General features: G+C 37.1%; 3 long non-coding RNA genes and 1 pseudogene across 3 annotated transcripts; 3 read left to right on the plus strand and 1 right to left on the minus strand.

Annotated features, from left to right (window-relative positions):
• The first annotated feature begins 13,367 nt into the window (after positions 1–13,367).
• On the plus strand, positions 13,368–33,367 carry LOC131419826 (uncharacterized). Its single transcript, XR_009223346.1, has 4 exons — positions 13,368–13,452; positions 16,672–16,780; positions 20,012–20,169; positions 32,769–33,367. It is a non-coding gene; the product is annotated as an uncharacterized LOC131419826 (long non-coding RNA).
• A 10,695-nt stretch (positions 33,368–44,062) lies between these two features.
• LOC131420133 (uncharacterized) lies at positions 44,063–55,128 on the plus strand. Its single transcript, XR_009223480.1, has 3 exons — positions 44,063–46,363; positions 50,441–51,979; positions 54,987–55,128. It is a non-coding gene; the product is annotated as an uncharacterized LOC131420133 (long non-coding RNA).
• A 24,627-nt stretch (positions 55,129–79,755) lies between these two features.
• Positions 79,756–80,938, minus strand: LOC131420260 (elongation factor 2-like; annotated as a pseudogene).
• Positions 80,939–88,911: 7,973 nt separating this feature from the next.
• Positions 88,912–97,039, plus strand: LOC131420134 (uncharacterized). Its single transcript, XR_009223481.1, has 4 exons — positions 88,912–89,418; positions 91,712–91,832; positions 92,806–92,887; positions 94,215–97,039. It is a non-coding gene; the product is annotated as an uncharacterized LOC131420134 (long non-coding RNA).
• The last annotated feature ends 47,140 nt before the right edge of the window (positions 97,040–144,179 follow it).

Here is a 144,179-nt window from a genome sequence, read left to right on the forward strand (position 1 = left end):
GAGCTCTCTCTGCTAGGTTTCCTTTGTCAGGGAGTGGGGCCAGCAGTCAGCTATTGGCCTAGCCAGCCATGAAGAAGGAGAGTTATCCTTCCACATGCTCCATGTCATTATCAACTCCTGTCCAGCCAAACTCTTACTTCTCTTGAACCAGTCATTATTTTTCCCACCCCCTTTGCCCTACTTTGTTACTACTGTACAGAAGGTGCTTAGTGAATAAATCAGTCCAGTCATATTTCCATTGGCAGACGCTTCAAGCTAATTGGTAATCTGTAGGTTTTGGATTTTTTTCCCCCCACGCCCTAATATTGTTTCCAGGACCTAATTTATGTGCCTTTCTATTTTGGTGTTATTCATTCCATGATTTTTGGATTTATTGGGAAAATAAATTGACCTTATAACTGAATTCTGCAGTTTTTCACAGGGTCTTTAAGAAAGTCAGTCATGTGGGGCTGGCCCAGTGGCTTAGTGGTTAAGTGCAAGTACTCTGCTACTGGAGGCCCGGGTTCGGATCGCGGGCGCACACCGACACACCGCTTCTCCGGCCATGCTGAGGCCGCGTCCCACATACAGCAAGTAGAAGGATGTGCAACTATGACATACAACTATCTACTGGGGCTTTGGGGAAAAAGAGGAGGAGGATTGGCAATAGATGTTAGCTCAGAGCCGGTCTTCCTCAGCAAAAAGTGGAGGATTGGCATGGATGTTAGCTCAGGGCTGATCCTCCTCACAAAAAAATAAATTAAAAAAAAAAAAGTCGTGATCAATACCATCACCTCTAAATCTGCATTATTTTTTGTAACATAGTTCTGTTTTCATTTTCAGCAAATATAGACTTTCAGGTTTATCTTTTATTTTTTTAAAATTAATACTCCTAATTATGTAATAGAGGACTACGGAAAATAATGATTTTCCAGTCTAATATAGCGGTAAACCATATCCTATGCTAAGATTTAGCCCAAATTAATCTCTTTTATATTAATAAATACTATCTAGTCTTTAAATGGACAGTTTTTCTAAATCAACTGTCACACTCCCAGAGGGTAGAAAAGAGCTCATTTATGTAGCCTACTTATATACTTACTAGTTACGTAGAATAGAATGGAATGATTGTGTACCATGGCTGTGTCTAGCATCAGGTCAAGATTTCTATGAAGAGCAAGAAACATTGACTGTCTTTCATTGAACTAAGTGGAGAATGGAGACTGAAAATCTCTTGTCTTTTGGTTTCCAATCTACAGATAAGATCTTTTCATTCAAGGCTAAGGAAAATGATCAATGTTAGTGGAAACACATCCAGGACAGGTTAAGTTTAGGATAAGCTCTAAAGCAAAACCTTTATCAGCTTGCGTGACTAGTAGTCTTAAAGTGATGACATGAGTTGGACAGAACATAAAGTCTAAAATTGTCCTTAACAATATGTTTCTCTGTCTGCTTGTTCTACATCCATTTATGTCTAGGTTAAAAACTGATGATTCTCGTGGACTGACAAGTGGAGTGTACAAATCTATTTCTCTAATTTTACATTTTAAAAAGCAAAATTTATTAAAATGTCACTCAATGTTTATCACTAAATAACAACTGTCGTGAAAAGTAAAGACAATTTAGAGGACTTTCTAGAAATTTGAAATTCTTAGTGCCCATTATTTAGACTTTCCCTCTACATTTCTTCTTGCAGTGTTTTTTTTTAATTATAATTTAAAACCTTTTTGGGCTATATTCATAATGTTTTTTGCCTTAAATACTCCCTTTCCCATCTCTAATATCTTGACCAATTCTTCATTCTTTCTGTCCTATTCAATTAGTTGGAGACTTTATTTTTAATCTGTCAGTACATTTACAATCTTTAATTTCCTTTTCTACTTTCGAGAGTTAATTTCAGTTATTTCTCTAGGCAGACATCTGTCTTTCCAATCATTAACAGAGTTTTAGCACTTACATAAAATTTATGTATATATATGTTTATAAATATATGATATATTTGTGTGTAGATACATTATATATATTTATGTTATTATAGAATAATATTATATATTATATACTATTAATAAATGTTTATTATATGTATATTTATAGAGATAGCAGATATACAAAAGGGGAATATAGTGTGCAGAATTTTCCAAATTTGTTTTATCACAAGCCTGTCCTACCCTATTTTTTAGCAGAGCATCTCACAGGAATGTGTTCTGTGGAATATGTTTTGGAAAATGTCATTTATTCACTCATTCTATCATCAAATATTTATGTATCAGCCACTAGGAATACAACAGAAATTAAAAGTAGAAAAAAAAAATCCCTACGCTCATGGAAATTACATTTTGGTGGGGCAGACAGTCAACAAACATAATAACAAAGAAAATTATAAAGTATATTAGAAGGTGATAGGAACTGTGATGTGAAATAAATCAGGGAGGAGGCATGGAGGATCAGGAATAGGGTTATAGTTTGAAATAGGTGGTCTTGGAAAGATTCACAGAAAGAGTGATGTTTGAACAGAGATTTGGAGAAGGTGATAGAGAAAACCACGCAGATATTTAGGTACTAGGAAGTGTTTCCAACAGAGGAAAGAGCAAGTGCAAATTGTTGATAGATATTGCCAAATTGCCCCTGATGTTGCGCCAACTCACAATTCCACCAACAGTGTTCGCAACTTACCTTTTTCTACAACCTCATCAACAAGAACAAAATTTTTAATCTGATCTTTCTATACTAATAGTCAGATTAAACTAATATTTTACTTTTTTATTACAATTTGTCACTATTTTATTAGTATTTTTATAGTAAAACAACTTTAAGGACTCTTTCAAATAAATAGCAATGTAACAGGGGAATTTGAAGTGCCAAAATTGCTCTCTTGAAATGAAAGTTGATTATTTGCAGTTAGAAAAGGTCACTGCAACCATTGCTGGTAATCAACACAGAAATAAACTTATACAGTTGTTGCTCTCAGACAGAAGTTTTTTCTCCCATTATCTGCTGGGCATATTTGCAAATCCCAAATTAGTCTTTACCATTTCACTAAGAACATGTTCAGACATCTTATTTCATATATATATATATAGATATGGAGAGAGGAAAGATACAGTCTGGAAAAACAATAATAATGAACATAAGTTGATGATTCATGTTGGTTTAAATAAATATTTGATAGATTTAAGTTGACATGTGTTTCCTTCTAAATCAAGTATCTAAAAACATTTTGAACTTTTTCTTTCTTTCTTTTTTTTTTGTTGAAGAAGATTTGCCTTGAGCTAATATCTGTTGCCAATATTCCTCTTTTTGCTTGTGGAAGATTCTCCCAGAGCTAACATCTGTGCCAAGTTTCCTCTACTTTGTAAGTGGGTTGCTGCCACAGCGTGGCCACCGATGAGTGGTGTAGGTCTGCACCCAGGAACCTAACCCAGGCCACTGAAGCAGAGTGCGCTGAACTTAACCACTAGGCCACGGGGACTGGCCCCCATTTTGAACTTTTTTAAAAATTGAAGATTATATCAAAGAAGATAGGGGTCAGATTTAATAAGCAAAGTTTAGCACGAATGCTGCGTGAAAGTTACTTCCTTGCTTAGTGACATTCATGGCTTCTCAATGTCAGGTCAGAAGGATTTGTTTCTGTTAGGTAGAGATTCCCAGAATCCCTCAAAATTTAGTTCTGTGATATGGCTTTACTGGTGAGCAGTTTGATTTGGGAGCAAAATTTCAGAAAGAGAAACAGTGCCATTTCCTTGAAAATTAAAAAATATCCCTATGCTTTAATTACTATTAATTAGGAGTAGGAGCAGGTGGTCTGCAGAGAAATAAATTCTCCAGTTCAGGCAGATTGTTCTTTAAAAACTGTTAGAATATCCACGGTACTGCAAGTCCTTCTACATAGTAGGTGGTCCGTAAATATTTCTTGAATAAATGACAGAATTGAAAAAAGGAGAAAACAAAGACCTATGAAATGCTTTGGGCAAGCTCCTTCACTGCTCTGGTCTTCGGTTTCTTCATGTATAAAATGGATATAGTAACAGTACCTACCTTATAAGAATTGTGAGGATTACATTATATAATGCAGCAAAATATGTTGTGCCCGCCAAGTACATGGTAAAATCTCAGTAAATAGGGCCGCCCCGTTGCTTAGCGGTTAAGTGTGCGCGCTCCGCTACTGGCAGACCAGGTTCGGATCCTGGGCGCGCACTGACGCACTGCTTTTCAGGCCATGCTGTGGTGGCGTTCCACATACAGCAACTAGCAGGATGTACAACTATGACATACAACTATCTACTGGGGCTTTGGGGAGAAAAAGGAGGAGGATTGGCAATAGATGTTAGCTCAGATCCGGTCCTCCTCAGCAAAAAGAGGAGGATTGGCATGGGTGTTAGCTCAGGGCTGATCTTCCTTACAAAAAAAACAAAAAACAAAAAAACCCAAAAAAAACTCAATAAATATTAACTGTTATGGAGATGATTTTCCTTATAGTGAAGGAGAGAATTTCATAACTTTCATTCACAGGATAAGGGGGAAATAATATTATTGAATAAGTCAGGGCTTTGTAGCAAAGATTTTCTTCAAAGAGCACCAGAAAATTTTCATTTGCTTTGCCAGATTTCTTCAGTTTCTTAGTTAATATTGGTTGCCAAACTGGCACCTTGAATATTAAATCATTTAGTCACTAGTTACCACTTTATCTAGACCCATATCATTAGTGTCTGAAGAAGCTGCTTTATTGGTGGATTTCACTCAAAACTGACTTGAAGTTTATGTATATATTACCCATGGGAGTGCATGCTCACATTTCCCAAATGCTTTCTTTCATGGACTTTGACCATTTTAACCTAGTTCACCCTTCAGGAAAACTGGGAATATATAAAATAAAATTTGAGCATACTAACCAGATAACTGTCTGATTATAAACTTATTAATAATTAAAAACGTTGCATGGCAAACATGAAATGTCTTTTTATAGGGCAGTCCGTATTCTCTATACCTCCAAAATTCCAATCTGTTGATGCTCTTCAATTCTGTATTTGAAAGGGCAGGACTGTTTAACAGGTCAGCTCTTGAATCTCAGCTGGCATGAGTATCTCTTATATTTCAAGATCTTGTATCTCATATGGTCTATGATGATGGTGCCAAAACCACAATGATAACTCAGAGATGAAAGTCTGACAAACTTCTCTAGTCAGACAAGAAATTAGAAAAATAAACACAACGTGGTGTGTTCTACATAAAGTTAAGTTTTGTCAACTTTTATAAAAAAATTTGATACATCTCATTTTTGATGTTTATATATTCATTATAAAAGGAAATAGTGGTGATAATAGATAATAGTAATCATTGAATATCAGCCAAAAAAAGTTGATTAATCCATGTGTGTCCCCTAACATATTTTTCCTTAGTTGGCTAGAGTAAGTTCTGATCTTTCTTAGGGTCACACTTCCCTTTCAGCTAGCCAATGACCATCCCTCTCTGTGGTATGATATTTTATTAGAATCATGCTACATTTATATTCCTTTATTATTTGAATTCTATTGAATCCAATGAATATATATATTCTCTCTCTGTGTATTCTCTCTCCCTCTCTCTCTCTCTCTACACACACACACACACACACACACACACACACACACAGGCATGGACACACACACTCTCTCTCTCTGTATATGAATAGCGTATCACTATGTAATATGTAATGACTGGGTATTTGATTACTACTTCCCAGCACTACATCTAATTTGACATATTTTCTTAATTTGAACCCTTTCCACCATCACTTTTTTAATTCTCTTCTATTTCCTGCTACCTTGTTCAAATAAAACACAGAAATTGTTTTACAAATATATAGTTGAAAGTTCTTAGAAAGCTAAGAAATAAATGTCACCGTCAGAACCCCAACAGTATGTTTTATATTCACCTAGAAATGAAACAAAACAAAAGCAAAGAATAAAAAGTACCCAAATTAGAAATATATCTTAACTGAACCCTGCAAAAGTACTATAGAGTTTGAGTTATTTTTCTTAAGAAGAATGAAGCCTACACATCATTGAGCTCCAGATTTTGGGGAAAAGTTCTAGCCCACTGCTTTTCAGCACTTGAATCGGCTTAAAGGGAATTGTTTGCCATGCTTGATGGTTTGGCAGATTCTGGAAGCTGCTGGATGTTCTGGGCTCAGTGGAGTAGAACACCATAGGCTAAAACTGATTCATGATCCACTTAGTGGAGAAGGAAAAAGTTTTTACCTGGGGGAGTTATCTTTTCCTCTAACATTGTGGCCTGGGTTGTAGCTTAGAATAATTTCACAAGACGTTCCCAACAGAAACACTTCTCCCGTGCTTCCAGTATAGTGGTTGATGCCTTTGGGTGAAAAGGTAGTGCCACAGGTAAACTGTTAATTTTTGGCTTATTTTCACAGAGTAATATTTTTTTTGTGGTTTAGTACTCTTATTTAAAATATTCTGAAATAAGACTTACGAGTCTAGAAAAATCTCTGTCTCTTTTCCAAGTTATTAAACTAACCGTGAATTCAGGAACTGCAAAAATACCTCTGACTTTTATAGAATAGAACAGTTTGCAAAATATTTTCATGTACACAATCTTATTTGATAGACAGTGGTCACATGAAAGAGATCCAAGAAGTGACTTGTCTATATCGGCTCAGCTCTTAAGTGTCCCAAGATATGCTCTCTGACTCCAAATTTTGGATATTTCTATGAGAATTTACTGCCTCTGATATTCTATATTATTTGTTTCATGTAAAATATTTTTCTGCCCTATGTATTTTACCTACCCTTTCTCACTTGATGATTGAGTTGAAAAAATTATAAGGAAGTCAAGCTTCCTTAATTATTTGCTGCACATGTTGAAGCTTTCTCCTATATTCATTTATATGTTCATTTCCTCAGATATTCATTATCTTTCACCCTTTTAATTCCTGATTTGTGTTTAGAGAAAAATCATGGTTTATGAAAGTCACTGAGAGATAATTATCTGCCTGTAATTGATGGTAACTGCTTGCTATTTTCCAGGGAATATGTGGATTATGGCTGGTCATCACATTAGAATCTGTCTCATGGGGTTCCATCACGCTGTTTGAAAAACAGTATAAGAAATAGTAGGAACCACTAGGAATTTCAACCTAAAATGACCCAAGTGGCTTACTCTGCATCCTGTCTGATATTTTTCATTTCTAATATGGATACTTGGATTTGTGATTTAAATTTTATTTGGCAAAAATCTTCCTGCTGAAAACTTGAGCTTTATTTTGTCTATTCTTTGTTTCTATACTTTCTAACTTTTTATTATTAGAATAATTAGAATGCAAAGAATCACCTTCTCCAGAGAACCTTTTTGATGAGTGCCAGCAATTTCATTTTGCTGTTTTGTTCACTAGTTTGCATGGTCATGAATTATCTTTTGTTTTCTATTTAATGTGTTTATACTTTGTGCATCTTCTCCCCTTCCCCACTCTAAGTCCAGCTCTCCATCTAGGTCAGCAGGAATGTGGCCTCTCCTTAGTTTTCCTAATGGTTATTGTGACAAATTTTCTGAATTCTTGGTCTGGCAAGATTCAGAGTATATGAATGGGGATAGTAAAATTAAAAAATGTATTAGATATACCACAGTACAGTGCAACATGACAGAACACAATATTAGAGAGGTAAATGCGATCCTCAGATACTCCCCAAATTTCTTTAGCTTAGAGATTTCATTTCTGCTCAAGCAGAATTTAAAAAATTCTATTTTATTGTGAACATAATGGACATATGGAAAAGTGCATAAAATAAATAATATTGGTGCAAAAAGTACATCTATGTAACTGCCACCTAGGTTAAGAAATAGAACATTGCCAGAATCCCAGAAAATCTCTGCTTTAGCCATCCCAACTCTGCTGATTTTTATGCTACCCACTTCCTACCTTTCCTCTAAATTTTACCACAAGTATGCTGTCTGCAGTGGATGCCGTTAGTCCTCTATCCTGCCTCCCACACCTCCTTTAGCGGATGCTACGAGTTTTGCATGGCAAAAACTCACAGCTGCCCACTTATCTGGAGAATTGCTCTTGGCCAAATGGGAACCGCTACCAGGGAGGCCATGCCTCCTCTCTCTGCAGCCTCAGTACTGACCGACTGGCTCTGTGGATATGGCCAATCCCCTAACTCAAGGTAGAATTAACTGTGTGATGCTCCAGGGCTTCACCTTGGGATCAGACCCACTCTCTAGCTGGAACCTGGTTCTTACAGGCTTCTTTCCCCTGCCTTATCTGCTTCCTTTACTCTCCTTCTCTTGGCAGCACTCCTCCAATAAATGAATCTCTTGAACAAGAATCCCTGACTCAGGCTTTGATTCTACGGAGTCGGAGCTAAGACACATCCTGTATTAGTGTTCTATTGTACAACAAATTACAGAAGACTTCATGTCTTAAAACAACACACACTCCTTATCTCACAGTTTCTGCCGGTCAACAGAATCCGGGCATGATTTGGCTAGGTCCTCCACAAGGCTGCCATCAAGATATCAGCTGGGGCGGGAGTCTCATCTGAATGTTTGACTCTGGAAGGATCTACTTCCAAGCTCACTTTGGTTGTGGGTAGAATTCATTTCCTTGCAATAGGATCGAAGGCTTCATTTTCTTGATGGCTGTCAGTCAGCTAGAAACCTTCAAGGGAACTCATCTGGAAAGTCTTGCCACATGAGTCCCCCAGCATGATCAACTGCTTCATCAAAACCACCAAAGGAAAAGAGAGAGAGACTCCAGCAACACACATGCTACAGTTTTATGTAATGTAATTATGCACGCATAATCATGTACATCCCAACACTTTTGTTGTATCCTATTGGTTAAAAGAGGGTCACAAGTCTCAGCCACATTCAAGAGGGGATTACACAAGAGCATGAACATCAGGAGGTGAGGATTAGACGGGCTACCTTAAGAGTCTGCCTGCCACACATCCCTAGCCAATTTAGACTAGTTTTGCCTGTTTTTGAATTTCATGTACTTGGGATCACACACCATATATTCATTCTATTTATTTTATTTTTTCCCCTCTCATTTTTGTTCATATGCATAGCCAATTTTCTCAAATAATTTATTGTATTTTGAAGATTCATCTGTGTTTTGCATGTGGTTGTAGTTTACTCATTTTTATTTCTGTGTAATGTTCTGTTTAATGAAAACCAATAAATTATTTTTCATTCTACTATTGTTGGACATATTGTTGGTTTTGATTTTTTTCCATTGTTTTTTGTGATTGCAAACTATTGTAATTCTGAAAATAATTGTGCATGTGTCCTGATGCACAGAATCTCCCTTATCTGTGGGCCCATGCTTCTCAAACTGTAGAAAGCTTAAGTATCATCTAATAGATTTGTTAAAACCCAGATTCTGGGACACAACCCTAGAGTTTCTGTTTCAGAAGATCTTGATGGGAATTTGCATCCTCGCATCTTCTCAAGTGATGCTGCTGCTGCTAGTCTGCGGTCCACACTTGAGGAACCACTGCTGTAGAATGTGTTCTCAGGTGTGGAATTGCTACGTCAAGAGTACTGCTATTTGTTAATACATATTTCTGGTGAATTTAACATTTTTTCCTCATGTAGACCATTTCTCTAATAATTTTCTTTGCTTTAAAATTTGTTTTGTTTAATATTACTGTAGTTAAATTAGCTTTTGGGGGGTATTTGTTTGATTTATCTTTTTTTAAATCATTTTACTTTCAATCTTTCTGTAAACACCAATTTCAAATATGTATATCATAAAGAGCTTACAGCTAGTTATTATTTTTTTAAGTCAGTGTAACTTCATTGCTTTTAACCTTAAGTATGTAGTTAATTTACATTTAGTGCAATTACTAAAATATTTGAGTTTAAGTTGATTATATTCTTATGTGATTAATAATTGTTTTCCCTATTCTATATTCCTTTTTTTCTTTGTTGCTATACAGACATACACATAGACACACACATATATGCATAAATATGTATATATCTACAATATATAGACACACACATATATATTTAAGAGTTTGGAAGTTATAAAACTTTTAGCTTCCAAATTTTTTAACACATCTATTCATGGGTGTACCCTAGAGATAATAATATGCACCTATGATTTATCAAAGATTAATAATTATTTTTATCTAAATTGTTCTTTTCTGAATTGCAAGGATCTTAGAACACTTTTTTTTTTTTGGTGAGGATGATCAGCCCTGAGCTAATATCTGTTGCCAATCTTTACCATTTTGCTGAGGAAGATTAGCCCTGAGCTAACTATCTGTTCCCATCTTCCTGTATTTTGTATATGGGATGCTGCCACAGCATCGTTTGATGGGCAGTGCGTAGGTCTGCACCTGGGATCCGAAACTGTGAACCCTGGGCTGCCAAAGTGGAGCTGCGTGAAAACTTAACCACTAAGCCACTGGGCCGGCCCCAGAACACTTTTGATTCAATTACCCTCTCCCAATTTATATGCTGTTATTTTATGTATTTTAATTCTTTTTTTATATGTTATACCCCACAAAACACTTTTTTTTTTTTTTTTTTTGCTGAGAAAGATCAGCCCTGAGCTAACATCTGTTGCCAATCTTCCTCTTTTTGCTTGAGGAAGACTGTCCCTGAACTAACATCTGTGCCAATCTTCCTCTATTTTGTGTATGGGACGCCGCCACAGCATGGCTTGATGAGTGGTGCATAGGTCCGCACCCAGGATCCAAACCCGCAAACTCTGGGCCGCTGAAGCGGAGTGCATGAGCTTAACCACTATGTCACTGGGCCAGCCCCACAAAACACTTTTAATTTTATTTTCTATAACCAATATTTATTTAAATTTGCTACATATGTACCATTTTTTTTGCTCATCAGGCCTTCTTGCATTTCTGAGCTTAAGTCTCCAAGAATATAGTAAGAATGGTTGTTATTATTGTTATACCTGATAATTCCAATATCTGGCTTCCCAGTGTGTTTCTTTCTGTTTTCTGTTATTGCTCCTGGTTTGGCCCATTTTGTGTTATGTGTCTCATTGTTTTTCTGTGTTGGACATTGTATTCAAAAACTACTTTAAAAATAATTTGTGGCCTAGAATGGTGTTTGTTTGTTTGCTTTCCAGGGAGGATATGATAGTCAGGGCCATGGCAGCAAGAGAATCCACTTGAAAGGATTTAAGGGACTATTTACAGAAAGTTGTAGGGTAGGAAACCAAAAAGCAATGTGGAGTCACTCAGTATGAGGTTGAAGGGACAAGGGGAGGTAGCAGTGGAGGACCACCTGGGGAGCTTTACTTGTAGATGGATGCAATCACTTCCAGAACTGCAGCACCAAAGCAGGCATGGGATGGGGGAAGCAATTCCCTGATTTCTCTGTCCTTCCATCCTCTGATCTGCTGACCATGCTTCTCTTTGTCCAAAACCAACCAGAAGCCAGAGGAAAAGGGAGCTGAGTTATGCAGACAATTAGGGATCAATGACACTGAAGCACAGAGTAAGGACGAGAAGGGCGGAAAATAGATCTGGAGAACAAATATGCAATAACAAGTATAATATATGTATTTTTGATTCTTTTAGGTTCCTTGCTAGGGCCAAGGCTTTAGTTTTTCTGGAACACATAGGTAACCTATTGGAATATAGTCCAATCTCTCACTGTCAGAGTGTAGAGCCTCCAGGTCTGAACCCAGAGCAGCGGTGACTCACCCAAGTCTCCTGTCTTGGTGGGTACTATGCCACCCTCTGCCCAGTGAGTCCACTAAAAGCAAAGCTCCACTTTCCAGTTGCTTTCAGTCAATCGGTAAATCTCCAGGGCAGAAGCAGGGCTCAGCTCTAGTGTTCTCTGAGCTCCACCTGGTAATGACCCACTCCCTTTGATTAGGATATTTTGATTGATTTGACTATGAATTTTGGAGGGAGGTGGGGAGGATCTAACTATTTTGTCTTCAGTAGGAGGGTTGGACAGGGGTTGGCAAACTATGGGCCATGGGACAAATCCAACCCAATGCTTGCTTTTGTAAGTAAAGTTTTATTAGAAAAAACCCACACCTACTTATGAACATATTGTCTATGGTGGTATTCATGCTGCAGTGGCAGAGTTGAGTAGTTATGACAGAGACAGCAGGGCCCACAAAGCCTTGATATTTACTATCTAACCCTTTACAGAAAAAGTTTGCTGAATCCTGTTGTACATACTCATCGTTTTCGGAAACCAACCATCCTTCCCACGAGGATATTTAAAACATATGTAATTCACGAGTGTGAAGCATCTTTATATATGTCATCTAATTAAATTTTAGTGGCAAACTTGACTGGATTGAGTTTCTTTTCCTTATTATTACAGATCTATCTAATGATGGTGCATTAATGAGATATTCAGTGCTCAAACTGAGGTCAATTGGAAGGGAAATAAGTAGAAAGAAGTGGTCTAGTTTTCTGGAAAAAGCTAATCAAACTGCCACTGATAGAGATAAATGGAAAACTCTAATTTTAAAGTGATTAAAAATCTGATTAAGAGATTTAATTAAATGTGCACACAAATAAATATGGGCTTCTAATCATTTCAATCATATTTTGATAATATCTAGCACCTCCTATGTGGCTGATAATTTTCTAGAACTTTTATGTACATTGTCCCAATGAAATTCTAATCTCTGTTGAGTTAATTATGATTCTTCTCACTTTACAGATGGGTAGACTGAGTTCCAGAAAGTTTAAGAAATTTGATTGCGATCATAAGCTTGCAGGTAATAGTCTTGAGATTTGGATCCACTTTGGAGCAAAAGAGCAGCCTTTAGACAACAGGGCTGTGCAGACCCAATAGGTTTTGTTCATGGTAAACACAATAACAATTCCGTCTCTGACTTTTTGTTTCAGTTGTACACTAGAAAAATATTAAATGGCAAAGGCAGCAATGTTTCCTTCTAAGAAACAGTAGGAGAAATCTGATTGATTTGGGCTGAGGGATACCGACAATTCAACAGTAGCCAGCTGAAATTGCCTTTCCAACTGAAGTGTTTAAGCTTGGCCTAGAGCGCTGCAGTCAGCTTGCACCTGCTGCATGAATCCTTTGCAGGGCTTCAGAAGCCGTGGGAGTCTTTGAGGTGTCTTATGACTCTGTTATGTATTTATTATGTTCATGAATATCAAAGAAGTAGAGAACGAGTTTGGAGACTTCAAATAAACTACAGAAGGCTCTGGGAACTTCTAATTGCATTTTTTTAAAGTTATATTTTATGTGTACTCTTTCTATAACAACTTTTTTCCCTGTAAATTCCTAAGAGACTATTTCTTAGCCTGAACTGAACAATTGGAAGTTTTTTGTCTCTTAAAATCCAATAGATTTTTAGGTTTTGTGTCTTTTTAATGTCCTCAATTGCTTTCCAAGCAAGATACTTGTATTTAGGACTTTGTTTTGCCTTGACTCCAGCAAAGATTCGCCTTGAGACGGAGGCCAAGAAGGGACAAATTAACCTGCAGAAGGACAATTTCACCTTGACTGGTGAGTAGTAGAGAACGGGGTGTTGCAGAAGCCTCACAGCCTTAACTCTAGCAGCTGTGAATACTGCAATAGATTTAAAAGCTTTTTGTTTTGAAAATAATTAAGTAAAAGGAACAAATGCATAATTAAATTCTAAATAATGTTATACTAGTAAGCATGTTTATATATTGCAGTTACTCTGAGGTGAAAAATGAGCCAAGTCGGTTACTGAAGCACTAGAATACTTCCAATACTAGACCATTTCTTCCTTTCCTTCCCTATTTTCTGCTCTACCCTCCCAGTTTTTTACTGCACAATATATTAGTCATGAAAAGAGAGAAACATAGTGGGAGGAGAGTGTAGAAAGGCAGAAAGGTTAGAACGTTTTAACAAGGGAAACTGAAACCATGGGACGTCACTGGAGAATCAGTTCACTTGGAGATTCAAAAACGTGATCTCAACATAGTGTAGCATGAGAGATTACTGAAAGTTAATCTCCATATTTTTCATAATGTGTCTTGTAACAAACAAACAATAAAGGTACTGTCTCTGGAAGGACTGACTACTGCATAAAGTCTTGTCTAGTAAGCTTGAAAACATTGAAATATATTTCTGTGAGTTACCTTTACATGTCTTCTGTAAGACAAAAATAAAATAAGGAGACGGTCCAGAATATTTTTGACGTGACAAATAAGTGGCCTTAATTGTTCTTAAGGGTAGAGAAAAGGATTGGAACAAAGAGTATCAGTACATTCAGCTTTAAGTTTTCCTGCAATAATTTGTTCAGTTTCAAACCCTCTTGTAGTTAATAACTACCCTCCACACACACGCCCCTACCCAAGGGTTACTACCATTCTGATAATTCCACCATCATAGACTAGTTTTACCTACTTTGGAAACTTATACACATGGAATCATATAGCACGTACTCTTCGATGTCTTCCTTCTTTCACTCATGAGATTCATCCATGTCATTGCATTTAGTTTTAGTACATTCATTCTCATTGATGTACAGTATTCATTGTGTGACTATACTACATATTATTTCTTAATTTTACTATTGAAGGGTGTTTGGTGTCCAGGGCCACCCCTAGGGTATGCAGAGTCCTGGGCAAACATTTTTTGCAAGGTCCTTGTCTATATAAATGATTAAAAATGAATTATAAAAATTTATGGGCCCATATGAATATAGTGGTTTATCAATAAACACTTAGAATAATAAATAGAGAAGAGGTACTTGCATATTTGTTTATTGTCCAATCAGTAGACATAAAGATTCTTCATAAAGTCCAGGTATCTTTTTGTTCAGGTCCAGGAACCATCTCTTCATGTTCTTTATTGTCAAGTGTCCTATTACTAGCAAATTTCCGTGTTCTCACCATGAGGAAAAGATAGCAACACTGTTATTATCCACAATGCCATGGCTCTTCAGAACCTGTTGGTATTGAAAAAATATAGAGCTTCTTGCCTTTGTATTTTTCTAATACCTTTTATTAAATGCTGGTTACCTCCTTACCCATGATATCACAGCATCCATTCTGCTACCTGTGAACATTAGCTTTCAGTGACTCTCTCAAATATTGTTACTTTACTTCACTGATTATGACCACAGATGCAAGTCTTATCCATAGTATACAGGAAAATGTCAACAATAATTCATTTTCTAGTCATGTTAAATTTACCATTTGGAATTTTATAGAATAAGCATAGATGAATACATCTTCTAACTATGTCTTCTCTTGAACTCTTTTGACCATAATCACTATAATCCTAGAATGTTATATCTTTCAATGTTGGTTATTACCCCTGCCTTCTACATCCTCTTACCATTGGGGATGATAGTCTAGGGGTCCATCAGCAGAGCAAACCGTGTGGTCTTGCTCACACAAGGAGTGTCCTTGACTTGTTCAACACAGCTTAAGACCAATCCAGGGAAGCATTATGTTGCCCCATCTGTTGAAGGCCAGAAAAGACAGATCAAGAGGACTCATTGACATTACAGAGCATCAGTCTGGGTAGCCTGTGGAGGAGATAGGCATGGCCAGCCCTGGAGGACTGGCTGATACATGATGTGCAGTCTCCGGAAAGGGTAGAGGATTGCACTGGGTGCCCATGTCAGGATGTGTGCTGCCAGCCCCCATTCTCAGGTGCAATCGACCAGAGGTGGCACTGAGGTAAGAGCTGATGCATGGGCCTACACAGATGGCTCAATTTCAAGGGTTGACAGTAGACTGTTGGTAGCCCAGAGCCCTGTGTCTATCCTGTGTCACCCACAATCAGTGTATTAGCACCATTCTGGTCAATCTCATATGATACTTTAAAAAAAAAAAAAAATTTGCTAGCCAAGGAGTTCTGGACCTCCTTGGGGCATCTGGTTGACACTATGAGTGGGGTAGAGGGTTGGAAAGCATCAAGACAAGGGGAAACAGAAACCAGGACCCATGTGAGTCCTAGTCTGGGCTCAGACACCCCACATGGATGGCAATTCCAGCTCTGGCTGATCCTACCCACTGGAAAGAGATAGAAAATTTCAAGGAAGGCATGGGGCTTCTTGAGGCATTGCTTGCGAGAGTCTGAGGACAGTACTGATGAGTTGTTTCTAGTTTTAGCTGTTACAAATAAAGCTACTGTAAACATTTTTGGTGCACATGTCAACTGATTCCTGCTGGCCCTATACTTGGGGTGGAATTACTTAATTATAATTGAACGTAACATGCATGTTTTCTTTAGTAGATGCTGACAGTTTTCCAAAGACTTTGTATTGAGTCACACTCTCAGTAGGATGATAATACCAGTTCTCCACAGCCTTGTCAACATTTGATGAGGCCATTATCATTATTAAAAATAAAAAATTAGCTATTCCGGTGGATTTAGTGGTACTTCATAATGGCTTTACTTTAGATTTTCCTGATGAGTAATGATGTAGTGCCTTTTATTGTGATATTGGCCATGCTGACATCCTGTTGAAACACCTGTTCATCTTTTTTCTTACTTATTTGTAGAAGTTCTCAATATATACCTTTAATACTAGTCTTTATTGGTATTTGTATTTCGTGTATCTTTATCTGATGTAAGGCTTACATTTTCATTCTCTTGATGGTGTCTTTCAGTGACAGAAAGTTTTAATTTTAATTAAATCCAGTTTATCAACATTTTCCTTTGTTGTTAGTACTTTTTCCTTCTTGAGAAATCTTTGTTTAACCCAAGGATCTGAATATACTCTCTTTTGTTTTCTTCTAGATACTTTATTATTCTCATTATTCCAGTTGTTCTAGCATCAGTTATTGAAAGGAACATGCTTTCCCCCACAGCATTGCACTGGCATATTTGTGGAAAAGCAAGTGACAATGTAAGTGTGAGTATGATTCTGGAATCTCTTTTCTGTTACAATGGATCATTTTTCTTAACCTTGTGCCAGTATCACAATGTTTAAATTACTAAAGTTACACAAGAAATCTTAATATCTGGGTGTATATTCCTTCTAAAGTTATTCTTTTTCTTAAATATTTTTTCACTACCCTTTGCCTTTCTGACATCATTCATACCTTCATGCATTATCAGGTTTTCCTTCTAGGATAATTTTCCTTCTGTCTGAAAGACTTACTTTAGTTTTTTATTTCGGTGTATGTATCCTGGAAATAAATAATCTCAGATTTATTTGTCATTTATGAATGATATGTTTGCTAAGAATTAAATTCTAGATTGGTAGTGTTTTTTTTAAAAAATAGTTTCAAGTCACTTTCAAGAAATTTTTTTTGTTTTTTTTCTCTCATTGTTTCTAATGAAAAGATAGCTGTGGGTCTTATTATTAGTCCTTTGAAGATAATTTTAAGTAGGTTTAGATTAACAGAAGAATTGCAAAGTAATACACAGAGTTTCCATATTTTCTGTATCCAGTTTCCCCTATTATTAACATCTTATATTAATAAGATATATTGACTACAATTCCTGATCCAATATTGACACATTATTTACTAAAGTCCATACTTTATTTAGATTTCCTTATTAAACCCATCTATTAAATTCTTAATCTCGGTTGTTGTTATTTCAGTTCTAGAACTTCTATTTGATTTCTTTTATTGATTCTTATTCTCTGGTGAAATTTTCCAACTTTACCAACATTTTCTTGACATTTTTATTATAGTTATTTTAAAGCCTCTGACTAATATCTCCAATATCTATTTTACCAGTGGCACCGTTTTATGTTTTGATTGTGTGCTAGACATTGTGTATGAGTGTTTAGATGATGTTATCTTTCTCCAGAAAGGATTCAATTTTCTTCTTACAGGCAAATAAAGGAAGAAACAATCATCTTACTAGAGCCAAGTCTTGGTTTCAGCCTTTCTTAGAGCAGTTTGTTCTTTTTTTCTATGGGGTAGCCTTTTAGGGACTCATTTGAAATTCTGGGTTGTTTACTTAGGAACCTTTGCCTTGGCAGGCCCTGATCCCTAACCTTGTCTGTCTAGCACCACAAAACTTCGGATGTCTTTGCTCAGCGTTTTAGCCTTCCAGCCTTACTTTCCACTTGTCTTCTCCATGTCTTGCATGTGCAGCTTAGGTGTCAGTTAATGCCTTGTGGAGAAATTGTATGTAGAATTTCTAACTCAATTCTGTGCAGTTCCTTCTTTTCTGTGATCTTGGCCCTGCAATCTGGGCATCTCCAAACACTAACTTCGGCCTCCCCAACCTGATGGAACTGCCTCCACCTCCAGGAACTTCTTTCTGCCTCTCTTCCCTGAGATACAGATTGGTAAATGCCCCAGGGGAAAAGCAAAGGGAAATTCGAGTCTCACCTCGGTAAGCTTACTTTCTGTGATATTGATCTTTCAAGTCCTGTCTTCTTTGGATGATTTATGATGCCTTCAAATATTTATTTATTTATTTATTCAAAGTCAATCAGCTTTTACTGTTGACCTCAGAGGGAGGGTTAATCTGACGCATGACACCCCATCATGCCAGAGATGGAAGGAAGTCGTGGTTATTCTTAAAATAATCCTTTGACCCTGCCTCACCTGGAGACTTCCATTGGTCCTAGTTGGTATCTAGTCCCAACTTTTCCCCATCTTTTTGTCCCCTCTGTCCTTATCCCTTTTCTATTTCTTATTCTCTCATTTTCTTTTCTTCCTCTTTGACAGTAACAGCTTCCTCTGCTTATCTTATGCAGAGTACTGTCATTCTTTTTTTTGAAGCCTCGAACTCTGTCCTCACCCTAACTGACAGGATCCAATTTTCACACCAAGCCTTTAATTTTCCAAATGAAGACAGTTTCCACTTTAAGAGGAATTCTAATCTGTTTGTTGCAAAAGTTTCTTCCAGCTCCTACTCAATTTCTACAAATGTATGTATCAGTTTTTATATAAATGATGCCTAATTCCAAAGAGATATTGAAGTGGTTTGACAGACAGAAGTCAAAGTCCTTAAATTTAAAGTGTATTTTTTGTATTTATCTTGCTCTCAATTTGAAGAGTAATGTTTCATGTACTCTACGATGTTTTAAGATCTTAGAGAATTTTTAAAACTTCAAACCTACCTTGAAGCTTCTTAAAATTGAAGAAGGAGGGAGATAGATACATATCTTTTTAAAGTATTTTATGTATATTTTATATATTATATATATTTTTATATTTTATATAAATGTATTTTTTCATTTCTATAATTGACTTCTACATCAAGCATTGATACTGTGAATATTGACCTTTTAAGCTTAAGATCCCCTTCCATTTTATTTTCTTAGGCTAATGCTCTGGATTAACTTAGATAACTTATCACTTAAGCAGATTCTCAATGTATAATGCTGTTCACATCTTCAACAAATATTTACTGAATGCTAACTCAGTGCCAGACACTGTGGTAAGTGCTAGGCATACAAAGGTGAGCAGAACACACATGGTCCCTGTCCCATGGAGCCTACAGTTCTGTGGGAAAGAACAAATATTAATGAAATGACATAAAAATGCAAACTACAAACTGTGAGAATTGTTGAAAAGTAAATATGCAGGTTCTGTGAGAGCATGTAATAGAGGGATCAGACATTGGCTGGGAGTTGCTAAACAAAATCTCGTTATGTCTAAATTTTCTAAGATTTCATGAAATTTCTGTCATTACCCTGAATAATCAGCAAGGTGAATGATTTTCAGTGACAACTGCAGTGAAAGCATTTTTTCCAAATGTAGCACAAAATTTCTAATCATCACATTAATAAAATTCCAGTGTGTAGGATATATATCCCTCAAGCCTACTATATTGTGTGGATAGGATTTCCTTTCTTTTAAATATTACTCTATTTAATGGCATAGGTAGGTGGTGTAAGGATAGAGAAAAAGAAAGTTCTTTGTTACATAGTACTAAGTAAATTTAGATATTCAATGCATTATTTTAAAATTTCATTTATGCTCCAAGTTGTTGCTGATAGATGGAAAGAAGGATGTGCTAATATTTTTCAGGGCAAATCACAGTTACTCCTGGTCCTTGAGCATAAACTTCAACATATATGCAAAAATGATGAAAGTTGAATACTTTAGAAGAGAATACCTGCTAAACACTATTGTTGCTTGAAATGCCACTAATTTTGTTTTTGCAGCTTTGCCAAGGGAACACTATGAACAAAGAAATGAAGGCATGAATGTGTATAGTATTCTTGGGGAATGGCAAGCACAAGTGAACACAGAGAGGTAGAATGGAGTGGAAAAAATAGATCGTACCACGATTATGGGTTAAAGGATGCCTTGCTAAGAAATGGTAGGTATTGGGGGAGCAACTGAAATGTGTGTGTGTGTGTGTGTGTGTGTGTGTGTGTGTGTGTGTGTGTGTATCAGGGAAAATACCTGTTATTTGGTAAGATTGCTTTGGAAAACCTGAGACCGTGGAATGAAAAGAGAACAGCTGTGGACCGTGAGACCGGTGGGAGCAGATCATAAGTCTGATAAGGGATGATACTCAAGATTTCCAGAAATATCACCTCTGATTAAAGATAATCTCTTTGTTTTTTCACTTTTGGAAAAAGCGCAACAACTGAGGAATTTTAATGACCCTGATTGGATTGAGAGGTACTGATTAAAAACACCTCACCTTTTGGACAAATGATCCGTATTTGATAATTCGGGATTCTTGAGGCGATTTTCATATTACTTTCAGCATTATATGTTCTGACATTTTGCTTTTTGACTCCTACAAACCATGCTGCCCCACAATTTAAGAATATATTAATATAAACATGTAAGGAAATCCTCACACTTTTATCATTTACTACTAAGCCCTGGACAACTCGGACATAAGTCAATTTAGAAGCCTCTCTAATTAAAATGGAAACCCATTATGTCAGTTTGTCTGAAGGAGCTAGAGTAACGCACTTTTGAATGTTTGTCTGAATACAGCTTTTAGGCTATTGGCAGAAATCTGAGACGGAGGCCAAGCTTAGCAGCATGGGCCCAAAGACCAAAGTCAGGCGTGAATATTGACTGACAGGCGGTTAAGCAAAACAGCCTCTCTGCTCTTCGGCTTTTCGCTGTCCTGAACGTTCGCTTCTTATTAATCTTTTAGGATGTAGTCTTCCTTTGCTGAATCCATTACTAAACAGCGAACAGACATTGTGTTAGCATTGTTTGTTCTTGCTCAGGTTGATGGAGAAAAAATGTTATAGAGAAAAGAATTTGTATTACTTTTCTTATTATGTGCATTTACTAATAGAACAAGATTTCTAAAAGGATACCCTATATTTTTGGTTGTTTTTAGGTGAGAAAAATGTATATCTTAACACTAGATTGTAAAGAATGATCTCACAAATTCTCTAAAATCTGCTCCCTGCTCCCCGGGAGTTTTAAGAGAATTATAAAAGCAACTATGCTGATGGGTTTTTGTCATGTAAAAAATGCACTGGAATTTGTATTCCGTAGGCCAGCTAAAGATTGCTATCTAGGATGATTTTGCCATATTTATCTGCAGTCTTAATTATTGCCTTATAATAATTAAATATATTATATTGTTTTATTAATATTAAGTATCTACGAATCTACAATTCCCTTCCATTTAACAACTTTGCAATTTAGAGATAAAGTGACTGAGGCCCAGAGAGCTTAAGCAACTTGCCTAATATCAACTAACTATAAATAAAGACATTGAGATTCAAATGTGTATGTCTCCAAAGATCCTATTTTTTCTAGTACACACTGCTGCTTCTTCATAGAGATAAATGTCATACCAAATTATTTTTCTTTTTCTACTAAGAGGAGGTGGATGAGGTGTGGAGGAGTTGTGTCTTGACAACATGAAGCAATAATAAGACCTCATTGTAATAAAAAAATGACACCTAGCTTCCGGTGGCCTGCTCATTAGTGTCTCAAAATAAACAATTTAGTTCTGGCGATGGTAAATTCTTGGCAACTAACAAAAAGAAGCAAAATACAAACACTCTTAAGTAGGCTTCTACTGTTACTTCTATGTGAGAGATTTATACTTTTGTCCTTTTGTTTTCCCAAAGTGTTAGTTGCAGGAAAACCAAATCTCCACTTTAGTTTGACCTGAAGGGGTTGTGTGAAGTCTTGTAACTTACTGCCTGATGGATGATGTCATGGTGAGTGGCAGGTACAAGGATGGAGTCAGTGATCCCAAACTTTCCCAAGCTTGATTTGTATTTTAAGAATGTATGTCTAGCCAGAGGAAAGATACATTCAATGGCAAGGAAGCAAATTTTGGCATTTTAAAAGTCCGCATTGTTAAATTGTGCAATTGGAACTATATCAGGTTTTAACAAACTATAGCCCCTCGGACCATATCTCTAACATCTGAGTCCTGTTTCTGTATGGCCCCCAAGTAAGAGTGTTTTTTACATTTTTAAAAGATTGTAAACAAGGCAAACAAAAACCCCCAAAAGCAAAGAAGAATATGTGAGAGACCTTATGTGGCCCCCAAAGCTAAAATATTTACTGTCTGCCCATGTACAGAAAAAGTTTGCCTATCCCTGAACTAAACAGTGGAGGTTAAGCTATCTGCATACCATTTCTATTCCATGCAGCTTGCTTTCGAGAAACAATAGATTTGGGCTTGAAGCCTATTTACAGCTTGTGTGAACTTGAATAGAATACACAATATTTTTGAGGCCCCCTTACTCATTCTTGAAATAGGTATAATATTATCTGTGTCATAGTGTCATAGTGTCATAGTGTAGCTGGAGGATTCTATACGTAAAGAAAGTTTTCAGTGTCAAGAGCAGATTGCAAAGTAGCATGTACAGTATAATCTCATCTCTGTAAAAATATGTTTTACGATCATATTCACATGAAAAATGCTTGGAACTTAGCCACTGAATTGTTAACAGTGGCAAATCCTGGAGAGTGAGACTAAAATAAAGACGTTTACTCTTTATTTTATACAGATTTGTATTAAAATTTTTATCAGGCACTACTTTGTTAATTATAGACTAAAAAGAATTTAAGCGTTTTTGGCATAAGATAGGGATCAGCTAAGTGTTGATCCTTTCTCACATCATTAAGAAGGTGAAAGATCCTCCCGATGGCTGATTCTAATTTGTGGATTGGAATAGCATTGTGGAAAAGCCTTAACTATAAACCTGGGATAGCAGAGCTCAGATTTTTTTGGAGAATAAACACGTAGTCTTTTAAAATGTAGTTTATAGTTTAACTATTTATAACGTCTTGACTTCTGAAAGGAAAATCAGACTCAATACTTCATTTCACGTTTTAGCTCCCGTGTTGCAGGGTGGGGCATCCTCACGATAGGATGCCATTTTCTCCATGTCTTACATGAGGGAAAATTCTGCCATTTATGTGTTTTTCTGGACTCTCTTTGTCCCTGAGGTCAAAGTCATGGATAGCTCAGCCTAACCTCAGTGGACTCAACACTTCTGTAACTAATAAGAAATAAAAGAAATAATTAGCCATCTTATCCTTCTATCACAGGCCCAGAGGGGCTCCTCTAGGCCTGTAAAAATTCAGGACTCCCTTAGACTGGTAGGCAGTGCTGTTGGCTGTGGTAAGCCTTCATCCAGGTGTATGATGTAACTTGAAAGAGCCCAATTTCATTGAACTTGAGGAATATGTCCAATAGCATTGTTTCTAAATTCTATAACTTCTTACTAATACCTCCTTGACTGCTGAAGTTCCAAGACTTTCAGAATCCCCTCATTAAATATCTCAAAATAACCCAAACATTCTCCAGGCCCCACAAGCTATAGGATCCTAGGTAAGGTCACTTGAACAGCTTCTCACCAAGACTGATGGCTACCCTCATCCTCTGTAATTGCAACGCTCTTTTGTTCTTTGCACAATACGGAGGCCCTGCATATCATTTCCCACAGCTCCCACTCTTCCAGGACCCGTTGCCCACCTCAGATTCTTCTCACACCTGAGATTCTAAGTGACACTCACACTCTATCTTCTTGAGGTGTGGATCATCCATTTTTACCGCCACCCTTGCCTGGCACTCTCTCCACTGTTCCTAGGATCACCATTACTCATCTATCCTTTTAAGCTGTTTGGAAAAGCCTTTCTCCTTCTTGGAGATGCTTCTTTTACAGGATGTAATGCAATTGATTTAATTTTGGTACTCAGCTCTCTTGAATAGGATTGTCTCAACAGAGTGACTCTCTTCTATTAAAGGTACGTAAGCAGTCTGGACGGGGAAAGGGAGATAGATTGGTTTAAGTTCAAGTACAATTTGCGTTGCTTCCGGCCAAAACCCTGCTAAGACCTGGTGAATCTCATCCCTCACCACTCAATGACCGTCCCTCAGAGTGCTGTGTTGTCTCGCTGAATCTGACCAAGCACCATTGCTCTCTTTCCTCAGCCAGGCCTTCAGTCTTGTCTACATTTCGTCCACAGTTGTGAACAGGGCTTGGGACTTTCCCGTAGGAACTTCCTTTCTCAGGAAAGCTTTGGGAGATACCTAGTTGACTGAGTTTCTCTCTGTATTCTGTGATTCTTTTTTTAAAAAATCTTTAGGGGCTGCCAGGTGGCGCCCCTAAAGTGGTTAAGTTCGCCCAAAGCTCCATTTGGGCAGCCTGGGGTTTGCAGTTTCCGTTCCTGGGCGCAGAACAACACACCACTCATCAAGCCACTCTGCGGTGGCGTCCCATATGCAAAATGGAGGAAGATGGGCACAGATGTTACCTCGGAGCTAATCTTCCTCAGCAAAAAGAGGAGGATTGGCAATGGATGTTAGCTCAGAAGCTAGTCTTCCTCACACATACACACACAAAAATCTTTCAAAGCTTTTTTATTTTAGGGTAGTTTTAGGTTTACTAAAAGTTGCAAAAGATAGCACAGAGTTCTCATATACTCCTTGCCCAGTTTCTCTATTGTTACCATCTCACATTACTTTAGTATATTTGTCAGAACTACGGAACCAATGTTGGTGTATGGCTATTAACTAAACGCAATACTTTATTTAGATTGCACTAGTTCTGTGATTCTTAAGGGAGTATTTTTGCCAAGAGTGCAACGGATGTGTGGGAGAGTGTTGCCTGTTATATTTTAGACTCAGCTCTGCTCCTTTCAAGACAACTTGTGACAATTAGTTGCTTGGTTGACAATTAATTACATTATTTTCTAGATGTGTCCTAATTAAATGATTTGAAAGGGGTGTCATTAGGGACAAATATTGTTTTTTCACGTAGCAGCTCTTTGCATTTCTGGAACTCCAAAGTAAGAGGACAGATTGGGGTAACTTGAGTCTTTCTTCTTTTACTGTACCTTTGCTGGGAAGGAGTAGGCTAAGGCAGCTGCTCTTGTGACTCTCCCTGCCCTGGGCCTCTACAGGAATGATGCTGGGAGAGCCGTAAGGGCTTAAGTGAGGCTTACAAATAGGAGAGAAATAAAAATCATTTTGGATAAAGAAGAATGAAGTGAAACAACAAGGATCAACTTAAAAACATATAAAGCTATTAAAGTGCCCAAGAAATTTGAGTTGATGGTTATAGAAAGTCTTGATACATACCGTATCTTCTTAAAATATAAATTCCATCTCTGTAAATGTTCTGAAGATGCCATGCGTGCTCATGCATGCATGTGTGTGTGTGTGTTTGAGCTGCCATGCGTGCTCATGCATGCATGTGTGTGTGTGTGTTTGAGCTGGCAGGACGACGTTCATTAAACAAATAAGTGTTGAGCAGCTGCCTGTGGATCAGAGGCTGCATTAATTACTGGGGCTACTGAATAAAGAAGACTGTTCTTACCCTCAAGAAGCTTATGGCCTGGGTGGTGGTGGTCTTACACATGTGCAACCTAGCAGTTTTTCTTCTTAGCTGTTTCTCTTCCTCCAATTTATATTCTAATTCATCTCGCATGGCAGGAGATGTCCAGCTATGGGCAATATGCCCATTGTCATAAGTTTGTCATTAGCTGCTAAGAGAGAAATATAAACACAAATTAAGTATCACCTTCATTAACAAATATGAGGTTCTTGCTCTCTGCAGCACATTTGCCAGCCATTAGGCAAATAAAAACAATATAAGATACGCCCTACCCCTTTTTTAGCTTATTACCCAGGCTATTGTCCTAAAAAGAAAAATAATGATGCAAGGTAGCCTCAGTTAGTTCCAAAGAATGTTGCAGACCTAAATTCTCCAAGAGATTAGAAAAGGAGAGAATCACTCTTAGCTGGAACTGGCAGGTGAGGCTTCATGGAAGAAAGCTTCAGATTATGCCCAGGAATAATATGTACAGGGTTTTCAAGGGTTGAACTAGACCAGCCAAATTTACTAAATGCCTTCCCCCTTCCCTTTCTTGGGTATTGCTCATTTTCTCTTATTTCTTGCCTTCCGTGTGCCAAGATGACTGCATTATGGTGAACCATTATTCATTTCTTATTAGCTGAATTAGGAGAAATGGTTAAGATGGATTAAGATAGGCAGCAGCAGGCCAGGCCACCTTGAGAGTAATTAAATGTAACACAGCAAGTATGGAAATTATCCTGGTTGCTTCACTTCTCTGGGTTCCAATTCAGACCTTGAAATCCCCATATACCAGTGATTAACTCGCTGCTTATCTGGATGTTGTGCCACAATATGGACTTTTGGCCTGGAGTCCTAGTTCATGGTCAAAATTAACACTCATTCTATACTTTTCCTCATTGTCCTCAAATGTCGTCTTACCCCTAGGTTATAATTGGAGATTTTCTGTCATAATATTCCAAGTTTAGTTTTCTAATAGGCTTTGTTACACACATTTTTATTTTTAAAATATAAATGACACATGATTTATTATGCTATAGTCATATGTGTGTGTGTGTGTGTGTGTGTGTGTGTGTGTATGTATATATAAATTTTCCACCCCACAAAGAGGTGAATTCTTTAAAGGATATGAAAATAAAAATTTCATAGGGTGTAGGGCAGAGAAAACGCTCATCACAGGCTCACCTGACAAGTCTCTTTCAAGAGCCTGTCCACAGATTGAAGATTCACTCTTTGCTCAATTTGCATCCTTGGCCCAATAAATGTTTTATGACCTCCCTCTATGAGCACTCACAGCCAGAAGGAGGTAATGCAAAATTGATCTGTATATTAAAACTGCTGAGCCAAGCGGGCTTGCTCCTGGAATTACACTGATTATGTGTATGTGTGATTCAACAGGCCCTATTGAAACACTGTGGTATTTGAAAAGACACCCATCAGCTGCATTTTTTATACACATAGTTTCTTCTTTTCCTCCCCTTCTTAACGCTATGGATCAACTCCTGTATTCACACTTTTAGCTCTCCTTTGGGCTCATGAATAGCAATAAATGTTTTCAGAAAAGAAGATGCTTCATCATTATGCTCAGCAGTGTATTATTTCTAGAATACAAGGAAGGACATGGACCTTGGAATCAAACACAGAGGGGCTGGAATCCCAGCTTCATCATTTATTTGCTATGTGGATTTGGGCAAATTATTATGGCCTCTGGGCCTCATATTGCAATTTTAAAGAGGAGATAGTAACATCCACCTGCTCAAATTGTTGCAAATATAACTGATATAGCCAGGTTTTGACTGTCTGTAAATATAAAATGAGGCTCATTTCCTGCAATATTCATATTATGATGGTGTAAGTTAACAGTGGCATGATGGATTCCCTTAAAATAAGCCCTAATTGTTTCTGGAAATGACACCAGGTTCTCTCTTACATGGGCTAAGAACAGATTTATTCAGGTTCTTTATTCTGTCCTTTTTCGCCAAGATATTCATTTATATAACATATAACAACTATTTTTATTGAGTACCTATTTTGTGCCAGGAACTTTTCTAGCACATGAGTTATGTGGTGAATAGGACACACAAGGTTCTTGTTTTCATGAAACTTATAGATGATGGCAGGTAGGGGGTGAGGGATTCAGACAAAATAGATAAATAATTATAGATAAGGACAAGTACTCCGAAGGAAATGAAGCAGAGAGGTCGTGTAGAAATTGACTGGTAAGCTAATATAAGGGAGCAACATTAGAAATGGTCAGGACGATCTTCTCTGAGGAGTAGACACGTGAGCTGAGACCGAGATGGTGAGATGGAGCACAGAGGAAGGGAAGATCAGAAGAATATTCCAGATTGAAGAAGCAACAAATGCAAAGTTCTGAGCAATAATCACTGAGTTAGAGCAGCTGAGAGAAGGGGAGTATGATTTTGGTCATCAATTCCGACATGTGGGTTTCTTCCCCACACCACCAAGCAATTCTTAAACACCAGCTGGGTGTCCTACAATTCAACTCAGTTCTGACACTACTTACCCTGAGATAGCATCAGATTCCACAGGTTCAGTGTTCAGGCCCACAAGACTACACCCTACTTCAAATACCAATCACAAGTCCAGTTTGTTACCTGTGCTTCCAACTGACTAGCTCCCATGACTCCCTCTTTGAGTTTGATTAATTTGCCAGAGCAGCTCACAAACTCAGCAAACCAGTTTACTCACTAGATTACCAGTTTAATACAAAGAATATCGATACAGATCAACAGTCAGAGGAAGAGATACATAGGACAAGGTATGGGGAAAGGGCACAGAGCTTCCAAGCCCTCTCCAAGCATGCTACTCTCCCCGAATCTCCAAGTGTTCACCAACCTGGAAGCTCTCTGAAGCCTGTGCTTTTGGGTTTTTGTGGAGGCTTCATTACATAGGCATGATTGATTAAATCATTGGCCATTGACAATTGATTCAACCCCCAGCCCCTCTCTCCTCCCTGGAGGTCAGAGAGGTAGGACTAAAAGTTCCAACCTTCTAATCAAATGGTTGATTTCTCTGGTGACCAGGCCCCATCCTTAGGTGACCTAGGGGCTTTCCAAAAGTCACCTCATTAACATAAAAAAAGACACCTGCATCACTCTCAGCACTTAGGAAATTCCAAGGGTTTTAGGAGTTTTGTGCCAGAAAAGAGGTCAAAGACCAAATATGTATTTCTTATTATAAATCACAATATCACAGGGAGTATAGCAGAAACAGTGAGAAGGCCATAAAGTGGCACAAGGTGAGTCTGAGAGTTGTGCAGGGGCCCAATCATGTGCGGCCTTGCGGGGCATCCAAAGACAATTAGAATGTTTAGAAGCTACTGACATATTTTAAGCAGGTAAGCCGCATGATCTAATTAACTTTTTAAAAAGAAATTCTGGCTGCCGGGTCAGTAAGAATATGAGTACAATGGTTGAAATAGGGAAAATATTTTGGCTACTATTATAATCCAGGTAAGAAAAGATGGTGGCTGCTTTGTTAAGGAGGTAGAAGTGGAGAGAGAGAGAGAAGCCATGGGTTTGAGATCTACTTTGACATAGAATGATATGATGTTGGCAGATTAGGTAAAGGGGCAAAGAGGATTCAGAAGTGATGGCTAGGTTTAGGTATTTAGGAGTACTTACTGACATGGGGAAGCAATAAAATAATTGTTTTTTGGTGATGGCTGGGTAATACGGTACAGAGCATGAATTCTGTTTTTTAATAAATTATGCTTAAGCTTACTATTGGAGATGTCAAGCAGTTAGATGTACATTCTACAATTCAGGGTTGAGAGAAGAGGTGGGAGATTTAAATTTGAGAGTTATGAAAGTATATATGACATTTTAAGCAATGGATCTGAATGAGTTATTGGGAATATGAATGGAAGCTAAAAGAAGAATTTATAGGATCAATCCCTAGGATACTCTAATATTTAGAGGTGGGCTAGAGAAGAGGAGAAAGTCAAGAAGAGTGAGAGAGAGAATCAGTGATATTGGGGAAAAAAAATGAGATAATGCATTATGTTCTGGAATTCAAGGAAAAAAGTGTTTCAAAAAGTCAAGAGTGTTTGACTATGTAACATACTGCTGAGAAGAAAGGCCAGAAGAGACAGAGAAGGGATTATAAAATTTGGCAACATGGAGATCATTGAGAAGATCTTGACAAGAGCTATTTCACTGGAGAATAGAGACTGAAAACCCAGTTGAAGTGGGTTGAAGATAGGATAGGACTTGAAGAAGTGGATATGGACAACTATTTCTAGACCTTTGGATGTTGAGGGAAGTAAAGATAGGAGAACCTCTTTGGAAGGACATGAAAAGCCCAGGAAACTTTTTTGTTTTTGTTTTTTCCCAAATGGCAGATACTAGAGCTTGTATATGTGCCAATGTTAATTAACCTTGGAGTAGAATAAATTCATGGTTCTGGAGAGAGAGGGAATCATTGCCAGAGTGAAATCTTTGAGAGAGCCAGAGATGATGTCTATAGAACACTGGTGCTTTGCCTGACATTTGATAGATGCAGACTGGTCTTCCATTGTAGGAGAAGAGAAAGCAGAGGGGGTAGATTCATTTTGGGGGGAAATTGAAGACAATTCCATGTGATTACATCCATTATCTCAATGAAGTACAAGGTAAGGTTATTATTTAAGAATGAGCAGGGAGGAAGAGGGGTTTTGGAGGGTTTAAGGAGAGAAAAGATGTGAAATAGTTACTTAGGGGAGAGTGAATGTCAGTTTAGAAGGAAATGGACTAGTCTTGCCAAGCAGGCTTGAGTGCCCTCTGAGAAGGAAATGAATTTAAAGTGAGACCTGTTAGTAAAGTGAGGTGCCTCTGCTTCTATTGCTGCAAGACTTCCTGAAAATGCTGCTCACCACACCAACTCTGCTGGTGACTGCTGCTGCCCCTGCTCTGAGAGGCACTATGCGAGGGACTACTTCCTTTGCTGCTCCATTCCAAGCATAAAATGAGCACCCACAGAACAGGATCTGGCTGCAACTTTTTTTTTTTTTTTTTTTGTGAGGAAGATCAGCCCTGAGCTAACATCTATTGCCAATCCTCCTCTTTTTGCTGAGGAAGATTGGCCCCGGGCTAACATCCATGCTCATCTTCCTCTACTTTTTGTATGTGGGATGCCTGCCACACCATGGCTTGATAAGCAGTGTGCAGGTCTGCGCCTGGGTACCGAACCCACAAACCCCAGGAGCATGCAAACATAACCACTACACCATTGGGCCGGCCCCTGGCTGCAACTTTTAACAAAGTTTTATTGAAGTTTTGGATGTGGTGGAAGGAAACAATGATGGTATGAATTTAAAAATATTCTTTGATATAGCTACTCTTGGAGTCCCTAGGAGCATTTTCTCGAAGGCCTGATGAATGTTTTGATGCCTATAAGTCAAATGGCTGCCATGTAGGTAGCAAGGGCTGGTTTACCTCCTCCAGAGAGAATGCCTTTCAGAGTGACTGCTCTATGTCCAAAAACCAACTACTCCAAGGCCCAGGGAGGTGAAAATACTTCATTATCATCCCAGCCTAAGATCTGTCTTCCAACTCCCCATTTTCTGTCCCCAGAATTGTCCTGCTCCCGGGTTGATGGACAGTAAAATACCAACTCACTTTTGAAGAAAGTCTACCTTACCCAAAATGAATGTAGTCTTGCTCAGTGGCGTGAATGAGATAATAATATATTTTGGATAATTCTCTCTAAAAGACATCATGTATAGAACATCAATAGTCTAGTCCGATCACATACTTTCAGAGTCACTAACAGTAGCTTGAGGAGAAAACCATGTTTACGCAGAAGCTTTCTATAGTTCTCTCCAATTCAGCTCCTCACATCCTACCTCAGCTGCTCAAGAATACGCACAATTCCAATGAGCCACACTATTTTCTTAATCCATACACAGTCCAAGAACACACTCTGCAGAAACAGTTTTTATGCAGGGCAATTTACATTGCCAAATAGAACTCATGGCAGTGAATATTTTACATTTTTCCCTAAAGAAAATACGTATGTCCCAGCTTTACATTTGCAGACTTATGGCTCATTCAAGAGCCCCCTGCTCTGCACCCCTGCAACAAAGGAGAATTTGGTTCCCTTCTGCAAAGGAGAATTGACATCTTTTCCTACAATGATGGATAACAACTGTAACTTTTAAATAGCAGTTTTCATATGTCTCAAAAAAAGTTTAGGGTTGAGTTGCAGTCTAAGGACCTTGCTAAATGAATTTTAAAGATCACATATGTAATGTGTCTAGAACATACCTGCAATATAATAGGGGCCCCAACTTATAGATTTTAAATTATATCCCAAGGAGATATAGACTTTTGTTATAAGTTAATCATATAGTGATATGATACCTAGATCATAGGTAGATACCTAGGGAACATGTAGATTCTTCTACCTATAATAATAATTATTATTTTCAAAATACAAAAATAAATTATTATAATGTATATTACTATTAGTACAAGTACCTAAATTTGCCTTATATACTGCATTTCTGCTACTCTATTGGCTCTTCTTCAAAAGCGTATTACCCCAATTTATTAAAAGTTGCCATTTGGTATAAGATGGATTCATTTTGAAACTTTCCAAATGGATTTATTTATCAAATTATCTTAATTCGGCTTCTAGCATACATTCAATATAATTGATTGTAACAGTAAATTTTTATTACACCACTTTATTAAAAATATATTGTTTGCCACAATGAGAATCCAATTTAGTTAAATGTTTACATTGGTGGGCTAGGGAAAGAGAGAGTGAGAGAGACAGAGAGAAAGAGATTTTCAATAAAAGGCAGCAAGGAAATAAAACACTAGGGTATGGTCATGTGGGTTAACAACTATAATCATAGAATAAAAAAGGAAGATGTCTTAATGATTGGAAGCAAGAGGTCATTGCAAATGATGCACCAAAACTCATGGCAGCTGCATAAAGAACATTGACTGTGAAACAGAAAATGTTGGCTTATTGTAAGTAATGTCAGTCTTTTTGATATTCACTTATTCATTCATTCATTTAATCATTTATCCACCAACCTTTTCATCACACTTAGATGAAAACATTGAGGGAAAAAGTTGATGTCTAAATTCTGAAAATGGTGGTGAAATAAACTTATCTGGTTATATGTCTTTTCCTTTAGACTCATCTGCATACTTGAATGATAACCACAATTAATTCTACCACCTTAAAAAAGATTACATCTGCAAAACTATAAAACTCCTAGAAGATAATATATAAGAAAACCTAGATGACCTTGATTACGGTGATGCCTTTTTAGGTATAACACCAAAGACATGATCCATGAAAGAAATAATCGATAAGCTGTATTTCACTAAAATTAAAAATTTATACTCTGCAAAAGATAACACCAAGAGAATTGGAAGACAAGCCATAGGTTGGGAGAAAATATTTGCAAAAGACACATCTGATAAAGGACTGTTATCCAAAATATACAAAGAACTCATAAAACTCAACAATAAGAAAACAAACAACCCAAGTGAAAAATGGGCCAAAGACATTAACAGACACCTCGCCAAAAAAGATATACAGACGGCAAATAAGCATATGAGAATATGTTTAACATCATATGTCATCAGGAAATGAAAATTAAAACAACAATGAGATACTACTACACATCTATTAAAATGGCCAAAATCTAGAACGCTGACAGTACCAAATGCTGGTGAGGATGTGAAGCAACAGGAATTCTCATTCATTGTTGGTGGGAATGCAAAATAGTACAGCCACTTTGGAAGACAGTTTGGTGGTTTCTTACAAAGCTAAACATACTCTTACCATGTGATCCAGCAATCATGCTCCTTGGTATTTACCTAAAGGAGTTGAAAACTTATGTTCACACAAAAACCTGCGAACAGGTGTTTATGGAAATTTATTCATAATTTCAAAATCTTAGAAGCGACCAAGACATTCTTCAGTAGGCCAAGGGATAAATAAACTGAGGTATGTCTAAACAATGGAATAGTATTCAACACTAAAAGGAAATGAGCTATCAAGTCATGAAAAGACATGGAGGAAACTTAAATGCATATTATTAAGTGAAAGAAGCCAATCTGAAAAGGCTACACACTGTATTATGCCAACTATATGACATTTTGGAAAAGGCAAAACTATGAAGACAATAAAAAGATTAGTAGGGGCTGGCCTAGTGGCATAGTGGTTAAGTTTGCCTGCTCTGCTTTGGCAGCCTGGGGTTCACTGGTTCAGATCCTGGGCACAGACCTATACACTGCTGATCAAGTCATGCTGTGGCAGCATCCCACATACAAAATAGAGGAAGACTGGCATAGATGTTAGCTCAGCGACAATCTTCCTCAAGCAAAAAGAGGAAGATTGGCAATAGATGGTAGTTCAGGGCCAATCTTCTTCACCAAAAAAAAAAAAAAAGATTAGTGGTTGCCAGGGGTGTGGGGAGGGGGAGAGGGGAGTGAAAGGCAGAACACACAAGATTTTTAGAGCAGTGAAAATACTCTGTATGATATTATAATGACGTATATATGTCATTATACTTTTGTCCAGACCCATAGAAGGTACAAGAGTGAATCCTAAAGTAAACTATGGACTTTGGGTAAGTATGATGTGTCAATGTAGGTTCATCCTTTGTAAAAATTATATCATTCTTTTGAGTGATGTTGATAGTGGGGGAGGCCATACATGTGTAGGGGCAGAGTTAATGGGAAATCTCTACATCTTCCTCTCAATTTTGTTGTAAACCTAAAACTACTCTAAAAAGTGAAGTCTTAAATAAAAGATCAGGCCCTTGACACTTTGTTCTACTTAATATATGGCTAATATGGCTACTGTGAAATTGATATGTGCTGACTCTAAATGTAAAACATACATTGGATTTTTAAGTCTTTGTAATAGTAAAATAGAATATAAAATATCTCTAACAATTTTTGTTGATTATTATGTTAAAATGATATTATGATTATGATTATGATATATGATTATTAGGTTAAAATGATATTATTTTGGGTATATTGGGTTAAATAAAATATATTATTAAAATTACTTTCACTGGTTTCTTTTGCTTTCTTTTAATGTAGCTACTAGAAATTTAAAATTACAAATGCAGTTTAAATTTTATTTCCATTGGACAATACTACTCTAGACCATTCTGCCCCCAAATAATGATAATTGTTGGAAATAATATAGGTAATTAAAACAAACATACATAGATATTTAAGAGAGGTTATATGACTGTTAAAGCACAATCCACACATCTCAGATTAGACGAATTTATAGATTTATTCTGATTCTGACTTAGAATCTTCTTTGTTTTTTGTGAGGAAGATCAGCCCTCAGCTAACATCCATGCCAATCTTCCTCTTTTTGCTGAGGAATACTAGCCCTGGGCTAACATCTGTGCCTATCTTCTTCCGCTTTATATGGGATGCCGCCACAGCATGGCCTGACAAGCGGTGCGTCGGTGTGCGCCGGGATCTGAACCCGGGCCACCAGCAGCAGAGCGCGGGCATTTAACCACTGCGCCACGGGGCTGGCCCTAGAATCTTATTTCTCGCACATTTTTTCATACTGATTGTGTTGACTGTTTTTCTTATCTTTCCTAGTAAGTTAATTGGGCTTATAAAATTTTTCTTTGATTTTCAGTACCTTTCTCCTTCCTTTCATTTTATTATCTACCTCTCTAATCTGTTTCAAGGTTTGAGAATGACCCCATATATGACCATTCCACATGGCAAATTCTGAGGCTCCATTGAGAAACTATGATTCTAAATTTGGAGCTTGGTTTCTCCCTGCTGAGTTGTTTCTAACTCTCCATTCATAGCATCCTTTGGGCATTGCAATTTTGTCTCTCACCACCCACCTCCTCTCCCTCCCTCCGTTCATTCTCTGTGTTGCATGTGCATGTGTACTTTGGATTTTGTGGATTTCCAGAATGTACAATGTTTAAGAATGGAAACTAATCTAGGTTTTCAAAAAGAGCTTTAATAAGGAACAAGTTATCAGACAAATACTATAGAGGATTTTGTTGACTATCAGTCAGGAAGCCTGTAATATTTGAAATGAAGTAGCATCTAGCCCTATTGACATGAATAAAGCTGACACTTGGATACAGAAAATTCACTGAATATAAATTTAAATATTAAAGAATAATGAGGTTATAAGTACCTGAAAAATTGCTTTTGCTCATGCCCAGTAGGAATTTTCATGAGCGTGGAATTATGCAGTTGTTTCTGTGTCTCTGAAACATTATGAAGTTTAATTGACCGTTGTACAACTAGGTGGAAATTTTCTGATGATTTGTTTACTTTTTCTATAGATTGATGTCTTCACTTATTATTACAAACTGTTTTCATGTATTTATACAAAAAAAAACATACAAAATGAAAATATTGCTAACCCCCAAAATGTAAGATATTAGTCAGTCTCTAAATCTGTGCAGGTCTGCTAAATGTACAGGAATGTTAAGGTTCTTACCCTCTACTTAGTATTTTAGACAAAACTATAGTCACAATTTACAATCACTTCTATTGATACTATCTATATATTATATGTGTATCTATATGTGTATAATAGTTCATAAAATAAATGCAACACACATTATGTCATTATTGTCATATCTTCTACATCTTCACATTTGTGAAATCAGAAATTAATTTTGAGGTTTAATGAATGAAATATTTACATACTAACTTACTTCATAGGCTTCCCATTTATATATGTTCCTGTATTAATGAATACGTTTTTGTGAGGTCTTCTTTTATCGTTGTTCTTAGGATAATCACACATTATACCTAAGCTTGGGAATGGATATATTTACATTTTACCTATGTTTTGTTCAGATGAAATTTGGAAATATTAACTGCATGTCTGCTTTGGGCAGGTGCTTCTTTCTATTTGCCTAATGAGACCACTGATTTTGATGATTGTACTGCGGTTATGTATGAAAATGTCTTTGTTTCAAAGCATTTGGGTGTGATGGAACATCAGGTCCACAACCCTCAAATAGTTCAGGAAGAAAATAGTTCTTTGTACTATACTTACAATTTTTCTGTAAATTTGAAAAATTTTTTAAAACAGTAAAAGAAGAAAAAAGACTTTTTGAGCTTGAAAAAGTCACTTCAACATTCTGAGCTCAGTTTCCCCATAGGTAAAATGGAGATGCTAATATCTTAAAAAGTTGTTTTTAAGGATTACAATTATGAGTCAATTATAGACTTATGGTTTCCTATTTTATTCAATGGTCAATAATTTGTTTCTGCCATTATTTACTTCGATGTTCAAATTGTCCCATATTTGCTAATGGGCATCCCTTCTAATTGAAAGCTTGTTTTCTTAACATTCTTGCAACGATGCTATTTTGTGACTTTAAAATCTTTAAATCGTATCAGTATATCACATCAAAGAAAAGTATACATCACACAAGGGCATTTTCAGACATCTCAGGGTAGAGATCCAGACAGTGGTTTGCAATAATACAAAGCTATTATAAAGTCCCTGAAGAACCACCTTGTTACAGAGGATGTAGCACCTATAGGAGGTGTCTGTGATAGCGAGCACTGGAGCAATAAGCTAAAGTGTTGTTTGCTCTTTTCACGGGTGGTAGGCAAGGGTAACCCTTTGGTATGAAAAACAAAATTTCCCTACTTGTTTCAAAAAATGTTAATCCTGCAAAGAAGGAAGAGCGTGGTTACGAAAATAGAATTATAATACTTTTGCTCAGATGCTCAGGAAGTTGCAGAGATGAAGTTATAAGAGGGAAACATGGTGAGGGTAGGGTTGTAATGTGCTTCTCTTTCCTACCTTTAGGCAAAATTAGACCCAAGCTATTCCAGACACATGATGTTATTTCTTAGTTTAAAGACCTCCAGAAATAGGAGATTCCATAACCATCTCCATAATCCACTTCAATATCTACTGATACTTAACAGCCTGAAATTCTGTGTCTCTAAACTAAATACCGTGTGCTGCTTTAGGACTAAGCCCGCTATTCTTGTTCTGTACTCAAAGAAAATGAAAATTCTGGTCACCATTCTCTTCAAAGTGTCTGTAAGAGAGTAGTTTTCAAATTTATAGTCGCCATGTTCACTCTCCACTTCCAAGGGGAAGGAAACCTAACATTTCCTGAATTTCTACTCTTGGCAGAGAGGAAATTTTACTAACATTTATTGAGTACTTACCAGATGCCAAGGACTATTATAAGTACTTGATGTTTGAACTTGTTCAGTTTCCAGAACTACCCTCTGCCTTTAGTCTTCTAATAAGAATCACAGAGGTTGGGTTACTTTCCCAAGTTTGCACAATTAACGTGATAGTTAATTTTATGTGTCAACTTGACTGAGCCACAGGGTGCCCAGATATTTGTTAAACATTATTTCTAGGTGTGTCTGTGAGGGTGTTGCTGGATAAGATTAACATTTGAATCAGTAGACTGAGTGGTGTAGACTGAACGTTTGTGTCCCTCGCAAATTCATATGTTGAATCCTAATGCCCGATATGATGGTATTTGGAGGTGTACTTTGGGGAGGTGATTAGGTCATGAATGTGGAGCCCTCATGACTGGGATTAGTGACCTTATGAAAGAGACCCCAGAGACCTCTCTTGCCCCTTCTACCATATGAGGACACAGCAAAAAGATGGCCATCTATGAACCAGGAAGTGGGCTCTTGAAATTGAAATCTCTCAGTGTCTTGATCTTGGACTTCCCAGCTTTCAGAACTGTTAGAAATAAATTTCTATTGTTTATAAGCTACTCAGTCTATGGTATTTTCATTATAGCAGCCTGAACAGACTAAGACACTGAGTAAAGAAGATTGCCTTCTCAATGTCGGTGAATCTATTCAAGCTGCTGAAGGTCTGAATAGAATAAAAGGCTGTGTAATAAAGAATTCTCTCTCTGCCTTACTGTCTTTGACCTGGGACATCAATCTTCTCCTGCCTTAAGACTTGAACTTGGACTACAACTTACACCATTGTGTGGATCTGGACTTCTCAGCCTCCATAATCATGTGAGCAAATTCCTTATAATATCTATCTATCTATCTATCTATCTATCTATCTATCTATCTATCTATCTATCTATCTATCTAATCTTGCTCCTATTGGTTTTGTTTCTCTGGAGAACCCTGACTGACACAGTTGGCAAGAGGCAGAGCTTGGAGCCCAGGCAGTCTTACTTCAGCATCCTTGCTCTTAACACTGAGCTGTCTCTGATTTGATAAACACTGTGCAATCTTCACAAATAGGCAAAATTGGTGAGACTTTTTTTGTCCATTTTACGGATGAGGAATGCAAGACTTAGAGAGATTAAGCAAGTTACCTGTGATCAAATAGCTAAGCTAGTAAGTGGCAGATATAAATTCAAAATTCAGATGAACATGGCTCCAAAACCAGTAGTATTTTATCTTCTAGATTTATTGCACTCCTTCCACACAGTTTTTTTAGGGGGAGATTGTTACTTACAACAAGGGCCCGCTCAGAAAGGACCAGAAGCATTAGTTTGGCTGGACAAGAACTGCCTGTGTCAAGTATATTCCATCATGAGGGCCCCAAATTAGATCTATAAAAGGGTACAATGGTGAGAAGACTTTCAGCTCCCTTCTTTAAAAAAAGATAGTAGTTGCCATCTATCAAGGGTCTGTTATGTGCTCAGCATCATTCCCAGGTACAATAATATTTCCTTTAGAGCCCAACACAAACCTTTGAGGTAGTTTATTTTCTTAGGCTGAGTTTCCCAGAAGAAGACCCTGATATAAAGATTCAAATGCAAATGATTTATTAGGGTAGTATTCCCAAGAGAAACCAATAAAGGAGTGGGGAAAGCAGGACAGAGCAGGGGAAGAAGCAAAGCAAGGATGCAAATAGGGCAAGTTTGCACAGAAAGTGATCCCACAGGAGGCCTCTGGAGTGTAAGGCATGCTTCAGGATTTATTCTCCCAGCCTGAGGCATGGATGCTGGCTTTCCTTGGCCACCCATTCTCCACCCTTGGTAAGGGCTGTCCTACGGTTTGGGGAAGGGGGGATATAAACTCCCAGGCACTTATGAAGCCCTGTGCTTGGGGACAAGGGGCTCCAGTAGCCTGAGGGCAGCCTGAGGAAGAAGAGTCACATGTGTGGGTGAGCTGGAGACAAAACCAATATCAAAGCTGGGGAGGAGTGCACAGAAACAGTAAAGGAATCCGAGGGGATCTGGGTGGAGCCATGATGCTATGAAGGGCAAAGTTTGGATAGAGATCCTTCCGATGCCAACGCCTGTGTGCTTTTTCCACTACTCCCTTTTGCCTCTTCTTGTTTCTCTTACTCTAGTCTGTCTCTCATTATTCCTGGCTCCATTAGCAGCCACAGACCTAAGGGGTGAGTTACCCTGCAGCCTGGGAACCAGTCACACCTAAGGCAATGAGAGAATCAATAGACACACTTCCATTTCCTAGAAGGTTTAGTAGCCTTCTAGGCTTAGAACCACAGAACTAGGGGTTTAGGAAAGTGATGTCACTGCACAAAGGGCATGATCTGGTAGCTGCAAGACAAAAGCCAATCGTCAAGAGGCACGATGGTGGAAAAGAAAGGGAAATTTATTATAGCTTGCTAGCAAGGGGGTAGATGGCCGACTAACACCTCAAAGAACCATCTTACAGAACAAAGACTACATGCCAGTTATATAGAGGGCTGGTCTCCGAGTGGGGGAAGCATCTGGTCCCAGGCTGGGGGCATACATCTGATTACTGGGTGGAGGCATCTGGTCTCAGGGTGGGGGCATCCATCTGGTCTTAGTTCCTGGCAGTCCTTTGTTTTACTTGATATGCATCAGAGACTGGAGCAACGCCCTATACTCCATCTTTCAGTTGCTATTGATGATGGCTATCAGCATAGACTCTCTGCCTGGGGGTCATCACATTCCTAAGAAACTCAAAAGAACAAAATTATCAACTTATAGCAGCTAGGAGGGACCATAATGTCTAGAGTTACTCATAGGTCATTCCAAGTCACAATATGGTTTGCCCTCTACAATATGGCTTCCCTTATGTCAACCCCGTATTGAGCTGGTATTAGTGATTTCATATGTTTGTTATAATTTATAAAACTTTTAATCATTTTTGTAACTTCATACAAAAACATTTAAAAATTATAAAAATAAAACTGAGCCTCTTACAAGCTGGCCGGATCTCTGATCTTCAGGGCAGCAATGCCCTCTGTGTGCACTTTGGGGGACCTCCTTTTCCTGGACCTCACTGCATAGCAGCTCCTACCTGGACTGTTTGTGCTCCTGCTGGGAGCAGGTCTTGGACAAAGATAAGTCACTTCCTGCCATAGGGACCAGATACCATGTGGATTTCTGACATATGAATGCATAGGACGCAACAGACAGGGTCTCTGAATTTTGGTTTTCTTTCTGAAAGTCTCTTTCATTTTTCTCTGACAAATCAGATTTATACTTCTCTAAACTTGAATTATGTAAAGCTTTGTGGTCTTGTGTAGGCTGCAACTTGACAAACAGAGACAATAGCACTAAGTAAAGGTGTGAAGAACAACTTTACATTTTTATAGCATTTTTCACAACCATTGTATCCTGAGGCTCTTCACAGGAAGTAGCAACAACAACTTTTCCTATAGATCCTATTGGGGTGTGAATTCTGAAACCCAATTCTGACCTTCTAAAGTTCATTTGATGGTGTGGGAGACTAAAAATGGCACTCTGGCTTTTTTCTTTTTTTTAACATTCCTTTGAATTTTTTTCTTTGATGTTTTTATACATCTCTCCTTTAAACAAATATTTATTCAACATCCAGCAATGTACTAAGCAACAGGGGATAAAATGGCAAATGAGATAATTTTGAATTCCACTTTTGCCACTTCTTAGTTTCGCGTCTAGGGTTTGTTATCTATAAAATGGAAATTATATATCTCCCGTGGGGAATGAAATGAGGTGTTACATATAAAGGCCTTAGAAAAACACCTGGCAGTCAGTTAGTTAATAATTAGCTATTGGGAACTGATTAGGTACGTATCAGGCACTATTCCAGGGAGTATGAAAATAACATCATGCTGCTGTCCTCAAAGAGCTTACTTCTAGTAGGAGACAGACATAATGCAGAAACACATAAAAATGTTAAATATTGATAAGTACAATGAAGAAAATAAAATGATAATCAATTGGAGGTGGGGCAGTTTTAACGAGGATGGTCAAGAAGAGCGTCTCTGACGAGGTGACCTTTTGAGATGGGACCTGAATGATGAGAAGGAGGCAGCCATGCTAAGATCTGGGGTTAAGTCATTCCAAGTCAACAGTGCAAACGTCCTGAGATAAGAACGAGTTTACATGTTTAAGACTAGAGGGGAGGAAGACAATCCTCTACCCACTGTGGGTCATTTCTGACTGGGCTACAAATTAAATTGACATGAGACCAAATAGGAGGAGAAAATCAAACAAAGCTTTATAACATGTATACATGGCAGAGACCAGGGAAACCAAGTTTCTTGGCAAAATGGCGGAGGTTTTCTTCTTAAACAGATTTAGGTAAAGACAAAGGAGGATGTTGGGTGGTGGGGAGTCAGTTATGGGCGATTACCAGAAAAGCACAGTAAGGGTATTATGCAGCCTTACCTCCTACATTGATAAGTTTCTGGAGATGAGGTCCTCCCCCCACTTCCCCTTACAGAGAGGGAGATAACTTTACAAATGGAGATTTCCGTTACAAATGTAAATGTTTGGTAAACAGAACTTTGATAAGAATTGGCTTAGCAAGAACCCTCCCAGTCTGTTGCTTTTAGGTGTAAGTTTGAGAGAAAGTTAAAGTTTGTTTCAGAGAAAATAATCAAGGTAAAGAAACATATTTTGAAGTGGCCAATTTTGATCTCCCACAAGTCCCAGAAAGAAGGCATGTGGCTGGAGCATAGTGACTGAGGGTGAGTGCAGGAAGAGGCACTTGGAGAAGTAAGCAGGGGCCAGATCACCTATGGCCCTCTCCTCCATGGGAAGGAGTTTGAATTGTGTTGTGTTTGTTGTGGAGCCATGGGATAATTTTAAGCAAGCTGGGGGTTAGTGATTGGATTTATATTGGAGTGAATTGATTTACTCTCACTTCTGAATGGAGGGAAGACCATAATAGAGTCAAGAATGGACTAAGGGAGAAGAGCTGGGCATTTGTGATGATGGTTCAAGTGAGAGATGTTGTTGCTTACTGGAGTGGAGTTAGGGAGTAATGGTCAGATCTGGGTTACCTTTTTGCAGTAGAGCTTATTGGGCTGGATGTGGGAGGAAAGTAGAAAAATAAATCAAGAGTGATGGGTTTTGGCTTGAGCAAATGGATGAGTGGTGCCATCATTTTCACTGAAGAGGAAGACTTGGGTTGGGCTGATGGTTATGCTTGGGTCATGCTAAGTTTAACATTCCTGTTACAGATCTAAAAAACGAAGCAGCCGAGTGAGCAGTTGGTTATGTAAGTCTTGAGTTTAGGGAGACGTCAGGGCTGAACACATACATTATGAAATCATCAGCACTTAGGTGACTTTTAAAATCAGGATTAATTGAAATCCTCTAGAAAATAATAGCTACTATTTATTCAGCACCTACCAAATAGTAGATATTGTTCTAAGCCATGTACATGCCTTAATTTGTTTATTTAATACTCATAACAACCCTACAAGATAAGAAATGTTGTTATATCAATTTTACTGATGGAGAATAGAGGGATAGAGAGGTTATATAACTTGCTCAGTTATGTACCTAGTCAATGAAAAAGTCAGAATTTGAATGTAGGTAATCTGGCCCCAGTTTCCAGGCACTAGAGCACACAGGAAAAAGAAAGAATAGGATTCAGTTTTAATGCAATTTAACATTTTGAGGTCAAATCAGAGGAGCTGGAGTCTGTGAAAGTACTGAGAAGGCATGGTCAATGGGGAGGGAGGGAGTCTAATTGAGGGTAAGATGTGGATGCCTAAATAAGTAAGTTAATAAATAAGAGGTTAAGGCATCAAATGTTGCAAGAGCACCTGTCTTACCACTATCTGTATTAAAATTGGAACAATACAAAGAAGATGATCCCCTCTCCCTGAGCAGAGGTAGTATACAAATTTGTGAAGTGCTCCATGTGTTTTTGTGGGCCCATATCTCACACTCTACAGAAATATAAAATTTGTGCGGGTTAAAGATTTAAGTCTGAAATTCAAACTTGAAATCTTTTAGAAGAAAATATAATAGAATATATTCTGACCTGGCAGTAAGAAAGAATTTCATAAATAAAAATAGTCAATACTTATTAAGTACTTAAAATGTTAAGTGCGGTTACAATAAGTTAAATATATTAACGCATTTAATCCTCACAACAGTCCTCTAAGATTATCCCTCTTTACAGACGAGGCAAGTGAAGCATGTAAGACTAAGTACCAAGGTTGTGCGGCTGGTGAGACATGGAGCAGGACCCAACCCAGCAGCTCAACTCTAGAATCCAGCATGCCTCCCTTAGTCTAAGGCATGACACAAATACAAGTATCATAAAGCAAAATATTAATCAACTTGAGTACATTTAATTAAACTTTTTTCACCAAAAGTTATCATAGAGGAAAGAAAAAGACAAGCCACAAACTGGGATATGCATCATTAACACGTCACTAGCAAATGATCTGTATCTGGAATATAGAGAGAGATCTTAAAAAGATCCATAAGAAAAACACAAAGAATTTCACAGAAAAAAGGGCCAAAGAACTGAACAGGCATATTTCACAGAGAGAAAATGTAAGTCATCTATAATCTTACTAAAAGTTACTCAATCTCCTTAGTGATTATAGAAATGCCAATTATAATCATAATGAGTAACCATTTGATACTCAGCAGATTGGCAAACATTAAAAAATCTGACGATAATAAGTTTTGGTGAGAATATGGAGCAATTTAAACTGTTCATGGAATGCAAACTGGTACAATTACTTAGGAAAACAATTTAGTGTTATTTAGTAAAATTGAAGATGTGTACAATCTGGGCCCCAGGAATGTCACTACTATTTGATCTGGAAAAACTCTTATGCGTGTTTATCAGAAGACATGTCTCAAATGTTTATAGAATATTTAAAAAATAAAAAAAAATCATGTGAAGAAACAAAATCTGTAAATAGCTCGACTATTCATTGCCATGGGGATGATGAAATGAATTGTGATATGTTTATACAATGAAAGGTCTCTCATTGTCATTGTTGTTGCATTGTTATTGTTTTGTTTTGCTTTGTTGTTTAAGATGAGAGGTATAAGTAGATGCTAGTATGCTGGTGCAAATAATTCAAGAGAAAGTGCTGAATTTATGATATAGAATAGAGAGAAAATGAGTGAAATAAAACCCTTGAGAAGGCAAGAGGAAATGAGATCAAAATCTCACGTGTGCAAGTTGGTTTTGGGAGCAGATAGATGGGAAAGAGGTGGATGGACCTCTGCAAGTCGTGAATAAGGTAGTTCCTCTGTTTCCATCTATTTTTTCCGTGATGGTTGAAGTGAACTCGTTGGCTGGGGACAGTGTGGGGAGACAGAGAATTGGAAAATTGAGGAAGGAGGTGAAAGTACGAAAAAATAAATTCCCAGAGAATTGGAAAATGTCAAAAACAGCTGTCAGTCTATTAACCCGCATATAGAAGAGAAACACAATGCTCAGAAAGATTAAATAAATTAGATGAAGTACCGTAGTTAGGCAGTGACAAAACTAGGCTTCCCACACAGGTCTTCTGTCTCTAATTTAGTAAATTTTCTTATGCTTCAGTCTCAGGGAGGCAAAAATTTGCTTCTTTCTATGGGCCCTAAAGATCCCTGGAATTTCTGGGTGAATTGGAATTGTTTCAAAGGTCTGCCTGCTCCAGACACTATCAGAGAGGTCTGATACCTATTGTTTTTGAACCTGTAGCAGCACTGTATTCTTATTTGGCTTATTTTAGGAGTAAAAATACAAGTAATCAGTGAGTGATTGTTCAAGAATTTTTATTTTCATTCACTTATTCATTTTAAACATTGAGCACCTACTATGTGCTCTAATATAGTCATGAGCATTTCCATGTGCTTTCAGTATTTATTCATTGAAAATATTGAGCATCCACCATATGTATTAAATTCTAGCGTGGGTGGCAAAAAACAAGTAAATATATCAGATGGTGATAATTTCTATGGAGATAAATTAAGCAGAGTAAGGGGGTCGAGGGAGAGTTTGGTATTTTATATTGGCCTGCTGAATGGATAGTCTTCAGAAGGGCATGGGAGGAGAAAGATTAGACATGGTGGATATCCACAAATCTTTGAAAAATTTTGCTATTAAAAAAGAGTGAAATGGAAAAGTAATCGGAGAGGATGTGGAGGTCAAGGGAGAGTTTGTTTTATTTTTTTTCAGTTGGGAGATTATGATGATTAATTTTATGAGTCAACTTGAATTTTATATGTCAACTTGACGGGGCCATGGAGGAGCCCAGATATTTGATTAAACAGTATTCTAGGTGTGTCTGTGAAACTCTTTCTGGATGAGATTAACATTTGTATCTGTAGACTGAGTAAAGCAGATTGCTCTCCCCAGTGTGGGTGGGTCTCGTCCAATCCATTGAAAGCCTGAATAGAACAAAAAGGCTGAGTTGGGAGAATTCATTCTCTTTCTACATGACTATCTTTGAGCTGTGACACCAGTCTTCTTCTGCCTTCAGCCTAGGACTGGAACTTACACCATTGGCTCTCCTGCATCTCAAGCTTGCCAAGTGCAGGTCTTGGGGCTTTTCAACCTCCACAATCACGTGAGCCAATTCCTAATAATGAATCTTCTAATATATATAAATTAGAAAGTTCTAGTAGAAAAGAAAAATTGATGATTCTGGAAAGGGACAATTGCTGGTACAATATTCTTGACTAACAGAGAGGTTGTGGCGTCTAGTACGCAGATGGAGAGGATGTATATAGTCAGTTCATGTAAGAACAGGAAGTAAGGAAGAACAGGTGCAGGTATAGGTATATATATGTTTGTGGATGTGGTGGTGAGTGCTGGTGGAAGTTCTTTTAGATTGCCTCTATTCTCTCAAAGAAATAGAAAGGAAGTTCCACAGCTGAAAGTGAGACGGGGATGCAAGTGTTGAAAGTTTGATAATAGAGGTATAGGTATGTAGTTGAAAAGTAAACAGTTTTAAAGGAAAAAAACATACTAGCAAATAATGCCTCAGATAAAATAAATTTCTGTAACTGTACAGCTGTACAACTCTGAAGCCTAATTTTTGTGTCTTCATTCCAACTTTCTCATCAATGTAGTATTTTATCAAAATCTTATTGTAATTGAGAAAATTGGACTTTATCCTTTGTGTAGAGTGGATAATAAGCAATTAGTATTGAAAAGGTTAACAGAGACAGTGGGGAAAAAAAGCAAGGACCTTGAGTAATCCACAAAGACATCACTCTCTCCCAAATACTTGCCTTTCAGAGATTGACTTTGTGCTCTGAAATTGGACTATGAAACTTGATATATGTTCAAAGTTTTTTTTTAAAAGAAGCTCAAGTATTTTTCCTGGTGCTTTCCATTTTTCTCTAAAGTGGGGAAATGGTTTAACGTTTATCTATGTGTAAACATTACTCTTGTAATCCTACAGGGTTGTGGAGACCTTGGTTTATCCATCAGGTAACTTTCATTTGCCCATGGGTGGCTTCACCCTGTGTATACTCAATATTTCTAAGTAGCCCTGCTACTTCCAGATGGATAATCACCTATTTTTATTGATCTCCAACCTTGACCCATGTACCTGTCTCCCCGACAAAAGGCTGTGCCAGCGTATAGTAAAATACTCATGTCGAAGAACATAATTCTGAGTTTTGACATTTTAAAACACAAAAACTTAAACTACCATGGTGCTAAGGTGTGGGGAGAATAGGGTGCTGAGTCATAAGTAGGTAGAAACAAGTATGAGTGGATAAATCTAGGTGGAGAAATCAAGCCACCCACGGGGATTCCCAGAAATAGATTGCGAAGATTTTTTTTTTCCTTCTACTTCTGCCTTTCTTTCAGCTTTGTCTATAAGATTAATATTTGAAATTTGAGCATGAAGAGCTGTTTGCTACAGTTTTATTGTGAGTTTTGCTCATTCAGGTGAATTTTCTAATGCAAAATAAACTTTCTGGCTTTTATTAATTTCTAGCAGCATCATTCTTAAAGCCAAGAATGCTGTCTTATTGTCGAAAGACATTAGCTTAATTTGAAAAGTGCTTTGCTGTGAGCAGATTTTGTTCCAATGATGTATTCACTGATTTTTTTTTAAACTTGTTTTTTCAGGGGTGTGTATGTGTGTTTGATTAGCAATCATAGTGTTATTTTTGGTTTGGTGGAAACTTCTCTCTGGGATATGAGCTGTTTTTTTGGTATGTCATTGTGTCTATTTTTGTGGTACGTTTATATAAAAAAGAGACATAAATACCACCCAGGAAATCAGTGACAATAGCACCTCAGTTATTTGTTGTTGCTGTTGATGTTTAATTTTATTTTTCATATATATTATTTATGAAAAACTTTATAAATCCTGCCAAAACACGTTTCAGCAGAATCGGAAATGGTATCACAAGAAAAATTGCCTGGTGTGGATCAACAGGCTTTGTGGCCTGTTTTATAAATGTGCCTTTTTGTTGTTTACTTTATGAATCATGAATGTAGGAAGAAGAAAAAGAATGATTTATTAAATGTTTATGAGAAACTCTAGTACGCCCTGTTTTTAAAGTGCAAGGAGCTGACAATTAGATCAGGGATTTGTCATTCGGGTTATCGATCACAATGGGAGTCTAAATGGAGGGAAAATGTGAATTTCTCCTCAAGTCGACAGTCAGGGTGGGGATGAAATAATCCTAATTTTGAATTCCCTTTCCTTCTCAAAAGTTTATTATCACTCAGCTGGCAGCACTGAGACTTTTAGCCTTTGACAGAGAGAGAGAAGAATTACTGAAGGGGGCTATATTTATCCTCTTCTATCAGCTTCCATGAGGAAGGAAGACATGTTTTTGTTTCTTTTCTTGCTTGAGAGAAGGTGGGCGGTAGCATTACAGATCTTGTTTGCTCCGCAAGAAGAATAACTCTATCAATTTGATTGAAGGTGTCAGAAACGTTTTGGGAAACAGAAGCAGAGTTCTGAGGTGGGGAAGGTCTGACATATAGCAAAGGCAGCGCCTGCTTTGTTCGCGTTTTGATTTAATACACCCACTGGGTTTTTAAGTATATTATGCCAGAGGAGCGAATTGCTATTTGCAAAGCTGGCTAGAGTGTGTTTTGTGGACGTCTATCCTTGTTTTACCTCCACATTTAAATAAATAAATAAATGTAATTTTTAGATTTTTGTGAAGGAGCTGGTAGATTTTTCCCCTTGATTCGGTCTTAGGCATTTTCTGTGTTTCTCAGTTGGATGAAAAGGGATAGGGGGTTAGGTAACAGATTGTTTTAATAAAAGGTGTCCCTTACTCATAGGCATGCTCTGTTGCATGCATGGCTGCCACTGGAAGTATTTGCGTATTAATGGAAATAAATAACTAAAATTCAGGGCTCACACTAAAGAAAGTGAATCACATCCATAATTATCCTTATACTCTTAATTTTTTCCATTTGTTTCCTTTTGTGCATTTTGATGAGGCACTTCACTTCCCAGTGCCTTAGTTTTCATATTCACATAGTGGGGTCCATAATGTGCTTTTATAACCCTGCTGAGAGGATCAATGAGGTCCGTGTACATGAAGGGGCTTAATAAATAGTATGTGATTCAAGCTTTCTGGATGAAAGATACTACGTGAGTACAAAGTAGAGCAGCCTCCCACAGGTAATGCCTTTGCCTGGATAACTCTGATTATAGGTTTTCTTTATCTCTTCAAAGCAGAGATTTTTCTCCTTGATTCCTTCCTGTCTGTATCTTCCTTGCAGAAGCCAAAATGCCTATTTACTCAGTACCGTTTCCTTTTGAGCGTGCATACAACAATCAAGGAACACACTTGCAGAAAGATTTGTTTACTTAGAGCACACATGATCAATCACATAAATGCAAATAGGAAAAAGGAACAGTATGAAAGGAATGTTCACATCACATCAAGCCCCCAGATGGGTCTCAGAACCTCTGCCATCCCAGGTGGAACTGAATCTTAGAATGTGTAAAGTAAAGCAATTGTAGCCCAAGAACACTGAATAAAGTATTTGTTAGAGTTATTTAAGTTTGACTTCGTTATGTTCCCATTTCTTGTACAGCTCTAGATAAAAGTGATAACAAGAAATAATTTTACACAATACTTCAAAGTGTTGTCAAAACATTTTTGCAAACATTATTTAATTTGTTCCTCACAACAACCTTGTGAGGCAGGAAGGACCTATGTGCTCAGAAAGGTTATGTAACTTGTCAAAAAATACCCTGCTGGTAAGTGGCAGTATGTAATTTAGAACAAGCATTTTCAGTGCTTTTCCACATTTCCACGGTTGGCAAGTGAGTTTCATCACACGTTCCATACGTGATTAATAAGTAGTAGTTATATATGGTGCTGTGCTCAAGATTTTTAGGCTATATCCAGTATCTGAGGGGAAGAGTACAATAATGGATTAGCAATGTGTGCTCTGTATGTGGGTGGAGACCTGGGTCATGAGTGATGCATATCCGCCAACCCAGAAATGCACTATAATGTGAATGTTATGGACTGAAAGTTTATGTGTGCCTCCCCCTCATTCATGTTGAAATCTAATCCATAATGTGATTTGGAGGTGGGGCCTTGGGAGGTAATCAGGTCATGAGGGTGGAGCCCCATGAATGGGATTAGTGCCCTTAGAACATGAGTCCAGAGAATTAGCTTGTTCTTTTCATCATGTGAGGACACAGCAAGAAGATGGCCCTCTGTAAAAGGGAAGAGGTCACTCACCAGAACCTGACCATACTGGCACCCTGGTCTTGGACTTCCAGCCTCCAGAACTGTGAGAAATAAATTTCTGCTGTTTATAACCCACCCAGTCTATGGTACTTTGTCATAGCAGCCTGAATTGACTAAGACAGTGGGTTTTTTAAAAAGTGTTTTTTGAATAATGAATTTGTCTCTGCAGTACTCAAGTAAAATAGGTACCTCTGAACAGTTTGTACCAGGGGTGTGGACTGGGCCTGTTTGCTAGCCATGGTATACAAACACAGCTGCTTGATCTGGAAGAATTTAATCAAACTACTCTCTACCTAGATTTCTGATTTTGAAATGTGGCAGATGATTATGATACGGGTATATATTTCCTTGATCTTTCTCTTAGTCTTATTTATTTATTATTTACTTACTTACATGCTTATTATCACAAAAACTCCTACTCATCCTTTAGAAACTCATGCAGTGCTTGGGTTAGGTGAAATTCATTTAGAAAAGCTGATGCATGAAAATGGGAATGTAAAGACAATGAGTAACAAATTTCTTTCTAAATATTCTTTCGTAAAATAAAAGAGAAAGAGGAGGAGATCATTTGAAAAAGAAGTAATATGGCAGGGAATCTTCTTAGTTTCCTGATATTGTATCCGGTCGGTGACAGTCTGTTCTCAGTATTGGTAAGGATAGCATCGATTGCTGGGGTAAGTTATTTTGGGAGGACATTAATAGTATGGTAAATAATTTAGTCCTATCAACCACAGGAAGTATCCTATCCTAAAAGACATATCAGAAGACATGTCTTTTGGCTTTTAAGAAAATGATATAAGACTCATACAGTTAAAATTATTTTTGAAGCTGACTATCCCTGGGTGCATAACTGTACTGATATTTTCCCATCAGTTTGCAGACAATTGGCCCACTTTGGTGATGAGTCATTTAGTTCCACTTTCAATCTTGGCATTGAAAAATACATAGGTAATTCTAGTGTGAAAAAAGACATTTCCATATTCTTGCCTTAAAATTTGATTTAGAACTATATGACCTGTTATTTTGTTTCTTTTGCCAGAAAGTTTTTGCAATGAAATTTTTATAAAAATTGCTCTAATACATTTTTATAGTTGGGAAGGACCATTTTAAAATGTGAATTTGAATTCATCACTGTGTGATTGGCTTCCAAATTTGCATCTTCTGCCAGACACCTCCTCTGAGTTCCAGAGCATATATACTAATACAAAGGGAGATTTGGAGTGGAGTAAGCAAGAGAGACGGACATCATCTCTGATACTTACTTCTCCCTCACCCTCTTTAACAAACCATCACCATGTTCCATGATTTTACTTCCTAAATATCTCTAAAATCTGACCGTATCACTCTGGTGATGTCATAACTGATTTTTATGACATTTAATGATATCACAACAGATTTTCATACATTTTCCCTTTCCCCTCTCCTATTCTTTCTCCAGAATGAACTTTTTCAATGAAGCTCGTATAGATTCTTCTCCTCAGCACTAAAGTGTAGGAACACTTTTATTTCTATAACCAAATTGAATCTCCAGTTTGTTTGGGTCCAAGCTCCAGGACCCAGCTCTCCTGGGCCTTGGGAAATTCAGTCTGAGACAGTACAGTGAATTTAGATCAGGGGGCCTAGAGGCAGACTATCTGAGCTCCAATACTGAGTTTCTAAGCCACATGAGGTTGAGCAAATTACTTATCGCTTGAAGCCACATGCTCTTTCCTCATGCGTACAACAGGAATAACAATAATCTATAACTTACAGCGGTTGTCAGTATCAAATGAGATAACCCCAGTAAAGCTTTTAGCATGTGCTGGACGTGAGGTAGTGAAGACCGGCCTCAGGGTGCCGTGGGTATCCTCACTATTGCCTGCCCTGACTTCCATTGCCGCGATGCTTGGCCATACGCACAGGAACTCTCACCGTGCTTCTGGTCATGATTCATACTGTCCACCTCCCACAGGCATTCTATACCGAAAAATCGAGCCCTGGGATTCTGCTGTAATGCAAACCCCTCACCTCCACCCCAACCTCGTCCCTTCTCTTAGTCTAATACCACATAATGGACGTGATGGTGGAGTGGGGAGAAGGGAAAGGGCAAGGAGGTGGAGATAAAATGACTACTTAGCCTTTGGATAAATAATCCTGGCCTCTCTTTCCTTGTCAGGATGGGAAAGGAGAAACTAAGTTTTATTTTTTTTCTTCATAACCTCTTTTGTTATCTGAAACTCAACTCTTGTTACATCACCTACCTTGGTGGAGCATCCTTTAAGGTCCAGTTCCATCCAGACACAAAGCCTGTGCCTGTACTGTTCCCATGATCCTCCTCTCTTTCTTTACCTGGTGAATTTCTACAGTTCTTCATATCTCGGGTCAAACTCAGAGAAGCCTTCTCTGATGTGCCAGGTGAGGACAAATCCATCTGTTAGATATTTTATATTTCTGTGTGTTCCTCTATCTGGTACCCATCACAGTTTGTAATCTTTTTAATGTATATGTGGTATCTGTCTCCCATCAGATGGAAAACTTGAGGTGAGTAGGGGCCATATCCGTAGGGTCAGAAATTTGTGGAACCACCTGAGTGCTTGGCATGAAGTAACAATAAATATTTGTTGAGTGATTGAACATGCAATTTTTCGTAAGCACTAAGAATTCATATTGTCTACAGTGCCCTACTGCCTTTTAAGATTTATTTTTCCTTTTAAGGTTTTTGAATCTGCAAAGGACAACATATGTGCAGTAATCTATTCTTAATTATGTTATAGGTGAAGAACAATTTTCATGTTTGAATTTTCCTGCTGCCTTCATTGACCAAGCATAGGAATTAGTCATTACTGCTTTCTGTTGTCTGCATGGTTTATTGCAAACTAGTGGTATTTAGAATTAATCTTTTGATAAAAAGTTATAAGGTTACGTATCGATTCATAAGCACATAAACACGCACACCCATAGATAGGTAAGAACTTCCTTTATTTTTTTAGGGTGACATTAACTATGGATTTTCCAAATCTTTCTTCTCTTTTTCTTCTCTCTATGCCCCTTCCTTCCTCTCTCCCTCTCTCTCTCTCTCTCTCACACACACACACATACGCAGATATGCAATAGCTGATCGGAACTTATAACTGGAAGAAATAATAGAAGCATCTGTCTATAGGTGACTCAGTTGGCTTTAAGTTAAGATTCATGCAATATTGAAACATTCTCTCTAAACTTACAACTCTCCATTGTGATTTAAAAATTTGCATTATCATTTTAAAGGATTAATTTTATTTGGCAGTCCTTCCAGGATTCTGCTCTTAAAATCTCTTTGGGAATTAACAAGTACGTTTGGTTTCCAAATCTGCTCAGCTCTGCACCTTCAGCTCCAAAGTGCTCTGAGCTCGCTTCCCTCACCTGCTCCTTGCCACCCCAGTTATTTAGAGGAGGAATAAGTCCTTAGTAGACTATAAAAAAGGCCGGTTCAGAGATCTCTCCTTTTCTCTTTTGGAGGGAGAATTTCATTTGACACATTTGGCATTAGTGTTATCAGCCAATTAATAATTAATTAAATGTAGACCAGAATAAAATTAACCTTCAGAGTTCTGACAGATGAGTTGCACTTCTGCTAATAAGGATTCAGTGTGCATGAGAATCCGGTTGGAGACTGAATACGTTGTGTAGTTAAACTGATTGTTTCCAGCCGCCTTAACTCACTGGCATCAGTATAATCCACAGAGATAAGTCTGGGTACTATGTTGGTCTTTTCTTCCACAGATGCTAAGAAAGAAGTAGCAATAACAATGGATGAAGTGATGGCAGAGATAATTACCATCCTCCTTAGCCTCTCAAATGTTCAGAAGTTTCCTTAGCCCTTTTATAGGTTGACTAGCTTTAATGTCAGGACCGTGATGTACAGGTGCTATTTTTTAAATATCAATTTTATTGTCTTAAGTGTGGAAGTACCAGAGAGACATTATGAAATAGCAGAAAAAGAGGAAAAATAAAATTACCATGACACTACTGCTCTAACACATCTGGTATCATTTAGATGTGGACTCTTCTAAATTATTTCTTACATGTATTTTTAAGAAGCTGTATTCACAATTTTGTTTATTGATTTTTCTTTGATACTATTTCAGAAATACTCTCACATTACAATTTAGAGTCTTCAAAGTATCAATATTATATTATCTTGCTAATGCACATGGCGTAATTTGCCTAAACTTGTCTTATTGTTGGGCATTTGGGCTGCTTGCAACTCCTCTGTGTTTTAAATAACACTGTAATGAATAGTTGTGTGCATAGATATTTTGATTTATTTCCTTAAAAGAGATTCAGAAAATGGTGTTATCACTGCTTGACTTTTGAAAGGTTGAGATTAATAACATTCTTCTTCTTCTTGAATTGCCTTGGAGTCTCAGAAGGAGAGAAGTGCAAGCTTACATGATAATTCTATAAGAGCTTCATTCAATTGGATAGTTTCAAATGCCCTTTCAATCGTTTTTCTTATTTTCCCTTTCTTGGAACTAGGTGAAACAATTTCATCTGTAGAAATTTATCCAAAGAACTTGAAAACACCAATTTGCAAAGGTACATGCACCACTGTGTTCATTGCAGCGTTATTCACAATAGCCAAGACTTGGAAGCAACCTCAGTGCCCATCAAGGGATAAATGGATAAAGAGGCTGTGGTATATATACACAATGGAATACTACTCAGCCATAAGAAATGATGAAATCCAGCCATTTGTGACAACATGGATGGACATTGAGGGTATCATGCAAAGTGAAATAAGTCAGAGGGAGAAGGTCAAATACCGTATGATTTCCTTCATTAAGTAGTAGATAATAACAACAATAAACAAACACATAGGGACAGAGATTGGATTGGTGGTTACCAGAGGGGAAGGGGGGAGGGAGGAGGGTGAAAGGGATAATTTGGCACATGTGTGTGGTGATGGGTTGTAATTAGTATTTTGGTGGTGAACATGATGTAATCTATGCAGAAATAGAAGTACAATGATGTACACCTGAAATTTTTACAATGTTATAAACCAATGTTACTGCAATAAACAAAAAATTAAAAAAAAAAAAAAGAAATATCAACAGCAGCAGCAGCAACTTCATACTAAGTACTTAGGCCAGTGTGCCAAGCCCTTCATTTACATTGTTAGTTGATCTTCACAACAGTCCCAGTAAGCAGATATTATTATTATACCTACTTTACAGATGAAGAAAGGAAGGTTTAAGATGGTTAGGTAACTTGCCTAAGGTCCCACCAGGTAAATGGTAGAATTGGGATTCAAGCCCTAGTCTCATGATGCACTTCACAGCTTTGTTATACGGACTTTCTGAAATTACGGACACAGCTTTTCACAATGTTCCTAAGAAGAACCAAATCTTCATGCTCTGCACATGTTAAATACCACTCCCATCGTTTGTTGGCTTAATAAATGCTATCTCATCAGGTGAGTGAGTACTCTGCAGAAACAGGAATCACTTAAGGAGGAACATTGGATGAAATTAAGTCACGGATCACATTTTTCTGGATATCTGGGTGGCTAGATTGAAAACTTCATGACCAAAAATTCATGTCTTTGTGTTCACTGCTACATTTCTAGTCTCAAGCATAGTATTCAGACAGAGTGGACGCTCACTGTGTGTTGAATGAGTCAATACTCAACTCCAAATGCTAATCAATTCTTTCAAAGCATTTTACTACCCACAGCATCTGAGCCATTTACTGAGCCTGACAAGTGTATCTGTAAGCTGCTAAGTCCTTTTTTACCCATTAAATCCCTCTCCTCATACAACATTAAAATTCCTCATTGGAGGATTGCAAAAGTCTGACACTTAGAAAAACAAAACAAAACAAACAAACAAAAAGCAACATCATCAGGCTTGAGCCTACACAAGTACTTGCAATTAGAAAAAAAGGACTGCTGAAAATAACTTAAAAACCTATAGAATCAAAATTAATAAACATTTACATGGGTGTATAAAATGTAACAATACTATATAGTCGAATGCAATTCGTCTCATCTCTTAAAATGTTATAAATTTTATTTATGGTGATATATGGTTGTATTTTATAATGTTTAAAATGATGTGGGGTGGAGCCTTCAATATTAAGAGTTCCCAGGACTGCTAAAGTCATAACACTGTACACCACTACAGCATGGTTGAATAAAAGACAGCCCGCTCTTCCCACACTCATTCCTCTGGCTGTTGGTGGCCAGATTCCAGCACAGCAGATGTAATCAGTAGACCCGTGTCAGTCTTTCTTGCTGCTAGTAGTTGGGGTCAGATGTTGGTGAGCCTAAAGGAATAATATGGGCCTCCCCTCTTCTAGTTGAATCCTACATTAGCCTAGTATAGTCTTTTCCTTTTTTCTCTTATTTGGTCAAATATGTGAAAGCATCTAGATTTCCTGAAATTATTTTCTGCTTAGGGATTATCTTTTAGATACTGTATCAGATACTTCATGGAGACTTTCATCCTGTTACATGTTGATCTCTACCCTTAGCTCTGGGAAAAAATTAGCTCTGGTGGTGGGTGGAAACATTAGACTTTCTGGATCTAGAGATCATGGATTCTGCCTTGAGTCAGTTCTGCTTCTAGATTTGGTCCTGGATCTCCTAGCTGGGCTTTGCTACTGATCTTTGGTTGCTGTGGTTGGGTTTCCACCCTGAGTGGCTAGATCCCCAGATATTGTCCGTCTGATTGATTGAACCTCTGCTTATTGCCGGCCATCAGTCACTTGATGATAAACTCTGTTCACCTGCAGGGCTATCCACCTGTTGTCTACTTCTAGACCTATTAACGCTTCACATCTGCCTGCTTGAACTTCCTTCCATATCTGGCCAGTCCTCCTTTAGTTTGCTGTGAGGATTTTCCTAACAGCCTCTCCATCTGTCCAGTGTGGCTCCAGTGGGACAGTCAAACGTCTGTGTCTGGTCTCCCCCAGATTGGCCATTTGTATTGCTGACAAAATCCCTGGTCCCATAGCAAAAGAGAATGGCATACAGTTGAAATATGTGAGAAGCAGGAGGCAACGAGTGTATAATATTTAAGTAAAACCAAATGCTTTTCTTTTGCTGTGGTTATTTTTAAACCACAGTAGTTGCTTTTTTAAAGACAATCTCCATCCCAACTTTTTAATTTATGTTCTATACCGAAATCTTTCATTTCAGGCAAATGGAGTCAATGAAAATGGATTCTTTCTCTTTTTTGGGAGTGGGGGAAGGTGTGGTGCTTAATTACCAAAATGTGATATTGGAGGAGAATTTTACAGATTTAAACACGGGAAGTTTTTTTTCAAAAATATTTTTTCTTAGCTTGAACTTAAGAAAGCTCTTTCAATGACTTTTCCCCCTCTGGGTTGCTACTCTTGACTTGCTTTCAATAGCTCAGCCTTGCTTTCTCTCCCTTGTAAAAGAAGTTGCTTCCTCCCTTGCTCAGTATCTGGTTAGCCAGTTACCGATGTTGGTTATGGCAGTTTGCTTTCTCGTCTGGAACTGGAGATTCCTTTCGTGCCCCAGCCCACATATATAAATATGTGTAGTGTATTTCCATGGGAACCCGGCTAGAGTGTAGGACTGGATTTGCATGGAATATGCGTGTGAATAGTGCTCCTGATGGAAGGTCAGTAACATCGCCTCTTATGAAGGAAGCTTTAATTATTCATTTTTTTTTTTTGCTTGAGGAAGATATGCCCTGAGCTAACATTTGTGTCAATCTTTCTCTATTTTGTATGTGGGTCACCACCATAGCATGGCCACTGACTAGTGGTGTAGGTTCGCACCCAGGAACTGAACCAGGGCCACTGAAGTGGAACACGCTGAACTTAACCACTAGGCCACTGGGCCGGCCCCTTAATTATTCTTAATGAAACCACTTTCCTGGCTTGTTTCTCTTTTATTTTTTATTTTTTGTCATCCACTGAGGGCAGATTTATTGATTGGATGATATGTCTGTGGCACTGGAATTTTCTTTGTTTCTATTTTTATTTGGTGTTTGGCTTCATCTGACACGAGATAATTTTCCTCTTGGATTTATACATTCCTCTTCCTCCTTTCCAATGTTCGTACGGAGGAAGAAGGCACGACATTCAGTGTACAACATGTGTTGAGCTATTTGGCTACTTGTGGAACCTCTTCTGTCATCTAATAATCCTCAGGATACTGTTGAGAAGAAAGCCTACTTTGTGGCTCCAACAAGCTCCCTTTTTTTGAACACTGGGGTGGGAATGAGGCCAACTAAGCTGAAGCAGAAAAATTATGCCTTTTAATAAGAATCGCCTAAAACTATGGTTGCCCTTACTTTCTGGTGTCCGAGTGGTTAGCCGGTGTTCTATTATCCAAACATCAATTACTCAGCCCGAAGTGATTTGGATTTAAAGCAGAAGTTGTACCGTTCTGTAATTATGGCTGTTTGAGCAATGGCCTTGACATTTTTACATTTTCAGTATTGTGAGGGAGAAAATTCAGTTTTAAGATTTGCCCTTTAAGAAATTAGAAGATTAAAAATTAATCTGATTGAATATTGCACGTCTGCAAAAAAGAAAATTCCAGATGTCATTCTAACCATTAAAGGATAGGTGTTCCCTTTCCAAGACCTGGCATACACAGTGAGTACCAGCTTTAATATTTTGATAACACCTTTGGAGGAAAAGTTAAAAATCTTGTCAAATATTTCCAAATAATCTCACGTAGCTAATAGGATTGAAAAACAAGGCAACCTCTGATGAATGGGTATTGCCAATTAAAAAAATTTCCCCAAAGTGCTCTGTGCTTCATGAAACTTTCATTGGTAAGTTATATATTAGGCATTGAATCCTAGTTTTCTAAAATCCTACTTTTCTAATACAATATTTGAATTATAATTTTTACATATGGAATGGTATGTAATTTATAAAGAGTCTATTTAATAAATGGTGTTCAAGCTCAGATTTTGGACAAAACTTATCTTCTGATTAAACGCTAATTTGGGACTTATTTGTGGACTTCTGTGATCTTATGTTCCTATCCATTATTTTGGTTCCCATCCCACACTCTAAAGACATGACAGTGGTGCCCCTACATTGAGAGGTGAAACACAGAATGTTAGAAAGAGGACAGACTTTGGAATTATAAGGATATGAGGTTGAGTTTTATCTTTGATTCTTACTAGGAACATGATTGTGGGCAATTTAACAATTCTTTCACAGAGCAAAATTTTTCTCACAATATTGCTATAATTTAATGTGCAGATAATATATGCTAGTTCTGTTAAGGCCCCTTATAAGCATTATCTAGTTTAATTTTCACACCACCACCATAAGATAGATATTTTCATCTGCATGTTACATATGAAGGAATCGAGTCTTAGAGAGGCTAAGTAATTCTTTCAACTTCATACAGTAAGTGCCAAAAGTCAATACTCAAACTCAGACCTCTATTTCCCTTTGTGTGAAATGGTTTTAAATTCTCTTGCAAGGTTGTTGTGAGAATTAAATGAGATAATGTAGTATATTTTCAGGCACTATGTAAATGTTCCGTAAATTGTGGAATCATTTTTGGTCTTCCTCTTCTTCACTCTCTACTTCTAGTCATTTTCTACTTCTCCCTTTTCTATCTCTTTTAGCCTTATATTTCTAAGTGTTACTGTCCTGATTCAGGAAATTATTATTTTTTCTTTGAGTTGTTTTCCCTGGCCCTCCTTTTCAGCATTTCATCTCCTTTCCCTTGCTAGCATATCCTACATATCCTAAGATATAGCTGTGGTCATATGACTACCTTCACACCCTTCTTCTCGTAAGCCTTCTTGGAAACCTAGACTAACTCCCAATGACTTACAAAGCAAAGTTTTAATTTCCTAGCATGACTTTTAGGGCCCTTCCTGAAGTGGCCACGGCCTGCCTCTCCACGCTTTGTTATACTTGATGGTGGCAAACTTAACTAGTCTCACTTTCCCCAAGAAAGACGTGTGTATGTGTCTATTTGTTGCCTCTCTAGAATTGCTCACCCATGATTTCCGTCTGATAGGTCTTCCCTTCCTCCCCCTCCTTACTCTCTGTTGCCTGTCATTTCTACTCACAAGTCTTATAAGGCCAGTTGAAAAACTACCTAGCCTTTCTTCCCTTTAGCCAGAATCTTCCTTCTGTCTTTAATTCCTAGAACCTTGAAACTCTATTGTATTACTTATAATGTTTTATGTGTACTAAAATTAGTTTGTTATGCACATCTTCCTTCAGTGTTAACTTTATCCCCTTTGAAAAGAGTCACCCTGTCTTGTTTATCTTTTTATGTTCTAAGCAGCACCACATACAATACCTTACATCTAGTAGAAATTTGATAAATTGAATTTAATTATATAGATGCTCAAAAGGGAGATACTCTGGAGTAGAGCAAAGAGCAAAAGCTTTGGAAACAGACAGAACAAATTTAAATAAGACATCTTCCAATTAAGAGCTTACTTAGGCCTCAGCTTTCTTATCTGTAAAGTGGGCTAATAGTGTCTATCTCAGATGATTGTTGGGAAGATCGAGGAAGCGTACACAAGCAGCATGTGCCAATAGCTAATACTCTAGTACATGATATGTGTCAGGCCCTGTTCTAAGCACTTTACAGATATTGATCCATTTTATCCTTATAACATCCCTGTGAAGTGTGTTATTATGATCTTATTTTTAGAATGAACAAACTGAGGCACACAGGTGTTAAGTGTCTTGCCCAAGGTCACACAGCTGGTGAGTGGAGGGGCTGGGATTTGAATTCAGGCAGTCAGGCTATAGATAGCAGGTGTTTAAGCACCCTACCTTATTACTTTATGTTCCCTCGCTATAAATTGAGGATTATTTTTTTCTAAATTGAAAGGGGGATTATTGTAGTCACTGATTCAGCCAGTGCTTGTACTAGATGACAGTGTGCCAGGCAGGGCATGGTCTTTGTCCTTAAGGAGCTCTCAGTGTCACGGGTGGGGTGGCAGCAGGTAAGCAGGTGACAAGTCCTGCAGTAGCCGCAGTCACAAACATATTTCCTGTTCACTCAGGCTTTTCTTTTAAGGGTGTTCCTACTTTTTAAGGACAATTTCTTTCTGTATTTGATGCCGTAACAATTAAGTCAGTTAGAGAAGTCCTGATATGAGGACTAGGACTCTAGGCTCTAAATAGCCTGTGATTTCCAAAGCCTCATATTTATATCTTATTCTGGTACTTGGCTCTTTGACCTTTTCAAATCAGATGCGCTTTTTCACGGACGGTGGTCTGTAGATCAAAGGAAGCCTTAGGGAAGATGGTTTTTATACTCTTCTATTCAGACCCTAGTGAGGAAGATTCTCTATACTTGAAGCAAAATATGGGTGGGCAAATCTGACTCTTTGGTCTTGTGTTCTAAGTTGAATATCTTCAAACAAGGTGAGAGAAATAGCCACATAGCTATGAGACTCTGTGTGACAGAATTTGATGTCTTTAATGGTTCATATTAAGATTTTTTTCACCACTCTATCCCTACCAACTATCCCCAAAAGAACAAGAAAAGAATACACACAAAAAGAAATATATTGCAATAACACTTATCCAGTTATCCAGCCTAATTTAAGGTAAAATCTTTTATATATATAGAATATTTTCTGGCAACTAGCCAGCTCCAAGTACCTGTTTGGCGTGATAGCTTATTTCCTTTCAAAATGTAGTATGTACAAAAATAAACTTTGAAGGAGGAGGTGAGAGATTGGAAAGAGACGAACCAAAGAAAAAGCCTTGTTTAGTACCTACACTTCCCTCAAACTTGTCATACATGCTTTTCCTTTTTATACCTCGAGTTTGCATATTTATCATGGCTCTGGGCATATTGATTTGCAATTTTCACACTCAGTCTTTCACATTTTTTCAGTCTATCAGTGTTCTTGTCAGAGTGAGGGGAATTCTACTTGTTGTTGAATAGGTTTCTGAGAATTGGCAACAGAGTGAGCACTTGGTGATATTCCAGGAGTAGAAGTTTAAACAAGTCAGAATAACTCCAAAAGCTGCCTCAGGAGGGAGGAAACCCTTCCCAAGCAGATAGGACCTATATTTAAGTATGTCTTCTTCATGTCCAAGACATCAAAAAGACATTAAAATGAATGTCTTTTTCTCCCTCTTAGTATGATGGATTTTTGCTCCTCTTTCCCTAACTCCAAGTTCGAGCGTTAGATATGACTTGATGAGGTGAGGTGAAGGGCAGCATCATGTATCTCAATAGAACAGTGGTCTCTAAACTCAGATGTATTAGAATTATTTTAGGTTCTTCTGAAAAAAATTTCTAGGGCCCCTCCCCAAGTACACTGATTCTGCTGGTCGGGGTGGAATACGTAGTTTTGAAGAGGTTACCTGGGGATTTTAATGATCAACCATATTTTAAAACCATTATAATCATGAGTTTGTCTTTTTAAAATTTCACATGATTCTACTGTGCAGCCAGGAATAAGAACTATTGTTATAGCAGTTGGGAAATTAGATGTAGAGGTAAAGTATAGAGTAATATAGAGTATAGAGTAATACAGAGTACAGGGCTAAAACTAAACAGGGGTATCGAAAGACTAGAGAAAGAAGATAACAGATTTAGAACGAGGTATGAAGCCCTTTCCATCTTTAAAACTCTAAGGCTCTAAATAGCATTGAGATCAATATCCCTACAGTATTTCATTTGTCACCTGTCTGCATCGATCTATGATGGACATTTGAGTTCTGGCATAACTATATTAGTGTGGTTGTCAAAGATGGGGAATGTGCCAGGCATTGTGCAGATGCAGGAGGAGGCTAAAGGATGTCCATACTTGTCTAAAATTGGATGAGGGAGAGATGTGATGGGAAAGAAGGTATGGAACTTCCTTTTACTGAGTAGCTACTACGTGACAAGTATTTTGCTGCCTTATATAGCACTACTTTTAATAAAACTCATAGTAGTAGCTAACATTTTTATGGTGCTTTTTACGTGCCAGGTACTGTTCTGAAGTACTTTATATGTATTAACTCATTGAGTCCTTAAAAAAACCTTGCAAACTTGAGACTATTATATTCTCCATTTACAGATGAAACAACTGAGGCCCAGATCGCTTATGCGTCACAGAACTACATAGTGGCCAAGTTTAGGTTCAGCCTAGAAATGCACTTTCCCTGATTCCCTGCTTTCAACTGCTTTCTCTCACAAACGGCCTCAGGTGAAGGCTCTAGAATTTGTGTATAGATGGATGAAAGAAAGACTGAACTGCTTTCTGAGGAATACGTAGTATTCTGGGCCTTGATGATCACATGGCTCATTAGTGTGCTTCTCAACTAAGTTCCTTTCTTAAAACAAAGCAAAGACGTGGGCAAAGACAAATTTGTTGTGGATAGAATTGCAAGAACCTTAAGTAATTGTGAGGTCAAAGCTTTAAATTTATTAGTGGCCTGATATGCTTTCCTGTAGCCCTCATTCTTAGTCTATATACAAATCTCCTTTTAGACATTTTGCTTTCTTGTTCAATTTCCCTCTTCCATGTGCCATTTTTCTACCTATCACCTCAGGCAAAAATACAAAAAGGTCAAACACAAGAAATAAACAAGCACCCTGTGTGACATCCAGTCAAAACAATGTAGCAGAAGAGATCCATCTTTATTTATTCTTTTATGGCACATTTGTAATATCTCCAATTTGGTCATCTGTCTTATGTCATTGTGAGCTTGCTATGATCATCACAGTAAGAGATAGATCCGTTTTATGTGCATTACCCAAGCATCAGCTGGCTAGATATCCTGTGCCCTTTAATGTTATAAACAAACAAGCAAGCAAACCAAACCAACAGATAAAAATCCTGCCACCACCATCACCAACTGGCTGATGTGCACATTTTGGTGGAAATCACATCCTTCGCCCCGACCCCTGAGAATTCCTGTACAACTTAAGTTTCTCTTAGTCACTTTTGCCCTGATTTATTTTCCTCTGAATTTTTAAATCTTTCCTGCGAATCTCATTTCCTGCAACTTTTCTTTTTATCTGTATTGAGACTATCCTTGCACTTTTGCCTAAGTAAAATTAGCAAAAGTATTTCTACACTTTAAGATTTTATTGAGGGTTTGGGGGCAGCAGACGTTGGCTATGCTGCCTCTCAGCACTGCAGATGAACTAATTTGCATGTTAACCATCCCTGTTTTTAAAGTTCCCAGGCGTTACCACCACAGATATTTCTCAATGATCACCTTTTTCTCAGGGGCTTCAACCTTCTGCTCTCTGGGCAGCCAGCTTCCGTTTTTTTTAGGTTGTGTTGTAGCTGCCCAAATTCTCATTTTCTCCTCCTATTTTCCCATGTCCCATCTGTGGATTCTTGGACAAAGAGGCTGTGAGGGTTTATGACATGACAACCCTTTCTGCATCTACAGACAGGCTTGATTTACTATCATTAATGCTCCTAGAACAGGGATGGTACCATTTCCAAAAGATAAGTTGACATAAGCTCCAACCGAGGAGAGAGTGAAAGCATTAAGTGTCCTGGAAAATGTTCACATCTTCCTCCAGGTTATGAGAAATTATGTAGGCTTGCTATTTTGAATTATTTCTTTTAGAGAATAGAGAAAGCAAGCCTCTCAGTGGCCCACATGAGAAATGAAAAGCTAGAATTGAAAGATACTCTGTACAGTTATCCTGCTTATAAAACGAAGTATTGAGTCACCTCACCACCAGGGAAGGTGATGTTCGTGGACCTTGATTGTGGAGTGACCTCTCTTTGCCCAGCTTAATTCAGAAGGCACAGGGCATCACTATTCAGACTTTTGTAACCAAAAGGAAGAAATCTTACTAGCATATTACGAGGACAGCTATGTAGGTAATATCTGATTATTCTTTAATATTCCTTTGAGTAGAAAATTAAGGAGACTTTGTTGGAACAACTTTTTGACTAGTGTCTGTGTCTTGGAGTTCTAAATCTCTTACTCAGTGCCTTATAAGAGGAACAAGCTAATTATCTAGGGCATCGGCAAGGAGAAATCATCTCTGATATTTGGCTAAGAATCCCTAAAGCTTTCCCCAAGCTTCAAACTCCAGGCCCATCTTATTTTTATCTGCAAAGTAATTCAGATCTCCCTCATTTCTACTTTACCTTCCAGTCTTTTCCCTGGGCTAATCTTTTCATCTCAAAATCACCCATCAAGATGTTTTGTGAAGTGAAAACAAATTCTCACCATTTGGTTCATTATGTGGCTGCTTTCTATAAGTAAGTTTTACCCGTCAGTGCTACATGATCACGCTACACTGCATTGCATACTTGCAGTGGAAACTGCAGTCTCCTGCGGCCCACTTTTTGTTACATGAGTTGCATACTTCCTCTTCCTTCTCCTCCTCATTCTTCTTTTGATTATTCACTTTTTAGCATTTTCCTTCCCTGTTTAAGTATACTCATCTGAAAGATCAGAAGTCCTCATTAGGATATTTTAAGAAACAATTGCTGAACCAAATCAAAGAAAAATGTGAGCACAGGAAACGTAGCCTCATGTTTGGGCTTCCAAAATGGAATTGAGGGAGAGGGGCAGGGCTGCCTGCTGCCTGCTCGATGTTTCTTGACTAGCATACTTCATTTCGTGAAATACACTAAGTGAATTGATCTCATACCGTTGTTGAGACAGCATGAACAATGATGATTTTTAAATAGTGAAACATTAATATTATAAATTTTCTTGAGGTGCATGAGGTTTATGGTTTTGAAAAATATTTTAATCCTAGTAGATGAAAAACACTCTTGATATAACCATGCCTGTGAACATTTCTCTTAGAATTTGGTTAATAGTAAGTATTCCTTCAAATGAAAGGAGAGGTTTCACTATTTTCTTTCTTTATTTTACCATTAAAATGACAAACAGAATGGTATGAAGCATCGGTTATCACCTTTTATCCTCCTGGCTCTTTGATGCCCTAAAAAATATTAAGCTTGTTTATAGTTATCAGAATCATAACTGCAATACATTTTTCTCCACACAGTTTTGTTGATTACACACAGTACATGCCAAAAACCCACAGTAGAAGCCATCTAACTTTCTGCTCGACTGTTGGCATTGGCCTGGTAAATATCTTTTTTTTTCTGCTTAGGTGTTAATATCTTTTTTTTTCACCAGCTTGTTACTTCTAAGTGTAAAAAAAATACTAAGTAGAAGTGTGTTAAGCAGAAATTGCAGAGGAAGATTCCGTAAGGCCAATATACCAATCTTAATCCTAAATCCAGTCTGTCCTAAATAAATTTTAAATATTTTACTGAATCCCCAAAATAAAACAAACAGTAGAGGAAGAGGTAGGGTGAAAATAACAGAAGGAATTTTAAAAGACCCCGAAAACTGGAGAAAGGAAAGTAAATTGTGGTTAGTGAGAAGAAATAATAACTTTATCTATGAAGCAGAGATAAATGACTTTAGCAAGTATTCATCACAAATGCATGTTATACGTGTAAAATCAGTACATTCCATTCTGCCACTTCTCTAAAGTACTCTGGAAAAAAGGGGCTTTCTTTCCAAAGTATCATTCAATGAATTATAGTTTCCATCCTTTAAATATCCTCATAATAGTGGAAATAAAATAATGATTGCAATGGTAGTGTTAATGATGAGAATTAGTACTGGAACTCACTTAATAAATCTGTCCAAATTGATACCCATTCATTGCCCAGATTTAACCAAAAAAATGTTTAAAGAGTTAACAAAAATCTCTTCAAAGTAATCTCTTGTCTTGTTGCAAATAAAAACAATTTTAAAATTCTCTGTGTGTTCAAAAGTCAGTTATTGCCAATTTCACGGGCTCCTCAAACATGGGATTTTCATTTAGCAGAGCCAACTTTATTCTACCTGCCCAAAGCCCATAAAATGGCCCCTTTCCATCTGGTACATGTTCCACAATGAAATTAGAACTATTGGAAATTAATGGAAATCTATGGACATATGTATGCTGTGACTGAAATATGAAAATTTATCGGTGATATCAGGTGTCAATTACTTATTTAAGGATCAGTTTTAACTCTCTTAGACCAGTAAAACTTGAGTTTCTGTATTACCACTGATGTAATTTCCTACCACCAGACAGAAGTAATTCAAACTCTTCTAGAGCAATAAGAACGCTCACGCTGCCAAACAGTGTTCCTTAAATATTTTTGATGAGTATCATGACCCTTTGGAAGATCAAATTAAAACTATAGAAACTAAACCCAGAAAAAAGATGCTATGCAAACAATTAAAAGCAACTTCTTGTTGTGTTAGTGCCGCCAAGTCTACTCCAACTCCTAGTGACCCTCTGTACAGCAGGGCAGAACCCCGCCCGGTCTGTGTGTGCCATCCTCTCACCTTCTCGTGCTCTACCAGACAATGTTCCCCTGCTGTTCATAGGGTTTTCATGGCCAATTTTTTCAGAAGTAGGTGGCCAGGTCTTTCTTCCTCGTCTGTCTTAGTCTGGAAGTTCTGCTGAAACCTGTCCATGATGAGTGACCCTGCTGGTATTTGAAATATTGGTGCATAGCTTTCAGCATCACAGCAACATGCAGCCACCACAGTGTGACAACTGATAGATACGTGGTGTGGTTCCCTGACTGAGAAATGAACCTGGGTTGCGGCATGGAGAGCACTGAATCTTAACCACTAGACCACTAGGACTGGCTAGAAGTGACTTGAGGAGTGAAAAAAACCCCTATTCCAAACAGTTTTCTGAAAGAGTGGTTCTACAGAGTCTCTTAATGCATTTAGCATTTCTCAAAAGGAAGTTTTTTCTTAAGTCCAGCATATAACTTTAAATAATTTCCCATAGGTTTACTTATCTAACTCTATTTAAATTACTGGCTTTTTTTCCTTTGAAGATTTAAGTAAATTTCTCATATAATTTTCTACTACTCTGTCAGTGGCCACAAAGGAAACAGCTCAACTAGTGAAAAAATGGTTTGCCTTTTCCAATGTACCAAGAAAAGAACAAAACTTATAATTAAATGTTTGTATGTGCCCATGTGCACAGCTAGGTGTAATTCAGAGGTGAACTGGCATATGCATAAGTGTGTAGATAAGGTAAGAACCTGAACAGAATACATGCATTGTTAATTTATGAAATGTAACATGTATTATTACATGTATTACATTATGTTCATTTCAAGTGTACAACATAATGGTTTGATATTTGTATAAATTGTGAAGAAAATTTTTATCAAATATTCTTAATTGAAGTAAAATGATCTCTAAGGGCAGAAAGAACTTTCCAAGAGTCACAGAGGAAGAAAAGTTCTGAGGTAGCAGAGAAGGGGACAATGGGATGGTCCTTGGCAAAATTAGGTTTATGGAAATGATTAGTTACTCTTCCTAAAACAGGAAATAGGCTCTCAGAAGATGCTTCTGGATATTTCAATCTGGTTTACACCTATTTCTCAATTTGTTCCTAAGCTCAGTGAATCATTTCTTAAATGATTCTGCAGTATTTTATTTTCTAACTACATTGAGAGCACCGTTAACCAAATTCAAGGCACTGGTTTTACATGGTGACGACAGAGAGAAAGTCCTTTCAGACTCAGGGAAACCACAAGATCGGCTGCATTTACAGCTGCTCAGGACATCATACTTAGCAGTAGACCAACATTATTTCTCCTGATTCACAATATAGGGAATTCCAGCTCCTTTTGAAGCCTGTTCAAAATATTCTTGTCTACCTATTTTACCCCAAGCCAACTCATTTTCAGACCCTCTCCTGGTTAGCTTTGATTGACAGAAAAGCTTTGGAAGCCATTGAAATCTTGTTTTAGAAAGGATGGAAATCTTATCTCTCTGACTTCTTCAATCTCTGTTTGGAGACCAAAGGCTCTATGTCAAAAGACTTGTAGATACCTGTATTTGCAACAGTGGCTTCTGTGGCAGATTTACAACCCTTGGGTTATTTGAGGTTTCCAAGTTAAGACCTGATGGAGAGAGGGACATGGAGAGGCAGCTGTAATATGGACAATGCAACTATAAATTTTTCCTGGAAATAAGAATATCCTCTAGATCTGTCATAGTTAATACAAAAACAGAGTAATACAAATGAAGACTTAAATTGATGAGGCACATGTGTAAATTGATAAGGGAAGTTTGATGCATCATAACGTTGAAATTTATCTAAATTCAATACTGTTAAACATTCTTAAAGATCAGATGAATTATACATGAAGTATATGGATTATTTGTCCCTGGCAAACAATGGTGACATTTCTGTCTGTCACTTAGTATGACAAGGTTAGCATGTTTTATTCAAAACTTTTAAACAGTAAAATGATTTGTATGCATTACTCTTTCTTCGGACTGTCAGGGAAAGCAGAAAGCAACACAGTTATTCTATGACATTGAGTCAGCATGTGCATAAAAATGACAGAACAGGATTGCTTTCGACCATAAAGCTCATAGTTTGGTTTTCTAATCATCTGGTAGAAAAACAATAAAGCCATAAAGACAGAAATATTTCCCTTCTACCCCAGAACGCAACATGCCATTTATATTGAAATATAAACGATATTTATGATATAATGAATATGGAATATTCATGAATGGGAATAGATCCTTGGAAATAGTATGCTTTGGGTTTTAAGGAAATTTAATGACAGAATTTTTTTTTCAATAAATAAGGTAAGTCAGACTATGTTGATCCTTTCATTGTTAAAATACTCTGCAGTGATTGGATGGGACAGTAATTTGAGATGTTTGGATTTTGTCCTCTCTGTGTATACAGGATGGGCATATGGAAAGAAATGAATAGCAGAGTAGAAGAAGCTGTTCAACACCTGGGTAGAGACAAAGGGCCTTAGTGACTTTGTTACAGCTGTCTGACACTGGAAGTTATCAAAATTAGTCCTGAGAGAGAGTCATGGACAAGAGGCAACTCTTGAGGCAGCCCTAAGATTGTCCCGCCTGCCCCCTGCCTTTCCCTTCTCCATCCAGGACACCAGAGGAACACGCACTTCACTGTTGCTGTGCTCTTCTTCCTCCTTTCATGAGGTTCTAAAGTGGAAATGAGTTTGGGGAAGATTATGCTAGGTTGGAATAAGGTGGGACCTAGGGATCTTGGTGCGATGTTACCATCCAGGGACAGAGCATACCTGAGACTTCTTATTCGGCCCTTTCCATTCACAGGTGGCTAAGAGACCTCGATGGGGTAGCAGCCATTCCACAAACAACACTCCAGTGACACTTTCTGAGAATATATTATGAACCAATGACTCTATTGGGAATAAAATGGGGACTAAGACAAACTCTAGCCTTTGAAGTGTTTTCGATAGAGGAAGAAAGACACATTAGCAAATAACACAGTTGTGATACAGGGGCTGTTGTGGCTTATTGCACAGGGAGAGTAAGTAGGGAAGAGGGGGGTATAAACAGTGGAGAGGGCCAGCAAACCATACATTACTGTTTCCTGTTCCTCCACTCCATAGATTGGGATGTTAACCACAGAGAAGGATATTTGCTTCCTTGCATTCACCAATATGTTTACTACAGCCTCAAAAACACTACAAGTCCATGTATCATGCATGCATTTTGGGCTTCCTCCATATTTGCTCATGACCTGGAGCAAAGTGAGCTCTTTAGAGTATGTCTTAAGCTTTTCTGATTGTTATAACAGCTAATGGTTATTGATTATATAATTGATTATAACCCGTCTAAGGCAGAAGATTGAAGTACGCATTTTTTTTCCTGAAATTTAATAGAGACCGCTTAATGAAAGAAAGAAGAAATTTTACTATATACTCCGTTTTTCAGGACATACACTTACCTCACATTGACCCTGAAACCCATTGATGTTAACATAAACCATACCAGCTACAAGATAGATAATTACTGATCACACTGATAATTATTACTATTTCACTTTAGTTATGCACAAAAACTATCCAACCTATTTCAATCCTTTATCTCAATCCTTCCCCCAACTCCCAACACTTACGACATCTAGTATCAATCCAAATTGTTAGAAAGAATAACAGAATTATATAGTTTTCAGAGAGATTTATCTTGGGTCAGTAAGCTAATTTGTAGAGATAGTTTGGAAGCAAATTAAAATAGCCCATTGCTGAAAAGGGACTGAGAGGTGCCACCAAAGTCTTGGGATGCTATGCACCCTTGCTAGGCTGTCATTTTAAGAAATGTGTCTCTAGAGGAAAGTGTTTCCAGAAATACCTCACCTTTCTATTTTTTAGCATGAAAGTGAGGGGATCTAAGTGGAGCCATCTTCCAAGCAAATGTGGTGAGCCTTCAGTTTGAAATGTTCATCGTGTTTCTGTTGTGAATAGTCAAACCACTGCTAAAATTCAGTTTGCTAGCCTATTCAGCTTATTCGTTTCATGCAAATCCCAAAGTGCATGAAATGAACAAAAGACTTCCTTTCTATTCGTATGCATTGCTGGTTTTCTATTCCATTTTTATTCCCAAACTTGTTTTTCTCTCTTTCAGTGTTAGTACTTTATTCATTCTTTCAACAAATATTTGTAGCATCCCTAGGCATGACGAGGCAACAAAATGAATGATACCGTCCCAGCATGGTAGTCGGCATGACCCACGGGTTTCATTTTTTATGCCTTTTTAGATGTACCATTAGAGGATGCTTGAAGATTTCTTAAGGCCACATCTGTGATGAAGGGAAAGAATGATCTGCTCAATTGTGTGTCTGCTACGAGCATGGTTTGTGGGCTCATTGCTTTACTAACCTAGGGAGTGGAAAGAGTTTGCACTTGGGAGTCAGACAAATATCGATTTTGGTTCTTGCTCTGTGCCTTGCAAGCTTTAACCTGGGGCATTACGCCTCATTCTGACAGAGTTTCCTTAAATGTAAAGGGATAATACCTACCTTATACTGTTATCAGAGAGTGTCAGCACCTAATAGGACTCCCTCAATAAGTGATCATTCTCAGCGCCTTTCCTAGGACCTACAATCTAGTGTATATGCAAATGCTTGAAAACTTCAATGATAGTGGAAGATAGGCTAAAATAATTCCTATTAATGAAGGCACAGTGAAGTGTTCTGGCATTTCTTAGAGGATCTGATAAACTGTAGACTGTCTGATTCGTCTTCTCTTTCCAGTTTTTATCTTGGATGCAACGGGCTCCTGTCATGGGAGTTTTTAACGTATATAAATTCAGCTACAAATATACAATAGGGAGAGAGGGGGAAAGAGAATGAATATAAGTTTAAGGAGTTTAAATAGCATAGCAGATTACACATGCTTTTCCACTCAAAGAGTACTTCTATCACGGCTCATTTTGGGAGCATCTCCCCACACTGAATTTGCTCCTACTGTTTTAAAAACATGTTTTTTATACCACATGGCCCCAAATTCAAGCTTACTCAAATGAACATTGATTCATTGCAATGCTGCAGGAAGAAACTGACTTTGTTAGACTTATTGAGAGATGGCACGTTCCTCTCCAGTATGGTACCTTTCTAAAGCGTTGTCAAGGGCATTTTTGATTATGCATGATTATTACCTTATTTGCAGTATAGCATTTAACCTCACTATACTTCTTTGCTTTTATTCTTTATAATTGCTTTCATCTTTTACTTACTCTGAATATCTAGATTTTCTTTCTCTTTTTCCCCCACATAGTTTCTGCAAGTAAGTTTATCTGTTCCTTGTCTTGGTTACCTAATGGCTATTTTATTATTTCAAAAAATGTCATAGGGCTGATCTAGAATTCAAATCGCTGTGTGCAATGTCTCTGATGGGTCTTGGAGCTTAAGGCCCTGTTTCCTTAGGAATATCTGATCACGTTTTTGTGTTCTTAGAGTCGAATGTGACAGTTTTGCAGGTTAGAGTGAGCTGAGCAGTGTTTTTAATGTTGTAATAATAATGCACATTATGCTGCCTGACCCTTGCCTGTTTTTATACTGCCAACACAAAGAATCTTTAGACTGTTAGCCCAGGGATCCAAGGCTCTGATTCACAGTAAAATGCAAAGACTACAGAGCAGGTAAGATCCCTTTATCAGTTATTTACATTTCTGTGTGAACCAAGTGTGATAAGGGGTAGCGGAAAAGGCCTAAGGGCTCTAAGCAGGCTGGGAAGAAGCAGGTCTCTCTAAAATGGCCTGGGATTGGTATAAGGCCAGCTGTCCTACTTCCTGCCTTTGCCAAGTGTTACTATTTAACACCATCAGACATTCCCACTCCGCCGCCGCCCCCATTTTTGTCTGTCTTCCTTCTTTCTTTTATTCTGTCATATGTGATTTTAGTTTTCAGTTACCTTTCTTTCAGGGGATCTTGTTTTAGACTCTTTATACCCATATATGTTAATACTGAATATTCTTTATCAGTAATAATGACACACCAATGACTGAGTGCATAAAAAGTGTTAAGTATGAGGATAGAAACTTTATAAACATCTCTAATTTTCACAATAATTTTCTAAGGAAAGTACTTTCTTTCATGTTAAAAATGAAAAAAAACTAAAACACAGAGAGTAACTTACCAAAAAATTTAACAAATGGTAGAGTCAGATGAGAATCCATATATCTGTATTTCCTGTGCCCAATCCACGATCATATACTGCCTTTGTCCACCATATATGTTTATGAATGTGTGTGGGGGTGGGGAGGGCGGGAGGGAGTGGGAAAGGGTACTTATCAACCTTTCTATGTATATATGCATTTTTTAAAACCATGGCTGACTTCCAGAGTTTTCTGCAGTGCTTAAAAACCAGTGTTGGCAAGTCTTTCACTCCAAACATGCCCCCCTGCCCAGAGTGACTTGAAATTTTACAAGTTGCAATTTGTACAATTGATACATTCTTCTCTGATATAGTTTCTGCAAATGAAACAGAACTTTATACCATTTTATTTTTCAAATAAAGAATTTCTAGGGCTGACAATTGCTTTACTTCTCACTGGCTGGTCTTTGAAGGCAGTAACACCATTTTCTTTAACATTATTTGCTCCTTGCTATAGGGAGCAACACTCCTTTCATATTGTGTCCATTGAAGCAGTTTCTCATTTCTGAACTTTTAATGCCTTATAAGATGGAAAAAAGAGGGAAGGAAAGACCTCATGGTGATTTAAGACGATGATTCTGGATTGAAGCATCTTGCTACTTAGAGGAACACCATATTTCATAGTGTATTTGCAGAAATGCTTCATGGCACAAACTCCTATTTCATGTCCTTGAAGGCCAATGGAGTAACGGAGTTTCTGTTTCAGTGCCTGTCTGATCAATAATCCTATGACTTTTTGGAGTTACCATCTGTCTTGTGATACATTTTTACTGTGGTGATGTGCAGTGACTAACACCTACATATATATTTTTTTTTGCCTCTTGCAATTGTAAATTATTTTAAAAATATTTGTACAGGTTCTTAAATTTATTTATATAAAACATATTTTCCTTGATTTCATTGGAGACATACATAAGGCAATTTCACTTGAAAATATATTTGGAATTTAGTGTAAGTTCCCTTGGGCTTGGCCTTTAATTCAACAAACAATAATAGGGCACTGCACTAACTATGTGGCAGCCAATATAGTGGGCACTAGTTACCAAGAGGAGTAAGACAGGAACCCTGCTTTTCCAGAGCTCACAGGTTTTAGGCTTGAAATAGTGGTTAAGAGCATAGATTTCTGTCACTAGTCTGCCTTAGTTTGAATCTTCTCCTTACCACTTCTTGATGTCAGACAAATTATTTCACTTTCTATATCTCAATGATCTCATCTGTAAAATGGAAGTAATGGTAAATGTTACCACACGACTTTTGTGAGGATTAAATGAGCTAATAAGGCCCTTAGAGTGGTGCCAGGCACACTCGTCTCAAATTCTGGGCATTATTATTATTGAGATTACTATTATTATTACGTGAGCCACAAACAGCTAAATATTATAATACTCTACAATAAGTATAAAATAGAAATATGTTCAAGAGGGGGGAGTACAAAACTCTTTCATGAGCTGCCAAGGAAGCTTTCATAGCAGAGATGAGACTTGAACAGGGTCTTGAGGAAGGCATAGTATTTCACTAGACATACAAGGGAAGTCAGAACATCCAAGGCAGCAGGAATAGCATTTGAAATGGCAGGGAGGCTTGAGAAGGTATGCCCCACTCAGCACACTGTGGGTGGGGCCATGTGTGTAACTGCGAGTAGAGTGTAAGGTAAAGGGTGCGGGCACAAAGAGCCCTGGGTGATACACAAGCATTTAAGACTTAATCATGTTGGCATTGGAAACCATGAAAATATATATATATTTTTTTTGGTGAGGAAGATCAGCTCTGAGCTAACATCCATGCAAATCCTGTTTTTGCTGAGGAAGACTGGCCCTGGGCTAACATCCGTGCCCACCTTCCTCCACTTTATATGGGACGCCGCCACAGCATGGCTTGCCAAGCAGTGTGCCGGTGTGCGCCCGGGATCCTAACCAGCGAACCCTGGGCAGCTGCAGCAGAGCGCGAGCACTTAACCACCTGCGCCACTGGGCTGGCCCCTCCTCCTCTACTTTATAAGGGTCGCCGCCACAGCATGACCTCACAAGCAGTGCATCAGTGCGCACCAGGGATCCGAACCTGGGCCGCCAGCAGTGGAGCATGCACTCTTAACGCTACACCATGGAGCCGGCCCCATGGAAAGATTTTTTAAAAGAAAACGAATGTGATCAGATTTATATCTTAGCAATATTACTTTAACATCAATGTAGAGGATAGATTAGAATGCTAGCTGAAGGAAGGTAAGACCTGAGGCTAGAAGGCTTTTATAATTGGTAATATGAAACCTTGATGACGTCCTCAAGACTATGGCTATGGAAATAAAAAAGAGGGAACACATTTGAGATATATTTAACAGCCTGAATTGATGGTACTGGAAGATCATTTGCCTGGAAAGGAGAAATAGAGGAAGAGAGGGACCTGGAATCATGCTCAAGTTGATGTTTTGGACAATTGGATGGATGACAATGCTATCAATAGAGATGAGGAATGGATTTGAAGGGCAGAAAAGAGGCAGTATGGTGGGTGAGGATGAAACACTGGGCAATCATCACCTCCTCATGTGCTGGTGGAGAAAGAAGAACCTGAAAAGATGACATATAAGAAATGTACAAGAGGTAGGAGAGGAATCAGCTATTACAGAATCTAAGGAAGAAACAAATGTCAAGAAAGAGATTTGTTAACAAAATTAGGAAGTTATTGGTGATCTTAATGAATATATTCTAAAGATATGAAGAATAAAATGAAGGGAAGGAAGTGAAGACAAGTAAAGATTACTGTCAAGTAGCTTGGCTATGAAGGGACATAGAAATGAAGGGTTTTTTTCTCTTAGGGAAATAGGCATGAGAACTTTTGCATCCTAAGGGGAAAGAGTCACCAGGAGGAGAAGGAGATGGAGAAGGAGATAAAAAAAAAAAAAAAATAGAGGAAATAATTAAAGAATTCCTTTGAGATGAAAATAGTTTGGAACCAGAACATAAAAGGATTAATTTTCAACAAGAGAGAGTCTTGTTCATATATGTGGGAGGCAAGAATGGGGATAGACAGTGTGCGTCTGGAATAGGAATTTGAGGGGATTCATATCTGATGGTTGCTATTTGTCAAGTAGAGGATGAGGTCATGTTCGTGAGTACTCAAAGTTTGCTCACGTTTTTTTCTCCCTCATGATTATTTTGTGTAACTCCTCCCAGAAACCAAGTAGAAAAAGGAATAATATGCATTTTAAAGAATCTCCAGTTCCTGTGGGTTTCTTGGTATTTCCTAGACTTAATGTGTCTGGTTCTTTTCTAATGAAGCTTTATCTATTGATGTGTTAACAGTTAGATAGTTTCCACTGTTTTGACACTATGCCTCTTCTATCTCTTTTCATTGAAGGGGCTACACAGATCTCTGTAAGAGCCAACCATCCTGTCATTAGTTTGGTCAAGGTCACCTGTGTGCTTTCCAAGCAAATTAGCAGGAGAAAACAGTGACCTTCAATATTTGGGATTAGCGGTATCTTCAATCTGGATTCTTCATTTACAGTCCTTGAAGGGTGTGTCTGGTGCCCACCACTAAGCACTCTTCATACCTACTGGGTGCTTGCTAAAGGACCACTCAAGGAACATCTCTACTTATTTAAGAATCATGTAAAAAAAAAAAAAAACTGGATTATACCTGACGAATCCACTGAGGATTAACAATGTTAAGTATGTTTCCCAGTGTTAGGTGGGAGGTTTGTTTCAAACCCAATTTTGACTACTCCAAAGTTCAAGTTTTAGGTATTAACCTAACTCCCTCTTCCAGTCCGAAGCTTTATGCTCTTTGACTCTAGTTCTGTCTTTTGCAGTAAAACAAAATAATTCTACCTTTTCTTCCACAGACCATCACTACAAGTAATTTAATATTACTATAATTGTCTTTGTCATCTTTAACTCCCTTAATTTTTCCTCAAAGGTAATATTTTGCAAACCCTTTCAATGACCAAGTAGTCTCTGCAAATAACCTTTAGTTCCTACTTTATGAGGGAAATGCTCATAAAGTGGAAATAGCATTAGAGTTGAACACAGGAGTTGAGTTCTGTTTTAGCAAATTCTAGAATTTGAAACTTGACCAAGACACTTAACTTCTGAATCTCCATTTTATTCATTTGTGAATGAGAATGGCACCTTAGTCAGCAACAAGGTTTTTTCTTTTTAAATAGTTTTACTGTTGTATAGTTTATATGCATGCCATAAAGTTCACCAGCTTAAAGTGCACAATTCAATGGTTTTTAGTATATTTATAGTATTGTGCAAAGATCACCATATTTTAGAACATTTTCATTACTACCAAAAACACACCATTGCCATTAGCTGTCATTATTCATCACCCCCATCTTCTCTCTCCTCACTCCCACTCCTAAGTAAACACAAATCAGCTATCTTTCATTGTAGATCTGCTTATTGTGTAAACTTCATATAAATGGAATCATATAACTTGTGCTCTTTTGTGACTGGTTTCTTTTACTTGACCTAATGTGTTCAAGGTTCATCCATGTTGTAATATCATGTAACAATGATCAATACATCATTCCTTTTTAGACCCAAATAACATTCCATTGTATGGACACGCTACGTTTTGTTTATCCACTCATCAGTTGATGAACATCTGGATTGTTTCCACTTTTTGACTATTATTAATAATTCTGCTATGAACATTTATGTACAAGTTTTTATGTGGGCATATGTTTTCATTTCTCTTGAATAGAATCCTAGGAGTGGAATTGCTTCATATAGAAATTCTGCATTCATATGGTAACTCTGTTTAACATTTTGAGAAACCACCAAACTGTTTTCCAAAGTGGCTGTACTATTTTAAATTCCCACCAACAAGGTTTTGATGAGGACTAAAAGATTGAGTTAATAGTCAGAGGAATAAGTAAATGCTCAAGTATTACCGATGGCTATTTTATTATCCCTGTTTTGTCTAATTCCTCCCAGAAAACAAGCAGTAAAGAAATATTTAATATGCATTTAAAATAATCTGCAGGTCACCTGGTGGGTTTCTTTGGGTATTTCCTAGATGTAATGTTTGTGACTTATGAGCTCGCATTTTGCTAGTAAGGCTCTAATGAGGCCAAGAACAGATGTGAGTCTGGTATATGCAAGTTAACTCTCTAGTTAGCTATTTGTTTTTTTTTTTTTCCCCCATGATTATTACATTTTATTTAAAGGTTTATTTTATTAAATAAAATAAAAAACATCTCATTAAAGGTTTTAGAAGACAAGTGTCAGAGTTCACAAAAGTTACCTGAATCATTAAAAACCTAAAGTTGGAGAAATTTTAAAAAAGAGTGGATACCAAAATAGCTTTTAGGAAGATAACACCTTGTTAGTTTCTTCAATTGTTGAAGAGAGCAAAAGAAGGCTTAAGATCTTAAGGATAAAAGTCATAAACATGATAAAGGATACATTAAAATAAACAAGAATGAGGAAAAGTATATTGTGTCTTACAGGTTAAATCTGATATAAATGAACATTTTTATGGGACTATTTTTTTTAAAACCTCTTAATGTGTTTATTATAAAATTTTTTGGGACATTTGAATTTCCCTCTGAAGAAATGATAAAAAAAAAAGTTGGGTATCCGATTCCAGCACCACCACCCACCCCCCACGCCACCTCCCTCGCTGGGCAAATAAGTCCCTACTGCAAGGGCATTTCTGTTGCCTCTGAAATCTTGAAACAAATATCAAAAGAAACAACATCAAGCGTTCATGTTGAGCGACGGATCAGAGTGGGCCCCAGGAACCTGTCAGGCAGAGCATCACTGTGTCTGGACAGTCTCGTGGTGCGGTGAGGAGAATTCGAGAAGTTTTGGCTGTGGTCCATCATCGGGTGCTGCCGGGAGTGCTGCCTACAACCTGCCCAGGAAGTTCTCTGGGGCTGGGATGCCCTCCTTCAGGCCTTTGTACTTGTGCATCTCTGCCAAGACCTGGCAGCGGTGGCTGGTATCCTCGAAGGTCCAGGTGGGCAACACGCCCTGGCGAAGGCCTGGCCAACCCCGTGGGACCTCAGGTGAGCAGCGAAGCCAAAGGACTCGCTGACGGGCGGCCAGGCCTCCACGACAAGCACGGGGGTGCCGGCCACCCGGGACTCCTCCAAGACGCGGCCCCGCTTCCCGTGCGGGACACAACCACGAATTCCCAGGCGGGGGGCCGGCGCCTGTGCAGGCAGCGCGGGCGGTGGGGAGGGTCTGGGCGGCGTCACGACGTGGACGGAGAAGCACCTGCCCCGCCTGTTCCCCTCACGCAGCGCCCCGTCTTTGGTGGCCCGCTGGAAGCCGGCCGCCTCGCTGTCCTCAATCTCCTCGAGGTAATGCACGCCCTGGGCGACGTCGGTGAGGATGTCGGGGCCCGGGCTGGTGGGCCAAAGCACCAAATGTCGCGGGTCTTGGCCACATCTCACATGCACTTCTCGGCCAGGTGGTGGCCCACTGTCTGAGCTCCTGGCGCGCAGACGCCTCCCCCTCGTCGACGTCCTCAGCCAGGCCTTCCGAGAAGGGCCACGCCTTCTTGGACAGCCGGTTGTGCTTGTTGGGGATTTGGACAGGCAGAGCATGCTCGAGTCTTCGCTGCTGGTCCCACGGTTTGGGAAGACGAGGTCGGGTTTCCTGAGCGCAGGCTTGGTGCTCTTCCAGGTCCTTCAGGCAGATCTGCAGGTACCGTCACGGCCCTGCAATGATGTGGTTCCCAACTCCTATTGCTGCACTGCACCATGGGGTCTGACTGGGCGGGCTGCTTCAGGCTGTCTACCAGCTTGGGCGGGTTGGCTGGGTTCTTGGCCTCCATGGCAATCCTGACATCTGGGCTCACGCTGAATTTCATCACCCACATGCTGTGAGTGTGCTGGAAGGTGGTGATGGTGCCTGTCTTCACCAGGAACTGGTCAGTGCCCACTAGGCCCACAATATTCCTGCAAGGCACATCCTCAATGGGCTCCACATAATGACCCATCATAAGGATTGTTCTCTGGATTGGCTTCAGGTCCAGGTCCTTCTTTCCCGGCATGTAGTTGGGGTTGTGTACTGTAGTGATCATTTTGCAGTCTATACAAATATCGAATCATTATGTTGTACCCCTGAACTCCTGTGCTAACCTTGGACAGCCATCTCTCAGGGTCGTGCCAGTGATTTCATAGATGTGTGAATCAGACAGCAGTTGTGGTCAGTCTGACCCCCAAAATGACTGGGAAAATAAGTTGTTATGGGTCTCCCAGTCATGGAGGCCGATTAGTACTGTTTTACAGGTAGTACTAATTAAAATGCTAGAATTGAGGACTTCCAAGGAGTTCATGAGAGCATAATTCAGAGAAGGGGGTAGACTTCCATTTCTCATGAGACTGTGCTCTTTGGGGACAAGAATCATATCACAGCCATTTCTATTTCTACAGTGCTTCTATAGTGCCTGTTACTTAATATGTGGTCATAGTATTAAGTAATCAAAATGGGAAATTCTACATCTGCTAGAAACTTATATTTCAACTCTGTTGGAAATGTATTCCTGTAGAGGGCAGGGAATTACTATTTATTAAGCATTTATCTTTTCCATAAATATTTCTCATTTAATACCCAAACTATGAGAAGTGTTTTTCATTATTCTCTTTTTTACAGGTGAATAAACTGAGACTCAAATCACTTGCACATCCAGTGTCTAGTGAAGATAGGCACTCATTAATATTTGAACTATTAAACCAAAGAACCAAGCAAGAATACAGTTACTTCAATAACAAAAATGTTTTCACTTTAAATACTTTATCTAGTACGGAATTATTCTCAGTGACAAATTTTGTTAATTATCCAAGATGGAAATGTTTATTTAAAGTCATTTGAATGGATAGAATTTGAGTTTTTCTTAGGTCATTAGAGTAAAGAGTTTTTGAGATTAGATATAAAAAAGTGGTTTTCTGGAAAGGGTGGTTTGAGGTATTCTAAAATTCTGGTTTTTAATTGGGGGTACACAGCAGAATCACCTGGGAGATTTTTTTCCCCTCAAAATACATATTCCAGAGCCTTAGCACAAACTAATTAAATTAGGATCTTCAGTGGTGTTCTCAGACATGTTTGATGCACAAATCAATGAAATAACTCCTCGGGTCATTTATATTAAATGCCACTGCTTAAATCTCTCTCATTTGAATTTCAAACACTTGACCACAACTTCTCATGGAGCTTTACTGAGTTTAGCCTGCTCTTACCTTCATGGTTATAATGCTCCCTGTTCCTTCTCTAGAATGATATTAAGAAAAAATTCAGTTTTAAATAATAAATATCTGTGGGTGTAAGGATGTCTAGTCAAAGATGAACGCTAAAGAGGAGCACAAACCACTCAAGTGCATTAAGAGAATGGGAGTGGGCTCGGGAAAGGATGGGAAGGACATCACAAAATATATTTTCAAGCTATGTTCAGAAGTGAAGAAGAACGAGAAAGAAATAGATCCACTTCATGGAAGAAGTTTCAGACAAATTTGAATGATCTAACATCTAGTTTGCTTCTTTGTTCTTTATCATCAAACACATGAAGAGAAATTAAAATGTAGAGTAGGTGAGAAGCCAGCAAACGAGCACCAAGCTGCTCTAAATGAGTGAAGTTGGGAGACAGTAAGTATTTTGGATGACAGAGGAAAAAAAAGGAAAAAAAATCTCAGTAGAATGACCACAACTAAGCATTAACATTTTTGTGGATAAATTGTAATCTAGCACCTGAGTTTAAAGAGTCGCCTACCTGAACAAAGATTGGGTAAAACCTAGTACAGTAGGAATTCATATAAATAAAAAAAAAGATCCTACAGTTCACTGAAAGGTCAATATAAATTTACAGTGTGGCATGGCTTTCACTGTGTCTATGATAGGAATATAGTGGGCTGAACAAATGAAGTAATAATACTATTGAGATTTGTTTGTTTACTTGTTTAGTTCTCTTGCTGTACTAATTTAACAAAACTCAGAGCACGTCCTTGTCAGAGGTGCATGTCCTAGTCTCATAAGTTCCCTCTTTCAAGCTCTTGAGGCATCAGTACCAGCAAAGCTATGCCTTTTCCTCAGAGGTCTGAGTCTTAGCTTTGTAGGATCCCTCCCACAAGCTTCTAAGTTCTAATAATTCTGTCTTCCTCCTTCGTTCCCCAGCCTTAGGGTGGTGGCTGCAGTTACTACCTCTGTGATACCTAAGTGTTCCCTTTTGCCTTTTCAGCTTTTTAATATACCTGGGTAACAATTGTTTTAATTAAATTGTATTAAAATATCTTGTGTAGCTTCTGTCTTCTGACTGGACCCTGATGATTATAACCAGAGATGAGTAGATTATGGAATATGGGTAATGAATAGATCTTTTCAAATATTAAAGACTTGCATGTGAAGGAAAATATGTTAGATATACTTCACAGTGCTGGTGTCTTTATATTTCCTTCTTGGAGATTGTCTGACCCTATTCTCGACCACCGTAAGTAGTCAGGTTCCGGAGCGTGTGACCTGGTTCCATGGCCACAGCTGATTGAACTGGAGTGGGCACTTTACCTACGGAAGACAGATTCCAGACTGATCAATTGCCTATGACAAACTTTGGCATAAAGTGCTCTGCCTAAAGATAGATGAACTGAGCCAAATGGATTCTTTCTTTTATGATTTTGAACCAAGAGTCTCTGTTCAAAGCTGGACCAAAAGAAGTATGTGATGCAATTGAATCGATTAATAGCAGAGCATTAGTGGCTCATGAATTCCTGCCATGGAGTTTTTCAGAGACATTTGACCTATGAATCACTCTCTTCTACCCTCAGCAAAAGCATTTCCATAATTAAGACTGGGTTTACTTTGTGGGATGGATACATCCCTATCATTTGAATGTTCAAGCATAGAATAGATAACTGTCAAATTTGTTTTAGAGGGGATTTCTTCAAGGACAGCTTTTCATATTAGAACATAAGATGTGCTTATATTTCTAGGCTCTGCTCTAGACTCATTGAATAGAAATATCCTAAGAATGCAGTCAAGTCATGTAGATTAAAAATAGCAGCAATAACAGCAAGAACAACACCCTCCTCCGTGTGACACTGAAGTGGCTAGTCTGTAGATCAGTCAGCTATGGGAAGAAAAGGACTATATGATTGTTCCAGCTATCTATTGCTAAATCACAAGCTATCCCAATACATTTTTTCACCATTTTTATTATCTATCATGACTTTATGGGGCAGGAATTCAAACAGTCTCTGCTGGGCAATTCTTCTGTACCATCTAGTATTGATTGGACCACTTGGTGATATTTAACTGAAAACTAGTTTCACCTGGAGTATACAAGATGGCTTCACTCATTTCCCTGACATCTTGGTGGAGACAACTGAACCCCTCTTTATATCCATATAGTTTCAAGACTTCTTGTAGTCTTTCCAGCAAGGCAGTTGAACGTCTTACGTGGTGGCTCAGTATCATGTGGGGGCTCAGGTATCTCACATGTAAGGCAGAAACTGGTAGTCCTCTTAAATGGTAGGCCTGGATCTGGCATAAGCCACTTGTTCTCTATTGGTTAAACTAGTCACAAGCCAGCACAGATTCGAGGGGAGGGAAAATAAACCCTCTCTCTCACTGAGACAGGAGTTAACGAATTTATGGCCATCTTTAATCCACTGCAAAGACCTCTAAATTTATTTAAATTGTCTCTTTAAATCCTGAGAAGATGGCGTCTCAGAAGGACAATTCCAATGTCTGGAAGCTGCATGAGGAGACAGGCCAGGCAGGGCATAGCTAGACAAAGAGATCTCTCGCTTGTCCTTTGTTAGAGAAAGAAGCATGCAATGATGAAGAACTCACAAAAAGAGGGAGATGCTTCAGAGATAATTTCACCCTAAGCCAAGTTTTATTTAAGACTGTTTCTAACCAAAGTAGCCTACCAGAATACTATGGCAAAGAATTTGAGTCTATAGGTTACTTTTGGATTGGAAGTAGGTAATAGTTGCTGAATTCTCACCAAAAGTATGCCAGTAAATGCTATCAATCACCAGTTATAATGATAGTAACTTATAATATTATTATATTAATTAACTAATTATATTAATGAATCCTCTTTGTCATTCTTTCAAATTAATGTGATATATGCATTCTATCCAATGAAACAATCTTTGTCTTTTAACTGAGAAGGAGAGAGGAAAAATGTTTAATTAGAATTCCTTTAGATTTTTAAAAGGTATCATAAAACATAATAAATAGTCACTGTTATAATTTTTCTTGGAATGCCAGACTGATTTCATTTCCCGTATTGTAACTTAAATTTTCTGAATTGCCTTTTATAAAGTTATAGCAACTTATTCTTTTTGAAGCATGAAGCATGCTGTGATAAACTTGTTTTCCTCCTTTATTGTTGTGAAATTGTTTCACAAACTGCATTTGTGAGCTGTGAATATGCTGTTGGTGTTATTTACACTTGAAAGCAGATTAAACATGTTTTTGTTTATATTAATTATGAAACTGAGGCATTTGGGATTGCTATTTTGTTTTTTCTTTTTATTTATTTAATTTTTCCTCTTGGTAGGGCTTGGTTATTACTTTGCTCCAAGCTGCTGAGTGACTAGGAAGTGAAATTGACATAGACTATTCAATATCAAATATGTTGATTTAAATTAATAGCATAGAAGAGAGTTTTGAAGACAATGCAACATTATTTGATAAATTAACATGTAGGACAAACTCAGGCTGAAGTTTGGTTGTCAAAGTTGCTTAAAGTTTTGTTTTGTTGAGTTAAATACTAGGCAACTAAATTTTCTGTATCAATACTCTCCCAAGACAATAATAGTAAAATTCCAAGAGCAAAGAGTTATATTGTAACCACCCCTTTCTGCCCTCAGGTACAGAACTCTCCAATCACAAGACTGTATTCCTGGCAACTATTCTGTTGGTGACTTGACAGATTGGAAAATTAATTCTCTTATGGGAAAGTCATCTATTTCCTCTATTGAAAATTGTTAATATGCATAACTTTTGTGCATAGTTTTAAATCCTTTGCCCATACTTTCTGTTCCAACCACTACTGCAGCAGTCAATTCTTTGCAGGCTTCCAGCATCTTCCTGCAGGTGAATCTAACGGCACCTTGCCACTGCATCTCAGAGCCTCAGACCTGAACTGAGGTGCCTCTAACTTCCTGGTCCACATCTTCTCTGATACCACATCATGGGCAACCTATGGGAACTCCTTTGTACTTTGTGCTAATGCATACACAACCTGGAAGTGTGGGGGGTGAAACCAGGTGGATAAATGCCTCCCTCTCTCTTCCAGTGGACAGATGGTTCCTAGACACATTTGTTAAGCTCCTCAGATGATTACTGAGGGATAGAGGAACCAGTTTCCCAGAGTAATGAGCAACTGTATCTTTGTATTGGTTCTCATTTTTACTTCCTGTTTCATTCCCCTGTCCCTCACTCCTGTTACCTGTGATCATGTTCCCATAAATTGCTCACACATAAACCTTTGTCTTAGATTTGCTTTTTGGGGGGGGAAGCAGAGCTAAGACAGGCCCTATAAAACTGGTTTCTTCCATTTAAATTATCAATAATGTATTGGAATTTAATTAGGGCATGTTTTCTCAAAATTGAAACCAAGAATATCCTAATATATGAGACTGTGTTCAGCACACTGTATCATCCATCTTTATCTTGTTTCAGCCTTCTCTTTGCTGGTACATCCATGACCTTTGTTCTGTTGGCTCACACACAAGAACTTTTGGACAAACACTGTCTGCTTATGAAGTTAAATGTTGGAGAAAGATATTTTGAATTTCAGATGTCTGGAAGTTTTCATGAAAATTTAAATTAATTTTAATTTCCCCTCCAAACTATAGAATGGCATCAAGTCTGATAAAAATCATAACGTGTTTTCTCCTCTGTGCAATCCTAAAAATTATATAGAGGGAAAATAAATTTAACTGAGCCAGAGTTTAAGTTGGAGATGGCTCAGTTGCCAACTTTGCAAACTACCACGAATTCCTTCTCAGACCCAACCTTGTGTTTGTTGAGATTAGATCTGTGTCTTGCAATTTCAGTTTTTCTCAAGTGTTATATAGAAGGTACCATTCTAAGTTTAAAAATAGTTCTGGGTGTGTAACTAGAAGAAATATACTTATGGGTCACTGCAAGAAAGCTTTTTAGGATCTTAAGCTAAAGTATTTAAGAACTATTTCGTTTCATGAAAATATAAAGTGGTCAGCCTAGTGAACTCTGGGTAGTATAGCATTTTATTATTCATGTTTGCAATATCGTATTCATGTTGGTGAATATATTTTAGAGGACTTGAAAGGTAGTTTAAGATAATTATACATTTTCTAATTTTGTTAAAAATATATAAAAGGATTTTGAAGTTTAGGGCTAAAAACCAGCATTTCAGTTACTTAGAACATCTCAGTTTCTTGGTTGGGCAGTTTTTGGCTGTTTTAGAAATTTAAAACATGGAATCTAGAAAAAAACAGCATAGTTGGTTTACATTTGAAAATCGGTATCAAAATTATTGGGAATATTAAGTATTTTATGAACCAGGCACTGAGATAAGTGCCTTACATGTATTTGTCTTGTTTAATCTTCAAAATAGCCTTATGAGATGTGTTATTATTAGTCCCTGGTTAAAGATGAAAGAAAACTGAAGCTTTAAAGAAGTTAGTCAATTTGATTGAATTTACCGAAATATTAAGTTGCAGAACGGAAATGCCCATTTCTTTTCCACTTCTGGTGCTCTGAATAGTTGCTTCCCTAGGGAAGACCCAAACCTGGATCTTTTCTGGCCCCTCCCAGAAAAGTCGAATTGTTTGGTTTGCTGACCAAATTGATGATTGCAGACTGTGAAATCAGACTCCCTTAAAACAAAAAACAAAATTTTCTCTTATTTCTTATAAGAGGAAATTCAGAGAATGAAAAGGAGTCATAGGGTCCAAGGCTCAAACAGGAAGAAATGTAGAGAGAAGAAAAGTAGAAAGAAAATGGAAGAAAAAAGTAAAAAGAAGATAAGTATCCGGCCAATAGTATAAATGGTAGCAGAGAGACCATGGCAATGATGATCAGAAAATGATAATCAAATCTGTGGGACAGGAAGATTTTACTGAACAGTGGCAAAAAGACCTCTTGCTATCTTACTGGCTATTAGGGTATAAATTAGTAATGGATTTTAAATTCCATACATTGCCTTCTATTTGAGACGGAGTAATATAATATGTATTAGACATATTCCAATGTCTATTATCATAAAAAAATAGAAAACTTTGTTATGTAGAAAGTTATTTTTCAGATGTCTGGAAATTTTTATCGCAAGGAATAGTACTTTCTTCAGGGATTCTGATATTTGGGTGTCATGATTATTTAAGGTTCTTGGCATAGAAAAGTTCAGGAAAAGTTTGCTATGTATCATACTTCAAGACATAGTGTATTTCCCATTTATTACCATTTAGTTTTTAAATGAATATGACTCCTAGAGGTAATTTGACTTTCCATTTTTAAAAATTCTTTTAATAGGAAACTTTATATTTAAGTCACAGTAAATGTTGTCTGATTACTGAAAATTTTATTTATTTTTTTCTCTTCAGGAAATGGATCAAGAGATTTCAGATGATTATTCAGTTCAAAACACAGAATCATAATTGGTTTAGGCAAGAACACTCTATACAATTTTATCATTGTTTCCTTTCACATTTCATCACCAAGCCTATTCCCCTTGCCTTCCTTCTATATATCTTACCCCTCACTTATCTAATGTATGTTCTTTTACTCTTCCATTCCATATATGTATGTATATGTATCTGTAAGATATGGATAAAACTGTTTCTTGTATATATATTTAATCTTCATATTAGCGATGTACTCTAAACTTCATTCTCTCAAAAAGATATTCCAAAAATATTAGTTACTATATGTAGATCTAGTTCATTCCCTTTGATTGGTTAATTGCTTTCTATTTTATGATTATAGCATGCATTATTTATTAATATCCTCCCACTATTTTCTTTCTCCTTGTGCATCTTTGTGTTTTTATGGTACATAACCCAGAGTCTGGATTGCTCTGTAATAAGTTATATGCATGCTCTATTTTACTAAGTACTAAGATCATACTCCAAAATGTCTGCATCCATTTACACTCTGACTGACAAGATTTTACAAACACTCACCAACAAGAGATGCTATTTGATGTGCTATTTCTTCCTATTTAGAGATGTAAAATGATACCATGTTGTTATCCTAATTTACATTTGTCTTATTAGTGAGATTGAATATTGCTTTATATAATTATTATTAGCCACCAATCACATCCTCACCAGCCAGTACTACTCTGTTTCCTTGACTGCCTCCTTAGCATCTCCCTGAATTGTAAATATTGGTGTGTCAGAAGGCTCTATATTTGAACATCATCTCTTCTCAATCTATAATCACTATCTTGATTTTTAAAACCATCAGTCTAGATGAGATCACCATCTATGTCCTGATGACTTCCAAATTTATATCTTTAGGCAGGACTTCTCCGTTATATCCAACTGCCTCCTTAATGTGTCCTCTTGATATTCAGTGAGTATCTTAAAATTTACATATCCAAAAGTCAACTTTTGATCACCACCCTCTCCCTCCAAAAAAGCCCTATTCCTCCACCAGTCTTCCACCATTTCGCTAAATGTGCTAAAACATCTTGAAGTTCTACTTGACTTGTAGCATTCTTTCATACCCTACCACCTATCTATCAGTCAGTTCTCTGGGCTTTACTGTCAGTATATATTCAGAATACAAATGCCTTCTTTATACTTCAGCCATTATCCCTCTGGTCCAAGCCACCATCATCTCTTGCTTGGATTATTTCAATAGCCTGCTAACACATCCATCTGCTTTGACAGACATAGTAACCTTTCAAAACATGTTTTTCATCTGGCTTAAAAGCTCCCTATGTCTTTTCATCTCATTTACAGTTAAAACCCAAATCCTTACAATGACAAAAAAAGTCCTATGTGATTGTTTTAACCTCACCTACCCATCTGTACTTGCCAACTGCGTTCCAGCCACACTGTCCTATTTGATGATATTGAATATGCAAGTCATGCTTCCATCCCAGGGTCTTTGTTATTGCTATTTCCTGTGTGGCATCCTGTTCCCTTGGATAGCTTCATGTTTATTTACCTCTCTTCCTCTCAGTCCTGCTCAAATGCCACCTTGCTTTTTAATTCCATGTATCCCGATTTACTTTTCTTGAAAGTACTCATTACCACATGATATCTGATATGTTTTTTTTTTAATTTTTTGTTTATTGCAGTAACATTGGTTTATGACATTGTAAAAATTTCAGGTGTACATCACTGTACTTCTATTTCTGCATAGATTACATCATGTTCACCACCAAAATACTAATTACAACCCATCACCACACACATGTACCGAATTATCCCTTTCACCCTCCTCCCTCCCCCCTTCCCCTCTGGTAACCACCAATCCAATCTCTGTCCCTATGTGTTTGTTTATTGTTGTTATTATCTACTACTTAATGAAGGAAATCATACGGTATTTGACCTTCTCCCTCTGACTTATTTCACTTTGCATTATACCCTCAATGTTGAGGATATCTTATATGTTTTATTTAATGTGTGTGTTTTTCTTTAATTTGTATCCTTTTAAAATATAAACTGCATGAAGGCAAGGACAATTTGGATTCTCCTTGCTATAACCCGACTGTTGAAAACAGTGCCAGCATTAAAGAAACAGTAGAATAAAGAAGTGATTTTGCCTTTATCCGAAATTATATTTTGACTGATATTGAAATTAATATCCAGTTTTCTTCTGATTCATATTTGTTTCATATGCTTTTGGTTCAAAAGATATACATTTTAAACCTTGCTTTTCCCACAATATTTCTCTGCCCTCACCCTTTATAAAATGTGTCACTTCTGGACAACATTGTGTGTGTGTTTGTGTGTGTGTGTGTGTGTGTGTATTTTAAGAGCAGTTTTAGGTTCACAGCAAAATTGAGAGGAATGTACAGAGATTTCTCATATACCCTGTGCCCCCGCATATACATAGCCTCCCCCATTATCAACATCACTCAACAGAATGGTACTTTGTTACCAAGTGTGAACCTCCATTGACACATCATAATCACCCAAAGTCCATAGTTTACCTTAGGGTTCACTCTTGATGTTGTACATTCTATAGTTCAGACAAATGTATATGACGTGTATCCATCATTATAGTATCATACAGAGTATTTTCACTGCCCTGAATATCCTCTGTGCTCCACCTATTCATCTTTCTCCCAAATTCAACCCCTGGAAATCATCGACCTTTTTATTCTCTATAGTTTTGCCTTTTCCAAAATGTCGTATAGTTGGAATAATATAGTACGTAGACTTTTCAGATTGTCTTCTCTCACTTAGTAATATTCACTTAAGGTTCCTCCATGTCTTTTCATGACTTGATTTGTGTATATTTTTTAAATTCAAACTGAGAATCCTCATCTTGTATTAAGTGTGTTTAGCCTGTTTTTGTTTACTATAATTTCAGTTATGCTAGGACTTATTTCTGTAATGTTTTGATGATTTTTATTTACTATGTTTCCCGTTTTTTTATTTTCCTACCATTAGCTGTAACAAAACTTCTCCTGGCCTGAAAGTTGTGTGTTATATTAGAGACCCATAATTACATATTTTTCTCTATCGATATCTATTGTCCCACCCAAAAGGACTCCTTTGCTCTGTGTTGATATTGTAAGGAGTTTTAGGACTATATTGCTATTCCTTATTTAGTTACAATGTAAATTCTTTATGCATTCTTATTTGCAATATAACATTTATTTCTTTTCTATTCATTTTTCTTCTTGCAGGAATATATCTTTTAAAGAATCTTTCAAAGAAGATACACGTTATGATAAAATTTCTGATAATTTTTATGCTGACACTTTATTTTACCAAAATATGTATATATTAGTTCAGATAAATATTAAAGTAAAGGTTCAATTTTGTTTTCCTTCAGTATTTGCATATCCTGGTGCTATTGAAGAGACGTTACTATGGTTTTTTTATTCCTTTATATATGATTTGATTTTGGCATTTTCTTTGTGAATATGTGTCTAGGTTTGATTTTTGTTTTTTGATTATCTATCCCAGCACACTAGGAGCTCAGACTAGGTTAACTGCTGTAAAAAACAACTCCAAAATCCAGGCGTTTAAAATCGGTAAATGTATATTTTTCACTCTCTTGACAGTCCGTTTAGCTGTTTGGCAGGTAGTTGTCCAATGTGGTCATCCAGTTGCCTGGCTCCTTTGATCTAGAATTAGTCATTTAACTCCACCAAGATACAAGGGGAAGGGAAGGAAAATGTAGTCTTGTTGTGTGCCCAGGAGGTCAGTGAAATAGTTTGGTACAAGCAGAGAATTGTCTCTGCCATAGAACACTGTCAAATGAAGCCTAATAATAAATCCTTTTTTGGTTTTGAAAAGATTCTTGGTTATAATTTTATCAACTATTTTATCCCCTGCCAACACTCTTTATTTTCTCTTTTGGTTTTCCAACTCAATGAATTTTGACACTTCTATTTCTTTTCTCCAACATTCTTGTCTTGTCTTCTCATTTTTTCTTCTATTTCTCTGTTTTTTTTTCTCATGCCTTCTGGGAGAGTTCTCTGCCCCAGTCTACCACTTAAGTCATGTAATTTTGAATGTCTTCACTCTGCTACCCCATTGGATTATTTATTTCAAAAATCTTTCATGTCCAATATTTCCACTTTAGAAATATCTGATTGTCTTACTGCAAGTTGCGAATATGTTCCTTTCTCTGTTTAAATATCTTTTACTTGTTTTCAATTTCTGTACTGTCCCTTCTCTTTAGTTTATTTTCCTCCATTAAAAGTTTTTCTTTTTGTTGTCTTCTAAAATAGTTTTTATGTTCCTTAAATGTCTCTTAATTTTTCTCTGTGAGCCCATCTTGATTTCCTGGAAAGAAAGGAAACAACAGAAGGCCCGGCCTGCCAGCTGTTGGGTGGGTTAAAGCTACGATACTGGTGAGTTTGGGGCTTATGCTCACCACTCCCTTTTCCCTAGCATAGAGGGCTTCCCCATCTCTCTACTCAGGTACTGCGCTTGTCTTCAGAAGGCAACCATCCTTTATAATTTCCCAGTCCTACCAAGTGTGAGCAGGACTCTCAGGAGGGAGGACACCTGGCTGCTGCAGTCCTTGTTTTGGCTCTCTACACCAGCAGGACGTTATTGCTGCCCTGTTGATATCCTATAGCCTCCAGTTAAAGATCTAGCCTTCCTGCCCTGTGTTATTAACAGGATGGGCAGTGATTGGGGAATAAGGATTTCAGGGTAACAGTTAGAAGTGAGTTTGCTGTTGTTAGAAATAATAAAATGCCTTTGCAATTGTGAAGCAGTATGGTATAGTGAAAACATTGGGGATTCTGAAGGAGAGAAGAATCTGTCCATTTGCCCATTTTTTCATTCATCAAACATTCATTCACACACCCATTTATTTAACAAATACCTATCAAGGACCTGTTATAGACCAAAAAACTGTAACATTGCACTAGAAATTCAACAGTAAACAAAATAGAAAAAGATACTGCTCTTACAGTCTGTAGATGGAGGAGACTTGAATAAACCTGTATATGATTTGTTAGGGGAGGATCAGTGCTGTGACGGAAAACAAAACAGGATAGAGAAAGAGAGGCTAGGAAGGCAAGATTTGAGCAGAGACCTGGATGAAGGGAGAATGTGAGTAGGTTCACTTAGAGTCTCTCCCACTTATAAGCCACGTGACCGTGGGCAAGATTTGCTGTGGAGATTGAGTGGGACAATGTATGTAAAGGCCCATTGCGTGACATCGAGTAGGAACTCAAAAAATGGGAGCTACTAACAATATACGTTCTTAATAAACCCAAACTAATAATTAAAGTACTGCTTTAGCATCTCTTACTTTCCTGTTAATAAAAATTGCTTTTAATTTGTTGAAAATGCCTGTGGGATTGGCAGCAAACTCATATAGCAAATCTTCTTATTCATTTTGTTTTTATGTCTGAAGGTCATTAGTCATGGTCTTGCCCACATACAGTGAAGTTGAAAGATTCCATTGGCAGGAAGTAGTGTATTTTAAGGGCCATTCAAGGAAGAGTATGAATTAGTGAAATCTGTTGTGTCGTGATAGCTAGCATTTGCTAAACTCTTTCAGGTTCTTGAGAAGGAAATAAGGACATCCCTACCTCTCCCCTCGTTCTGTCTTTCTGTCTCTCTGTCTCTCTCTCTCTCCCCCACACACATGTTAAGCCAGCAGAAGATTTAGAATAATATGGTCATCTAAAAATTCTAACTAAACTCTCCTCTCCTGTTCAGGATTTTCATCTGCATAAATACATGAGCAATGCTGAATGACACCGTTTCCATCTTCCGACACCTCCCTGGCCCTCATCCACATGGGAATTGAACATCTCATTGCTTTATAGTCACGTTTGATCAAACATGATATTAATTATCCAGCTTAATCTCCTACCTTGAGCATCAGAACTGGTCTGAATAAATTGACTGCCTTGTAAGACTGTCAGCTTTTAAGAGTTGAATATTTTCCATCAAAGAAGAAACTAAAAGATTTGGACCATCTTATCTAAAGACACTTTCCAGACAAGTGTCCACAATGTTTTGAATGACTGCAACACTGCATTAAATGTATGATTGTTCAACTTTGCTACTTTAAAGGAAACAGAACTCATTTAAATAAGTGATCTCCAATTATTAGTATCCCATTTTTTTGTTACGAAGATAATTTTATTTAGATTGCGTATAAAATATGTTTTTTATGTGTAAAACAGATTTTTTTCTTGTTGAAATTCGGTGGAGGGAATGGTAATGGTGAGAAACCCAGATGCCATCTACTCAGTTTTCTCCTGCTTTGCTGAGGCAGCCCCCCAGGGGTCCATGGAACACTATTTGGAAAACACTAATTTAGATATCTGAATTCTCCAACTCTTATTTGCAGGTAAAAAAGAAAAGAAGGATGAGGTTTTCACTGACTCTTTCTCCATAACATGGGGTTACCACGCCCAGATTAACTCATTGTCTCCTATTACGCATTTTGTAGAAGAAAAAGACAAGAACATTTGGCCATTATAATAAAGTATTCCAGTAACACGTGCAGTTTCCTAACCATTCAACAATCTCTTATCGAGTGGGTGGGAGTTAAGAAACATCCATCCTGCCTCTGCACTACATGCTGGCCTAGGCATACACTTTTGCAATGTTGAAATATTTTACCTATGCATGGTTTGTTGTATCACATACGTATCTTTATTCATTTGTTCTACAAATGCTTTTTAAAACCTACTATACGCCAGGACCACTGTGATGGCTTGAAAACAAAGCAAAACAAAAAAGACAAAGTGTCTAGTCTTTTAACACTCAGAGGAACTGCACAACTTATTCAACTTATTTTACACAGAGATATTTACAATTATAAAGGAAAAGTACCCTTTGGCAGTGAAAGTCATTCCTTATTTTCAAGTTGGCTAGAATTACCAGAAAAAAATGTTGTGTTACAATCTCATTGAATTAGTGATCCTCATTGCTTTAATGATGTGTGATAGTTTCTACTTTGAAATTTTCAGGGACTGATTGTTGGGGGTAAGAAAGTAACTTGTCCAAACAAACATATATTCTGTATTTTTTATTGATGTCCTCCGTCTGTCTCTTAATACTGGCTAGTGGTCTTAAATACAAAAAGAAAATTGGGTTGAATTCAGAGAGCGTATGTGTGAGATGTGGCCTGAGTACTTCTCAAGGAAAGGCTGGACATTTTCTATACTAGTTATGCTAAATGAAATTCAGCCTACCCAGTTTTATACTTGAAAACTTTTTTTTTTTTTTGTGAGGACGATCAGCCCTGAGCTAACATCCATGCCAATCCTCCTCTTTTTGCTGAGGAAGACTGGCCCTGGGCTAACACCCGTGCCCATCTTCCTCCACTTTATATGGGACGCCACCACAGCATGGCCTGACAAGTGGTGCATTGGTGCGCGCCTGGGATCCGAACCCGGGCAGCCAGCAGTGGAGCATGCGCACTTAACCTCTACATCACGGGGTCGGCCCTTTACTTGAAAACTTTTGATTGATGAGATGAGCTATTTGTGGAAAGCAATCATGTCCTCTGCATTACTAGTAGCCGCAGTACCATGGTAAGTGAATAATCGGTATTCAATACTTTATTTACTGGCTGATGGGTTAAAGCCCGAAACTATTGGCCATGAAGATCCTACTAAGAGGGTACTGTTCTAAGAAGCATAGCTTGAGGGTCATTAAGTTCTACAACTTTCACTGTTTCTTCAAAATCAGATATTATGCAAAGGCATTCTGGACAACTTATTTCCTGAACTTTTGCCAAAGAATACCATTTTCTTCTAATTCAAACACTATCAGCTCCAGTAAATGACAGTCACAGCTGCTTTCTTAGCCCTACTTGCACCCAAGTTTTCAAGAGGGTACACAATTGCCCTCAGACTTGGTTCTAAATTTTGTTAAGGATGTGATTTTTTAGCTAGGATGACTCAGATGAAACCCCTTTTTAAAGAGATAACTCAGTGGTATTTAAAGAAATTCTGTTATGTTAACTGGAAAAAAAACTTGGTTGGCAAGAATATTCATTCTTCGAACTGTTTTATGACATTAGTTGACAGTATTGCTATCTGTGACTCGTTCTTATATCGGTCTGGTGCTGTGGGTGTGTCAGGTGGTGGTTGCAAATGCAGTCATACTTCATTAGCCTAGCCCTTGCTGATTCTCGATTTGGGATAGTTTCCAAAGGGAACTGGCCGAAGTTTTCTTATTCTTGTCACCCAAAGAAATAGATTGCTAAGCAAAATAACAGTCTTAATAAGATTTTTGGAGTGATTTTTATTGAGAAAGAAAATGTATTATACAGGCAGTTTAAACATTTGTTAGACTGAAAATCATTATTATCAGACCATTATCTGTTCCTTTCCAATTACTGGCTGTGGGATCTTAATTTCCTTGTCTGTAAAACAGTGATAATAATAGTACCTACTTCTTGGTGTTTCACCTCCTTCATCCATTACATGGTAGTACTCACGGAGTTCACATCATGGAATTGTGATAATGGCTTAATACACGTAAAGTGCCTAAGGATTACCTGGCATATATAATTCTTCCAATGTTTTTGAAAAGTTACTATTTGCAGTGTGCTCATTACTATTTGATAGATTATAAAACATTATTTCTGGGCCTTGTTTAACCATCAGAGGAGAAATTTAGTCTATACCTCTACTATGATTTGGATCAAATTTATGCATTTAACAGTACCATAAATATTCTAAAATAGACATTTCACTAACATAGACTTTCCTAGATTAATGAAATTTCCCCCCATTGTTCTAGTTCTTGTGCTAAGAATCTGAATTGCACTCACAACTGGTGCCAAGTATTATTATCGTATATTGAGACACTGATTGTATGCTGGAAAGCACATCAAAATGAAAATTGCCATAATTCTGTTTTATTCCTGATTATTTTTCTAATTTCCTAACTCCTCTTTCCTCAATGTCCTTACCCTTAACTTTGGTAATAATAACTACCTTGAATAGTTTATAGGGATGATGTAAGATCAACTGTTATGCTTGTTTTGGGCAAATGTTGTTTTAACTTAACCAGCATACATTCCTCCTCTTCTGGTATCAGCACATGCTTTTTTCCTTTGGCCTAACACCTTTACTGTGATATTTAGTTGTGATACCAGTTGTCAAAAATGTGCCCTATCCATTTTTTTTTTTTTTAGCAAATTTCAAGAAGTGTACCCCTGGAATTATATACTTGAGCAGAGACACAAAGACCAAAACTGATAGTGGTTTTGTCATCACCAGGAAAGCATCTAAGAGATACTGTTATTAATTTCTCTTACCCAGTTGCTGGCACTACTTTTGTTCCTTCCTTTTATTGACCTAGTTCTTTGGCTCGCTCTGTGTTTCTGTCAGCTATGTCATACTCTTCCGATAAACCCCTTTTGTTTGTCGTTTTGTGTTTAAGTTAGCCAGAATTGGTTTTTGTTGCTTGCAGTTAAAATCCCTAGTAATATTGGGCCCTCTGAATAGCCTGTGAGTTGATGAGAAAGCTGTGGTTCCAGGAATATGTTGAATTTAGCTTTGTAAAAGTCACTGACCTGGTCATAGCTGAAAATGGAAGTGTTTGAGCTTCTTGGTTTTGGAATTTCATTCTAGCTCTAATACCACAAAAATGTTTCTGGGATAAAATAGAATATTAAAGATGGAAGCCCTCTGAGCAAGCTAAAAGTATTTATATATATAGGAGGCACCCTACCAGGTCCATATCAATGATTAAAATACTCTTGTGTGGTATCTTGTTAGATCAAGACAGCACAGAGGAAATATGTTTGAGGAAATGGCTTGAGACATAGGGAGAGCATGGCTGCATCAGACGGATAACTTTTCCCTCTGAGGGGAAAAAAACTATCAGGAAATATTATTGACAATAGCAAATAAAACTTCACTGCTTCTGAGATTTTTTCTTTCTCTAGCCTCCAACTTAAGCTGCAAAAGAGTAGTGAGGACAACTATTCATTAGTTGTTAATTCAGAGCAAATGCAAAAATGAGAAACCATCCCTAAGACGCCCATAATATTGGCTCCCAAAACTTATAATTCCATCAAATTATTTTTGTATTTTTTTTTCTATGCTAACCTATTTTGTTTCATTTTTATTGTTTTAAACCATTTTACTGAGGTATTATTACCATATAAAAAGATCTACATATTTAATGCATAAACTTGAGTTTGGGGATAAGTATAAACTCATGAAACCATCACCATCATCAAGGCTGTAAACATATCCATCACCTCCCAAAGTTTCCTCCTGCCTTCTTTATTACTATTACTATTTGATTTTTTGTGGTAAGAACACTTAACATAGGATCTACCCTCTTAGCGAATTTTAAATATACAATAGAGTATTGTTAACTATAGGCACAATGCTTTATAGTAGATCTCCAGACCTTCTTTATCTTACATAACTGAAACTTTGTACTCTTTAACTATCACCTCTCCATTTTTCCCTCCCTTCAGTCTCTGGCAACCACCATTCTACTTTTTGCTTCATTGAGTTTGACTATTTTAGATTCTGCATATAAGTGAGATCATGCAGTATTTATCTTTCTGTGTCTGGCTTATTTCACTTAGCATAATGACCTTCAGGTCCATCTGTGTTGCTGCAAATGTCAGGATTTTCTACTTTTTAGAGGCTGAATAATATTCCATTGTAGGTGATACTACATTTTCTTTATCCATTCATCCTATAATGAACATTTAGGTTGTTTCCATGTCTTGGCTGCTGTGAATAATGCTGCAGTAAACGTGGGAGTTCAGATATCTTTTGAGATACTGATTTCAGTTCCTTCGGATAAGTCCCCAGAAGAGGGATTGCTGGGTCATAGGTAGTTCTGTTTTTAATTTTTTGAGGAACTTCCATACAGTTTTCCGTAATGGCTGTACCAAGTTATATTCCCACTAATGTATACCAAGATTTCCTTTTCTCCTCCTCCTTGCCAAGATTTATCATCATTTTTTTTCCTTTTTACATAATAGACATCCTAATGTGAGTGAGAGGATATCTCATTGTGGTTTTCATTTGCATTTCTCTGCTGATTAGAGATATTGAGCACCTTTTCATGTACCTGTCGGCCATTTGTATGTCATCTATGGAAAAATGTCTATTCAAGTCCTTTGCTCGTATTTTAATCAGGATTTTTTTTTTTTTTTTTTTTTGCTGTTGAGTTGTTTGACTTCTTATACATTTTGGATATTAACCCCTTATCAGATATATGGTATGCCATATAAATATGTTGATGAATATATAAATATTTTCTACCATTGTGTAGGTTATCTTTCCATTTTGTTCATGGATTCCTTTGCTGCGCAGAAGATTTTTAATTTGATGTAATCCCACTTGTTTGTTTTTGCTTTTGTTGCCTATGCTTTCGGTTTATATCCAAAAAAAGTCATTACCAAGACCAGTGTCAAGGAGCTTTTTCCCTATTTTTCTTCTAGGAGTTTTACAGTTTCAGGTCTACATTTAAGCCTTGACTTTGAGCTGATTTTGTGTATAGTATAAGATATGGGTCCAATTTTATTCTTTTACATGTGGATAATCCGGTTTTCCCAGCACCATTTATTGAAGAAGGTATTCTTGTCTGTAGGAGGTTACCAAAATCAGTGTTTCTGTGTGGGATGAGGGCTGGAATCTCTTATTCCACCATCTTGCTGGTGTCACTCCTCAAATTGTTGATAAAAGCCTGTTATCAATCCTGGGTTTGGCAGTTATCAATATCTGTGATAAGAGACGAAATCGTTCCTCTTTAGAGACCCAGTTGTTACTTATAGTCTTTAAATGAAACTCATTTATAGATTACTAGTCTCTTCCACCATTGTTTCAGAAATAATTTGTTCCAGGGATAGAGATGGAGTGGAAAGCATAACCATTTTGCAATGTGAGTAGACAATATGTCCTCTCTCTAAGATGTACTTTAAAAAAAATGTGTTTTAAAGAATGTTAAAAGGAAGGTATCTTAAATTGGAGGTAGTGTTTGTTTATTTTATTCATGCTATTATTGATGTACATCTAATAATCAATGATGTCTTAGAAATGTCCAGCAACTATGGGATAGAAAAATATACACAGAAAGATAAAGATATAGCCATAAAGCTAGAAAATATACATAATGCACCAATATGTACAGAGCAAACTGTACATACTGAGTTAACACATGCTTTTGAAAATGGGAAATTAGAACTTCCATGAAGTAGAACAAACTTCCAAAAATAGAGCTAATGGAAGTTCTACATCAATGAATCCTATTGAGTTCATTTGAGGCAGTATCTTAGAGGGAAAGTCATAGTTTGTAGAACTCGTTGTAGAATATCCAGGGCTCAGTAGGTATTCAATCATCTAAGTTGGTGATGATGATTCAGCCACAACAGTGTTTAGTCATATTAACTATAGTTTGGAAATGATGATATCATCATCCTTTCATTTTCACTTTGTTGGGGTATGATAAATGTTACTAAAACAGTATTCCTGTTATGCTATAATTAGTCTAAAACAGATGCATGTTATACCTTATTTATGCTGTGTAACCAAAATAAGACGACGACCTCATTTCAAGTCAATCTTACCTATAGGTAAGTCCCATAGCAAAATTTTAACAAGGAATCAATATTTTCAAATAAGGGTATTCATGCTTATTTTAAATACTATTTATTGACTAAATTATACATTTTGAGAAGATACTTTTCCAAGTTGATGGAGAACATAGTTTGGAATACTTTCCAATTTGGAAAGTCTTATCATATTCTGCCCTGCTCTGCCCTGCCCATCTTATCCTGTCCCACCCAACCTGACTCTACCCAACCCTGAACTGAATCAAGGAAGAGAAGTTAATTCTGAATCTGCAACCCTTGAAGCTACTAGCCTAGATATTTCCACAACTGGTTCACTAAGAATCACAGAACACGATGGAATATGTGTGCAAGAGTAATTGTTTCACTTCTAAAAGAATGCTTAAAGGTTCACCTAATTGGCTTAATTTTAAGGGAGGCAGAGCAGAAGGGCTCAGCTCTCCTGTGCAAAAGAAGAGAAAATCTCTCTTCCTCCCCTCAACAAACCATTGGAAGGCTTCCTGATGCCCCTTATTAATGCTGGTTTTGGATCGGCAGATCAGAGAATTAGAAGAACAGTGACTAAATCTTTCATATCCTCAAATCATTCATGATTGATCTGCCATTTCCTATAAAAAAACTGGTTGATATTAGAACTATGGAATGACCAAAATAAAAGCACATAAAAAATCTCAGTCAGAAATTTTTCTGTGTGTGACATCTTATTTAACACAAACATGGACATCTAAAGAAAAGAGCTCATATTTTTGTTTTAGAAACAAAATAACTACATGAACATAAAACTGATCAAATCAACATTGTCCAAGAAATGATCTAGGCCCAGCAGTAAAAAAATTCAGCTTAACTTTATAAACTCAAAATCTGGTCACAGAACCATAAGGAAATGGTGCTCATTATTAAGATATCAAGATGCTTCCAGATCAGAAATAATCCAGAATTCATCAAGTAATATTCAGTCTAATCTTTTCAATAAGGCAAGGAAGGAAACATAGTTTAGAAAGATTTGGTAGTCAAAATTGAAACAAAAAGGTTATTCTGCTTAACTTTCAGTTAACCAGATTGCCTTAGCCCATGAGCATTTTAGTTTTTTGACTGAAATTGAGAATTTAACTAAATGTTAGTATAATGGGCAATTCTGAAGCAGGAAAAAAAGTAGAAATTTCAGTTAGACAACTTTTTAAAATCTCAGCTCTGTTTCTTAGTTACTGAGTGATCCTGGGCAAATCACTTCATATCTCAGAGTCTCCATTTTCTTATCTTTGAAATGAGGGGTTTACGTTCGTAGTCACTTCCAGATTTAAAAATTACTTGACTTTAGAGCACTTTCAACATCCTGTTCTTCCTTGCATTACAAAACCTCTCTGCTTTATAGACTGTATCCTTTTTAAGAATAGACATGAGGGGGTCCTCAGTTTTTAGTAGATAGAGCAATGCTAGTGTACCAAAAATGTAGAGTAGTTCTTGTTATCATTAATTTAAAATAGCAAGACTCTGGATAAGATTTTTCATTTTCTACACTCCAAACACATGGAGATTTTACTTTGTTACCAAAAAATTAATACTTTTTAAATAAAATATTAAAATCACTGAATATTTTCATGGTTCATTTAGTCAACAGAAGAAATCAGTTTGTACATACAAGAATGGCTTTTCTCCAACTCTCTTGCTTGGACAATTGACCCATCTTACTTTCATATGTTATTTGTAAATGTAATCAATTTCAAACCCTAAAATTTAAGGGGCAAAATACTTCATGCAGGGAAATTGCAATAGTATTCACATAGAAACTCAATATAAGACAAAACACTACATTTATTTAGGTTTATATAAAAGGCAATGAAGACAGCTTAGAAAAGTTGAGTGGGAGAAATGAGATTGAGGAAAGAAAATGCCAAGTGTGTTAGCTGTGAGCATTCTATTTAAAAGAAGAGACTGACATTGTTGTTTGCCACCACTTCTCATCTCCCTCTGTCCTTGTTGGCAAAACTTGAGTTTAGAATGCACCTAGGGCGTGGATATGTGACGTTCATTGGATAATGAAACTTGAAGAAAAGTCTTTTGGGAAATCTCCCAGAGAAGGAGAGAGAGAGAGAGAGAGATGGAAAATTCCTTTAAACTGTATTTTATCTAGATGAGATCTCTGAAATTGTGGTAACCATCTTGCAACATGGGTAGCCGAGGCAAAGGATGAAGGCAATAATCCTGTGGGATGGCAGAGCAGGAAAATAAAAAGCCTGGATGCCTAGGCCATTGAACCAGTCCTGGAATGACCTGCCTTGAGGAAAATAATTTTACTTAATCATTTAAACTATTCTGGTTAACTACTTTGCTGCTTGTGGCAGAAAGGGGTGTAATTTTTCCATTTCTAGCTACCAGCTCACCTTTGACATCATTTTATTTTTATCCTAGAGACCCCACTAACATGCTTGCAATTGCTTCTGTAAGGATCTTTTGGGTCGGAGGACCTGGGTGGTTGGTGTAGGCAGTGCCTTTTAGTTCCAAGTTTTACTTCCTGTTGTAGCCTGGAGCAGTAGTTCTGTTCACTCAGAATATGCATATACTCAAAACACTTAGTTGAATATGCTATAAAAGAAATAAGAAACTAAGGAAGTTTAATGATTGCAATCACAGCAATAGAGTTATTATCTCTAATATTTTGTAACAGAGAAAAGGAGAGTGAATAGATGACATTCACTGTAGTAGTTAGTCACCAGTGTTTTAAAGAAAGTGACTAAAAATGATTTACTGAGGACCTACCATTAATTCACAACATATTATCGTGAGTGATTCATTTAAATTGTTGCTTCCACATTGCACTATTTTGCCCTTGTCGGTGTTGATTTTGTTTGTTGTCACGTTACTCTCATGTTCAGTTATTTTTGGATCTCTTGTATTTTCTAGTAATCCTTAATAGAGTTTAGTCAGCTAAGTACTTTTAGATAATATATGCATGAATGCATCTAAGGGTTGAACAGGGGATTTTTATTTTTGCTAATTAATGTAAAACTTTCAGTTTTTCTCAGAAGATCAGTTAATATTTATTTTTGCATTTCAATTGATTCTTTCTCCGGAATCCATCTCCATTTTGCAGACTATATAATGGAAATATCAGATAATACTAACCCTTGCCTCTGGTGCTTCATTCATTCATTTATTTATTCATTCATTCAAAAATGTATTTTGAGCATCTACTTTGTGCCCATCATAATGCTTAATACTGAGACATACAATGGTGGAGAAACTAAATTCATTTTATGCCCTCATAGAGACTATAATCTAGTGTTATAAATTCATATCAAGATTTCAGCATGATTTGGCATGTCTAACTGATAACAAATGCACATTTTTTTTTTGAGAAATAATTACTTAGTGCCTATGGCCATGATTACTCCTTTTAATTTGGTTATGGAATAGGCATTGCTAAAAACCCAATTTCAAATTGGTGGAAAGTAAAGCCTCTACTATGGAGGAGGAAGCATGCAAAAAACCTACTTGAAGTAAAAAAAAAAAAACAAAAATAAACGATAAAAATTTTCTGATTAAAGGAGGCATAGGTATGCATTCCAAGGTATCAGAAAAGAGAGAGTGTTATGCTAAGTGAGTGGAGACTCCTCAGTCTTTCCCTGTGAACTTTCAGCAGTATATGGCACACTTGAACACTCCATCCTTCTTGATAAACTTTCCTTGGCTTCCCCTATACCACATTCTTGAATTTTCTCTTATCTCTGGCTACTTCTCCTGGGTACTTTTGAGGATCTTCTTCCTTTGTTGGCTTTGTTTCTATCTTACATCATTTAGAAACTAAAACTGGACAATATTGTTCATTCCCGTGGCTTCAATGACTGTTTGTGGATTAATGTTTCCCAAACCTATAGTTGTGGCTTGTCCTCTCTCCTGAACTTTAGTCTAGAGCCACACATCCCATTGCTTATTTGATATCTGATTTGGATGTCTGTCTGATCACTGAAAAGTCAACATGTCCAAAATATTTTCTCTAACTTATTCCTCCTCTTATGCTTTTATCTAAACCACCACACTCACATCCAAAATATCACTGAGTACCTTCTGTGCTATCTCTTTAACATTGCTCAGTTTAAACCACTTTTTTCCATCTTCCTATTCGTTACTCTAAGCCACACCTTCCATCATCACTCACCTGGATTACTGGATTAGCCTCCTAACTGGTTGTATTCCATAGTGCTAGTCTTGATTCGCTCCAACCTATTGTCAACCTGGAAGGCTGAGAACTTACTGAAAGACAAACCTGATATAGTCTCTTTATGGTTAAAACCTTTTTAGTGCTCCTTATTAAGGTTTAGTCCAGTTTCTTAACATGATTTCGCAACTTAAAATCTGGTCCTTCTAATTTGCATCTCTCTCCACCTTCCACAATGTACTTTGCTATGAACTATTTGGCAGTTGCCTGAATTTATCTTATTACCTTGCCTCCTAAACTTTGTGTGCACTTTTCCTAGAGCATTTGTTGTTTATTTATCAACTGGATAGCTCCTATATGTACTTCAAGTCTCAATTTAGATGTCAAAATTCCAGAAATTCTTCACTGACCTGCCATCCTCTTGAAGGTGGCTTGCAGTGATCTCCATAGCATTCTCTACTTCTGTCACTCTATGTTGTGGTTTCCGTACTTGTCTTTATCCCTTACTGGAAAGTATTACCCAAGAGTGCAAGACTAGGCTTGCATTGCTCAATATTTTATTTCCTGCACAAAACATGGCACATGATCAATACTTATCCATTAGTTGTCTAATAAAAGAATGAAAATTAAATGTTAAATCAAATAGAGTGATTAATACAATCATGCTAGCTTTGAGGTTTCTCTCTTCCTGTTTTTGTAATGCTCAATAATATTTAATTCAGCATAGAGAGTGCTCTAAAATGTTGAATTACTGAAATTTTTAAAATCTAGAACTCATGGATCACATTGCTGATTTTCCCCCTTTAATCAATCAATCAATCAATCTCTCTTGTCATGCTTAACTCCATTATTTTTCAAGTGATGTTATGAAAAGGTGTAGAATAATCTCTTATGTCTATTTTTTCCCCAATGAATTTCTATAGTCAGTGTTTTCCCCAAGGGAGATTTCTTAGTGTATAGAAATGTTAACCTGGATTGCTATTTTATTCCTTTCATTAGAAATGAAGTCTGGCTCTCGACTCTCCCACAGAAGAGAAGGCAAATATGAGAAATGCAGAAAATGGACTAGAAGCAGTAGACAGAGAGTCGAATGAGAGAATTTAGATGATGATGTGCGATGATATCCTTTCTTTCCTTGTGGTTCCTGACCCTCCCTAACCCATAAACCAATCCCTCTTTCAGTAGTGACTCTTTGCTCTTGCTGAAATTTAGATGTTCCCCATGGTAGGGCAGTGGTTTGCAATGTGGTGCACAGGGTGACTATGGCAGGGGTCAGGTATCTGTAATTTTTTTAAGTTCTCCAAAGAGCTCTGATTAGCAGCCACATTTGGCTACCATTGACCAAATAGTCTTTTCCCTGCATACTCCAGACTAAGTTTTTGAGCACCAACAGAGAAATTCCTGGGAATTTGCAGCACAGGTCACTTAGCTTGTGCAATTTATGAATTATTATAGGTTTATGCCTCCTTCAATATATAGAAGAGAGAATTATATCTTTATCAATCTATATAGAAAATTCAATTAATAAAACAAACATTGTAAGAGGCCTTCTTTAGGATTTATAATCTTTTTATTTGTATACTGATGTATATATCTACCTGTCTCATTCTTTACACAATAATTGCATTGATATCAGGAGTAATATCTTGTTCCTTTGTATCCTCATATCTAGCAGAATGCATGGCACATAGACGGTTCCTGACTAAAATTGTTTTAAAATGAATGTATTGATAATTTTTCTCCTTATGGTGTTATCCTGCTTTATACAAAGACTTAACCTATGTTATGCTATTTGAACCTTCAAGCAATCCAGGTAAGTATATAAGGGTTTTTTATGAATTAATTGCTCACTTTTCTGAACTTCGATAATGTTCTCTTTGCAGAAGTTATTTAAGTGCATGGTCATATCCCGCAGTATATTTTAAAATCTCAAGGGCAGAAGTACATCTTTGTACCCCAAAGCACAATGGTTTCTTCATATGAGATACTCTATTGAACTGATTTGTGATTATTAAAAAAAAAAAAGCCAAAGTGTTTTTGGTGCCAATCCATAAAATTGGGTTGTAATTGCTTGTCTCCTGTAGACCTACCTTTATAACAGTTCTTTGTACCCATTATACGCCCTTCTATCGAAATCATGATTGGACAGCATTAGTCCTTGGATGGATCATTGAATGCTATAATCATAAATTGGCAATGCATTTTGCACTCAGTTCTTCATTATGCTTTGATATTGAAAGGAGAGTTTCTTTTGAGTCTGAATGAATTATAGCCAGTAGCTCTCTTTTGGCCAAGTCCCACCAACACTCAATTACCCAAGAACTGATTCTATAGTTTTCGGGTTATACAGGCCATTACCTCTTCCCTTCTTACTTCTTGATGTCTACCTTTGCACCATTTCACTGCCTATTACAGTGTCGGGAGGAAAAAAAGTACATTGAGAAGGCAACGAAGGTGAAACTCAGGTTGGTCATTTTGTACTCGTTAGTAGCCCTGATAAAAAGTTTCATGGGAAATGTGATTAGTGAAAACAAGTAGGATACAGTCTGGACTATGCTCTCTATATGTGGGTTTAACTACTTGTCCCTTCTGTCATCAGTTATCTTGGAACATTTAGAGTTTTCTCACTGAGAAAGTTGTTCAAAGAAACAAAATATGTCCCCTTTCTTTATCTCATAAAAATAATTTTAAAACATATAGATGAGCTTTCATTAATATTAGGTACAGCTGAGTTCATGCTATTTGGTAAGTTAAAAAATACTGTGTCTGTGGTAGGACCACCCTAGTTGGTGGTGGGGGGTAGGGGGTATGGTGAACTAAACAGAGTTGCCATTCTTGGAATTACAATCCAAAGATCTGTCTTTTGCTTCAAGGAACTTTCTTTGATCTTGTGGAAGTCCTAACTTCATCTTCCTGTCCTGTTGCAGTTAACATGCATGAAATATGTCGTGAATTTAGATTTTGTCTACGCATAAAGAATGTGCTTAAATAATATAAAAACCTTCATATACCTTTGTTTGTGTGTCCTGGCTGGGGTGAGGGACTTCCTGCATCTCTTTCTCATATTCTAATGTCTTTTTTATTTATTTATTTATTTATTTATTTATTTATTTATTTATTTATTTATTTATTTATTTATTTTGTGAGGAAGATCAGCCCCGAGCTAACATCCATGCCAATCCTGCTCTTTTTGCTGAGGAAGACTGGCCCTGAGCTAACATCTATTGGCAATCCTCCTCCTTTTTTTTTTTTTTTTGCGTTTTTCTCCCCAAAGCCCCAGTAGATAGTCGTATGTCATAGTTGCACATCCTTCTAGTTGCTGTATGTGGGACGCTGCCTCAGCATGGCTGGACAAGCTGTGCGTTGGTGCGCCCCCGAGATGTGAACCCCGGCCGCCAGTAGCGGAGCGCGCGCACTTAACCGCCAAGCCACGGGGCCAACCCCTCTCATATTTTAATGTAAATGATCAGTAAGGTGGTAATTTCTATATGCAGTGAATATGGAAACTGAACACCGATGTAAGGTATAATTTATGATTCATGGGATAATTTAAGAAGAAATAGTGCAAAAAGCACTGCCTACATTTTTTCTGCATAAATCACACTGGAAACAAAAACTTAGGTCTTGAATCACAAAATTGGCTGCTATGTTGTGAAGATTTTCTTTGAATTGTCTTTTTCCTGTTTAAGTTCATTTTTTTCATAATTATACAATATGGCTTTACATTCTTATTGAAAAAGTTAGGGAAACGATCAGAGAATGTTCTAGGAGGCCATCTAACTCATTTCTCTAGAAAGACCATTGGAATTTTACAAGGCCCATACTTCTTTTTAGAAATGCCATATATATATTTTTATTGTCCCAAATATATAGAATTGAGAACAGAAAGGTCTCAAATTATTTTTCAACAATATTCTGGTAATGCACTGCTTAAGTAAAAAGGGGTTTTGCTCTTCTTATCTTTTCCTTTCAAGTATATCAAAACAAGGTCCTCAAATGCCCAGGTTCATTTTTTATTTTTCTGTTTTTAACTCTGTATTATAATTTGCTATTTGCAATGCTTCTCCCCATTAAAAATGTATTGCATTACTATTCTTCTTAAAAAAATGTATACTGGTGTTTCAGTTACTTTGAGATAATCTGGGTTTGGTCAACCTAGTTATAAAATAATGTACATAAGAGCTAGAACTTATACAGATGGATAAGTCATAAACCAAGTGTCAGTCTTCAATAGCCAGGAAAAAAAACTCTTCACTTTCTTTTCATTAGAACTAAGTACTTAGGGGGTACTTGGTGATGTCTTCGAACTCTTCCCCCTTCCATGACTGGGACAATGATATTGCACATATTCAACTCCTCCTTCTAATCTGGTTCCACTCCCCTTTTCCCTACCCTCTTCTTGTCCAACAAACTTTCCTTCACTACATGATTAACTTGGGATTCCTTCCCTTAACACCCACAGAGCAATTCAGAATCTGTTTGATATACTCTTGACTACTTCAATATTAACTTATTCAGACCTGTATTTCCTCGTTAAATGCTTAGAGCAGCATTCCCAAAAGTGTTCTATAGAGCGGTTGTTTTATGATGCACTCTAGTAACAAAAAGGTTCAAGGCTAAGAAAGTTTGCCAAGTGCTACATATTTGATATGTTTCTTTGACATTTATGACAAATATTAGCATGTTATAAGATCTGAGATATCCTGCAACAAGCCCATTAACTTTGTAAACCTTTGTTTAATGTTATTCTAACCTTTTTCTCTTTTTTCAAAGCACCTGATAAAACCTTCCATAGTCTCTAGAATCTACTAGTTCTGAGTTTTGTGAAGAAAAGCTCTCAAGCATCAAATTGATGATTTCACGTCTACATTTTAAAAGATAATTTTTTTCCCTTTCTATTAACATAAAAAATTTATCCTTACAACTTGGTTATACCTTTTATTAAATAGTTAAAAACACAGCCACTTCACTTTTCTCCCACTGTTCCTGTTTGGAGAGGCCCACAAGCTGGATCACCATAGACTGGTAGTTCTTGTTAAAGAGGGTGGTAATTATTTTGAGAGCAATAAAAAAACCATTAAAAAATGTCACTTATCAACAAGGCCATGATTCAATCATTAAAACAAAGAAAATACCAAACAAATGTATTAGACACAGTGAGGAGAATGGACTAGGATGAGAGTGAAGGAATAGGATGAAGGGAATCAACAACAAGGCTATTTTGACAATCCAGGAGAAAGAATTGGGTTGCATGGACTAGGATGACAGTGTGATGTAAATTGAGATAAGTGAACAGATGCTAGAGATGTGTAAGAGGTAAAAGGAACAGAGTGAGGCAATGGAATGGGGGATTGAGTAAGAGTCAGAGAGAGAAAGGTAGGAGTGCTACTATATTTCTGGCTTGAAAGAGTGGTTATCACAATTAGAGAAGGAGCAGAATGGGAGGGGGTTAGGTATACAAAACCCATTGATTAAGTTTTGGCCAGGTCGAGTGAGAGCTGACTTTGAGAATGTCGGGGTGGAGTTGTCAAACAGGCAATGAGATTATTGACCAGGAGAGTGATCTACAGTAGAGAAAAACATGAAAACAAATTGATTTCATGAGACTATAAGTGGCAATTTAAATCAGGGCCAAGTGTGAGGTTGTTTACTTTTTAGAAATAAACACATCTGGTATTTTTACCTTCATTTTCATTTCATACACCATAAAATTATTGAGTTACACTAACAAATGCAACATTTCTTGCTATTAGTGACTGACCTTCTCCTATGAAGATTTGTATTCAGCTAAGTGGTAATTATCTCCTAAAATATACCAAAATTTTTCTAACTTGATGATTTTAATGTTTGATTTTAATGCTTGTTATCAGTGCATTCAGCAGAGTTGATTGCCATTTCCTGGAAATATGTTTTCATAAACCCAAACACCTTTGCTTTGTTCTAAATGTAGTTCCTCTCTTTGTATACTACCTATGATGCCCTCTCGCCTACTCAAGGACATTCCTACAGATCTACTCCTCTCTGTAGCCTACATCATTTTTTCCCCTCTCTACTGGATCAGCATATCTGTGGTTTTGCACTGGATCAATTTCGCTAAGCTGTAACTAAATTTTCCAGAAAGGTTTTCTTTGCATGGCTCCAGGTAGAGTTAGCCAAAAGAGAAATTTGCATGAGATTTGGAAGGTTGAAGTGTAGCAACAGACATTAATTCTTTTAAGGTCATTGGGAATCAACATGGTGCAAGACAGGTGCATAGCTACCAGTAGGTTCTATATTTTCTTTGCTCTCCCTTGTGGTGTGAAACAGATGCAGAGGTTCTGGCAGATTCCAGCTTTCCTTGATCTCCCCTTCTTGGCACTTATTCCTGGCTATCAGCCCTACCAGCCAACAGTAACTGCAGGCCCAACATCAGATGCAGAAGCTGTAGATTTCATCGTCTTCTCCATTAGCTCCATTATGATCCCTTTCTGATACATTGTCATGTCTGGCTTTCCAGATTTCCTCTCAAGATTTTATTACTCAATCACTTCAGTGCCTCAAGGAAGGCTAGGTAGCAATTTAGGTACTTTGATCTGACCTTCAACTCTATCTTTTGGCTTTTAGACACTTCGTTCCTCAGCTTCTCCCATAAATGTGTAAAGTTGTATCAGTCAGGGTTCTCCAGAGAAACAGAACCAATAGAATATATATATTATATGTTATGTGTAGGATACATATATATAAAAAACATATATATATATAATATAATAGGATATATATTATATATATATATGTAAGTATATATAATATATATCTTCTATTGGTTCTGTTTCTCTGGAGAACCCTATGTGACATAGTATATATAAATACAAATATAAAAAATATATAGAATGTATTCTATTGGTTCTGTTTCTCTGGAGAACCCTGACACGTGCACATGTGTGTGCACACACACAGACACAGACACATGTATATAAATAAATTATAGGAATTGGCTCACATGATTATGGAGGCTGAGAAGTCCCAAGATCTGCCATCTGCAAGCTGAAGAATGAGGAAAATCAGTGGTGTAACTGAGTCTGAGAACTAGGAACAACTGACGTCTGAGAGCAGAAGGAGATGGATGTCCCAGCTCAAGCAGAGAGAGCAAATTCACTCTTCCTCCACCTTTTTGCTCTATTCAGACCCTCAACAGATTGGATGATACCCACCTGCATTGGGGGACAATGTACTTTACTCAGTCTGCTGATTCAAATGTCAATCTCTTCTGGAAACACTCTCACAGACAAACCCAGACATAATGTTTTACCAGCTATCTGGGTATCCCTTAGCTCAGTCAAGTTGACACATAAAATTAACTGTCACAAAAGTCTTGTTCCTAAAAGCACTCATTCTATAATACTCTTGGTGGTTTTGCTTCCCTGGTTGAATCTTGACTGATGCAGCATATAATTATTTTGATCTAATATCAAGGTGGATAAAGCCCCATTCTGTCAGCCACCACCACATTTCATTGTTTTTCTTTGGATCAAAATTCCTTGAGGGCTGACCCCATGGCTTAGCGGTTAAGTGCGCGTGCTCTGCTACTGGCGGCTGGGGTTCGGATCCCCGGTGCGCACTGATGCACCGCTTCTCTGGCCATGCTGAGGCAGCGTCCCACATACAGCGACTAGAAGGATGTGCAACTATGACATACCACTATCTACTGGGGTTTTGGGGAAAAAAAAGGAGGAGGATTGGCAATAGATGTTAGCTCAGGGCCGGTCTTCCACAGCAAAAAGAGGAGGATTAGCATGGATGTTAGCTCAGGGCTGATCTTCCTCACAAAGAAAAAAAAAAATTCCTTGAAAGAGTTGTCTATACTTGCTTTCTCCAAGGCTTCTATTCCATTTTAACTCCCTTCTATCAAATTTTCATCGTTATCACTCCACAGAAGTAACTGAGTCAAGGTGAAAAAAAAATGATATCCACGTTTCTAAATTAAATGGTCAATTTTCAGCCCTTGTGTTACTTGAACAATCAGCAGCATTTTCCTCCTTGGCACACTTTCTTCACTTGTCTTCTGGGATACCATACTTTTTCTGATTTTTCTCATAATGGTTACTATCTCTCAGTCTCCTTTGCTGGTTTCTTCTCTTCTCTATACCCTCTTAATATCTGAGTATCTCAGGGCTCAATATTTAGTCTCCTTTAGTGATCTAATCTTGTCTAAATACTATCTACTTACTGATATGCCCAAATTTATATATCCAACAGAGAATATCTCAAAATCCACACTATTATATGTGACTGCATATTCAGCATCTCTGCTAGGATATCTAAAAATCAGCATATCTCAAATCCCTATTTGCAACCTCTTTTCCCCAAATTCAGCTCTACCTATGCCTTCATTACATGTAATGACGGCTCCCTCTTTCCTGTCATTCTGTCCAAAAACTTGTAGTCACCTAACTAATTTCTTTCTCTTACATCCCAAATTACCAGCAAATCATATTGACTCAACCTTCAAAACATATCTAGAATCCAAACACAGACTCCATAGCTACTCTCTGGCTGAGCCATTGTCCATTCACCTAAGGTTACTGCAATAGCCTTCTGACAATTCTCCTTGCTTCCAAATTTGTCTACCGATAGTTTATTATAAACACAACAGCCATCTGATCTTTTGAAAACATAAGTTAAATCATTTGTTCTGTGTCTCAGTCTGCTGTTCCTCAATCATGGCATCTTATGACATTTGATTCCACTGATGTTCATCCCGCCATCCCATATTGACTTAGTTAACTCCCTCACCTCCTTCAAATATTTACTCAAGTCCAATTTTCTTAATAAAACATACTCTGAAAAGCCTATATAATACTGTAATCTACCCCTGCCTCCACCTTGACACTTTAACTGTGCCTCCTTAAACTACTCTACTTTTTCTTTTTGTGTAGCATTTATTACTGCTAATACAAGATATAATTTACTTAGTTATTATACTTGTCTATTTTCCGCCAATCCCAGCTAACCACCAAGTTCCATGTGGGCAGTCTTCACCTGTTTTGGTCATTGATGTACACCAAGTACATAAGGATGGTGCCTGGCTCCTGGTAGGCACTCAACAAAAGTGTGCCATGAGATTTTTGTTAAAGCCACTCGCAGTTACAGTAGCCTATGGATACTAGCCCATAGGCTAGTACTATTTTCCTGGTATGTAAGAGAGACAATACAGTCTTTTTTTTCCACAATCTTTTGCTTTATGAGTCATAAAGTTGTCTTCTACATAATTTAGGAATGCTGTGATATTGCTTGTTTGTCACTATTATTTATCCTCACTCCAGAAAAATATAGGAGAGTTGGAAATCCCCTTTGAACATGAGACAGCAATTTAGAGTGTACAAAATGTTGACTTACAATTTTTCATTGTCACTCACCTTTCGTACTAATGATCTGTTGCAGATAGACATTTTAGCTTTTTTCTTTAGTTTTTATTCCTTGCATTTTTAACCTAAAGTACTTTACCATTCCACTCTTCATTGTCAAATTGTATCTCTCTGGCATTGTAAACACTTTTGATGAATAATAGTCTCTCTTGCCATTCTCTTGGTTGACATTCAGCCATAATGGAATGAACTCTCTAGGTTCTGGTTATGCCCACTAGGTTGTGACCTCCTCAGAGTGTAAGCACTTTTAATTTTCTCAACTGTATGCCATATGCCATACATTTGTGCTTTACCAATTCAGTCAATGAATAATATTTGTCTCTCAATGCAGGGGGAAAATTGTGATCTGTGCTATTTTAGATCTAGAAAATATATAGCCTTATATTTGAGTTAAATATCTGTGACCTAAATATCTTTACCTAAAGCAAAAGCAGTAAGGCCATTTTAATATTTCTAGATTTTTGGATGGTAAGAGAAGAGGAATGTAAAAGAGTGAATTTTAGCTATTCAAACTAAAATGACAAACTGGGAATACTTAGAATGTTTCTTAAATATGATTTATATGGCAAATATTTCCTAAATGATAATAATTATAAAAACGGAGGTAGAAACTACTACATCAGACCAATGTCTTGAGGGGAAGTATACAAAGGACTCTAATAGTACTAGACACAGACTATAATAATTTTATATTGGACTATTCTTACAGTTTCACATTTTAATGGGCCACTTCTTTCTAGCTTTAACAATAGCTGGGTATTTCTCACATTGTATAATTCAGCCGTGCTCTCTGTTCCTCCAGTATACCAGGCCATTTCATGCCAGCCATTGTTCTTACTACCTGAAATATCCTTCCTGACTGCACATTTGCCCCCAGTGTGTCTTTTTTTTATAGCACCTACTTCTCTTTTTAAAGCTTGCTCAAGTGTCGCCTCTCTTTCCTGAATCCTACCTGGAAGAAGTGACCACTTTTTCCTTTGAAAATTTAGCATAATGAATGATATCATAACGTCCATACAAGAGCATGAGGCTTATTTATGTACACGTTCTTTCCTCCCACTAGACTAAGTCTCTTAAAGGCAACAGTAATATCTTAGTTGTGCTAATATGTCCAGGACATAGCATACTGAGGGTATGTGATAGTTATTTAATTACATTTTCAGGTGACTGAAATAATGGCTAAATGGAGAAACTGTGAAATAATAACAAGATAAAGAATAAGTTGAATACTTCTGGGATGCGTAGAGCAGACTAGATGTGATTGATAAAATTATCTCTGACTTTCATTAAAGTATACAAATAAGCAAAAAAATGGTAGTAGCAACTTAAAGTAAATCCAATGATCTATTTAAAAAGAAAATAGGGGAATGATGCTGTTTCACCACTATGTTCTGAGATCTGAGAAAGCCCAAGATGCAGAGGAACCATAACCTAATAAACTAGGCAAACTTTTAATTCAATGGAAACTGACTTTGGTTAGAACCAAAATTTCTAGTCTATTATCATCAGCAGCCCATCTCTTTCTATATCCATTCAGAGACTGACCTTCTAGAACAAAACTGATAGACAAGGGGCTATGTGAAAGCCTATTGCACACTTAGGTACTTAATCACATATGAAAAAGCTTCAGAAACAAGGATAGGACAGAAAAGGGCTGGATTATATACACCAGGAATGCTCTTCATGTTTGAAACTGCTGAGAGATGGACCAACTGCATTTTACTCTCTAGCTTAGTCAGAGAAACTACCATTTTGAGCAAGAAAGGATCCAATTTTAGTCCTGTAGACCTAAAGTTGATGAATGTTTGTTACCTATCACAAATTGCACTCGATGCTATGCAGAGCAACCTGGCATTCGGATGAGAAATGAGATGGGGAAGCTGTGAGAATGTCTCCCATGTGGAGAGTATAGTGGACAGGTGACACTTCACCCACACTGTTGTCATCAAACCTTAGACTGATATAGATTTTGCCCATTCAAAAGGGTGGGGACAGAGCCTAAAAAAGGAAGAAAAAAAAAAAACCCATATGGTAACAAAAGGAAAAGAGAACATTTCCCTCAAGACATAGAGGAAAAAAAAGCAAATATCTGAAAACGACTTTTTATGAGAAGCAGATGGAGACTTAAGGAGACATCTGCGTGGTGACATCTAAAATATGGAGTAGACAGGAATCATGGATGAGAAGCAATTTGAGCATCAGTATATAAATCTTCAGTCTTCCAAATCACCATCAAATGAACAAAAGAATATAAAAACAGAATGAAAATTCAGCATTTTTGATGGAAAATATGGGAGGATGCTATCCATATGCCAGACACATGAAGGATGGGACAATGTTAAATGAAGACAATGGGAATTCCTTACAAACATTTTCCGTGGAAAGTAGTACAGGATTATAAGAATTTAACAAAGATAATGAAGAAAGAAACTAATTAATATTTCCCTAGTCTCTTATATTAAGACTATAGTTGAACACAGGCTGTGGGATAGGAGAGAAATCTGCTAGAAATTCTCTACTAATATAGATCAATCAAAATCAGAATCAGGTTATTTAGGAAAAACAAGAGCAAGAATGCCTGTTTTAAACAGAATGATTGCAGGGTGTTTCCAGATGTGGCAGAAGCAGGAGTGGAAGACGGCAGTCCCTGAAAGGAGTAGCTCCATGTGGAAAATGGAGACTAGATCAAAGAAAAATAATTTAAAAGTTAACGCCTCTTACAGGAGATTTACCAATGACAATACAACTATTATGGCTTTAAATTAAGCAATTAGATTAAATTAGATGACAAAGGGGATAATATAAACTTACATGAAACCAATTTTCATCTTGAGATCTGAAAAGAGTTTTAAATAGCTTCCAAGAAAACCCTAAGATGATCAAAGTAAAATACAACTTTGTGAGTAACTACGGGTCTAAACGTGCCTTCTCTTCAATTATGTATAAACAAAATAAAACAACAAACACTGAAAGGAATATTTATATAAAAGAGGATAAATATAACATTTGAGGTAAAGGAAGACAGTACATTTGAGGAAAAAAATACTGGAGTGAAATATTTTTAAATAAATCCATGTTGTACTCTTATATAATTCAAAGGAGTATGGACTCTGAAGGAACTCAGACTTAAATCAAAAAAGAAAAAAAAAAGAAAAAAATGAGCTGGTAGAGTTAAGGACAGGATGGAAAAAACCTATAATAGCAGAATGAACAACTGAAATAGAAACAATAAAGATCAGAAAATCAGACAAGTTACATGTGGAAAAAGCATAAGAAGCTTTCACAGAATGCATAAGGAAAGGAATAAAGAGATGAAATAAACAGAGGAGAGACTGGGAAAGGGACAGACAATAATGATCTAAAATATGAGTACTTACTTTATTCTGAAGAACAAGCCAAAATAAAAAATATAGAAATAACACAGAAAGATATACTAAAAGAAAACTTTTTCAGAGATTAAAACAAAAAACCGTAAAATACCCTGATCCTGAATTTGAAAGCAGCTCATCCTATGGCAAGCAGTATTGATTTGTAAAAAAGGTACTTACACCTTGACCTACTGTGCTGAAACATATAGATTTCTGTTTTTTTTGCAAACCAATCCTGATATTCAGACAGAGAAAAAAACAAGGAAGAGAAATCAGAGTTGTACATTTGTTGGAATAACAATTTTGAAATGTGAGCAGTAACAAGTAATATTCAGAAGGAGACGGTCAAATACCATATGATCTTCCTCATTAAGTAGTAGATAATAACAACAACAAACAAACACGTAGAGACAGAGATTGGATTGGTGGTTACCAGAGGGGAAGCAGGGAGGGAGGAGGGTGAAAGGGATAATTTGGCACATGTGTGTGGTGATGGGTTGGAATTAGTATTGGGGTGGTGAACATGATATAATCTACACAGAAATAGAAGTATAATGATGTACACCTGAAATTTATACAATGTTATAAACCAATGTTACTGCAATAAACAAAAAATTAAAGAAAAAAAAGAGTAGGGCTGTGAACAACAAAAATACATAAAGTGTTATTTATATGTAAAGGCATGTGAGGACACTTATAAAACATATAAGCCACTTTTTTTTACAAATAAGTGTTTGTAGGTACATTGTTACCAACTGGAAAACTAATGAAAATAAAGAATAATGAATTAGGTTGAATTATTACAATTGTGGTTTTTTCACATGGTGCACATATTACAAATAATTATGGAATATGAAATAATACTAATGGTAAGTGGTTTAAAATTCTAGGTTATATTCTCTCCTCCCTGCAAATTTGGGAGGTGTAGCAGTAAAGAGCAAGGTGGACAGAGTTCAAATATGTTTGCTTTGTATTTTGATTATATTCTGGTAAATCTAAAGTGGGTGTTTTATTGTTGATGATGACAATTTGAAATGTATACAGTCAAGTATTTAAAAATATCAGTGGTAAATATTTTTAGAATTAACGATAATATGTACACATTTTATATTATTAGACTAAAATGAGGGACACCCTCCCTAACCCTGTGTGGTGAATACTGTTAGTGCCCTATACCCTCTTGGCCCACTGCTGGGTTTACCATATCTGCAGTGGACAGTCCCCACACATGCTGACAACTTTCCACACTAACACCCTTGTGTCTCACTTTCTTCCACCTTTGCCCGACGGTTTTCTCTGGAACTGCAGAAACTTTCTCAGCCTGCTCATAAAGCAGCGCAAGAGTGCCAGGAATTTAACACCTTCGGAGAGAACCCTCATCCTGTGAGGGCTGGGAATCAGCGGATAGAATCCCCAACTTCCCTGTCTTTCGCCGGAACAATGTTGAGATCCATTCTATATGTTCCTTAGAGGATTTTCGGTGGAATTAAGCCTCGGTTACTCACCCTGGTACTGCTTGCATTCATGTGACTCTTATTGCATTAAAAAAAAAAAAAAACTGTTCCCAGTCTCACTTCGTCACTTGTAATTCCTGTGATCACATCCCAAATAAACTTGATTCAGTGGTACTTTAGGGAAATCTAAACTAAAACATAGAAAATAAAATATAGAAATCAAGAAAGCATTAAGAAATGTGATGAAAGAAAAATAAATTTGTGTATTTTGACAAAGAATATGAATATATTCTCCAACTGAAAATAAACCTCCAGATTGGATCCAATTGCACATTGTCGGGGAGAGAGAGAACTGAAACCAATTGACCAAGATAGCTTAAGAATAAAAGAATGGGCAAAATATTGGTCAAATACAAAGCAAAATAAGGATATGGTAATGTTGACAATAAGATTTAAGGCAAAAACATAAAATTGATCATCCTATGTAAAGGTTATAATTTAAATCTAAAAGATTTATAACTTTCAATAGCTTATTACTATTTTAATAAAAAATAATTTACAACATTAACCAACATGTTGGAGAGAATAATTAGTATAAGAGTAGGACAGAAAATAAAAACAGAAAAAACAATAGGAAAGATTATTAAATCTAAGGGTGAGTTCTTAAAAACTAGGTGAAACTTTTCCTAAATATTACAAGAATATTGATAAAACATTTATGCAAAATTAGAGAATAGGAATATTACTACAGATACAGGAGTGATTTTAAAAAAATACATAAGCTAGGTCCACTAGCACTCAATTTGGAAGTCTTACTGTAATACCTTATAATTTTCTAGGAGATACAAATAATCAAACATGTCAAATGAATGTGGAAGCCTTATCAGAATAATGAAATAAACATAAATCTAAGAAATTATCAAAGAAATATCTCCATACAAGTTCTAGGTCCACATCATTCCTTTGTTGATGTATTTTTTCTGCATGGGTATCACATTTTTTTTAACCTAGATATCTAAAGAACTTGAAGATTAAGTTATTTCAAATTTTAAAGTAACAGACAACACCTTACTTTATCTGAACTGTTTCACAGAAAAGTAAAAAACATGTGAAGCTTTAAAATTAATTTTAGGCAACTACCATTATCATAATTCCAAAACCTAACAAGAAAAATGAAAAGTAAAAACTACAGATTTATTTGACACATTGAAAAAGGGGTAAACTACCAAATAATACACTTGCAAGTAACACTTAACAGCATATTGACCTTTGAATGTGTTAGGAATGAGATAATAGTCTTATATCCATCAATCTATTAAGCTTTAATAATATTAAAGGTAAAAGGAGAAATATTCATCATTTTCTTGAAAGAGTCCAAAAGGATAGTTAGTAAATTTCAATATCCAACTCATTAAAAATAAAACCTCTCAAGAAACTAGGAATAGAAGGATATTTCCTCAATATGATAAATCATCTCTTTGTCAAACCATCAGCCAAAAGATACTTAACAATGAAACACTAAAGAAACCCCCATTAAATCAAGTTTATGACAAAGGTTCCTGTTATTATAATTATTATTTAATATTGTTCTACTTAAATCAATAAAACAGGAAAAGCATGAGTAAATGTTAGGAAAATGAAAGTAAAATTACCATTATTAGATCATTTGATCATTACCTGGAAACCTAAGGAAATTGAACAGTTAGTGTAAAAAAAATTTTTGTGAGCTTTCTGAGAATAAATAAATACATAAAAAATAATAATTTTCCTGTATAGCATATTGGTTAAGAACATAGTCTTGGAATCAAGCTAATAAGGATTTGAAGTTTAGTTCTTGGATAATTTGAGAGCAAGTACTTCAAACTAACTGGACACTTCAGTTTCTTCTGCATAAAATTATACCACTGATGCCTACCTCACAGGATTATGTGATGAATAAATGAGTTAATGTCTGTTAAGCAAGTAGCAAAGAGAAGGGCTCAATTAATAGCAGCTATATTTTATTTTAGACTGAGAAATATAACTTTAGGAATATATCTGATAAATCTAAAGATAATCAATAGTAGGACGAAATCATGGTTTATCACATCCAAATCACTGTAGATCACTAGAACAAGAAAGAAAATAAAGCAGAAAAAGCAGATAGAATAAAAGTCAACAACAGAAATAAGACCAAGATATTAGGTTGACAACATGCTTGATTGCGTAAGATAAAGTCTCTACTTTAGAAAAGGATAATGGAAGGGGCCCCAGATGGCGGCGCCCTCTGGTGCCTGGCAGAGCGGCACTGTCCGGGAACCACCTGTATGGGGTCCCAAGTGAAGCTGCCTCAGCCCTCCCTGAGCTCTTGGTAGCCAGTGGGTGGGGTCGAGGCCAAGAAGACCTTGAAGGGAGGCCATAAGGAAGCACTCAAAGCACGGGACTTCACATCCATTTGCTGTCCATCCGCTCACAGCCTGGCTTGTTGTATTGATGGTACCAAGTGAGAGAGACCTCAAGCTCTTAGGATTAAAAAGGAAACGAAGGAAACCGTGAAGTTCTTGCATGTTGGAGCATATTGTTTCTTCTCAGCAGGGGAGCCGCGGACAGAGCAGAAATTTGTTTTCCCGCATTGTGTACATGAGGATTTGGCTTAGAATAAAAATGTAATCAAACTAATGATAAAGATTACATTAAATCATAAAATAAATACATACGTAAGTAAAAAAAAAAAAAAAATCACAAGAACATTTCCTAGAACTGAAGGGCATGCATTTCTAGAATTATAAGGGCCAGCCAAATGCTTAGCACGGTGAAGATCCAAACAAATTTCATCATTGTGAATTCTTAGAGATAAAGAGGTCGTAAAAGAGTCTAGAGAAAAGTTGATCTAGCCATCATACAACCAAAATTGGGTTTCATGTAAGATTAAAGTCACAGTGGCATTGGGCTTATGGTAAAATTGGAGGCTGGAAGACAATAAAGCAATGTCTTTAAAAATCTAGAATTTTAATATAAATTCACTGGAAGTTGACCCAAGAAACAGAGGTCCAACAACGGAGAGAAGGGAAGGGAATTTATAAAATGATGCTGAGGGGGACTCCTAGAATAGTGGCTGTGTGGAAGGTCTGGAAATAAAGCAGTCTCCACTGGATGTGGGAAGACTCCAGGGTGGATGTTTCAAAAGGGGAAAAAAAGTTCTCAAGGTGTGTGACCAAGTGGAAATGAGTCTCAGTGTTCCACTGGGGAGTTTGAGGGTAAATTGGAGATAAATACATAGGCGACTTAGAAAACAGAAAACAAGACAATTATTATATCCAATAAAAATAAAGAGGAATTTTATATGAAAATAAATATAATTCTAGTGTACTTAGTGGCTCAGAAATAAGTTTTATTTATATAGTTATATTAATGTACACACCAAATACTGATATAAAAATAAAAGCATTGCCCTATAACTACATTGGGAAGATGGGGGATGGGAAGTGTGTATATTAGGGGACGTATAAGAGACTTGGATCTTAATATCCTAATCTATGCATACATACATACTGGTGGTCTAGTGGTTAAGATTTGGTGCTCTCACTGCCTCGGCCCAGCTTTGTTTCCCAGTCAGGGAACCACACCACATGTCTGTCAGTTGTCATGCCGTGGCCACTGCATGTTGCTTTGCTGCTGAAAGCTATGCCACTGGTATTTCAAATACCATCTGGCAGGGTTCCTCTTGCAGGGAGTCAGAAGCAACTCGACAGCACTAACAACAACAATATATTAATACATTATGTTTAATTATTTTTTAATCTCAAAAAGGGAATGACTCTTTCCTTTTGTCCTCTCTTCTCTCCTTCCTTCACTTCCTCCTTTCTTTACTCTTTCTCTTCCTTCCTACAAAGCAGCAGGTGAAAGACCTTATGCTCTGAGATTGGATGATTCAGAGGTAGGGTGTAAAAGGCCAAGCAGTAGTGCTGGACAATTTATGGAAAGGATAATTTATGCAATGTGGTCTTTTGGATAATAGGTAGTGAGAATCTTGTTTATTTAAGGGAGAAGGAACAGTAAATGTAGAAATGTCTGAAGCAAGAATGAGTTTTTCCAAATTTGAGGAACAGTAAGAAGGCTAGAGGTGCTCTAAGTACCCTGTTGTAGGAGACTTAGGTGGGAGAGACAGATTAAGACTTGATCACATAGGGCTTTATAGAACATAGTAACATGTTTGGTTTCTCTATGTGGGGAGAAAAGACTGTACGCCACAAAATGGAAGGATGGAGAGCACAGTGGCCCAAGGAGGCTCTGAAGGCTTGGGCATGGCTGGTAACTGGAGGTGGTAGAAACCTAGCTCTACTGACCTAGTATCAATACTGTCTCAGCCAGCTGAGAGGAATCCAGTCTTCTAAGCTCTTTGTGGGTATTCTCAGGATGGCTCTTTATCTGGAAATGCCATCAGCTACACGTCTGAAGCTTGTGGTAGTATGGTCCTGGAGCTCTGAGGTTGGAGAGAACATCGTGAATGGACCCTGGGGAGTGAGGAGATGTTAGAGAATACAGTCTGATCATCCTCACACCCAGCCCTTTCAAAGAAAAGCATGTCGAGCTAAAATACAGCATCATCAACGACAAATCAGTATGTTAAAATTACCTGAAACAGCTTCTAAACATTTCAGTACATGGATCAATATCGTGGATAATCACCAATTAGAAACATTGCTTCTAGAATGCCAGTTACTTCAAGACATGTCTCCCAACCATGCTATGCGTTATGATGGAATATTTTGCAGAACTGCTATGTAAACAGCTTGTACCACCACTGAACAGGGAAATTCTTAACAAACATGTACTGCTTATGTGCATGCTAATGCCACTTTTTTCATTTTGCCAATGTAATACAGTATATTTAATGCATTCACTATAGGCTATTAAAACTGAAACAGTTATCCTTTAGTGTCCCAGAAGTCTAATTACAAGCCAGCTAATTCTCTTTATCTATGTTCTGATAGCTTCTCTATTAGAATAAAGAAACTGTGTAATAGAACGACTTTTGATTGTATGTTTCAATGTTAATAAGATGTGGTTTAACTGCTTCTACGAGTTTATTTCATTCCTAACATTCTAGTTGAAATGAGACAGGAAAAAAGAGTTCTGCTAAATCTTACATAGCATTTAAATATTACCTGCCACCCCAGGGTAGAGAGCAATTTTTATTATTTTCCCTTTTATTCTTTTTTTTCTTACAACAAATATTTGATGAGCACCTACAATGTTCTACGCGGTGAACAAAGTAGAAAAAATTCCCTTCTCTTATGATCTTATTCAAATGAGGAGATACACAACAAAAAGTATTAAGTAAACTATGTAGTATGTCAGATGGTGATGAATATTATGAAGAAAAATAAAGCAAGAAGGATAATTAGCTGGCTTATAATTGAGTGGAATCTATGGCAGGGAGGGAAGTGTGTTTTGAAGTCTGGCTGGCTACTTGCCGTTGTCCAAGATTCCATAATTGATGATTTAATACTTATATATTCTTTACCATAGTCTTGGAATAAGTCCCTTTGAAGGTCTTGGTGGAGAGTATGCTGTAACGGGAGGCGAGAAATCTAGATTTTAGTTTTTCTTTTCCTGCTCTTGACTTTTCTGCTCTTCTCTCCCTTTGGACTATGTTATCTACTTCCGTGGCTTTAATAGTATCTGATGGATAATGACTCCCAATTTCCTTCTCCAGACCTGGTTTGTATTCTAGACTCCAAATTACGTTAGATGTTCTCCCAACTCTGAAGGTCCCACAGGCGTCTCAAAATCAGCATTTTGAAATCAAGGAACTCACAACCCTACCATTCACCTCTTACACACATGATCATTTTCCTGAATTCCCAATCTCGTTGAAGGGCATCATAGTTAAACTTACTTATGTAATCCAAAAGTACAGTCATCCTTTCTGCACCTTTCCCTTATCTTTCCCATCCACATATTGTTCCCGAGGGGTAACTCTCATTTATGGTTTCATTTTGCATTCAAAGCAACTTTTTGAAAATCAGTTAACTGGTGTTTCTTTTTTTTTGTTTTTTTTTGGAGAGTCTGGAATGCACTAGGCACTAGGCAAAACTTAACCACGTTAAGTTTTGGGAACACAAATGGAATGAAGGTGGTTCTTGCTGAGCCTAAAACACAGCCAGACTTGTTTGAATCATAGAGGGGCAAACTGTGCTAAGTGATTCGATAGTGGCTTTTGATACGGAGGGCTGAGGGAGAGCACCTGAAAAGGATGAGGACTTAAGGGCAATGGAAGGGACATGATGAGGTCAGTCTCTGCATGCAGGGGGCATTTTTGTCATTTTTGATCCTGTATGGGAAGGGTGGTTAGAGGTATTACCTCTACAGGATAGGTTTCCATGAAGGACTCTGTGAGACACAGGCTATGGGATAAGGGTAGAGATTTCCTGCTTCGTGGCTGTGCATAGTACTGCTCTGGTACCCCAAGTTGGTAAGCCTCTCTAGGGGCTAAAAGAAGAAAGAGGACTGCACTAGTGTCACCTTGAGCAAAGGGCGATGACAAATGGAGCAGGAGAGAAAAAACAGGAATCTATTTCTTACCATATTGGTCAGAATTAGGAGTCCCTTATTCTAATGCAAAAAGCATCACTGATACTCACCTAAACTTTAGTTTTAAGGAACTTAGACAGGATTGTCAGTGGAGGGAGCAAACATTCTCTTTGAAATCAGGCAGTTCTAGGTCCATATCTCACCTCTCCCAGTTACTGCTGTGCAATATGAGAAAGGCACGCATCTTTTCTGAGTATTAGTCACTTCAGATGTTTAAGGCAATGATCTATTAAGGTTATTGTGAAGATACATTAGAAAAGTGTATAAAGAAGACCCTACAACACAGTTTCTGGGCTCTTATATATACCCAACAGCTGGTATTAATAATAATCACAAGAGCAGAACAGTGAGGTGCTTTTTTTTGATCCCCAGTCCTATGGGGGAGTAAGGGATACCATTTTTGACATTACTCATGGAAACTATTTGAAGAAGGAATTTAAAAGAAAATATATTTATTTGCCTTATTACCCTCTTCAGTGAAAGTTCAAATAACAAGAAGGGAAAAACAACAAGAGAAAAATGTTAACCATCCATATCACCACCATTGCTCTTTGATAGCTGGTGCATATATATCAAGTCCAGTGGGCTATTGAGCCTGCAAAGTCAATTCCATGTTCTGTCTAGCACTACACCAGAGTTACTAACAGTCCTGTTTGTATTCTCTGTGAAGTTGGCTGAGAATTTTCCCAGAGCACATCATTTATGTCTAGTAAAAGTGAGTCCACAGAGTCATCTACTTTTTTTTTTTATTTTAATGATGTTTTAATAGTTTATACCATTGCGAAATTTTGGTTTGTACGTTTTTGTTTGTCCATCACCATATATATGTCTCCCTTCACCCCTTGTACCCACCCCCTACTCCCATTGCCCCTGGTAACCACAATACAGTTTTCTCTGTCCACGTGTTGGTTTATATTCCACATATGAGTGAGATCATACAGTGATCTTTCTCTTTCTGGCTTATTTCACTTAACATAATACCCCCCAGGCCCATCCATGTTGTTGCAAATGGGACGATTTTCTCTTTTTTATGGCTGAGTAGTATTCCATTGTATATATATACCACATCTTCTTAGAGTCACCTACTTTTACTCCAAAGAAAAAGTAGCCTGTGTTTGAGTTTATTTTTCAATGAAGTAAAAGTTAATGGGAAAGAAGATTCAGAATATCATGTTTACACATAAATTTACGCATTGAATTATCTTTCTGCAGAAGGTGGAATTTAAGTTGTGACAAAAAAAATAGTTCTTTGGTTTTAATTTCTGTGCTGAAGTTGAAAAATAATCCAAAGGACAAAAGTAAAGTAAAAAAAAAAAAAAGTGTGAATTCTGGAAAAAGGTCCCCGAGATTTTCCATTTTGTTTGTTAACACGTTGTCACAATGATGGTGTGAGATGTTCATGGTTGGAGGACTTGGATGCACAGAACGAAAGACTCCAGAGGTTCTGTTGGCAGCTGATGATCTGGCAACAGGGGAGCTTTCAAATGAGGAGCTCAGCCACAGTACTGATGATGTTTAATGCCTCAGGAAATTTTACTGGGGCTCCAAACTCAAATTTCTTTCTAGCTGCCTCCTTTGTAGATAGTGCTGAGGTTTTAGTTCCCAGTAACAATAATTTAATATCAAAAGTAGGAATAATAATTATAATAATTATTAATATTTATTAAGTTCTTACTATATGACAGGTCTGTGTGAAGTGCTTTTACATGCATTATCTCATGTAATCTTTAAGATGATGCTATTATTTAGGTACTGCTATTATCTACACTATCTATAAGGAATCTGAGATTTGTGCATATATGAATAAGTTGATCAATATGGAATACAGATTTGTAATAACGAGAATCAAGAACTGAGCACATTTTCTGCACATTTACAAATGTTTAACCCTTGGCTTGAGAACAATTTAACATAATGGTTAAGAGCATAGATGCTGGAACCCACCTATCTGGCATTAAATCTATTTTCCATGTCACCTTGGCCAATTTTTTTTAACTCTCTGTGTTTCATTTTCTTTATTTTAAACGAGGATGATTTTAATAGTTCTAATTGCATAGATTAGTTGTAATGATTAAATGAATGAATTACGTATAAAAGATTTAGGACAGTGCTTGGCACATAATAAATTTCTAAAAAAAATGTTCATTCTTATATCTAGGCATTTATCATGAAGTTAAAAAGAAATGTTATAAGAAAGGAATTTAAGGAACTAATGACTGGATAAATCAGACTAGACATTGAAAGTGGAACCCTCTTCACAAATTAAATCCATAGACAAAATTTAAAATGAGCTTGGCCTTAAGGGAACTTGCTTCAACCATCTGGTTAAAACTCAGAGTCCATTGCTTCCAGAAAGATACACGCTGGCCCATCTGAATTGACATCTGTGTGCACACTGAAGTCCCGGAGGATAATTAACAGAGAAAACTCCAACAGCAATACTGACATAAGCCTGGGGAACTAAGCCATAAAATTCTCTATATAAACAAGTGGCCTATATAACCACAGAACTATAAATTTTGGTCTTGCCCAAGGGGCACCTGAAATAGCCAGATGCTCAAATAAAAATAAACTTATTTCTGAAGTACATGGCAAACAAGATTTTAAAAATCACACCTCTCTTCTATCACTTTTACTCACCATTAGGCAGATGAATTCATGCTACATTGTTTCATGACAGTTTTGAATGACATCTCATGACCAAAGCATGGAATGTATTTCTCTGGTTTACGATAGATGTTTTTTTTAATGAACTTTTTATTGAAGTATAGAATACATGAAATGCGTGAAGCATCAGTGTAGATCTCAATAAATTTTGATAAATAAATATATCTATGAAACCAGAAGCCAATGAAGAAATAGAACACTAGCCTCAATTAGCACCCTTATGGCGCTCCTAGTCCCTACTCTCCTCCAAAGATAACTACTGTCTTGATTCCTATCACTAGACATTGATGTTGTCTATATTTGAAATGAAAACATACAACTTCTCTTGATTGTCTTCTCTCCCTCAATATTGTGAGATCCATCCACAATAGTTGATTTATTCTCATTAGTGTTTAGAATACCATCATATAAATACATCATAACTTATTTATATCCATTCTTTCATTGATGGACATAGAGGATGTTTCTAGTTTGGGATGTTATGAATAATATTGTGAAAAATTTTGTACATGTATTTGTTAAACATTTTGACTCATTTCTGTGGGATATATACCTGTTAGTATATATAGCATATATAGTATATATTAGTAGAATTGCCAGATGTATGAATACAAATACATTATTTTTCAGTATAGCCTGCCAAATGATTTTTCAGAGTCTTTGTATTGGTTTTCAGTTTGTGAGTAGAGTATCAGAATCACATTAATATTTTTCTCATTAAATTAAAAAATATTGAGAGGAAATGCACAGATATTAAGTGTACAATTCGGAGTATGATAAATGTATACATTCCTACAGCCATAACTCCAGTCAAGGTGTAACACTTTTCCATTGCCTCAGAAAGTTTCCTTGTGCCCACTTTCAATCATTCACCACCACAGGTAACCACTGTTCTGATTTCTATCACCATAGGTTAGTTTTGACTATTCTTGAATCTTTCTATAAATGGAATGATACTCTTGTGTCTGGCTTCTTTTGCTCAATATGTTTTTGAGATTCATCTGTGTTTGTTGTTGCTTGTATCAGTAGAGCTTTCTTTCTTTTTTTTTCAGAGTAATAGTCTGTTGTATGACTATGCTGTAATTTGCCTTTCCATTCCACTGTTGATGGACATTTGAGTTCTTTCAAGTTTGGGGCTATTATGAATAAACTTACTATGAAAATTTGTATACAAGTCTTTTTGAGGAAATGTGTTTTGGTTTCTCTTGGGTAGATATTTAGGGAATAAATTTCTTGGTCATAAGGTAGCTATATGTTTAACTTGATAAGAAACTACCAAACAGTTCTCCAAAGTAGTTGAACCATTTTCAAACCTCATCAGCAATATGAGAAAGTTGTAGTTGCTACACATCTTTGCCAATTTTTGGTCTTGTCTTTCTGATTATAACCATTCTTGTGGGTGTAAAAGAGTATCATATTGTGATTTTAATTGGCTTTTCCTCTGAAAATGACATTGAATGCCTTTTAATGACCTTATTGCCCAATATTTTGGTAACATGTCTGTTCAAACCTTAATCCAAGTTTTTTTTTTTTTTATTAGATTGTGTGTTTTGATTTTTAGGAATTTATATATCCTGGATTCAAATCTGTCGTCAGATATGTTTGTAACAAAAATTTTCTTCCATCTGTGGCTTGCCTTTACAGTTTCTTAATGTAATCTTTTGATTGCCAGAAAATTTTGATTTTGAGGGAGTCCAAATTGCAGTTTTATTTTTCATGTTTATTAGGTTTTTTAAAAATATCTTCTCAAGAAATCTCTGCCTATCACAAAGTTGCAACAATAATCTTCTATGTTTTCTTTTAGAAGATTACCAGCTTTACGTTTTGTATTTAGCTCTATGATCCATCTTGAATTAATATTTATATGTGATTTGAGGTAGGAATCAAGGTTCATTTTTCTTCTGTGTATTTATCAAGTTATTCCAGTACCATTTTTTTTTCTTTTTAAGAGCCTCAGAGCATTATTGAAAATAAGTTCTATATATTTTTTTCTGAACCCGCTATTTCATTGATCCATGTGTCTATTTTTATGTCAATAACACATTATCTTGATTACTATAACTTTATAGTAAATCTTGTCATCAGGCAGTGAATCTTCCAACATTCTCATTTTTGAACAAATTCATTTGGGCTAGTATAGATTCTTGCTTCTCCTTATGCAATTTAGAACCGACTTGACTATTTATCAAAAAGCCTGTTGATTTGGATTGTGATTGTGATGTATCTCTAGATAACTTTGGGAAATATTGACATATTTATAATATGGAGTCTTCTAGTCTAAATCATGATATATCTCTTCATTTAGTTAAGTCTTTAATTGCTTTCAGTAATGTTGGACAGTTTTCACTGTTGATGTATTTTATTTGTGTATTTTTAAACTTATTTTTAAGTATACTATGTTTTTAACACCACTATAAACGAAGCATTAAAAAGAGAATATTTTCCATTTGTTTGCTACTGCTGTATAGAAATACAATTGTTTTTTGTGTTTTGGACTTGTATCCTGTAACCTTTGTAAATTCGTTTAACTCTCGTAACTGTTTTGTATATTCTTTAGGATTTTTATGTAAACTATTGTATCTTCTGTGTACAATAGTAGTATTATTTCTTCCTTTCCAAGCTTTATGAGTTTTATTTATTTTCCCTGCTTAATGCGCTAAATAGGAAGTCTAATGTAATGTTAAAGTGCTAAGAGTGTACATTTTTGCCTTGTTCCCAATCTTGGGTGGAAAGTATCCAGTCTTTCATTATTTTTCATAGACATTCTTTTTCAGATTGTGGAAATTTTCTTCTATTCCTAATTTTTTGAGAGTTTTGAATTTTTTCAAATGCGTTTTTATGCACTGAAATGATCCTAAGGGTTTTCTACTTTATTCTGTTGCTGTGGTGAATCATGCTGATTAAGTTTTTGAATGTTAAACCAACCTTGCATTCTTGGGATAAATGCCACTTGATGATGATGTATTATACTTTTTATACATTGCTGAATTCAATTTACTATTTGTTAAGTGTCAGTGAGTCTATGTGCATGAAGGGTATTGGTCTGTAATTTTCTTTTCTCAAAATATATGTGTCAGGTTTTTGTGTCAGGATTTCTCTGGTTTTATAAAATTAGTTTGGGAGTTCTTCCTCCTCTTTAATTTTCTGGGTTTGTATAGAATTTGTATTATTAATTTCTTAAGTGATTGATTTATTGAGTGAAACCATATGTGTCTTGTGTTTTCTTTGTAAGAGATTTTGGTGATGAATTTAATTCTTTTAATGGAATTAAAGAGCTAAACAGATTTTTCAATTTCTTTTACAAATTTTGGTAAATTGTGATTTTTAAGGGATTTGGTGATTTCATCTATGTCTTTGAATTATTGCATAAATTTGTTGATAATATTGCCTTATTATTCTTTTAAATATCTGTAGGTTTTGTAATGATATTTCCCCTAACATTTCTGATTTGATCATTTGTGTTTCTTCTTTTCTTAACCTGCCTTCCTATGAGTTATTTGAGCTTTTTAATCTTTCCAAAGAACCAATGTTTGGCTTTGATAATTTTCTCTCTTGTTTGTTAGTTTTAGGCTCTTTATGATTATCTTCTTTCTACTTACTTTGGATTAACTGTTGTACCTTTTGTGATTTCCATTTGCACCTTGGATTTTACTTCTCTAGTGTAAGGAATGCAGAAGGAGGACACAATAGAGAAAGGGAGAAATTTCTCTGCCTGTCTTACCAGCCTAATGGGATCTTTTGAAAAGGCCATAGTGGTATATGTGCTAATTTTAACTTAGTCATTCCATTCAATGTATAATGTCTGATATAGAGCCGTCAATCATCATCATAGGAGCATCCTTCCTTGTAGGGGAGTGTAGTGAAGTGTCCCAAAAGGACAATATCATGCTTCTTCTAAGGAAAGGAAGGGTTTGTTCATGAATGCTGAAGGAATGAATAAAAATAATGGTAATACCACTACAAATAATACTCAAAAATCCAACTAACATGCGTTGAGTGCTTACTATTTTCTAGGAGCTTTATATTTTATTAGGTGTTGTCTGACTTCTCTCTTTCAATATTTGTAAGATTCATCCATGATTTTTATAGTCATTTCCAATACTGATTTATCTCATTGTATGAATATATCAGGATTTATTTATCTATTAGACTCTTGATAGCCATTTGGTTAATTTCTAGCTTGGAGTTATTACAAATAATGCTGCAGTGACTATATTCTTATGTTTATCTTTTGCTGTACATGTATATATTTCTGTTGGATATCTACCTAGGAATAGAATTGCTAGGTCATAAGATGTTCAGACTGATGTTCAAGTTTAGTAAACATTGTTAAATAGTGTACCAAAATGATTAATCACGGAGAAATTTTTTAAAGGAAACTTAAATACTTTTATAAAAGGAAAACTAATATCACTGACCATAATTAGAAAATTAAGCATAAGATAAAGACATAAATTCAAACTTTGTTTACTTTTGTGCCACCTAGGATAATTTTTACTGTCACAACATGTGTGGGTACATACTTTGGGTAATGCAGGTCTGTGCCACTTATTAGTAATTAATCATATACTGTCTAGTCTCATTATATTGCCTTGGCAGCTACTTATGTTTTTGAAATGAGATGTAATTATCTGTTTTATTTCTTTTCTTGCAAATGGGAGAGACATTATGTTATAGTTTTGTATATTACTTGTATCATTAAAAATATCATTTAGTAAAAAGTCTTAACTATTATATTTCAGAAAATACTTATTGTAAGCAAATTTTAAGTTGGCTGTTTGCCACAAAATTTTTTTTTAACTTTAAGCCAGCGATGGTGTTGTATAGTAAGGATATGTATGTTTGTGTATATATCATTTGGTGCTTATTAAGAGTTGGCATGTTGGAGTGAAGAAAGCTTAGGCATTGGAGTCAACAGACTAGATTTGAATACCTTTTTTCCCTCTCACTCTGTTACTTTAGTCAAGTAATTTAATTATTCTGAGTCTCAGTTTTCTTTTTTGTCAAAAGAGGATTAAAATGCATTGTAGCATGAAGTTTAAATAAGATAACGGACATTAAGCTCCTGGCACATAGTATGTCTTCAATAAGTGGTAATTTCTATCTGTAGACTATTTTCTCCTTGACCTTCATTGAAAACTAAAGCAGCTAATGGAAGTTTCAGTCAGCAACCAGATGGCTTCCAGATCCAAATATATTTGTTTTATCTGTTTTTCTTCCCTATACCCTTTCTCACTGTTTCTGAAGTTGTACACCCCATACTATGTAATCAACTAAGTTAGATTTTCTAAATAACTTCTAATTGTTAGCAAATTTCATTGCAGCTATTAATACATCTTTTTCAAACAATAGATTTGCTTCTGTAAATCATTTGCTTAAGTCTATGTAACTAAATATTTCAGTATGCACGGCTCTATATTTAAAAATGTTTTAATTCTCAAAGTTTATACTACTTCTAAGAGTGTCCTACTTATTCTCCTTTGAAGTAACTTAAACAGAGAAAGAATCTGACTTAATGAGCCATACAACTGTTTGGTAATGGCCAATGGCCTTGTATAATGGTTAGTATAACATCGCTTTGAAATCAAAGCATGTGGAGTTAAATCTTGGCTCTACCACTTACTTGCTATCATGACAGGGTATGTAACCTCTTTGGATTTCAATTTCTTAATTTAAAAAATAGAGATTCTAATACCTACCTCAGTGTCTAATACACAACATAATCACTCATTACATAATAAGTGTTTTTAGTGAGACTCTCTTTTTGCTTTCTTAGAGGATTGGGGATTAAGTCTGTTGTTTATCTGCTGCTTTGCTAGCAAATTCATGTTTATGTTCCAGGTATTTATCTGTAATTTAAACAATAAAAAAAGACACTGTTCATACACCTGCTTACAGGGTCTTTGTTGGCTGTCACACCTGTGATGTGGTGAGTCCTCTTTTCAGTGAACTTGCCCTTGATCTGAAGATTTCATTTCAGGAGTAGATAGCACATTGATGCAATGTTTTTAATTGTTGGGAACAGAACAAGGTGACTATTTTTTTTAAATCTTTTAAAATGTCAATTTGAGCTTGCAAATTTAATAAATGCAAAAAATAAAAAAGAAACCAAAGTGGTCATTTTGAATGCAATCCAAGAAACTTGATTCTTTTACTTGTTTCAGAGGTCTATGATTCTGAGGAAATTAAGGAGACCAGTTTTAGTTAAGTAAGCATTCTAAATGCACAAAAGCTGGGATGAAATTTGCTAATAAATAGAAGTTATTTAGAAAATCTGACTGTTAATTGCACAGTATTGAGTGTATGATTTCAGAAGCAGTAAGAAAGCGTATTGGGAGAAAAACAGATAAAGCAAATATATTTGGATCTGGAAGCCATCTGGTTGCTGACTGACACTTCCATTGCCCTCCTCTGGCAGCTCAATGAACATGAGTTGCAGTAGTGTTTTAAGTCAGGGACTGTCAAATTCCAGCTTCACTCTGTTATCTGATTTAATTTGAGTGGCAAACACCCAAGCTGACTTCTTTATGTGCAAAGAGCAGCAAACTACCCAGGTTACTCATGAACTGTGTGTAACACTTGCTAACCACTGCTTGAATATCTGCCATAAGATAATGCTTATCTCTGTAGAGGGCAGTGGGGAATTCTTGATTTTGGAAGCAATGGATAAAACAGCAGTTGTGTATGCTACCAGCAGAAATAATCACCATTGAATGAACTGAACAGGAATGAGCCTTTCTGTTTTCTCTAGTGCTTATAAAAGATTATATGTATCATTTAATAAATGAATAATTCTTAAAAGTATCCAGTAAGACCAAGCATACAGGTAGATTTCAGTATTTGTGAGAACTCTGTCCTATGTGAGAACGTCTACTATTAGGAGATGTAGTATTGGAAAAATGCTTTTGGTTTTTCTTTCCACTCTTAGAGAAAAGTGCTTAATCTGATAGGTGAAGTGGGGGTCTAACAGCCATTGTTCCGTGGTTTGCTTTTTTTTTTTTTTTTTTTGCTGAGGAAGATTAGCCGCAAGCTAACATCTGTTCCAATCTTCCTCTACTTTACGTGTAGGGTGCTGCCACAGCATGGCTGATGAGTGGTGTAGGTCCACACCAGGGATCCAAACCTGCGAACCCAGGCTGCCAAAGCAGAATGCACCCAGCTTAACCACTACACCATGGCGTTGGCCCCCATGGTTTTCTTTTGAGCATGAGGCAACTAGCTGAGTAAGTGCACTGTGGGCCAAATCTTATCGCAGAGTAGGGTCCAAGGGACTGGGGAAGGGACAGAAAACCAGCGGATTTAGGTTACCAGTAATAAGGCTGCTGCTTTGATTGTCATTATCCCAACTCCTGTATCTTTTCCTGAATTGGGGCTGAACTTGAACAGAGAGAGGTGATTTATTGGTTCTCTTATCTCTAAGCCTAAATGTCATAAAGATATTATTCCAATGGATGTATTAAGAGCTTATCCAAGAACTCCATGCTGGCTATGAAAGCTGAACTGCTACTAGCAATGGAGTCAGTCATTCTCACACTGCAGGGATTGGGGGGGTGTGGCGATCAGCATTGCTGGCTGTACTTGATGCAGGATCAGTGGGGAGAGCTCAATAAATCTCTCCTTCTCACAGGAGAGTGGGAGCTATTGATCGCCCATGGCTCCATTAGCTCTGTATGACTTCACTGAAATTAAAATCTTTAGGGCTTGATCCTCCCCTCAGATAGCTATACATACCCGGGGCCTAATCTAACCTTGTACAAAGTGGTGGGATTGTCTTTTCTTCTTTTCACTTTCTCACCCACCACCTAGGTATTTGAGATGAACAGGCTCCATCCTTCAGAATTTTAATAGGCCCCTGTTTAAAGTAGTGTCTCTGACCTTTATGAAATTAAGGAGTAGGGAAAGCATTGCTGGTAAGACATAACAGGTCATTTCTGTCTGCTGGCCAATCTCCGTTTGTGTATGTGTGCTCTTTTCCCAAGGAAAAAGAGCCGTTCACAAAACCACCTCCACGGCTCATCAATGGAATGTTGAAATCAGGTAAATTAGCTGTCATTACACATGATAGACTGAGGCAGAAAGATACAGGATTACTTGTGTTTCATGCTAGAGGCTTTATTGCCCTGATATATACATTGTGGCCTTGCTATATTAATGGCAGGTCCTAAAATGTTTATTTGCTCTTCTCTTGATTCTTAAATCCATCAATAGACACAAACTAAAATTGTTTCCTTGATGTTATCAGAGGGATAGTACTGTGCAATTGTTATTGAAAATTCAAGAGCCTCTTACTCGATTTAAAAAAAAAACAGCAATACCTCTTTTTCTACTGTAGCATTATGTTCCTGTTACCTGAAACCCAGAGATAAACAGATATTGAAACAGCCATTTCTCATGGGAAATAATACTTACCCATCTAATGGGACCACTTAAAAGCATGTATATGGAGCCTGAGATCTGGAATAAGGCTTTCTGCCAAAAGTACACCAGCATCACTGGGGTTGTTTGATGGAAAATCACAAAGCCATATATTTGTGGAAGCCATTTAGAAAGATAATGTAGTTTATCACGGCAACTGTCAGTTGACTTTTAAAAATATAAACCAAAAATGCATATTGTGAAATATATTGACCTATACACTGTCTAGACATACTAAAGAACTATTTCCTATTACAGAGATTGTTAAGGAGATTGGAGGCTATCTGTTGTGAGATTAAAATTTATGCTAGAGGGCCGGCCCCATGGCTTAGTGGTTAAGTGCGCGCTCTCCACTACTGGCGGCCGAGGTTTGGATCCCGGGCGTGCACCGACGCACCGCTTCTCCGGCCATGCTGAGGCCGCGTCCCACATACAGCAACTAGAAGGATATGCAGCTATGACATACAACTATCTACTGGGGCTTTGGGGAAGAAAAAAAAGAAGGAGGATTGGCAATAGATGTTAGCTCAGAGCTGGTCTTCCTCAGCAAAAAGAGGAGGATTAGCATGGATGTTAGCTCATGGCTGATCTTCCTTACACACACAAAAAAAATATATACATGTATCTATAAATATATATATATACACATATATATACCAGCGATAAACTAAAGTTAATAAAATTCATCTGTATATTGCCTTAATCATGTCAGATATACTAGATGACCTCTGATTTTCCTTTAACCTCACAATTTCAGAGAATAACTTTTCCAAACAAGGTAAACAGCTAGAAATTTGTATTTGCTAAAATATATCAGGTCAATTCAAAACCATCACATATGGTGGCCTTAGTGAGTTTGAAATCTCTTAGTCAATAACATTATTTAAGGACTATTGAAAGGGAGGCAATAAACTAAGTCATCAGAATAACTTGACTAGAAATTGGAAAATTTTATTTATTTACATATTCATAGTCTGCCTTTTAAAAAATAATTTAATATGAATTACAAGTATAACTCCTGTCTTTTCTAACTGTATAGTATTATGGGAGAGTTAAGTAAGAACAAAAGGACTCTTCTCCTTATCCACCTCCCCGAAGGACCAGATAACAAGCACACACACATGCAAGTATATTCATGGAAACTCTCGTACACAAGGGTGTTTGAGTTCTGAAGCAATATCGTATGGTTGGTATTATTCAGTCACTACCTAGTGGAGTAAGGGCTGAAAGGGGAATACTCTGCCTTGCAGGGAGGGCATGAGTGATGGGTTTTGCAGGGAATGGAGAAAAACTCTGCTTTTAGAAACAGGTCTGATCTAAACCTACAGGTGACTTTTTGTGGCAGATTTGAAAGCATTACTGTTCTACTCCTCCTCAGGCTGAGATAAAAAGAGATATCTTGAAAAAGCGGAAAGAATAAGCCAGGACTTAATGATTTAATTCTCCCTTTGAGACAAAGCCTTGAAAAAAGTGAACTTGAGCCCCTCCTCATATGTTCAGGAAGTGAGCCCTCTGTTCACAATTTAGTAGAGGGGGTTCCTGTTGTTTTACAGTCCAGTCCTCAGCTCAGTTTCTTGTTCAGCACTGAATGGTTGTTTCATGATGCATAAGTCACTTAACCTTTGTGTTGTATTCTTTTCATCTGCAAATAGAGATGATAATGCTCACTGGGGATATGTTGCTAAGATTAGGCAATATATGATTGTGAAGAGCAATATATATGCTAAATAACAGTGATAATGCTGTCTATCAGAGCGAATATTTGGATAAGAGAGCCTAGGCAGTTTTGTGAATAGCATCTCCTGCAGAGAGAGGCTTTAGCAAACGATTACCTGGTCTGTGGGATTCATGTTTTGTGACAGAGTAACATTATCCCTCCCAAACTCTCTCCCCTCTCCCCCATACACCTATTAAAATTTTTGGAAATTAAATACCAAATGATCTGTCGAGAAAGAGAAAATAAATAAAATATCCTATAAGAGTCCTTTCTGCCAGGTCCTCTAATTGTATGTTATAATTTTCTTTCAGGAATTCTAAATTTAGACATTGGGCCCCACTGTAATGTTCAGTGGAGAATCCCAAGCCTGTACAGCCAGCCCATGTCTGAAGGTTATCAGTTTATTGAACCTATAGTCTCAAGATCTCTTTTCTTTTCTATTTCTAGAGAATGTACTTCCTTAGCAACTTTTTTTTTCTACCTCCGTTTCTGTCACCTAAACCCACTTCACTTGCTCAGATCCTTAACAGGGTTAAAAATGGTACAGCCAGAAGGAAGAACCTCTAATCGCCACCTCTGTGCCACAGAGACAAGCGTTTTGTTAACGGTCAAAGACTGCTACCATCTCTCACTTTCTTGAGATGTTCCTATTGGCGTGTTATGTTCTGAAGTGAGTATAATGGCATAAGGTCACAGTGAGAAAAGCGCACCTTCCCCCCAAAAGCATAGATCTCACTGGAAAATGAGCAAAAAGAAAGGTTTTTAGTTGGTTTTTTAAGAAAACCACACATTACAGAAAGATAGGGGTGCGAGCAGAGGCATGACCACTTAATTTCAAACTTGAATTTTCATTTCTTCCTTAAAGGAGACACTATGTTAATTACCTCTCACACCTACTTAGTAATTTATCCATTTCAAAATCCACTTCCATGAATTTTCTCTGTTTTAGCATTGCCACACAACCCTATGAAGTACTTAGGATGGGTATTTTTCTTCCCATTTTATAGGTGAGTAAACTGGGACCCCAGAAAGAGACAATTGCATATTCAAAGCCTTCCAGTTCTTTTGCAGCCCAAATAAACACTTTTTTTCATTATGTAGTACAACTATTTCAAGAAACTTCTGAATCTCATCGTAAGGAAAAATGGAGTCTCTGAGAGCCTTTTTAACTTCAGTTTTAAGTAGAATAAATTCTAGAATAAAATTTAGAGTTCATTCTGACCAGTTTAAACAGAATAGTATGATTTCAGGGGTATCAGAACAATTTCTTCTGCTATTCCTTAAATAGGCCTACCATATGTTCACAGAGGAATTTTCTCTTCTTCCATTCTACATTAGAGAAAAGGCATAAAAACAAAGAACTTGGTTGGAGATGACACGATGGCTGAGATTTTGCTAAGGCCTGATTTGAGATCCTGTTCTGTAAGCATGTTAATTGAAGAAGGAGACAGGGTATGTTGGCAGAGGTTTCACCCTTTAAAGGAAGGCTAAGAGTGAAGAATAGTGACTCAGGTGATATAGAAAATGATCTTCCCTTAGCTTACAGTTTAGCTCAGGGGTATCCAATGGGCACCTTGTCTGTATTGATTGGAGCCCATGCTGTGTCAATGGAATGCCCTTCCTTGGATATACCGATTGCTGCATATGCTGGAACATTTGGCAACCCTTGGGGGCCCCTACACTGTTACACAGCCAGTGACAGCACAGGCAGCACAGATGGGTAAAACTTGAAATCAAAGAAAGCAAACATTTTCCCTGAACTGGAATCCTTATGTTGATTTACTTGGGCAAAGTTTTCAGGTGACCCTTGAAAATGGCTGACCTATTATTTCTCCAAGAGGTCTTGTGTATTCTTTAAGGCTAAGCATAGGTGGCATTGGTATTCAGGAACTGTTCGTAGTACATCAGGCTGCTTCCACTTGTATACTAATTCTTAATTGTGGTATGCAGTCTGAGACAGCCATCTGCTTAAGCAGCCACATTTCTCTCTCCTTCAGACTCAGTGAAATTAAAATATTGATAAGAATAATTTCACAAGGTGAGGAAGTTAATAGAGGAATTGGCGTTGGTATGCTTTTTGAATTTAAGTTGAACACCCAGTTTTGTCCATAAGCATTTGTGCAGCGTTTTATGCCATTGAGCATGGCTCATTTTTAAATTAACGCTTTCATCTCTTATGAGGAAGAGCCTCTCATCATCCTGAGAGAAAATGCAGGACATGGTTTTGCAAGTTTAGCAAAATTTTATATTTTTGCATGTGTTTCCTAGGTTTTTGTGATGGAAAACATGTAAATTCAGAATAATGCTACTTGTGAGAAGGATGTTATTCATTTGTTCAACAAATATTTATTGAGATTCTGCCAAGATTTCCTGCTAAAGAACTCTTCAGAAAATTTCGTTATGAGTACATGTTAAAATTACATCATTGCAATCTTGCTGCAGGGATAAAGGCCTCTAGTGGGCCAATTCAAAGATTCATTCTTGGTAGAATTTTTTTCTGAGAAAATAGAAAGAATGAATACGTAGTAATATTTAAGCTAACTAAAAAAATAAGGATATGTTTGATCAAAGATGATTAGACTTTTGGCTGGCAGTCAGCTGATAGTCAGCTGGCGGGGTGGATAATGAGTCTCCCAGAACAAGTCATATAATTCCATTAAAGTTTATCATATAATCCTTAAGCATTTTGACAGGAATGCTACCTTCTTCCTTGAGAGAGGTTTGAGATAATTTTTCTTCTATATGTGTGATAGACACCATGTTTGTGCTGGGGCTGCACAGGCGAGGGAATCAAGATCTGAGTCTCCTGAAGAACTTAGAGTGTTGTCTGAATTAACGGAAAAGCAAACGTGTGAGAGCAGTAAAGAAAAGCCCATGATGGCTTCAGAAGTGATTCCAAAAGAGAGGGTGGGAAATAGAGGAGTCTGAGTAGGCCAGCTACATGAGAGATCTCTTCTTGGAGTTGAGGATTTTTTTTTCTTTTGTTGAGGAAGATTAGCCCTGAGATAACATCTGTTGCCAATCCTCCTCATTTTGCTGAGGAAGATTGGCCCTGGGCTAACATCTGTGCCCATCTTCCTCTACTTTATATGTGGGATGACTGCCACAGCATGGCTTGAAAAGCAGTGGGTAGGTCCACACCGCTGATCCGAATCTGCAAACCCCGGGCCGCCGAAGTGGAGCGTGCGAACTTAACCACTATGCCACTGGGCCGGACCCTGGAGTTAAGTTTTGACAGAGAATTTTTGTAAGCTTTTGTCAGGGGGATAGGAGTAAAATTTGGGAAATTAGATGAAGTGGAGAGATGATCTTACTTTGTAGAAAGGCAAAAAGCAAAAAGTAAGTTTTCCGCATTGCAGAACTGATGGGGCTCTGGGCTCTGTAAGCAGTTGCACACTGAGTAGAGTGTGGGGTTAAGGCTGGGAAATGAGGAGACTGCCTTGTTGCAGGAAATGAGGCTAGAAGGATTGTCTGAGACTGGTCCTCTTTGCTATACTAAGGAATTTGAGTTATTGTGTAAGAAATTCATGGTAGTGAGAGATTTTTAAATGAAAAAACTGATGATATAATTTTAGAACAAATCATTCTGAAAGCAGTATATTTTTTCATTCCATACATATTTACTCTCTAATTTTTCCCAAGCATTATCTTTTTTTTTTTTTTTGTGAGGAAGATCAGCCCTGAGTTAACATCCATGCTAATCCTCCTCTTTTTGCTGAGGAAGACCGGCTCTGAGCTAACATCTATTGCCAATCCTCCTCCATTTTATTTTTTCCCCAAAGCGCCAGTAGATAGTTGTATGTCATAGTTGCACATCCTTCTAGTTGCTGTATGTGGGATGCGGCCTCAGCATGGCCAAAGAAGCGTGCATTGGTGAGCGCCCGGGACCTAAACCTGGGCTGCCAGTAGCTGAGCATGCGTGCTTAACCGCTAAGCCACCAGGCCGGCCCCCAAGCATTATCTTAAGCTCTGGGCACACAGTGGTTAAGAAAATAAGTATAGCTCCTGCCCTCATGGAGCTTACAGTCTAGTAGGGGACAAAAAGATATTAGACAATAAACAACTGATATATATACACAAAAATTTGAGTGAATGCTATGATGCCTTCTCTAACTAGGTGACATCCAAATCAAAACCTTAAGAATGAGTATTCAGAATTAATTAGGTAAAAAGTTAGGGAAGGATATTCCATTAGGGAGAACAATGAGTGTCTGTGAGAGACAGCCAGGAATCAGGAAAGAACTAGCTGTGTTTGATTAATTAAAAGAGGCCAACGTCTTTCCAGTAGAGTGAGTGAGGGGTCAACTAACCCAAGAAAGTTTAATTGAAGTGATTTAGCAGCCAATCAATGCATAATTCATATGTAACGTATTTACATTTTCAGCAAAGTAAGAAATTTAGGTAATTATCTAGATTAGGGTGTGGGCAAAATACGGCCTACAGGTCAAATCTGGTCCATTGCCTGTTTTTGTAAATAAAGTTTTATTAGAAGACAGCTATGCTTATTCATTTACTGTTGTCTGTGCTTTTGTGCTACAACAGCAGAGTTGAGTGTTCACGAAAGAGTCTCCATGGCCCCGGTGCCTAAAATATTTACTATCTGACTCTCTACAGAAAAAGTCGAGCCCTGATCTAGATCCTTGCAGTTTAATATAAAGTACACTCACACACAGAGAAATGCACCCTTTCATGCGCACACACACACACAAACACAAAAATGTTGCTTCGTTAATAATTTCCGTGAATGGAGACATGAATGTCTAAATCCTGGTTGGTGGTGAGTGGATCCTCCATTATCACCAAAATCATCTTAGTTGAAATACTTCTGCAGGCTGTGAGGACCCAGGAAAGGGGAGATTGTAATTCTTCCAGGATTATGTTCAAGAAAAACAGAAAAGTCTAGATCATGAGGAAAGAATTCAGAGTTGCTACTTTTATTAAATGTGCCTTAGGGTATGTGTGATTCTGAAAGAATTTTTACAAATAAATCCTCCTCATATTTAATTCCAGTAACAAAAATCTATTCTAATGTGTAGAGCTTTTATAATAGAAAAGTATACGGTGCATTACTATATGTAATTGACAAAGTTTTAGAATTGAAAATGTAGAATTCCATGTATCAGAGCATACTTCATCATTAATAATGCAATATAGCTCAAGGTGCAGTAAAATTTCAAGCAGTATGTATTTTAAATGCTTTATAAAATATTGACGCTTGATTTTAAGTAGAAATGCATAATGCCAATATATTTGAGAGTAATATAAAATGTATCTATTTTTAGATGCTGCATCATGATTTGCAATCCTAAAATAGGAAAGGATGGAAAAGACATGGGCAACTCAAAACAAATATTA

This window comes from Diceros bicornis, chromosome 22 (genome assembly GCF_020826845.1).
Source record: "Diceros bicornis minor isolate mBicDic1 chromosome 22, mDicBic1.mat.cur, whole genome shotgun sequence".
NCBI lineage: Eukaryota > Metazoa > Chordata > Mammalia > Perissodactyla > Rhinocerotidae > Diceros > Diceros bicornis.